The sequence below is a fragment of the Thalassophryne amazonica genome, chromosome 12 (genome assembly GCF_902500255.1).
Source record: "Thalassophryne amazonica chromosome 12, fThaAma1.1, whole genome shotgun sequence".
Taxonomy (NCBI): domain Eukaryota; kingdom Metazoa; phylum Chordata; class Actinopteri; order Batrachoidiformes; family Batrachoididae; genus Thalassophryne; species Thalassophryne amazonica.
Genome location: NC_047114.1, coordinates 24653839 through 24798017, shown reverse-complemented (window position 1 = coordinate 24798017; position 144179 = coordinate 24653839). Strand labels below are relative to the sequence as shown.

At 41.6% G+C, this 144179-nt stretch overlaps 3 protein-coding genes across 4 annotated transcripts; 2 read left to right on the top strand and 1 right to left on the bottom strand.

Annotated features, from left to right (window-relative positions):
* Window positions 1–1803: 1803 nt before the first annotated feature.
* Window positions 1804–10021, top strand: rps28 (ribosomal protein S28). Its single transcript, XM_034183906.1, has 4 exons — window positions 1804–1918; window positions 2145–2192; window positions 6163–6285; window positions 9908–10021. Exons 1-3 carry the CDS (start codon window positions 1880–1882, stop codon window positions 6283–6285), a joined length of 210 nt encoding a protein of 69 aa, XP_034039797.1. The 5' UTR covers window positions 1804–1879; the 3' UTR covers window positions 9908–10021.
* Window positions 10022–52476: 42455 nt separating this feature from the next.
* LOC117522068 (angiopoietin-related protein 4-like) lies at window positions 52477–64358 on the top strand. Its single transcript, XM_034183437.1, has 7 exons — window positions 52477–53039; window positions 54517–54627; window positions 54720–54813; window positions 62547–62660; window positions 62798–62893; window positions 63474–63758; window positions 63885–64358. Exons 1-7 carry the CDS (start codon window positions 52545–52547, stop codon window positions 64064–64066), a joined length of 1377 nt encoding a protein of 458 aa, XP_034039328.1. The 5' UTR covers window positions 52477–52544; the 3' UTR covers window positions 64067–64358.
* Window positions 64359–77968: 13610 nt separating this feature from the next.
* Window positions 77969–138146, bottom strand: dpp9 (dipeptidyl-peptidase 9). 2 transcript variants are annotated; one of them, XM_034183005.1, is made up of 21 exons: window positions 138010–138146; window positions 130628–130717; window positions 130278–130516; window positions 130017–130129; window positions 129449–129622; window positions 126402–126573; window positions 126023–126133; window positions 124762–124890; window positions 124592–124653; window positions 124413–124513; window positions 123991–124168; window positions 121532–121691; window positions 121321–121400; window positions 115786–115938; window positions 103105–103240; window positions 92510–92655; window positions 91054–91200; window positions 85340–85492; window positions 84764–84906; window positions 84178–84289; window positions 77969–78985 (listed from the first exon to the last, which is right to left on the bottom strand). In XM_034183005.1, exons 2-21 carry the CDS (start codon window positions 130681–130683, stop codon window positions 78893–78895), a joined length of 2658 nt encoding a protein of 885 aa, XP_034038896.1. In that variant the 5' UTR covers window positions 130684–130717; window positions 138010–138146; the 3' UTR covers window positions 77969–78892. The 2 variants fall into 2 exon arrangements, with proteins under 2 accessions (XP_034038896.1, XP_034038897.1); XM_034183006.1 differs by having other exon boundaries at window positions 126402–126570.
* Between the last annotated feature and the right edge of the window lie 6033 nt (window positions 138147–144179).

Genomic DNA, 144179 nt, shown 5'->3' with positions numbered 1-144179 from the left:
ATTTATTTCATATTTGAGAGCACTTTGGTATCCTTAATCGGCTGACAAAGTTTGATCTGGATCTGATCCAGATTACAGATTTTGTGGCCATTTAAATTTAACATTGAAAACCTTGTTTAATGTATATTTTACATTACATCTGAATCTAACGTGCCCCAATCACTCTCATATTTGAAAGTGAGGTGCAGACTGGCACTCACTATCATCTGACAAAGTTTGATCTGGATCTGATCTGGATTGCGGGGTTTGTGGACATTTGAATATGTTGAAAATCCCATTTTGCATTATATCTCTGTTAAAAGTGCCTCAGTCACTCTCATTTGTGACAATAAGGTGCAAACTTGCACTCTCAGTGAATCAACTGAGCTGCATTTGATTTAGCAGATATTTGATATTAGCATTGAAAGCTCTTTTGATCTATATTTTTTGTATTATATTTTTGCTTATGAAAAGCCACTTCTAACAAGAATTTGACCTTGAAATTTTTTCCCTTGGTAAAAATTTGTGGAACTGGATGCTAGCGTTGGCAGAGGTGTGTGCTCTACAAGCGCGGTGCTCTAGTTTGCATTGTGAGGGAATGTCAGCTACGACACTTTGGCAATGTGAGGCATTTCTCTGGTCATGATGGGACACACATGTTCATCAGTGCTGAGGACCACATACAGCTTCATGGTAAATTGGTATAGAGGAGGATTTTCTTAAAAAGAAGACCTGAAAGGTCAGATACAATTTGTCAGAAGGTACATCTGAGAAGCAAACCTAGATTTGATGTTTTGGTGAACGAAAACCCTCCTCTGTACCACTTCACCATGAAGTTATATAACTGGGGATACAAAATGCAAAACATGGACTGTGCACCAGTTCTCCAATTACAGCCACAGAAGCCCATAACTTCTGGGTTGTCTGAGTGTCTTGGTGGCTTTCCTCACTCTTCTTCTTGCACAGTCACTCACTGTCTACTCCACACAGATTTACCATAGAGTGCCATATTTTATACCAAAGAGTTCCATTACTTATGCAACCCATCATCTTGGCTTTTATATTTTCAATTCATTTATATGAAATTTTAGAGATTTGCTTTCAGTTTGAGTTCATGGAAGATAATTTTATATATTTTATTTTATTTATTTATTTATTTGTACTTTTTGGACAAATGCCATAAACAAATTAAAATGTGTGAAATACCAAGTGTTCCAATACTTTTGGGGGGCACTGTGTGTGTGTGTGTGTGTGTGTGTGTGTGTGTGTGTGTGTGTGTGTGTGTGTGTGTGTGTGTGTGTGCATATATTATCAGCATAATAATAAAAATGAATGCATCATTTGATCATTTCAGTGGTTCGATATCGATAGAGAACAATAAGGGACCTAAAAGTGAACCCTGAGGTGAAAGCATGAAAATAAATAAACTTAAATTGACATATTAATAAAACATTCATATAAATCGCTGAACAATGAAATGACTGCCACTGGATGAATAAGACCATCATTTGCTCAAATTCACCTTCTGTGCTTCAAAGTCTTTACAGACACGCAAAACTCAAATTGTCGTCTCCAGAGTGACTGAGTGCCACTTCACTCCTACAAATATAGGAATAACAGAAGCATTCATTTGGTGCCATCATATGATGGAATCAGTGCAAAAGACAGTCTGACTCACAGCAAGCAGGCGGAGAAGACCGACAGGAAGGCGTTTATAAAACACCCGAAAAGACGACTGTTCCAGCGCAAACTGTGCCTCTCGTGGACACACCCCAGGACGGTAGATGGCGGTAGTACGCCTTTACGCTCGTTGTTAACGCACCTCTTATACAAGAGGAAGAGAAGAAATATAAAGGCTCGTGCGCACCACGTGACTTCCTTTCTGGTGTAAGCTGACAACATGGACGCCAGTCGATTGGTGCCGATCAAGCTCGCAAGAGTAAGAAAACTGTTTCTGGGTGCAAACAGGAGTTTCTAGACTGATAGGCGGTAATATAACAAGGCGATGTCTCACTCGATCCCCAAAATGTGAAGCTAAACCTTCTCTGATACGTCAAAGTGTCGTACGTCGTGGAGGCCTCTTCTGCACGTGCAATTAGCATTAGCCTACTGCTAACTGTGCTAAAAAAAAAGTCTGCTGACTGAATAAATTATTTTGTTTTCAGGTCACCAAGGTGCTCGGAAGAACTGGTTCCCAGGGACAGTGCACACAGGTATTTGTTTGTGGAACTCTGCTGTAGTGGTGGTACTTCAGAAATCAAGAATTTTGTAGATTAAAACTTAGCGGGATCTAAATGAGCTAAACAATGAAATGACTACTCTCACTGCAGATATATCTCAAAACATGAATACCACCTATAGTCAAAATGCCCAAATTGCTGCACCCTCCCCACCACCAAATCTGTGCCAAAATCTGCTTCTGGAGGTTACTTGTCCTACATGTTTTTATGTCTACTTGTTCTCTTCACACCTGATTTATTTAATTTTGGTGTTTCCCAGTACCTCATTGGCTGATTGCAAATAGGATTTATCACAGTTTAGATTATAGCAAACTGTGCACATGCAATCATTCTGGACATATCTGGATGTACAACATGCCAGGTAGTGATGATGGTTGAGGGGAAAAATCGATTCGTAGATTGTGATGCAGACATGGATAATTCTAAATTGATTCAGAAATGTCAGTTTATTTTACCGTGCATCTAGAAAGTATTCACAGCGCTTCGCTTTTTCTACATTTTATGTTACAGCTTTATTCCAAAATGGATGGAATTAATTTTTTTCATCAGAATTCTACACACAATATCTCATAATGACAACATGAAAAAGTTTTTTGAGATTTTTGCAGATTTATTAAAAAAATTAAAAACTCACATCCATATGTATTTGAGCCTTTGCCATGAAGCTCAGAAACTGAGCTCAGGTGCATCCTGTTTCCACTGATCATCCTTGAGATGTTTCTACAGCTTAATTGAGTCCACCTGGGCTAAATTCAGTTGGTTGCGTCCTGTCTAAGTAAGAGAAGAAGAAATTGATTGGACATAATTTGGAAAGGCACACACCTGTCTACATATAAGGTCCCACAGTTGACAGTGTATGTCAGAGCACAAACAGCATGAAGTCAAAGGAATTGTTTGTAGACTTCTGAGACAGTATTGTCTCGAGGCACAAATCTGGGGAAGGGTACAGAAACACTTCTGCTGCTTTGAAGGCCCCATTGAGCACAGTGGCCTCCATCATCTATAAATAGAACAGGTTCTGGTCCACCAGGACTCTTCCTAGAGCTGGCAGCCTGTCAAAACCGAGTGATTGTAGGAGAAGGGCCTTAGTCAGGGAGGTGACCAAGAACCTGGTGGTCACTCTTGTCAGAGCTCCAGCATTCCTCTGTTGAGAGAGAACCTTCAAGAAGAACAGCCATCTCTGCAGCAGTCCATCAATTAGGCCTGTATGGTAAAGTGACCATACAGAAAACACTCCTTAGTAAAAGGCGCATGGCAGCCCACCTGAAGTTTGCCAGAAGTTACCTGAAGGACTCTCAGACCATGAGAAGCAAAATTCTCTGGTCCGATGAGACAATGATTGAGCTCTTTGGCGTGAATGTCAGGCTTCATGTTTGGAGGAAACCAGGCATCATCCCTAGAGTGAAGCATGGTGGTGACGGCATCATGCTATGGGGATGTTTTTCAGTGGCAGGAACTGGGAGACTAGTCAGGTTTGAGGTAAAGATGAATGCAGCAATGTACAGAGACATCCTGGATGAAAACCTGCTCCAGAGTGCTCTTGACCTCAGACTAGGGTGACCGTTCATCTTTCAGCATGACAGTGACCCTAAGCGAACAGCCAAGATATCAAAGGAGTGGCTTCAGGACAACTCTGAATGTCCTTGAGTGGCCCAGCCAGAGCCCAGACCTGAATCCGATTGAACATTTCTGCGGAGATCTGAACATGGCTCTGCACTGACGCTCTCCATCCAACCTGATGGAGCTTGAGAGGTGCTGCAAAAGAGGAATGTGCAAAACTGCCCAAAGATAGATGCACCAAGCTTGTCATATTCAACAGGGCTGTGAAAACTCTGCGGGTTTCTGCGGATTTCATCATGGGGGGGGGGGGGGTGTTAGTGATGTACTCTTTAATCGTAAACATCACTGAGTTTTTAAAATGCTTATCACAAAGCATTCTCTTTTTTGTGGATATTCCAAACTTTTAGAGCTTTCAAGTTTTTAAAAGAAAATTTGTGTGGCATGTTTGTCACGGACCGACGTCGCACAGAGAGAAGATGGTGAGAAAGACTGAAAAAGTCTTACAATTTGTTTCGGTCAAACCACATCTAAGCTGTGTTTTTACACAAGGAAAAAATAAAATTTAGTAAACTGCACATTTGTCGTTTTTCATGAAAATAACTTCCTAAAGATCACATATTACACTTTAGTCAGGCCTTTAAAATACTTTTGTGGACTCTTGCTGTAAAATGTTGTCAGTGGTTGAGATAGTTGCTGTAGACATTTTTAAAAATGCTCATAATCGGTTGAAACCTGATGGCAATCTCTTTGTGGTGTGTCGGTGATGCATGTATGTGCAAAATAAAACAAAACACTACTCCAGGTATGTGTTTGATGAGACTATAACATAACTTTGTTACAAGGTCAAACGTAGATGTTGTGTGACAAAGGCCTAATAATAACTAATAATAGTTATTATTATAACAGTCTCTTCACCTGTCTGAATAAGAAGGAGTTGGCCTGCCTGCAGGTTGTGCAAAATTCTGCTGCGCGCCTGCTTACCCGCAGGAGGGACCATATTACTCCTATTCTTAATACTTTGCATTGGCTGCCTGTCTCCTACAGGATTCATTACAAAATCCTGGTATTGACTTTTAGAGCTCTGCATGGACAGGCATCGGAGTACATCAGGGACCTGATCCAGCCTTATGCTTCCTCCAAGAGCCTCAGGTCGTCCAATCAGAACCTGTTGATGGTTCCTCGGACCCGTTTTAAAACTCGCGGGGACAGATCTTTTAAAGTGGTGGCGCCTAGCCTCTGGAATGAGCTTCCCTGTGCCCTTCGTTCTCTGGATTGTATAGATACTTTTAGAAGGCAACTAAAGACGCATTTCTTTAAGTTAGCTTTTTAGCCTAATATTGTATTTTGTTTTCGTATGTTATTTTTAGATTATTTTTGTATGCCATGTGCAGCGCTTTGTGACCCTGGTCTGTGAAAGGCGCTTTATAAATAAAGCTTACTTATTTACTTAATAACTAATTTTATTGACTACAGCCAGCAACACAGCACCCATTTGGTGCATTCACCAGATTAGAACAGATCAAAATACTACAGAAGACAAAGAATTTTTACTTGACAGTTTGAAGTGAGTTTTCTTTGTTTCAGGGGGCTTCATACCCATCAAAATTCACTAGAATATACAAAATTTAACTTGCTCTTTTAAAAAATTTCTGGGGGAGCACCCCCAGGCCCCCATAGTTTGAAGTGAGTTTTATTTGTTTCAGGGGGCTTCATACCTGTTAAAATTCACCAGAATACACAAAATTTGACTTGGTCTTTAAAAAATATTCTTGGGGGGGGGGCAGACTCAAGACTACACCCTGCCCACCACCCTTTTATGTACCTTTATGTTCAGGTATTTTTTTATGCTTTGTCTCTCCTTAGAGGCTATTTAGAATAGATTTGTATGCTGTATAATGTGTTTATTGTATTTATTGAGGAAAAAAGAGTGTGTGCCCCCACTACGCCACATTTATATTAATGTCAATAAAATTTACAAATTGGTTGAATTGATCAATTTTGGAAATTTATTTTGGTGTTATTTTCACAGGAATCGATGTCTGGAAATCTGGTGGGACGGGATTATTAAGAGCAAAATGGTAGAAAACGGAGCATCTGTGTGCCAGTTGACAGGCTCATTTAAAAAATAAAAAAAAGACAGGGCCTCCTTGCCTCATGGAAACAAACAGAAACTGATTGTGGTACTTGGCCTCAGAAGCCTGAGGTTCAGTGCTCAGGATCTTGTCCCTTCAGTGGGAAAAGCACCTAGTGGAGAGATTGCTGGAATCTACACTGTCTGGCCACAGGCTGAGCACCTGCAGCCCACTGCTGGACAGTCGAGGCTTTGCTCAAGGGCATCAGGATTTAACCACTTCCTGTCTTCTTGTCCTTGGATTTTTTGCAGGTCCGTGTTGAGTTCATGGACGACAGCAATCGATCCATCATCAGGAACGTGAAGGGCCCCGTCAGAGAGGGAGATGTGCTGACGCTTCTGGAGTCTGAGAGGGAAGCCAGGAGGCTGCGATAGGTGAGGACGGGTTAGAGCCGCCTCTGTACAACTCACCACTCCAAATAGTTCTTCTGCAGAGTTTTTAAACGAGTTTATCAGTTGGAGACGGTGCTCACTCATTATCAACCTGCTGAGGACACTGATTGGAATATAAACCGTTATCAATATTCTGTGTCGTGTTACAGGTTGAAATAACTTGATTTCATGAAAATGAATTTATTTTAGTTGGGGGTGGGCAATAGCCTAAAATTAGTATCGCATATTTTTCACTTTTTGAACCCTTAATATCTTTGTATGTGGTTTTACACCATATGACCAACTCCAATCAAGGATCACAGGGTGGGAGTGTGAGTCTATCACAGCAGTCACAGGGCAGGAGGCGGGGTGCACCCTGTACAGGATGCCCATCTATCACAGGGCCACAAACAGGCAAACTCATTCACACACACACCTACAGTACACACCTATCCATTATGAATAATCAGTATGCATTTAGTCATGGTCAAATAGTACCTTAATGATCCACTACCTCCACACTGTGTGCCGTCACACAAACGGACTATGTTGCGCTATCCTGTGATACAACTGGAGCCTGCTAATCAAAGAACTACTTCCTGTGAAAATTCAAAGATGGCAAACATATGTGAAAATGGCTGTGAAGTCCAAGGAGCTGTGGCATTGTACAAATACAGTGGTATGTAAACATTTGGGCACCCCTGATAATTTCCATGATTTTCCTTTATAACTCATTGGTTGTTTGGATCAGCAATTTCAATTAAATATATAGCAAACACAGTGATAATTTGAGAAGTGAAATGAAGTTTAAAGGATGTACAGAAAGTGCGCAATAATTCTTGAAACAAAATTAGGCAGGTCCATAAATTTGGGGACCCCAACAGAAAAATACATCAGTATTTAGTAGATCCTCCTTTTGCAGAAATAACAGCCTCTAAACGCTTCCTGTAGCTTCAAGTGAGTCTGGATTCTGGTTGAAGGTGTTTTGGACCATTCTTCTTTACAAAACATCTCAGGTTTGTTGGTTTCTGAGCATGGAGAGACCGCTTAAATTCACACCACAATAATATTCAGGTCTAGGGAGTGAGATGTCCATTCCAGAACATTGTACTTGTTCCTCTGCATGAATACCTTAGTAGATTTTGAGCAGTGTTTACGCTCGTCTTGTTGAAAGATCCAGCCCCGCTGCAACTTCAACTGTGTCACTGATTCATGAACATTGTTCTCAAGAATCTGCTGATATTGACTGGAATCCATGTGACCCTCAACTTTAGCAAGATTCCCAGTACCTGCATTGGCCACACAGCATGATGGAACCACCTCCAAATTTTTACTTTAGGTAACAAGTGTTTTTCTTGGAATGCTGTGTTCTTTTTCAGCCATGCATACCGCCCCTTATGTCCAAATAACCCAATTTTAGTTTCATCAGTCCACAGCACCTTATTCCAAAATTAAGCTGGCTTGTCCAAATGTTCTTTAGCATACTTCAAGCGACTCCGTTTGTGGCGTGTGCGCCGAAAAGGCTTCCTCTGCATTACTCTCTCATCCAGTATCTCTTTGTGCAAAGTGCGCTGTATCGTTGAACGATGCACAGAGACACTATCTTCAGTAAGATCATGTTCTAGGTCTTTGGAGCAGGTCTGTGGGTTGACTGACTGTTTTCACCATCCTTTGCTTCAGCGTATCTGAGATTTTTCTTGGCCTGCCACTTCGGGCCTTAACTAGTACTGTGCCCGCGGTCTTCCATTTCCTCACTATGTTCCTCACAGTGAAAACTGACAGCTGAAATCTCTGAGATAGCTTTTTGGATCCCTCCCCTAAACCATGATATTGAACAATCATTGTTTTCGGGTCGTTTGAGAGTTGTTTACAGGCCCCCATGTTGCCACTCATTAAGAGATGCAAAGAGGGGAAACATTTGCAAACGGCCACCTTAAATACCCTTTCTCATGATTGGATTCACCTGTGTAAGGAGGTCAAGGGTCAGTGAGCTTACCAAACCAATTTTGTGTTCCAATAATTAGTGTTTAAATGTATTCAAATCAATAAAATGGCAAGGGTGCCCAAATTTATGCACCTGCCCAATTTTGTTTAAAGAATTATTGCACACTTTCTGTGAATCCTATAAACTTCATTTAACTTATCAAATATCAGTGTGTTTGTCTGCTATATATTTAACTGAAATTTCTGATCCAGACAACCAATGATTTATAAAGGAAATTAATGAAAATTATCAGGGGTGTCAAACATTTGCATACAACTGTATGCATTGGGTGCCGTTTACAAATGTCATATGTTGCAAACTAGAAGTTTTGAGTATGCGCATACGTGTCATCTGTAAACATTAAGGATGGGTATTGATGAGATTTTTTTCGATATTGATGCTATTATTGATCTGATTCCTTATCGATTCCCTTATCAATACCTCTTTCTGTGTACTAAAAGTAGGCTTTACAAGGCTTTACAGGTTTTCTGTGTCAACATTTTGAGTCTTAAATTAAGTAAATATGACTGGATAGTCACTGGATCCTTGATCTCTGGGCATAATAGAATTGAGCAAAATTTGTAGTTTTTGTCAAAAGCATTTCCTTTCAGACATTTATGGCATGAATGTCACTCCATACCTCTGAGCTCAGCCGACTGCACGTCAATGTAATACATAAAGAACGCAGGACATCTCATTTTGGTCGATTGTAGTTCTTGTTTTCCGTTTGGAAATAGGCCCGTGCACGCTGTATGCCAGTTAAAGCGTGTGTGTTTTTTCTAATTAAAATGTACTTGCTGTGTACAGCATGCCAGAGCATTGCAGTGCTATCATTCAGTTGAGTCTCATGAATGACACAAATTGCTCTGAAAATTAATAACATAGACACAATACAATGCAACTTACCACACCTAAACCAAAGTGACATGAAATATACAATGGCTTGGCTAAAAATTTGTCTCTTACCTGTCCGTAGAACTGCTAACTCAGCTAGTTTAACTCTATGGGCCAAGCCTGACTCCCACGAAGCTTTGCTTCGCTTTCAGCAGAGAACAGTGTCAGATTGCTTTCGTTTAACTGTTGAGGCCGTAAAGCCATTAGATCCTTCGTTATGAATATGTAATGTATATTGATTCAATAAAAATATAGTTAGCCTAAACCAGTGGCTTCCAAAGACATTCCACAAAGGGGGTCAAGAGGCTGCAGGTTTTCTTTGCAACCATTGACTCCAGCAGGTGATTTCACCCTCTTCACCTTTTCTGGAATGTGTTTGGACACCACTGGTCTAAAACCTTACTTGAAATAAAGAACATGACTTAATTACACCTTTAAAAAAAGTGAGCTTGTTCGGTTGACTCTGCGTACCACCAGAGGGAGCCAGTGTACCACAGTTTGAGAACTATGGCTGTAGAGTGCACACAGGACATTAGTCAGCTGGTCAGGATTTGGCATGGAGCGACATAACCCCCCCCCCTCCCCCCAAAAAATATTAAATATAAGGATATTTGGCTAATTTAACACTTAATTATTTATAAAGGTCTATATTTACTCTTACTACATCTGTACTGGCATAATTGTACATTTCTCTCAGTGAAGTTCTGTGCCTGTTTTTCCAAACCTGTCTTTCTCTCGTCCTTGCAGTGGGCCGTGGATGTCGAGGTCTCAGTCCAGCGCTTGTGGAACAGAAAGATGTCCTGTTGCAATGACTCCATCTCACATGTTGACATGTTTTGAAATAAATTTGATTGTTCAAGACCTTTGAACTTCCATATTGTCATTACTTCATTACATCTCTCATGCACAAACGTACGCGCGCACACAGTGTTTGTTGGAAAGGCCAAGCGGTGAAGTGCACTTGTTTCCAGGATGGAAGGTTCCAGGTTGTAATGTGGACTTGCGTCAAGAAGAGCTTCCAATGTAAAATGTGTGCCATATCAACATGCAGAACCACCTTGGATCTGCTGTGGAGACTTGGAGTGAAACGAGGGAGAAGAGTAAAGGACTTCAATTGGCACAGATGTTTTTGTGTTGTGACGGACAAAATCACAGCCTGATGGCTGAATTTTCAGCTGATTTAATGGTTTGCATAAGGAGGTAACTTGAGTGTGAGTACACTGGGTTCAAAAATGTGTGGCAGCAGTCATTCTGTATTTAACCTGTCAGAGTATTGAGGCAAAGTTTAAATCAGGTTTCAATCAATGCTGTGACTTTAATAAAGATTGTCTTGCATTCATTTTGTAATGGCACGTAACTGAGCTGGTCTGTTTACAACATGAATGTGTGACCGATGCGGAGGCTACTTGGTGTTCTGGAGCAGCAGCAGATTTGACTGATGTGGAGCTGCTGTCTGTAGGTTCAGACCTGGTACGTGACCTTTGTGCTCCATTCTGTGGTTTTGTGTACAAAGGATTTTTTTTTTTTTTTTGTATATATATAGGTAGTAGTTCTTATTTCCATTAGATGGTGACATTACTACATTAAAAATCCTGCTGAACTGAATAGCTGAGCCCAAATTTGAATTTAAAGGTTAGCTTAAGTATTGTTGGATTTTTGAAATATGTTAATGTGACCTGATGGATATATTTGCTTTCTTATACAGGAAAATCAGCTTCTATGAACGGTGGATAAATGAGACCCCATGTCAGAGTTGGTGCCACCTGTGATTTTTAACAGTTTAATATATTTAATAAAATTTACAAAGTTTTACACCAAAAAAAGTTTTCACATATAGTAAATAGACATAAAATGGTGTGGCACTTTTTGATATTGAAGAATTCACTGTAATTTTTATAGCCATTTTCTTTGGATACTTGAACACATCCAAAATCTTGGCTTCCCTGTGTAGTCTTGAGCAGCCACTTTTTTTTTTCTTTTTTTTTTTTTTTGGTCATAGCAACAAAACAAGCACAATACAGAACTGTCTGAACATGTGGTGACAGAAATATTGCAGCTAAACAACCATTTTTCTGTTTAAAATTCTACACTAGCAATGCAAATAATTCTGACCAGGAGTTTACTTTGTAGAATCACATGAACAACACGAATAGAACCGATAAATATCTTGTATACCTGTCAGGGTTGGGTCTGTACTTGGACTTGCAACTTTTTCAAATACAACCCCAATTCCAATGAAGTTGGGACTTTGTGTAAAATGTAAATTAAAAACAATACCATGATTTGCAAATCTTCAACCTATATTCAACTGAATATACCACAAAAACAAGATATTTAATGTTAAAACTGATAAACATTGTTTTTGTGCAAATATTTTCTCATTTTGAAATGGATGCCTGCAACACAGCTGGGACAGTGGTATGTTTACCACTGTGTAACATCACCTAACAACAATAAGTGTTTGGGAACTGGGGACACTAATTATTGAAGCTTTGTAGGTGGAATTCTTTCCCATTCTTGCTTGATGTACGACTTCAGTTGTTCAACAGTCCGGGGTCTCTGTTGTATTTTGTGCTTCATAATGCGCCACACATTTTCAATGGGTGACAGGTCTGGACTGCAGGCAGGCCAGTCTAGTGCCCGCATTCTTTTACTATGAAGCCATATACGAATATCGTATATTGCAATCCCCCACCCTGCCTCCCCCAAACAGTGTAATCCAACATATCACATTACACAAAAGGTACTTGTACTTGGACCAATTACTCTGATATCTATATAGAGTTTTTAAGTGAGTCATTTTGCATTATGAATACATATGTACTTTTACTTTTGGTGCCTCTGATATATTTTGATGTTAGTAGTTTTGTCTTTTTACTTAACATTTCCAAGGCACTTGTAACAAGGTTATTTCCACAGTACTTTTGCTCAAGTAAAAACTCAGTACTTCTGTCATGTTTGACTGTGTTAGTGTTTTTTTTTTGTTTGTTTTTTTGTTTATTTGTTGTTTTTTAAGTGTATGTCAGATAAGAGCAGAGTTGTGCCTATAAATGGGACATGACCAGGGTGAAAAATGCCCTAGAACCCAAATCAATATCTTTTGCAATAATCTTTTCTGCTTTTAAAGGTCACAGTCCAAAGGTCATGTGCTGTGTGCAGGAGCTGTCACGTGCATCAGACTGAGGGTAAATGGGTGAACAAACAGCACAATTCCAAAACCAGCCTCTGTAACCTTCATCTTAAATAAAACAGTCAACATTTCCTCTTACAGAGAGTGTGAGATCCAGAAATGACCAACATGTCACAGACTTTTTTCCATCAGTTCTAACTTACTGACATCCAGCTGGTACGTTGTTCTGTCAGGACGTTGCTAAAATGCACGTCAATTGCACAGTTAGCCATAGCAAATAACCGGCAGAATTGTCTTCAATGTGCAAACATTTTGGGCTGCTCAAGCAATTTTGCACTCATTATCGGGGATCTTAGTAAATCAGGCCCTTAGAGTCAAAATTGTTCACCCACCAATCACAATCTCCAATGGACAGATAGAATGGCCTTGATCACTTCAATCAGTTTTGCAACATTGGATCCAGAAAGATGTGAAGGAGGAGGAGATGACTATGACAACAACAATGACAAATAGATTGAGATGTAATTCGTGGCATTCTTGTTGACCATGTCCATGTCCCTGCTACGTCGATGAAGGAAAACAGGCAACAAGGGCGACCAAACCTGAGCTGCTTCACTGTTGCTTCTGTCATACAAACCTTTAAAAAGGAAAATAGATGTTTTACACATTGCTCTCCACCGTAACTTTAGAGTGCTGTTATAATACATGCATGCTGCTGCTTGCCCTATTGCACCACAGTATATGTGTCAGACACGCACTGAATTACTGTCTCATATACACTCACAGAAATGTGGAGTTAATGTATGATCCCATTATGTAAAAAAAAAAAAAAAAAAAAGCTGTTGTAAAGTTACAGTATCCAGTCAGCACATCTGGTTTTGTAGGGCTGAGAGAGAACCACCTGGTGCAGGGAGGCAAAGACTGTTTTTAGAGGCACAAGAGAGGAAACTTGTGAATATGGTCATTACCAACGAAGTCATCCACCTCCAAGATTCAGCGGAAACTGATTGAAGACATATTTAGTGGGATAAATACTGTCAGAATCTCCACAAGTGATCAGAAAGAACAGGTACAGGATGAAACTGGCTTCATAAAAGACATTCTGACAGGGTCGAACACCAACACCACAAACATGTACAAGTACGAGTTTTCACATTGTATGAAGTATTTGAGTCTTCTCCTCTTTCAGTGTGTACTCTGCTGTGTTTCTATGGAGAATGTTTGAGGTCGAATTCAGACTTCATCATAAGATTAATTTTATCAAATGATTCAGGATTTAACTTAACCAAAAGAAGGATGGGGGGGTGGCATAATTGGATGAGAGACCATGTATACTATCTAGACCAGAGAGAGCCAACATAAACAGAGCAGCCCAGCTATGTTGTGATATATAGGACTATGTCAGCTTCCATTGGAATGCTCTGGTTCACCAGTATGATTTGATTTTGATTTGATTTGATCATTTATTTAGTCCCCATGGGGGCAATTCAGGTACAGTCAGCAGTAAAAATTACATTACATTCATAAAACCACATCATACAAATTCATAAAAACACAGCAGAATAAATATACAAAACAAGAGCCCAGAAATAAGGTGCAAGTCATTGTAGACTTAAGTGCAACAGTGAGTCCTTAGGTGTTATTTAGGAGAGCACTGGCTGTGGGAATAAAACAGTTTTTTAGTCTGTTGGTTCTGCATCTGGGCATTACCAGGCATCTGCCCGAGGGCAGAAACCTAAATTGTGGGTGCAGAGGGTGTGCAGAATCGGCCATCATTTTTCTGGCTTTTGACACAACCCTTGTTTTAAAAATGTCCATAATGTCCGTGGACTGAGTTCCCATAATTTTACCACATTCCTTGACAATATTACAAAGACGATTGTGATTCTTAAGGTTCAATAGGTTAAGCCAACACAGGAAGGAAAAGGTTAACACAGACTCCACAAAGCAACTGTAGAACATTTTCGTGAAGACACCATCTACATTATAATTCCTACGTTTTCGCAGAAAGTGCATTCTCTGATGACCCTTACTGCACACTGCATTAACCTGCAATTCAAAGGATAATTTATTGTCAATTTGGGTGCCCAGATACTTATAATTCTCAACAATATCTATGGGCTTCCCATCAATGGACATATGATTCAGAACAGGTGGTGTTTTCCTGCAATCAATGTGCATTTCTTTGGTTTTATCCACATTTATATGTAGAAAAGATGAATGGCATCACTCTAAAAAGTCCAGCAAGACCAAACTGTGGTCTGTGGAGTCATCACCGTGCAAAAGGGACAGGATGACTGAATCATCTGCATATTTTATGATGTGATGATTATCATGTTGGCTTTGACAGAGATTAGTATAAAAAACAAACAACAAAGGGGATAAAATGCAGCCCTGAGGGACTCCAGTGGATGATACAACAGCATCGGAGAGAGTTTCATTAACTCTGACTCTCTGCGATCTGTTAAAAAGTCAATAATCCATAAGATTAGGCCAACATCAATATTCATGTCTCTTAATCGCTCTGCCAATACATATGGTTGTATGCAGTTAAAAGCAGAGGAGAAATCAATAAACAACATCCAAATAAAGGTATTTGCACCTTCAAGATGCTGCAAAGCCAGATTGAGTAAAGTGGAGATCGCATCATCCACGCCCCTTCCAGATCTGTATGCGAACTGGAGTCCCTGTGTTTGTCTTAAAAGCTCCTCTTTAACAATCTTCTCAGAAGTCTTCATAACAAGAGATGTTAATGCTATAGGCCTGTAGTCGTTCAGTTCTTTAGGTGACTTATTTTTTGGTATTGGAACAATTGTTGAGGATTTCCAAAGGGAGGGTACTCTGCAGAGTTCCACTGAACAAGAAAAGATGTGGCAGAATATATCAGCCAATTGCTCTGCACAGTTTTTTAGTACCCTTCCCCCAATACCATCAGGCCCTGAACTTGTCCTTTCCTTGACACTTTTAAGGTACTTAAGGACCACACCTCTATCAATGGGTAAGTTAATGTTGCTGGGCTCATCATTCTGAAGGACACATTAATTGTGATTAAAATTCAGGACATTAAATCGATTTTAAAAAGTATTCAATTCATTTGCAAAGACCACATCTGAAGGAAACAGGTTAGTGCTCAGAACACCAGAGCTTGATTTTGATTCCATACCTAACATAGATTTCATTCCCTTCCAAGATGAAGGAAGATTTCCTGAGGTAAAAAGGCTTTGCACTTTGTTCTTATGGTCATTTCTAGCTCTTTTAATATTTCTTTTGACCGCTTTCTGCAATATGTGATACATAGACATATCCCCTCCTTCAAAGCATTTATTTCTGTGTATTATTGAGTCTCTAACATCAATAATCCAAGGTTTTGTGTTTTTGAGCCTTTTATGTGTTATGCCTGAAGTTTTGTCAGCAGGATTGCATGGGTTTGAGTGGAGAGTTTTTGTTTTAACGTAGACGTTTGTGGAGTTGAGTGTACAGGTATATTGGTTTGAGATTTGAGTTTTGGGAAATCGAGGCATAATTCCAAGAAATTAGTTTTAGCAGTTTAGAAAAACTGTAAAGCCAAGATGTTATGAAAATCAATTCATATATGGAATGTGAATAGAATTGGCCAGGCTGTTTCTGAGGGCCCCTTCACACATAGTGCAACGTACGAGGTCTGTGAGAAAAGTATCGTACCTTTTTATTTTTTTCAAAAACTATATGGATTTGATTCATATGTTTTTACGTCAGCCAAGCTTGAATCTTCATGCGCATGCGTGAGTTTTTCCACGCCTGTCAGTTGCGTCATTTGCCTGTGGGCCACCCCTCTCGTCGTTGTTTCATTGCGAGGAAATGGCGGAATGATTTGGGCTTTTTTTTCCATCAGAATTTTTTCAGAAACTGTTAGAGACAGGCAGCTGGAAACCATTCGAAAAATTCATCTGGCTTTCGGTGAAAATTTTACGGGCTTCACAGAGAATAAGGAGTGTTACTACAGCTTTAAGGACGCCCCACAATGGCGCACGGCGCACCGCGCTCCGAGCCGCCATCGAGAGGCAGAAAACACCACATCATTTCTAAACTGATGGCTGTGTCCAGCTCTCCACAATTTCTCTTATACTCACTGGGCTGGTAAGCATTGAAAGCCGAGATAGGCATGTCCCAACTTGTCCCCTGGCACTCCGAAACGGAAGTGTTCCTTTGTCTCGCTCGATCAGCGAATCGATCCTGACGCGCGAAGCCTCCGCGCGGCTTTCCATGACAAAATCTCTTGTTAAAATGGCTGATGTCCAGCTCTTGTGATAACCAGAGAAATTGCTCACGTTGGTCCCAGCTCCACACGACCAACTGGACGCACCTGATCAGTAGATGTGGACATGATCAGAGCACACTGCTTCTCATTCATGTCATTTCATGACTGTATGTCTGTGACCATAAGTCATCTACAGAGGAACAGATGGATCATACTTGTATTGCTCGCTTGATAAATGCAATGTTTTTATATGGTGTGTGATTTAAAAAAATTTTTTTTGTTGTTAATACTTCCATGTCCTTCCCTATATGAAGCAGATTCCTGCAGCTTTTAAAGAACAGCTCTATAGTTCAGTGGTAAAGTTGCTGACTGGTAATCAGAGCTTTTGGAAGGTGCGGGTTCACATCCAGTGGATGGTATTTGTTTTTCGTTCTTTTTTTTGTTTTGTTTTTATTCCACATAAGTGGCACGATGTTGTCCCACAGATACCAGCGGGTTTTATTTTTATTTATTCCACATAAGTAGTGTGATGTGGTCCCACAGGTACCGACTGTTTTTTTGTTTGTTTCTTTCTTTCTTTTTATTCCACATAAGCGGTGTGATGTGGTCCCACAGGTACCACCTGTTTTTTTGTTTGTTTGTTTCTTTTTATTCCACATAAGCGGTGTGATGTGGTCCCACAGGTACCGGCTGTTTTTTGTTTGTTTGTTTATTTGTTTTTTATTCCACATAAGCAGTGTGATGTGGTGCACCTCACACTGTTCCTGCTCAAAAGACACTGCCGCGTGCATGAGCTCTTGCACCGGGGTCATGCACGCCTGTCCGTCGGCGTGATGTTTTGTGGTGCGCAAATTCGAACTGTTTCGTGCTCGTTTGCCGTATTTGTCCAAACATCATCCAAACTTCGCACTGTGTGTGAAGGGGCCTTACGGTATTTGCCCAGATACACACAAAGTGTTTACAATAGTTTCATACAGCACTCTGGGGCATGTGACACATCCCACCACAGATCTGTCCTGGATCATGTCTACATGAATAATCAAGAAATTTGCATGGAGAAAACACAGCTTCATGATGTCCAAGGTATTTTTTAGATTAGCAATAAGCAGAAATGTCTCAAAACTAGATTAACAGAGGCTCTAAAAGCAGCCCGTGGGTGTTTGGCTGAACGCAATCAAAATGATGTGGACCCAAAAACGGGAGGCTGAATGGCAAAGAAAAACAAGGTTTATTGTATAATGAATGGTTGAACTAAAATACAAGCAGTTTGAAATAGTGCAAAGAGGCCTGGAGCGTGGAGACCTGGACTGGACTACTGTTGAAACAGGGAGCCGCAGTCTGATGGAACCAGAATGAAGAACCAGGGTTGACCGGGATGGATGGTAGTGTGGAAGAACTGAGCCAGAGAAGGAGGATTAAAGTGATGCTGGTGACTGGAGCCAGGTGGCATTATGTGCGATTAGTTCCGCAGCACACCGCTGGGAAACCCTCAGAGGAAGAGAAGGCAGGGCCAGGCAGGAAACAAGGCAGCACACAACAATAGATCACCATCATTCCCTCTGTCTGCTCTCCTCACCTGGCAGACCATCTCTGTTTGTCTCCCTAAGACTGGGCATACACTGTACAATATTTTCAATCGTTGTACTTGGCTCCAGCTCAAACTGTACAACAAAACCGCAGGGTTTAAAAGTTCAGAGTGCACGATTCATGTTCTCACACTGTACGGCCCGATGCCCTGATGCGATCTGACTGCTCACATTGTACGTTCAAAAACCACACGTCGGAAGCTTTTTTTTTTCCTTAAAAAAAATTATTTCATGCCTATCAGCGCGCACTGTGAGTGAAATCAGGTGGGGGGAGACTGAACGTATATGCACGCGTGCACACACACAGCAGACAGCAACATGATCCATGAGAGGACGGTAAAAAAAGAAAACAAACATTCATAACAGGTGTTGCTACTTACACTGTTATATAAATAAACTATATTTCATACAGAGTCATACAGCTGTGCAAGGTGCAGCAACTTACTCCCTCATCTGTCGTAAATCCTGTTGTTGTCTGCTGTGTGTGCGCGCATGCGCATATACGTTCAGTCTCCCACCGCCTGATTCCACTCACTGTGCGCGCTGATAGGCATGAACGTTAATAGGATATTAGGTTATTGCAAGGGAACACACACAAAAAATAACATAAGACTTTATATGAGATCACTGTTTGCGCTCTCCGGTGCTTGCTCATGCACAGTGCGTGAGGTAATCAGCGCGTAGACACTTGTAGCACTGTTTCAACAGCGCGGAACCCTCACGAGCTATGACGGCCGACCAAAATATCAAACAGGTTTGATTTTCATCCGACCATACGATTCCCGATCGGGAGGTGGTCGTGAGATGTTAATCACAGCTCGTTACTCCATGTAGACTGCACGATGCAGGCGCGATCCAAAAAATTCTCGCACAAGTGAAAAATCGGCTGAAAAAGGGCCAAAACTCGCACAGTGTAAGCCCGCCTTAACCAATTTAGCACCCTAGGCAAGATTTTTAATGGCACCCACCCACTCAAACACACAGTGACTCGTGGAAGTGCCAGACCTCAGTGGATTTGAGGGGTTCATGACGTGCGTAAAGAGTAAAACTGTAATACCCACGTTACACTAGGACACGAATGAGCCCGAATGCCGTATGAATGAGGATTCAAACAACAGTGGTGTAAATTTCCAGCTGCACTCAAACACCTCGTACAGCATTCTTACAGCAGTCACCACATTCGTCCAGCCAGAGCACATGCACTCTACATTCATATTGCGCTCGTGTTGGAAAACATTTGAACAGCGGTCGAGTTGCAGCAGTACTGCATTCTGACGCCGTACGAATGCAGTACGACATACATACGGCAATTTGTACGCAATTCAAACCAATCGGACTCCATTAGAGGGGCTGTACAATTTTTTTGAGCATGTCGAATCCTGGCCAAATATCTCGACCGTTCTCCCCATAACACTAGACCATGAATGAGCACGAATGTGGTATGAATGGACATTCAAACGTCAGTTGTACATATCGAGTTGCATTCATATTCCTTGTACAGCGTTTGTGTGGCACTTAACAAAATCGTCCAAATTCACACGACCAGCACAACTGTAGAGAACATGCACACCACTGTGGAAAATTCGAACAGCAGTTGAAGGGCAGTCGTACGGCAGTCTGACTGCATTCGGAGCATTCTGATTGCATTCGAGGCAACCTCGAAATGGATCATGCACACCAAATACTGCCGGCACGTCCCGATTGTGCCCCCGATGAGCTGGACACCCCCCTCCCCCATGTATCCTGTTCAGGGCGCACAAAAGAAATATTGTAATGTGCACAGTGTGCGACACACAATCATTATGTGCACTCGATGTGAACATTGTGCAATCACACCGAATACACCATGTGTCACAGCAAGTCAGTGTGTCTTGCTGATGTGCAGTGTGGCCATATGGACGGGGTCTAACAGCCACATAAACATGATATTACAGATACATCCTCTGACATGAGGTGGACGGACAATGGATCTGTGATATCATGCTCATTCTGGACGTTACACCGCGATCACAGGCGTTGTCCATCAGTGCGTCTCCGTGACGCGCTAACACGCAGTGCGGCTGTCTGGTCGGGGCTGAACATCCATGAAAACATGATATTACAGATACATCCTCTGACACATGAGGTGGACTGACAATGGATCTGTGATATCAGGCATATTATGGGCGCAAGTGGCACACTGCGCAGAGCCTTTAACACGCCGTGGGGGAGGGCGTCACATGTGATGTTACAGCTATGATGATCATCATAATTCACATACGTTATGTAACCCATGAGAGGGCATGACCATGTATCTGTAACAGCCCGGTCAGGTGAGCTGTGCAGCGAGTCAGTGCATCTCAGAGCTGTGCTGCACCGCGCACGGCTGAACAGCTGTCACAGCTGTCACAGCTGTAATTCACATTATATCACAGTAACACATATGAAGGACTGACATCGCAACTGTATTACCAAGCCATCACTGTATGAATAAAATAAATAGTCACCTTTGGAATGGCTCCAGATGGACCTACTTAGCGCACACCAGCCAGCCTACAGCCGGGCTGGACTGAAAGACCAGGGGACCCTGGTTTACATGTAACTGGTCCATTGGTTGGATGTCAATTGGCACCTAGCAGTGTGATACAGCAGGTCTTCAACAGAGCGGACCACAGCTCTTGCCCTGCCATGGCCTTCCACCCAGACCTCAGGTGGCACGTACGCCATTGAAGGGCCATTCTGCATATTCTTGCTGCATTTTGCCGCCATTGTGGAGTTTCGTGTTGTGTTCTTTTTATTCTTTGTCTTTTTTATTTTATTCTGTTTTTATTTTTCGTGTTACGTGCTGTGTTGTGTCCGCATTCGAATTGCACTCTGAGTCGTTGACCTGGTTTTGGGAGCTGCTGCACTCCAAATGTGCGTGAATCATTCCAGCCAGCTTTGAACCACATTCTGGGTTTTCGTACATGGCTTGTACTTATGTCTTTTCCCATACAAATGCAGCTTGAATTCTGTTTGTTATCCCAATTGTGATTCGTACAACATTCGTGCTGTAGTGTGACGGGGCCCTATGCAATGTCTTAGATATTTATCAGAAAACTATATTTTTGGGCCTCTCCTGAAGTGCTCAATGAGTCACCCAATGAATTCCTGACTGAAAGCCATATTAACAGGCTCACTGGCAGCCTGAATCAGAGAAGCACTTGATGGTTGTTTCACTGACTTATTGACTCATTCTCTGATTGAGTCACTGACACACTGACAGTCTCAGTGAAGGACTCAGTGGCTGAGTCACAGAATGAATGTCTTACTTACTGACTCACTCACTCACTCACTCACCGAGAGAATCACTGAGTCACTGACAAACTCACACACTCAGGGAGAGACACTGACTGGTTAATTGTCTTACTCACTAAGTGAAACAGTGAATGACTCATTCAGTCACTGAGTAACTGTCTGAATATTCCCTTTTACACTTACTATCTGATTCACTGAGTGCCCGACTCACTGATGTAACACTGACAAAAAATGTGAAGGATGCACTGACTGACCGATTGATTGATTAAATGAATAACTGACTCACTGAGTCACTGATGGACTCACTCAATGACAGACACATTCACATACAGACTGATTGACTCACTGACTATCTAACTAACTCACTGACTAATTTACTGACTGACTCACTCACACTGATTCATTGACTGACTGACTGACTGAGTGACACACTGGCATTTACTGAGTGATTGACTCACTCATTGTTTTGATTCCCTGAGTGATTTATTTACATGCTCACTGACTGGTTAACTGTCTCACTCATTCAGTGGAACAGTGAATGACTCACTCATTGAGTAACTGACTGAACATTCCATTTTACACTTATCTGATTCACTGAGTGCCTGACTCACTGATGTAAGACTGAAAAAAAAATTGGGGAAGGATGCACTAACTGACTGATTGACTAGCTGACTCACTGAATCACTGATGGACTCACTCACTGACAGACTCATTCACTCAGTGACACATTCACATACAGACTGCCTGACTCACTGATTATCTCACTGACACATTGATTAATTCACTGACTGACTGATTCACTGATTCATCGATTGACTAACTGACTGACTGATTCACAGCATGATTGAATCACTGACTCATTCACTGATTGACTGATTAACTGAGTGACACATTGGCATTTTTGAGTGACTGACTCACTGATTGTTTGATTCACTGACTGGCTGATTCCCTGAGTGATTTATTTACGCACTCATTACAGCCATGTTAATTTTCCTCCAATGACTGACTTCATCTTTTTTGTATTCTGCATCTTATTGTGAAGAATTTTTCAATCTGATCTGTTTGTATGAACAAATGTGTTTGTGTGGTTTCAAGGGACAGCAAGAGCTTGTTTTATTAAAATCCTGCCCGGACCGCTGGGACAAATATTCAGAGCAACACATTAATTTAACTTTGCAGGAGGCTTTGGCTTTTGTTTGTCCCATGCTGCTTCACAGGATGTGCATCAAAGACGTCGCTGGGCCTCAAGGGGAGAAAATCTGCTGATTTACAGACTTTCCATGACCTCAGTCACAGATCTCAAATTCCCAAATGAAGGCCAGGGACGATGACACTCTCCCTGGAGGTAACTAGGAGGCCTCTCTTCTTCTGCTGCTTTCTCCCTCACTGCTCCTTCAGCTCCTCTGATAGTTGAACTTTATTAAACCCCGCCTGACCGCAGATCATCATGACTTTCTGTAACGAGTGGAGAAAGTGAAACTGCACTAATGAGGACAAATGTTTTGCCTCACAACTTTACAGTCAGAAAGAAATGATAAAAGCAAAAACGCCCTCCACATTACATTCACCTGTTTGTAAAAATGGTTCAGTTCAGGACTGTTACAGCATATCCAAGATCTTCACACGACATACTAGATGTTTGTCATTTAAATACATGCATCAAGAAGCTCTCAAAGAATTGAGATTTAAAAAAGAAAAAGAGATAAATAAAACCTCAAACACAGCTCAGACTGTTTCTTTTTAGCTGTGATGATTCACATTTATGTGAGCAATAAATGGAAAAGGGGGCGACTTCATAGTGATAGAAAGACAAACAGCTTTTCATTTGTTTTGAAGGTTCCATCCCCATGATGCATCTCTGAAATGTCCTTTTCTCACAGTTCCTTGCACAGTGCAGGTGCAGCACAAACAGCAGGTGCACAGATATGCAGTGGAAGTGAGACTGCAGCCTGAGATCAGGAGGCCGGGTGGAACAGGGTATTTGGCTTCATGGATTCTGGACTGACAGGGCTACTGACAGCCATGTACATTTATGCGCACAGAGCCCCACACAGAGGGCGCTATCTTACAACTGACACAAAGCAGCACACAACGCAGCGAGTGTCATTGCTGGCTTGCAACTGTTGCTGAAGCAACCTGATCACACGGCAAAACATGATTGCATCACTATGGGGTGACACAGGATGAACCATTGGGGTTTATGATTAGGGTTAAAAGTAGTGACCGTGTGGTGCACATCAGATAGAATTCACCAAGTTTTCACCACCTGTGCTTGCAATATATATGTCTAACGGGTATTCAATCGGTAGGAGCAAACAGGGGTCTGCTCCCTGCTGTGTGTGAAAACAGTTAAGGCCCCCCTCACACGAGCATGTCTTTGATTCACGCACTAGCACGCACATCGTCGTGATGACCCCGCCCGCTGTGTTCCCAGTTGGACAACATTCTTTGTTCTACCAGCTGCTACGTGCTCTGCGCTGGACGCTGTGTATATAATTATTATTCTAAAATAATTATTTTGTGTTGGATTAATCATCTTCTCTGCAAATTGGCTGATGAAAATGGCTGTAATCATTTCCTGAATCACAGAGGACCGCTCCAGCTTCAGCCATTCGTGCGCGCACACACGCACGCACCTAACAAGCTGCAGAGAGCATTTTGAGCCATCTTAAAAGGTAATTATTTGTCATGTTTACATTGTCATGGCTTGATAAAACAGTTGTGTGTTCTTTCCTTCTTGTGTGCAGCTGTTAAAGTATGTTTATGAGAGATTTAACTTCTCGGAGCTGCACACTGATGCAAGCCGCTGACATCACCACTCGCTCTGCTCACTTCATCTTCACTCCACTTGACGAGCTGCACTCATGTTGCGATTAGATCGCGCCACGTAGCACGACATTTATGTATGAAAGATTTTTTGAACATTTCAAAATTCTATGTGCAGAATAGCACGCACCGGCGCCCCTCTCGCATCCTGTCTGCACCCGTTAAAGACGAGTTTACGTTCCAGCACGACTCAGGTCATGCTAGTGCATGAGTCAAAGGGATGCTCGTGTCAGTGGACCTTCACAGTAAAACATCAAAGGAACGGGCCGAGCTGCATAAACCCTCTGTGTGTGTGAATGTTTTTTTCAGTGTGCTTTTCAGCAAAAAAGTGACACGCTATTAGTTGTTGAAATGTAGAAATTGTTTCTCTTTATTTCACATGGCTCAGTTTCTACAACGTTTTTGAAGGGCATTCCAATACGATCATGACAGTGAATGCAGTGTTGATAAAGCTCCCCAAGTTCTGGGAGTCATCTGCTGTGGTCTAGTTCACCCAGCTAAAGGCGCAGTTCACACTGCGGGAGATCACCACAGACAACATGAAGTCATAGCACGTCACGTCGGCCCTCGGCAATTCCACGGTGACAAGACTGGTCACTCTCCTGCAAAGTCCCCCAGCAGCAAATAAATATGCAACCCTCAGGGCTCATCTCTTCAAGACTTTCAAACTTTCCTATGCTGAGAGGGCCAACAGGCTTTTTTCCCTGCGCAGATTGGGGGAGAGCAAACCCTCTGAGCTGATGGACAGAATGTTACAGCTCCTGAGGGAAAAAATGACTGGATGTCCTCTTCACCCCCCTCTTTCTGTGACAACCCCCTCCCCAGGTGCAAGCAGCTCAGGCCAACACCACCATCACAGACTGACACGTGCTGGTGGAGGAAGCGGATAAATTTTTCCTGGCTAATCAACACCATGGCATGGCTGCTGCAACACTCATCCCTATCCAAACATCCCTCACCCCAACTCATCCCTCATCACAGCTCATCCCTATCCCTGCTGCCCCAGCCCGCACTGAACACACGTTGGCACCGCCCCCGGAGAAGGCAACACTCATGGTGATGCCACCTATCTTACCCCGGCAGCATTCTGAACTCATTAAAAGCAAACATACGCAGCTGCAAGCAAATCTACAAACACAGCGACATGTGAAAAACGGCATTTCAGGTGTACAGACAGTGATTAGAGTTTTGGTATTTGAGAGATTTTACAAATATTTGGCGTGTGTGCAGTGTGTATTATTTTGGTGGAGTACTTAGCGTCTGTGGTTACTGTGGTGGTGTTTTTGTTTTGTAAAACAAAAACAAGCATCTTATGAATGTTGAGCAAGTGCTTCAGTTTTTTTTTTTATTGGAGCAAGATGGAGCACACAGTGCGTCATCACCCTGAACCAGACAGTGAGGATTCTGATGATGAGGAGATGATCCCTCTTTTGTTCTGGATGAGGAACCAGAGCAGGTGGATCCACCGATGTGCGCACAGATCTCCACAGTGGGTCGGATCACACGCTTCTGTTTGCAGCTTCGCCAGGACTCAGGCGCTACAGAGCTCCGTCCCAGCGCCGAGTCCTGGAATGCAGAGCAGGATGCAGACACACACTGCTTCAGCAGTGGCTCCAGGCGCGTTTCGTTTAAAGTGTCGAGATCAATGTTAGCTTTGGTTTCATTTTGTTCCTCTTTTGTTCCTCTTTTGTTCCTTTTGACTTTTTTACTTTTTTCCCTTCATTCAGGAATCGTTGGATGCTGTGTAACCAGGCCTTAAGGTGGTAGCAGTTCTAACCCTCCCATGACTGACCTTGGTGCAAGGCCTGCAGGAGTTCTTGGGAATAGTGAACTTTTACCACCACTTCATTCTCAAAGCTGCTGCAGTCATGCGCCCTCATACGATGCCTTAAAGGGGAAAGCCTCCACGGTGCTGCCCAGTATGGCAAATACGGGAGTCGGATGAAAAGTTCTGCTTCTTACGTGATTTCTTCAAAGACAAACAAGATACTCACATGAATCACATATCTATACTAAAAGCTTGGAATGTTCTCTATCAGGAGTGTCATTAATTTTCCAAAGTCCCCTTCACTTTCCATATACTTCCTGAAATGCCTGTTATTTTTTTGTATTTGTCTTTTCTAAGCACCAGCAGTGCACAGCGGCTTGTACCTCTGCATCATTAGAGGAAAGCATCACCTTTCTGTGCAGGTGGAGTTAGAAGTTCCTGACAAACCCACTTTGATTCTGTTTCCTTTCAAGAGTCAGCATCTGTAGGACCCCTCAGGAGCTCAATTTTCTATAATCAGATAAATCATGGACACTGTAATGGACTTCCTCTTCTGAAATCCCAACTGTTTCTGTCTTTCTACTTGTCACACCACACTTGCACAAATAAGCTTGTCCACCCGCACTTAATGCTGTGCATCTGTGGCTGTTATAGAGCGTCTTCTACAGGTCTGGTCATGCAGAGTCATTATAGCCAGATTTTCAGCATTCAAACTCCTTGCCTACCTCCAGACTGCACTGACATCCACACCTCATTTATCAATGAATGTCCACCCTCCATGTGGCTCCGTCTTCCAGAGATCTTCTTATGTGATCTTACAGCAAGCTGAATGCTCCCACTTGGTCCAGGCCCCCTGCTTGGACATGCCCATCATTCTGCTCAAGCAAGCTTCCGCCACCTCGGCACGTACATCCTCCTGGATCAGCTTCTGCTTCTCCTTTCCGCTGTGTAATTTGGTTTTGAAATACTGCCCGGCCCGCCCAGTAGCCACTGTGCCCATCAGGATGCGTGTCAAAACCTTGCCTCCGCCCGTTCCACTGCATCCTGGGCACACCATTTCCCTCCTGTTCTGACCTCTATACCTGCAGAGGAAACCTTGGTGTCAGCAAAATCCCTGTTGAGCGGGACCTCTTGGGCTCAGCTGACCTTGAACTCCTCTGTCAGACTGCTGAATGGAAGCTGCAGCTTGGTGTTATGCCTAAAGAATGCAATGCTGCTTAAGCTCTGTGGCAGACCCAGTCACGTGCATAGGAACTGGCTGATCTTCCTCTCAAAGCCCTCCATGATATTGATCGGAACTTCGCAGACAAGCAGTGGCCAGAGGAGATGAGGCAGGATGCCATGCTGATAGATCCAGGGTTAGGGTTAAGGCCTTAAACTTATCAGGAAGCCCCAACTTGTCCACAGCCGCGAGCCACATGTCAAGGTCATCGCTGGTACCTTAGCATGCAGAGGTGTCCTTCAGGTTGTTAGTAAAGAGCTTGCCCAGGGTCTTCAATGGCTTTTTTGACACAGTTGGATTCTGAGTGTCTTCCAGGGTGAAGCGGAATCAGTCTGTCACTTTTCCTTTCCTCAAGACTTTCCTTTCCTCTGGACTTCACAGGCTTGAAGCTCATTCTTGTTCATGTAATGAGCCACTAAAGACCTTGGAGAAGCCACCTGTATCCAGGCACTGATGCTGTAGATACTGTGAGATCATCCATAAAGGCTCTAATCCGGGGTTGCTGGGTGCCAGATCTGGACAATGGACCCCTGCACTCAACTTCTGCTGACTTCACAAGCATATTCATGGCCAGTGCAAGCAGGGATACAGAGATTGTGGAGCTGCTGCCCTTCTCTAAGGACCATTTCACACATAACACGATTGAAGCCTACTAGCACACGAATGAGGAATTGCATGCCAGTCATGAAAAACCGGAGCCGCCTCCAATGTCTCGTACACCTGTCGCTACAACTATTCACGCACACCAGCAGCCGAAGGGCAGAGAGTGCCCTGTGAGAGCTCATTCAATCCCTCTCACAGCAGGTGTTGGCCAAATTTCAGGTGACACACATGAACATCCAACACCGCTCGCTGGACACTTAGAAAATGCGTGGCCGTTTGCGCTGTCAGCACGAAAATAGTGAGCACATGACCACTTTCGAGCTGGATGTGGAATTTCTCTAAGTGCCCTCATGACTGTGGAGTTGCCAAGCAACACACATGTGGTGTGCCAGAGTGTCGGCTTCCCCCTCAACACATGTTGTGCCATGCGTGTGTTTCATGCCCCCTGCAAGACATGCCGTGCGTGCATGTGTTTCGCACACACACACCCCCCACTCCCTCCACAACACATGTGGCGGGGGGAGCACACTTGCCACACACAGCACAGCGAGCCGCCTCTCAGCTGATCACTGGCCATAGACTCACTGACAGCTGGAAATGATGGCTCAGTGCACAAGACATGTCACATTAAAAACACAGAGACCACAGCCAGCACAAGTATAGAAATAATTACTACAATAACTACATACACAATTACAAAATAACTAAAAACAAAAATGATCACATAACACAGAAACAGAGAGTGACACTTTGGTCTTTGTGCTGAACAGACAGGGGGCGTGACTGGCTGCCAACAGCAGCAGCTGTAGAACACGTACCGTGTTTTGACGGACATGACCTTACAACTGTCTGCCGTGACACACGTGTGTGTGCTTGCTGTCGTCACATGGAAATACATAAAACACATATCGCTTTTGCGACAGGCTGGAGCATACGTATAGTGTGCACATTGACAGGCTGTTTCAGGTGAAACGGACCGTCTGATCATATGGACACGCAATAGATGATCTGAATGTCACGTCTGTCTGACAGGACACACGTGTCTGGCCCGACACACGTGTCCTGTGAGCAGCATGTTGGAGGACTATGCCAAGCTAATAGTGTGACAAATACACCACTTTCAGTCACATATCACCAAATGCAGTTTTGTCAGTTATTACAGCACTTTTTTTGCCGTAATTAAAGACGACAAAAATTCCTCTTCATCTAATTTCTTTTTTTTTTTAAATACGCTTATCTTCTTGTTGATAAGACAGTGATTGTAGCACAGTGATAAAGTTTCCGTCTGTTAATCAGAGCTTTTGTAAATTGCAGGTTCGAATCCCGCAAGTGGCATTTATTTTTTTAACCAGGGTTATTTAATCGCAGGGTTCTGTATTGGGTTCACTTTTATTTATTTCATCCCAGTGATTTTCACTAATTATACACCAATATCTAATCTATCAGTGTCCGGTGATTGTAGCAATTATTTATATACCCAGCTGGACATAATGAGAGCGCACTGCTTCATTCATGTCGTTTCATAACTGTACATCTGTGACCATGGGTCACATACAGAGGCACAGAGGGATCATACTTGTAGTGTCCGCTCAATAAGAGGGATTAAATATTGGACATTGCAGTGGTTTTTATGGTGTGTAGTTTTTATTTTTGTTTCTCCACAGCAGTGCACGATGTGGTTCCACATGTTCCAGCTGTTTTTTTTTTCTTCTCCACATCAGTGGCACAATGTGGTTAGACACTGTTGCAGCAGTATCATTCATGCTTGCCCGACTGTGTGTCCCTCCTGACGTAGGCTCGATGATTTCGGGGTTTGCTCATTCAGGCTGTTTTGCTGTGATTCGCCCCGATTCCTACTTATTCGTGCTATGTGTGAAGGGGCCCTAAATGATGCCACTCCGATCTTGAGGTCCCAGAGGACACCCTCAGACTGACGTTTTTGTAATCATCAATGATGGGATTCCGTATCATCTCTTGGAAATGGTATTTGCTCAGGGCCAGCTCCACCAGCTTGGGTGGTATCGATTCATAGGCATGGGAAAGGTCAAGCCACAGCACTGCCAGGTTCCCCTTGATTTCCCGTGCCTCTTGGATCAGTTAAGTCACCACCCCTGTGTGCTCAATACACCCCGGGACGCCTGGAACTCCCCCCTTCTGCACCGAGGTGTCAATGTAGGTGTTCTTCAGGAGAAATCCCATGAGGCGATTGACAACAGTCTTGAAGAAATGTTGCATGAAAGACCTTTCATGCAACACTAAGGAGAGAGAATGTCCTGAACCTGCTCAAAATTACTAGCATTCTCCTCCTTAGGTATCCGGAGGCCATCTGCATATCCCAACTGCTGAGGTATACCTTCTCTTTCCTCCAAATGACTCTGTAGATCTTCCAAAGCAGTTCCAATAGCCCGTGGCAGTTCTTGAAGACCTTATATGGTACTCCACTGGGGCCTGTGCTAATGCTGTTCTGGTAGATCTGATGAGCTCTCTGACTTCCTTGAGGGTTGGTTTGTTGATGTTAAAGATGATGGTAGGTTCAGGTGGACATATGACAGCTGCGCAGTTCCCGAGCTTTTACTCTCTACTCTACCCTCACGCAAGATTGGGTAGGATTACTTTGAAATGTAATCCAAAAGTAATCAGTAATCCAAATGTTTGTACATACATACATGTAATCCACATGTATTCCTTCACAGTAATCCTACCCAACCCTGCCCTCACGGTAGGTGTTTCCGAGGTGGCGGTTGACATCCTCCTCTGGACATGTCACTGTGTTTCTCTCCCAGCAATTTCTTTGTGAACCCAACTGGATTGGCAATGAAAGCACTGTGCTGGCGGGCCCTCTCCTTACCCCCTTCCTGTGCCACTCAGCATGCAGAAGAGTGGTTAGCCTTTCCCACACCACACTTCTCTAAGCTCTGCCAGGGCTACCTTTTCTTGCTCACTTGCTTTCTTCACCTTGCTCCTGACGATCCATAGCTCCTGCCTGAGTTGCGTTGATCTTTGCTTTGCGTTGGTTTGGAATATGTGCTGCAGTAATAATCATGGTGGAACATTGTTTTTTCTTGCCAAACGTGTTTGATGCAATGTTCATTATGAAGCGGTTCATTGCCCTGAGCCTCTGATCCACATTTCCCTTGGCTGTTACTTCAAGGGCTGTAACAACATCTACATCAAACTGTGTTCTGATGGTCTGCTTTGTGGTATAGCTTGTCATGCTTGGAGGTTTCAGGCGCCGTGGGGTCTATCCAGGCTTGGCTCCTCCTCCGTTTCACCAGGTCCTGTATCAAGTACGGGCACTACATATATATATATATATATATATATATATATATATATATATATATATATATATATATATATATATATATATTTCTGATCTGATCTCTGTACTTTTATCATGTAGTCTGTGTCGTTTTAATACAGTAGTGTTCAGAATAATAGTAGTGCTATGTGACTAAAAAGCTTAATCCAGATTTTGAGTATATTTCTTATTGTTACATGGGAAACAAGGTACCAGTAGATTCAGTAGATTCTCACAAATCCAACAAGACCAAGCATTCATGATATGCACACTCTTAAGGCTATGAAATTGGGCTATTAGTAAAAAAAAAGTAGAAAAGGGGGTGTTCACAATAATAGTTATATACGCAGGTGCAAAAAATTAGACTGTTCATCTACAATAATCTCCAGTGTTTTAAAATGGACAAAAAACCAGAGACGCGTGGAAGAAAACAGAAAACAACCATCAAAATGGATAGAAGAATAACCAGAATGGCAAAGGCTCACCCATTAATCAGCTCCAGGATGATCATAGACAGTCTGGAGTTACCTGTAAGTGCTGTGACAGTTAGAAGATGCCTGTGTGAAGCGTATGAAGCGTCTCTCATCAAAAGGGAGCAGGAGGACACGTGCATGAGTGAAACTGATGCATTCAGCTGCACATCTGAAGGGGCAAATCTCAACTGCTTTATTTTCCAAGACCTCTGCCTCACTGCGGAACTGCTGTATGTGGTTAAGGAATAATGACCTTTTTTTGTGACAACCTGGTGGTCAGGCTCCTTTTGCTGAGGTAGAGTCAATACATAGTAAACAGCAGGGGACACAGCGCACAAAGACAGAAGCGATTCATAGTTTGGGTTTGTGATCATGGTGTTAAAACTCAATTTTGAAAGTTATTGGTTAGCTGTAGCTTTAGTTTAGCTTTATAAAAGATAGCTTGTTAGCTGTTACTGAAGCTAACATTTTGGCTAGCTGTGCCCACCACTGCCACTATCACACCACTCCTTCTGTGTGAGAGTCGCTTGAGTGTTCAATAAGGAGGCCATGGAGGGAAGTCACCAAGACACCCATGATAACTCTGAAGGAGTTACAGGCTTATGACCTCTGTGATAGGCTCCAACCTCCAAGGTTGGAGGGTGGAGCCTAACTGTAATAAGCAGGTTTTAAAAAAATAAATGAATGTTAATTATCTAGAGAGGCACCACAGAAATGGACTCCATGTGTCTGTGTGTCTGTCCATCTTGTCACATTGAGAGCCCCAGTTTCTGAAACATTACTTACCTGTATCATATAGTCAAACACACAAATGTGACTTCTACACATATGACCTTGACCAAGATTTCCAAGGTCATCTGAGATAATGGCCAACAGACACCCACCATCTCACCCCAAAATACCATTTTCTCTCCAAATATCTATTCTACAGCATACGTTTGTATTGAACAGTTATAGCAAATGATGTATCCCGATTCCCTTTAGCTCACTATATTTGACCTTGAACCTCAGTGTCAAAGTCAAACATGCAAATGGATAAAAAATAAAACTTTTGGGGTGTATTTTGCCTTCTCAACACCAAATTTCTCTTCTAAAGCCTAAAGTTGCATTGAACATTTATAGCAAATCATTCATCCCAGCTCCCTTGAGCCAACTGCATTTGACCTTGAACCTTAGGGTCAAGATTGTGCATGGAAATTAGTGGAAAATTATGCTTTCCTGAAATTTTTACCTTTTCACACTCATTTTTCACTGTCCCCGCCATGGAATAGGGGAACTGCTGACATGGACTCCATGCATCCATCCGTGCTTATTTGTTTGTCACCATGCTATATCAGCATAATAAACGAGGGACCTCAGCTGAGTATTGGCAGGCGATAAAAACCACTCCCCCAAAAGCCACAACCTGGCATCTATCCAATCTGCTATCACAGATGAATTTTTGTCTCTGCTGTGATCGAGTCTGTGTGACAAATCAGCAAAAATATTCTTCTCTTCCTGTTTGCCTGAAAAAGTTCTGCAGTGATGTCATGAAGCCTCTCTGAAAAGCTGAGTTTTTCAAGTTCAAAGTGCTCTGAGCAAGTGCACAAAAAAATGCCAATCATTCTGAAAAAAGATGCACAGTTGCAGCATTTGTTTGTTTTTGTTTTTGTGTGTGTGTGTGTGTGTGTGTGTGTGTGTGTGTGTGTGTGTGTGTGTGTGTGTGTGTGTGTGTGTGTGTGTGTGTGTGTGTGTGTGTGTGTGTGTGTGTGTGTGTTGTTTTGTTTAGTTTTGTTTTTGCAGCAGCTTAATCTGACCTCATGTGCTCTGTTCTCATTTAGAGCAGTTCAAAACCAACGCTGACTCCCAGAAAAAAAATTTGCTATATGGCGCAAATCTTAACAGATACAAATACACATTCAGACTCTTTATTGTCATTGTAACCGTTACATCAAAAGGTAAGGTGCAGCCTTTCAGTACAAATATAAACCTGAGTAAACCACACGCAGACCTGAAAGGTCTGAAGAAGAAAGGAAAAATAAACATAAAATTTAACCGAATGAGAGAGGGATGTCCAGAGCGCAAATCAAAAAGAAAAAATATATAAGAACGTAGTACCAAAAAGAGACTGCATACACACACACACACACACTCATTCATCTTCAACCGCTTAGTCTAATTAAGGGTCGCGGGGGGCGGGAGCTTATCCCAGCAGACATAGAGCGCGAGGACACCCTGGACAGGACACCAGTCTATCGCAGGGCCACATATAGACAAACAAACACATTCACACTTGCACACACACCTACGGATAATTTTAAAGCTTGCATATAAATAAAGAGAAAAGTATGTACAAAACTGTGAATATCTCAGTGGCATATAGACAGATATTGCACTCATTTCAAGTATGGCATGTGACCTGATTATTTGGTTCCAGTGGCATTCAAAGCTCTAACAGCAGTTGTGTAGAAACTGTTTGTCAGTCTATTTGTATTTGCTTTAATGGCCTGATGACAGCAGCTCAAACAGATAGTGACCGGGGTGGGATGAGTCCTTTAGGATGGTGTTGAGACAAGAGCCATGAAGGTCCTCCCGTGTGGATAGAGGGCATCCAGTGATGTCTGCCATTTTGGTAACCCTCTGGAGCTCTTTCCTGCAGCTGGCAAACCACATACAGACGCAATATGTGAGGATGCTCTCCACGGTAGACCAGTAAAAAGACACGAGCAATCTCTGGTTTATATTTTTTTCAAGTGAGTGGTGTTCCTGTCCCAGGTCAGTTTCTCATCTACAGTGAGGAAAATAACTATTTGAACACCCTGCGATTTTGCAAGTTCTCCCACTTAGTAATCATGGAGGGGTCTGAAATTTTCATCTTAAGTGCATGTCCACTGTGAGAGACATAATCTAAAAAAAAAATTAAAAAAATCCAGAAATCACAATCTATGATTTTTTTTAATAATTTATTTGTATGTTACTGCTGCAAATAAGTATTTGAACACCTGTGAAAATCAATGTTAATATTTGGTACAGTAGCCTTTGTTTGCAATTAAAGAGGTCAAATGTTTCCTGTAGTTTTTCACCAGGTTTTCACACACTGCAGCAGGGATTTTGGTCCACTCCTCCATACAGATCTTCTGTAGATCTTTCAGGTTTGGAGTTTCAGCTCCCTCCAAAGATTTTCTATTGAGTTCAGGTCTGGAGACTGGCCAGGCCACTCCAGGACCTTGAAATGCTTCTTACGGAGCCCCTCCTTAGTTGCCCTGGCTGTGTATTTGGGGTCATTGTCATGCTGGAAGACCCAGCCATGACCCATCTTCAATCCTCTTACTGAGGGAATGAGGTTGTTTGCCAGAATCTCACAATACTTGACCCCATCCATCCTCCCTTCAATACGGTGCAGTCGTCCTGTCCCCTTTGCAGAAGTGCACCCCCAGAGTGTGATGTTTCCACCCCCATGCTTCACGGTTGGGATAGTTTTCTTGGGGTTGTTCTCATCCTCTAAACATGATAAGTGGAGTTGATTCCAAAAAGCTCTATTCTGGTCTCATCTGACCACATGACCTTCTCCCATGCCTCCTCTGGATCATCCAGATGGTCACTGGTGAACTTCAAATGGGCCTGGACATGTGCTGGCTTGAGCAGGGGGACCTTGCTGCCCTGCAGGATTTTAAACCATGACAGCATCATGTGTTACTAATGTAGTCTTTGTGACTGTGGTCCCAGCTCTCTTCAGGTCATTGACCAGGTCCTCCTGTGTAGTTCTAAACTTTCTCAGAATCATCCTTACCCCACAAAGTGAAATCTTGCATGGAATCCCAAACTGAGGGAGACTGACAGTCATCTTGTGTTTCTTCCACTTTCTCATAAATAATCATAACAGTTGTTGTCTTCTACCAAGCTGCTTGCCTGTTGTCCTGTAGTCCATCCCAGCCTTGTGCAGGTCTACAGTTTTGTCCCTGGTGTCCTTAGACAACTCTTTGGTCTTGGCTATGGTGGACAGGTTGGAGTGTGATTGACTGAGTGTGTGAACAGGTGTCTTTTATACAGGTAACAAGTTCAAACAGGTGCAATTAATACAGTTAAAGAGTGCAGAATAAGAAGGCTTCTTAAAGAAAAATTAACAGGTCTGTGTGAGCCAGAATTCTTGCTGGTTGGTAGGTGTTCAAATACTTATTTGCAGCAGTAACATACAAATAAATTATTTTTTAAAAAATCATACATTGTGATTTTCGGATTTTTTTTTTTTTTTAAGATTATGTTTCTCACAGTGGACATGCACCTAAGATGAAAATTTCAGACCGCTCCAAGATTTCTAAGTGGGAGAACTTGCAAAATCGCAGGGTGTTAAAATACTTATTTTCCTCACTGTATGTGGACTCCCAGGAAACAGAAGTCCCTGACCTTTCCACACACAATGATAATGGGCTGAATGTCTGTGTGGTGTGTGGTTTCTCCTGAAGTCTATGATTAGCTCCTTGGTTTTGGAAGTGTTCAGGAGCAGATTATTTTCTCTACACCACACCATCAGCTGTTCCACCTCATCCCGGTAGGTGGACTCATCTCCTCCAGTGATACAGCCTACCACCGTGGTGTCATCTGCATACTTAATGAAGGTGTTGCTGGTGTGGATGGGGGTGCAGTCAGAGGTGTAGAGGTTGAAAAGCAGTGGACTCAGCACACAGCCTTGAGGGGAACCGGTACTGGGTGTGAGAGCTGTGGATATGTGGGAACCAATCCTGACAGAAAGTTCTTCATCCAAAGACGTGGAATGAGGTAGACCGAGGTTCAGCAGTTTCCTCACAAGGCCATGGGGGAGGATGGTGTGGAATGCTAAACTATAATCCTTGTAGAGATGATGGGTGTAGTGACCCTGTTGATCCAGGTGGGTCAGCGTGGTGTGGAGTGTACTGGTCACAGCATCCTCTGTTGACCTGTTGGCCTTGTAACGCCTCACTTTATGCTCCCCCACCATGTTACTCCCGGTTGCTGGTGGCAGCGTGGCTGCTCCTGGTGTCACAGTCTTGAGGCGAGCAAAGAAGAGATTTAACTCTTCTGCCAACGGGGCGTCACCTTCAGCAGGGTGAGGTGTTGAACCGCCATCCATGTTTGCCTGCTGTTGTTGCGGGCCAGGTGGTCATCGATCCTCCTCCTGAAATCCTCCTTGGCCTTCCTGATGCCTCTTTTCAGGTTGTTGCAGGCTGTGCTGTAGAGAACCCTATCAGCAGCTTTGAAGGCTGAGTTTCTCTCCCTCAGCAGCTACTTCACCTCCCTGGTCATCCAGGGTTTCTGACTGGGGTAGACCCAGATGTGTTTCTCCAGTGTGACCGTATCTACATAGTTCTTAATTTAACACAGTACAGTGTCCGTAAACACGTCCAGGTCCTCATCCTCAAAGATGTCCCAGTCGGTGCTGTTGAAGCAGTCCTGCAGCTGCTGAGAAGCACCGTCTGGCCATGTTTTGACCATCTTAATGGTGGTGGGGTGGATTTCTGGAGGGGGCGGGTACATGCAAGGATGAGTTGCAGAGAAATGTGGTCTGACTTGCCTATATGTGCAGGCCCTTGCTTCATGTTGGTGTAAACTTGTCCAGTGTTTTTGCTCCTCTGTTGATGAACTCTGGGGAGCACTGATTTTAATTCCACATGATTAAAATCGCCTGTGAAAATGTGCACCGCGTCCATATGTTGGTTCAGCTGTAGGCTAATGTTGGCCTAGGGCTGAGCTAGCATTAGCATCTGATGGAGTGTAAACAGCGGTTCGCAAGACTCCAATAAACTCCTGAAGATGGTAAAACGGTCGGCATTTAACAAATAGTCCAGGTCTGGGGAACAGTGGCTGGCTACCGCCACAGTGTTGTTACACCAGCTGTTGTGGATGTAGATGTAGATACATAACCCTCGTCTTTTGTTCTTAGCAGAGTCACTGGTCCTGTCAAGGTGCCACATTTAATAGCATGCTAACTCGATAGCCGAGTCTGGAATGGTTGAGTGTAGCCAAGTTTCTGTAAAGACTAGGGCACAGCCGTCTCTGGTGAAGTTATCCGAAGCCGCCTGCATCCTCAATTCATCCATTTTATTAGAGAGGGATCTTACACTGGTGAGGGAGAAGCTGGAAAGCGATGGTTTGTATGGCCACTTCCGTAGCCTGGCTAGCCCGCTGGCCCTGAATCCCGGCTTCTGCTTGCACTCACTGTGCTGGCTCCGCTTCCTTCTCGTTGGGAGGTTGATCCACGGAGAACCAGGGTTCCTTGTTATGTGAACGAGATGACTCCACTGTAATACTCCTCTCGCATGAAACGCCAATTTTTAAAAGATCGTGTTGACTGTAGGTGGTGCCTGACTCTCTGAGTCTGACTCTCTACACCCAAAGCGACCAAAGGGAATAATGTGACCTTTCACCATCAGATGAACCATCTTGAATCATTCTAAAACCAGTTTTAAGCAGAATCGAGGTGATAATTGGTGAATCGCTTGCTGACGCCCCAAAATGATGCATGCACAGTGAAGGTAGGGTGGACCGATTTTTAGGGGGGACCGTTGGGTTGGCGACACCAGAGCTATGGTTAGGGGTTAAGATTAGAGGTTAGCATTAGGTTTAGGTTTAGGGGTCACTTGTTCATTGTCTGTCAGACTATTTGTAGGAGTAACTGTGGTAGTGTTAGAAAAACTATTAAATAGTAAGTCCCTTCGGCTGCTCCCTTGTTTGCACTCGGGGGTGCCACAGCAAATCCAAGGTGGATCTGCATGTTGAATTGGCACAGGTTTTACGCCGGATGCCCTTCCTGACGTAACTTTACATTATATGGAGAAATGTGGCAGGAGTGGGATTTGAACCCGGAACCTTCTGCACTGAAACCAAGCGCATTACCCACTTGGCCACCACCCCTGCCACACCATCACACTTAGTCCATGGGCCCAGACCCAAAATTTCAGGTGTTGGTACCATCTGGGGTGGCAAAGGTTGGTTAATATTTTTTACTTGGTATACGAGAGTAGGCTGAAAAGTTCTAAGGCTGACTATGATGCAGTTGTCGAATTGAACAAATTCAGGGTTATTTTTCTACATAGTCTCCCTGTAACTCCACACACTTCTTCCAGCGGTGCTTGAGTGCTTCGATTCCCTTGGCATAGAAGCTTTCATCTTGAGAGTCAAAATAGTCCTCAACGGCAGCCATCACCTCATCATTGCTCTGATAGTGCTTCCCAGCCAAGTTTTTTTTCAGGGTTTGGGAACAGATGAAAGTCCGAGGGTGCCAAGTCAGGGGAGTATGGTGGGTGATCTACCAGTTCGAATCCGCACTCGTGGATAGTGGCCATGGCCACTGTTGACTTGTGAGCTGGGGCATTGTCTTGATGGAACAGCACCCCTTTCATCAGTTTTCCTGGTCGCTTCTTTTTGATAACCTCTCGTAACTGTCTCAGTAGATTAGAATAGTACTGTCCATTTATGGTTTGTCCCTTTTCAAGATAGTCCATGAACACAATGCCCTTGGCATCCCAGAAAACTGAAACCATGACCTTCCCCGCAGACGAAACGACCTTGGCCTTCTTTGGAGGTGGTGACCTTGGGTGTTTCCACTGCATTGATTGTTTTTTTGGTCTCTGGTTCAAAGTGGTGAACCTGACACTCATCCTGGGTAAGAAAACATTCCATGTAATTGGCTGGATCCTCTTCAAATTGTGCCAAGTTTGCCTTCGACATGACTAGCCTGGTGCGTTTCTGATCAGGCGTCAGAAGACGTGGCACCCACCGAGCTGACACCTTTGACATTCCAAGTTCTTCATGCAGAATGTGTTCAATTCTCTCACGGGATATTCCCACAGCATCTGCTAGCTGATTAATCGTCGATGGTCTGTCATCCATCACCATTTCATGAACAAGGTCAATGTTTTTCTGGGTTGTGGCTGTTGCAGGCCACCCAGACCTTGGGTCGTCTTCAAGGCTCTCTCTGCCCCTCTTAAATTCAGCTGCCCACTTCTGCACTGTAGATATGGAGGGAGCTTCATCCCGTACTGTAGCAACCATATCCACATGAATGTCCTTGGGCTTTAACCCCTTCTTATGCAGGTACTTAATCACACCGCGATGCCAGATTTTGTCCATTTTTGCCATTTCCCTCTACCATGAACTTTCAAACTTGGCTATGAACCACAAACTACCTCACAACCTGGAAGAAAATAACACAGTTAGTCATCAGAAGAGTTGAACTTAATGCATGCCAAGTTTTATTGAAATGGCATTTCTCCTTCTTGGTGAGCCTTAGAACTTTTCAGCCTACCCTCGTATGTCTCTAGTTTATGTTTTGGTATGATAACCACTGCAGACTGGTAGCTGAAGGTTTTTATCACCACTTGAATGACCATACCCTATGCTCACTGAGCATGCTTACTGAGATATGCCTTCTATGATATTACCACTTCTCACTGTACTTCAAGTGATAAAATAACAACAACAATAGGCCACAATAAACTTTCTTGTGTAAAAGTATCATTTACTTACAAAATTAAAAAGGACATTGCGTAAAAAGCTACTTCAGAAGACCGAAAATGAAATCAAAAGGAGTTAACCTGTAGGCGTTCTCTAACCCTCTCGGCACAAGTGTTATTTATAAAATGTTGTGTAAGGTCTGACACTTCAAAGAGAAAGGATCACTCAAGTTTGAAACCTTCATTGCATCCCTGACTTGTTTCAAGTTTGATTATCTCAGTAGACAGTTACAGCAGCACTAGTAATTAATCATGAAAAGATGTTTAAAGTTCATCGTCGGACATCTCGTCAATGCCAGCGTCAGAGTCTGTGATCTCAAAATGAGGATCATCTTCTTGCCTCTGGTTGGAACAGGTTTGAAGCTTGATAGGTCTGTGCAGTTGAGTCCACTGGTGAGGCAGGTGCAGTTTGGCAGTTTGCAAGAACGTGTACACTTGCAGGCTAACAGTTCCAAGACTACCTGTGGTGCAGGAGGTGTGCGCATCCAGTGGATGCCAAGTGTGCCACCACTATCCATGGTCCAACCACTCTCTGTAGGTTCTGGTACAACAGTCTGGCTCTGCAGAGAGCATCTCCAAATTGCTGCCTGGTAATTGGCTCGAAGCACATGCATGAAGAGGCATTCTCTACATGGGGGAAGTTGACTGGATTCAACTTCCCCACGTTTGGCGCAGAAGAGCTGGTAGTGCAGTTCATTCACGTCCGTTGTGCTATTACCTGCACCGTACATGCGACAGGTAAACTGCTGGCCCCACTCAAAGAGTTCTGATGAAACATCCCATGACTGGCCGAGTTGACTGAAGGTCTCCTGGTAAGCAGTGTCCTTCTTCAGCAGCTTGAGGGCGCCCAGCTTCCCACGGCTGGCAAAGCAACTGACGGTGTCACAGCCTGTAAAGGCATGTAGCCCTATCAGGCTGTTGCAGATGTTGTCTCCTAATGCGCTTCCTAGTTTGGTGATGTCCACAAACCGTGTGCGGTTCTGTGTGCCACGCTTCTGACAGATGTGACACGGAATGTCTTTGTGGAGACTTAAGCAGATAACCATGACATCAGTGTCTTCAGCAGTGACTACTACTGCTTTCGAGCCAGACCTAGCCGCATGTGATGCATGCAGTAGCAAGCGTGTGTCGGCTTCTTCATGTGTCGAGCACAGCTCTGTGACTTCCATGCAGTTATCCTCAGTCATCATGTAGCAGGTTTCTCCACAAGTGACGTACATCATCTTCCCATCCAGCTTCTTTCTACGGCCTGGCAGTTTCCACTGTTCCACCAAGAATTTGATGAGGGTGCTCTTGTTGTCTGGACTGCACAAGAACTTTCTCCATTGCTGGATGGAGAACCTGCAGTTCTTGTACTGCAGGTTCTACAGTACAAGAACCTGCTGCTATGTTCTTGTACTGTAGTGTTGTGCTACTGGTAGCTCCCCGGTTACACCTCTCAGCCTCTTTGATGTCTCACGGTAAACATCAAACACTACGTCAGTCCTTTGACTAGTTGCTCCCTCATTCAGCACCAAGTACAGTGCAGATTCAGCTAGCTGTCCAAATGTTTTGTTGTTGCCATTCATTTTCTGCACGAGGATCATCCCATCAATGAGGCAAGCAGATGGTCTGGGGATGTCTTCAGCAGATGAGACTTTTTTCTCCAGTTCTGTGGCAAGGACAGCCTTGTTTGTCTTCCGCTGGGAGCCATCGGCATTTGCGAGAGCCCATGGTAGTGGGCCCAGTGGGTGACTCAGGACATCCCTCATGTGGAGCTTTCTACTCTCAGCTACCAGAATCATTTTCCCAAAGAGCTTTCGGTCTGCCTTCAGGACAACATCTTGTGCTTTCTTTCCACGGACGTTCTTTGTCCCCACACTGGAGAATGTTTTCAGGTTCTGCTTCTTCATGGGCTCATGGAATTTCACATCTGGTGGATCTTCTTCCAGTCGTGTCTGCTTGAAAATCTGGTACTGCTCTTCTCCTGATTGCTGTGCTCCTAGCATCTGTAAAGTAGTCTTGTGTGTTCCTGAACATCTGTTTGGGGGGAAAATAAGAAAAATACAAGAGAATGTTGTGATAATGACCATATCGTATCCATCGATAATGGCGATCAATGCAAAAAAATAGGATGCCTGAAAAAAAAAACATTAAGCTACTCATCTGGAATGCTTATCATATATTTTTTTTATTCATTGTGATAAGAGAAATAAATTGCCACCATTCAACCTTTGCTGCCTTGATGGTACCGACATCTGGTTGGGCCCATGGACTAACTGTATAAAAAAACATCTGCAATTCAGGTCTGAATGTTGATCACATGCCATGACTGATGCTTCTAAATCATATGAGAACTTGATCAAAATTTAACAAATGCCACATCACACATCACATATGAAAGTAACAAGAACATCAATCCAGAATCCACAGCTGGATGCTGACTGACATCAAAGACTTATTCTACAAAAGTTTTTCTTTTTGATGCGATGGACTTCACAGAGTTCAGTGGGGATAAACTGAGAACATTTTGAGTAATTCTACAAACAAACAAATCCTGCTTAGAGGATGGAATGAAGACATTTTAAATGACCCCCCGCTCTCTCGCTCTCTCTCTCTCATGAGTGCTTATCTAGTTTAGTATTTCACAAACAATTGTCACACCTTCTGTCCACTGTACCAACATGTCCCGGTGATAAAACCATCTCATCTTGTCCCCAAACACTAATTATAAACATTAAGACACAGAAAATCTTCTTCTCTGGTTGGCTGATTCTTTATTCCTAAATTTCTTCAACATGTTTATTCCAAAATAAATTATTTATTCCAAAATACTAGATGTGACTTCTGGGAAACAGTAGTGAGGAAAAATGTGGGAAAATAACATCCAGATGTTCCAACAGCCTCATAAAACATTCCCAAATGGGAGAGAAAGCCGCCAGTGGGAACCAGAGCATCCAAAACCTCCGTGAGTTTCCTCCTCATCATGTGTGTGTGTGTGTGTGTGTGTGTGTGTGTGTGTGTGTGTGTGTGTGTGTGTACATACAGATGTTCTCTTTGCAATGTAGGTAAAAGGTCACTGTGCTGGCTGCGGTGGGTGTGGCCATTCTGGGAAGCTGAAGAAGCGTTCTGTTGGTCATCACACAAACACACATACGGTTTGTTCGCCTCCCCTCCAGGACTTCCACATTACCATCTGCTTCCCAAACAAATGTCTTAACAGTTCAAAAAAAAAAAATCATGTTTGAACTGCTGGTTTGTTCTTTGAGCCTGACCTGAAGAACACACAATGACATCACACAGCTTAAAGAAATACTATAAGTATACTAAATAGTATAAGTTGGACTTTTTTTACTAGCTTGGGAGGCTCTGCGACTTATACTGTACATAGGTGTGACTTATGTACCGAAAAATCATGAGTTTGTTCATAATTCATAATAATAATTACAATAACTATTTATAGGACTTTCAGAGGAATCAATGCACTAAACAAAATAAACACCAATAATAAACAAATAAATGCCAATAATAAGAAATGCACTTCAACAATGCACAAAACTGCCAAATTAATGAGTTGAGCTAATATTGAAATAAGGTGCGGCTTACCGTGCATCTGGAAAGTATTCACAGCGCTTCATTTTTTCCAACTTGTTGTGTTACAGTCTAAATGGATGAAATTATTTTTTCCTCAGAATTCTACACACAATACCCCATAATGACAATGTGAAAAAAGGTTTCTTTTTTTGTTACATTTTTGCAAATTTATTAAAAATAAAACACTATGGAATCACATGTACATAAGTATTCACAGCCTTTGCCATGAAGCTCAAAATTGAGCTCAGAGTAATGTTCCACCTCCCACACAAGCACCGGCTCTGCCCCCCCCACAGCGAGGTGACATTCCACACTCCCAGAGGTAGCCCCTGCTGCGTGGGTCTGGTCTGCCGAGGCCCTCGACTTTCACTGCCACCCATGGGACAGCGTACCTGACACCACTGGTTCCCCCTATGGGTGGTGAGCCTACAGGGTGGAGATGGAGCCCAGCCACCAGGTGCTCCCTGACGGGCCTTCCATCCATGTCTGGTTACAGACGGGGGCCTGGGCTTCCTCCAGGCTGGGTCACATTTCCTCTGCCTTGTTTTGTCATGGAGTCATTGTGAAGCATTCTTAGTCTGGCCCCTCACCTGAGACCAGTTTGTCATAGGAGACCCTACCAGGAGCACAAAGGCTCCAGAAACACAGCTCTCAGGTTCATAGCAGCACACAAACCTCTCCATCGCAATAAGGTGACAGTTCCCAGAGAGAAGTATAAATAAAAAAAAAAACAAAAATTGGATGGTACTAAATTTATGTGTTTTATTGATTAACATTCATTTTAACAACACAAAATCTCTCATACAAATTGTCAATTATTTATGTATGATAACATTTTACACAAGTCTTGATGAATTATTATAATGAAATGTAAATTTAGACCATGAAATCTTGCAAATTTGTGGAAAAATGCTTCTTCAACTGATATATACTCAACAAAAATATAAACGCAACACTTTTGGTTTTGCTCCCATTTTGTATGAGATTAACTCAACGATCTAAAACTTTTTCCACATACACAATATCACCATTTCCCTCAAATACTGTGCACAAACCAGTCGAAATCTGTGATAGTGAGCACTTCTCCTTTGCTGAGATAATCCATCCCACCTCACAGGTGTGCCATATCAAGATGCTGATTAAACACCATGATTAGTGCACAGGTGTGCCTTAGACTGCCCACAATAAAAGGCCACTCTGAAAGGTGCAGTTTTGTTTTATTGGGGGGGATACCAGTCAGTATCTGGTGTGACCACCATTTGCCTCATGCAGTGCAACACATCTCCTTCGCATCATCCGTGAAGAGAACACCTCTCCAACGTGCCAAATGGCAGCGAATGTGAGCATTTGCCCACTCAAATTGGTTACGACGACGAACTGGAGTCAGGTCGAGACCTGATGAGGACGACGAGCATGCAGATGAGCTTCCCTGAGACAGTTTCTGACAGTTTGTGCAGAAATTCTTTGGTTATGCAAACCGATTGTTCCAGCAGCTGTCCGAGTGGCTGGTCTCAGACGATCTTGGAGGTGAACATGCTGGATGTGGAGGTCCTGGGCTGGTGTGGTTACACGTGGTCTGCGGTTGTGAGGCTAGTTGAATGTACTGCCAAATTCTCTGAAACACCTTTGGAGACGGCTTATGGTAGAGAAATGAACATTCAATACACGAGCAACAGTTCTGGTTGACATTCCTGCTGTCAGCATGCCAGTTGCACGCTCCCTCAAATCTTGCGACATCTGTGGCATTGTGCTGTGTGATAAAACTGCACCTTTCAGAGTGGCCTTTTATTGTGGGCAGTCTAAGGCACGCCTGTGCACTAATCATGGTGTCTAATCAGCATCTTGATATGGCACACCTGTGAGGTGGGATGGATTATCTCAGCAAAGGAGAAGTGCTCACTATCACAGATTTAGACTGGTTTGTGAACAATATTTGAGGGAAATGGTGATATTGTGTATGTGGAAAAAGTTTTAGATCTATGAGTTCATCTCATACAAAATGGGAGCAAAATCAAAAGTGTTGCGTTTATATTTTTGTTGAGTGCATGGTGAATTTTGATGCGCATAAACACGGACACACACATACATGTAAACGTCATGTAAACATCAATACTTTCGTAAATTAAAATTCACTCATTTTGGCGGCAGCGTCAGTACGCGACTTTATCTAGCATAAATCCACAGTTCCGAGTCCCGACAATACTGTACATGCACGCGTGTGCACAGTTGTGTTGCGCGGAGGACAAGAATGACAGCTCGTCAGAATACCGGTCAGGGTGCGGAGTAATACATCGAAATGTGAAATGGTCGAATATTTTGCCACCGTTACCCTGATATTATATGGTCTGAAATCTCACACGATTAACCAATCAGATTCACAGGAAAAAATGTAATTGGATTAGAATTCAATTTAATTCAATTTATTTCATTTATATAGTGCCAAATCACAACAAAGTTGCCTCAAGGCACTTCACACAATTAAGGTCTAACCTTACCAACCCCCAGAGCAAGCACACTGGCGACAGTGGTAAGAAAAAACTCCCTCTGATGATACTGAGGAAGAAACCTCAAGCAGACCAGACTCGAAGGGGGGAACCTCTGCCTGGGTCACAGTGTGATGTTCCTGTGCAGCATGTTGTGCATGTAAAAACATCACATGTCAGATCTTCAACAGCATTAACAGTTGTAAACCCTCACACAGTGACACTTTTCTCCATGAGCAGCGTATAAGCTCAAGTTCTTGCCCACAACGGTAAGATCGCCATCTCGATATGATATTTGATTAGAGTTATTATTAGAGATATTTGACCCTGTCTATTTATTCTGTTGTGCGAGCTATTATTACAAATTACAAAACAATTTACCATTATAGATTTTTTTGGGGGGGGGTGGATAGTTACGACCTTGACATCCCGATTTAAGCAGTTATTAGAGTCAAAGAGGCAAAAACATTATGAGCTTGGAGAGCGGTTCAGAAAGATTTATCATTCAGAATTGGGCTTTAAAACAAATACAACATGCAAAAGTACAATCCTATAAAAATACAATATACTGTACAGGTACCCTATATGATAACAAGTACAACCTAGACTACAGGATTACGTTCAAAATCATCACAACTCTAACCAAAATAGAATATAATTACAGTCACACACAAACACTATATAGTCATTAAGTCAGTGTGTAAGAAAGAAGGAGATAGTTGTTTTTTAACACACCTGCTGATAACATCTGTACCAGTGAAAGATGATCCTTTGTGCGTTTGCCTGACACAGTGATGTATTTATCTACCCATCCTGGACCGTAGTTTCTTTCTCGGAGTTTCACTTGCTGATCCTGAGGTGCTGCCGGCATCACTTGTTAGCACAGACTCGCCTACCTGTGTTTCTTTAACATCTGGATGCCCTTGTTTATGCTTCTCCGCTGAATCCAAGCACTTTTTATCAATGATTCATCTATAGCGTGTTGCATGAAGCCCAGCATCTTCTGTAATATTGTCAAAGTCAGTAATGATACAGCTATGGTCCTGCTCTCACCACTCAAATAAAACCATCGTTCAACGTCGTTTCCCATCGTTTTGCTGAAAAATCCTGTATTCCTGTTGGGGTTCGGGTCTGTTGAGGTGTCTCTCTGTTTCTTTTTATGTGTTCTCTGTCATCTGTCGTGCCTAAGCGGGGCACCGCCAGGGATTTTGGGTCCCATGAAAAGAAATCTTACTGGGCTACCCCCATTATTTTGTTAGTATTATAATTGTATTAGGGACATCGCTGGGCCCCTGGAATCCTTAAATGGTAAATGGACTGCATTTATATAGCGCTTTTCCATCTGCATCCAACGCTCAAAGCACTTTACAATAACGCCTCACATTCACCCCGATGTGACTCCGTTTTGCCTCCATGTGGAATGGAGATGCTGCGCGACAGCATGCACGTGCTAATCCTTCTCCTTATTCTCCCCTTTTCAGCACCCCTGTGTCATCGGTCTTTTAGTATTTGCCACGTATGACTAGGTTTGAGTGTTTGGGTTTTGTACTGTCAATGTTTATGGCCCATCACTTTCTTGTTTTCTTTTTGTTCTTGGGATATTTTTAGATTATGGTATATTTCGGGGTTTTTGATGTTCAATTATGGATTCAGGTTTTTTCCACGTGTTCAGTTATGGATTCAGTTTTTTTTGTTTCTCTTGATGTTTGTTTTACACATTAGTTTCTGGTGTCACTTTAAGACCGCTCTGGTTCTCCCGCCCTCACTCAGTCTCTCACCTGTGATTAATCAGTTCTTGTGTATTTAAGGCACTCTATCTTGTGTGTCATTGCCAGTTGTTTACCTTTCCTCATTCCTCAATCTCTGAACTCTCGTGTCATCCATCTGCATCTGGGTTTGTTTTGTACGTAACCCATCACTATAGTATTTGACAGTCGGTTTTTTTGTTTGTTTGTGTGTTTTTGGAGTGTGTTTATTGTATTTTGCCATGGGTAGTGTTTTTGTAATGCACCTGTTTCTTTTTTGCACTTAACCCTTTGAATCCCGCTGTCTGTGACTCTTTGTGGCTCTTGCTGTAACAATTTCTTACTTTTCAGTAGATATCAGGTGCATATAGCATATTTTTGAACGCTTTTTAAACATTTTTGCTGTGTTTTCTTCCTCTGAAGAATGCATCTTGGTCGCTACCATCTTGGATGTTTTGCGCTCTCTTATTGGACCAGCAGGTTACACGTGACTCAAACTGCGGCACGCATGACACCAATATTATTATTATTATTATGAGTAAAAAGATTGTTGTGCCCCATGTGTCTGAATGGGATGAAACGATACGGCTTTCACCTTAAGGCCTAAAATAAGAAAAGTGTTTCAAGTCAGTGATAATCCTGCTGAAAGCATCATCACTGCTCCACAAAGTGACTTCACTGTGATTATTTCCAGGGAAATCCTGCATTAAATATCCTATTCCGTGTGCCGTGGTGTGGACAGAAATAATTAATACCTGTCACATTCCAGATGCGGTGCAAGTAAAGGCCTGTAATTCCAACTACCCCCCTCTCCATCTTCAGCATTCCTCCCACTTACCTTTCACCCACTTAGCATGGCCTGCAGGCTGCTGAGTGGCTCCTCCTTTCTGGTCTGGATCACATAAAACCAGTGTAATAACCTTTCCCCTAATTCTCACAGTTCTCCAACAGCACATCTCTGACGGGTAAATGCTTGTGACGCATGCTGACTCCGTCCAGGACGATTCGATTGTGTAAGGAGAAGGCGTGATCCAGCCTTTGCACTGGGCTGCTTCTTTTGTGTCTTTTTAGGAACAGTTTGAGAACCGTCCAGTTTGATGTAATCTGAACAAATATTCCACATTTTTTAGCGAAATGAAAATTATTGTGAAGGTGTGTGAACTCAGCAGTGATGTCAAAAGGAGATTTGTTTTTCTTTTGTATCATTTTGTTGTGCATTCTATATTTAGGATTTTTTTTTGGGGGGGGGGGGGGTGATTCAGTCAAATGGTGTCAGGAGCTTATTATGTCCTCCAAGGGTGTAGTAAAATTAGTGTTTATTTGTCTGTCAGCAGGATTATGTCAAAACTGTTGCACTGATTTTGACCAAATTTTCACCACAGATAGATATTAGAACCCATTACAGTTTGGAGGTGATCCAGATTCTGGATCAAGTTTCACTTTATATACACTAAAAAAAGAGAATGTTTGAACCAACTTAAAGTGTTACAATTTGTAAAAAACCTGAATGAATTAAGTTGTTTGAACTTAAGTTTGTAAGTTAAATCAACTCTAACTTACAAACTTAAGTTCAAACAACTTAATTCATTCAGGTTTTTTACAAATTGTAACACTTTAAGTTGGTTCACACATTCTCTTTTTTCAGTGTAGGCTTTGAAGGATTACTGTTAGCAGGATTATTTCAAAACTACTGCATGGCTTTTCACCAGTTTTTCAACACAGATACATATTAGGCCATGGAAGACCTCATTCAATTTTGGAGGTTATCTGGATCCAGATGCAGATTCTGGATCAAGTTTCACTTTATATAGGTTTTGAAGGATTACGTTAAAACTACTTCATGGATTCTCACCAAATTTTCACCACAGATACATATTAGGCCATGGAAGACTCCATTATATTTTGGAGGTGATCCAGACAGAGATTGGCAGACATCAGAAATCTCTGATTGCTCCCAGAGGGACTAAAAGTAGAGTCGCTGCTCTTCTGCATCGAAAGGAGCAAGTTGAGGTGGTTCAGGCATCTTGTCAGTATGCTCCCTGACCGTCTCGCTAGGGAGGTTTTCTATGCACGTCCAACTAGGAGGAGACCTGGGGAAGACCCAGGACATGCTGGAGGGATTCTATTTCCCAGCTGGCTTGGGAATGCCTCTGGATCACCTGGGAAGAGTTATGACTTGGCTGAGGTTAGGGCCCCTTCACACATAGTATGAATGTGGTCGAATTGCACACTGAAGTGCACATGAAGCAGGATTCGTATGCAATACATCTAAAATCATAGCTGCCTCCAACGCCTCGTACACCTGTTGCTACAACTATTTGCACACACCAGCAGCTGAAAGACAGAGTGTGCCCTGGGAAAGCCCATTTGATCCCACTCACGGCAGGTGTCGGCCAAATTCCAGGTGATACGCACAAACATCTAACACCGTTCACTTGATACTTAGAAAAATTTCACATCCAGCTCGACAGTGATTGTCTGCTGACTGTTGTCGTGCTAATAGCTCAAATGCCCACACATTTTCTAAATGTCCCCACAAGTGTGGCATTGCAAACAGCAACACACATGTGATCTGCATGTGCATTTGCACGTGTGTTGTGCCCCCACCCACCCCCCACCCCAAAACACATCTGGTGTGCTGGGAGGGAGCACACTTGAATAAAATGCTTATATGTATATACAGATCTGATCACATGGGGGCTGGACAGCCAGGTCTGATCGCACACAGCACGGGGAGGAGCCTGTCAGCTGACCACAGCACACTGACAGCTTGATGACAGCTCAGTGCACATAAACAGAATCCACCACCAGGACAGTTATATAAATAATTACAACAATACCTACATACACAATTATATAACAAATAATGAAAATGAATGACCACATAACACAGAGTGACACATTGGTCTGGGCCCTGAATGGACAGGCTGCATGTCTGCCCACAGCGTCTGCTGTTAGATCTGTGCTCCTGGATGTCCCAGCTGGAGAACATGTACTGCGTTTTGAAGGACATGAACTTACAACATTCCTCCGTGATGCGCATATCTCTGCCTGCTGTCCTCACGTGGAAATACATAAAACATCTTTCGCCTTTGCTGCGGGCTTCAGCAGCCGCACACAGTGCACCCTGTCCATGTCCTTGTTGTTTTCAGGCATATTTCCACACCATTTACAGAACAGTAATGGTAGCACAGTGGTGAAGTTTCTGGCCGTCAATCAGAGCTTTGCAGGTTTGAATCCCGTGGGTGGCATGTATTTTTTCTTTTCACAGCAGCTGTGCAATGTGGTTGCACGAAACCATTGCAGCGGCATCGTTCACGCCTGCCCGTCAGCTCAATGTTTTAGTGGTTCGCTCATATGAACGGTTCCACTGTGATTCGCCGATTTGCACTTATTCGTACTATGTGTGAAGGGGCCCTTAGGGAGGTTTGTGATGAGCTGCTTAATCTGCTCCACCGCAACCAGGACCCGGATGAGTGGCAGAAAATGAATGAATGCATGAATTCTCCCTGATGATCGTTTTGTCAAATCAAGTAAAGAAAAAACTAACATTAGTATCAATAACTGACACAGTAGACTGGTATGAGTGTTGTCTTACCTGTCCAGCAGCTCTCCAGCAAAACCTAATGTGAAATATGTCAACACTAGGACCCACCTGCATCTCTGGTTCTCTATCAGTTGTGTCTGTTACTTTGTTTCTAATAAATTTACATCTTTTTTGGTGGGGTGCAGAGGGGAGCATTTTCAGCTAAAATTGAAGGTCTGCTGAGTGTCTTCGTCGCCATGATGGTGACACTGACCAAGATCACCGTTTCAGAATCAGAAAACTTTCCTGTGTCTTCTATATTGCAGAAAGTATATTGAAGCATCTGTTTGCTGTATTTTAGCCCACATGGGTCAAAATCCTAAATCGTTTGCAGACATGGTGAATTTTCATCATATTGGAGATCTCTGATTATGATTATTTGAATACTGAGGAACAACACTGTACTGGTGCAGAATAAAATTACTCAAATGGTAAAAAAGGGAATTAAAAGGGAGTACACCTTCAACATTTATTAGAAAAAACTGTCCTGAATTCACCTCTTTATTTAACATGTCATCTTTTGTTCATCAAGTTTTGTTCATCAAAAGCTGCAGTCAGCAGTTTTTTTTGGTTGTTGTTTTTGTAGTCCTGCTAAATAACAAACAAACAAACAAACAGCTGTAGATGTAAGCGTGACCTCCTTGTCAGAGGTCATTATGCTAAAGTTCAAGCTGTGGCACGGAGCAATTCCAGCTGCTGATATTTCCAAAGCGTTTAAGGTTTGACATGAAGTGGAGGGTTTTTGTGTTGCCTGAACCTGCTTTCTGTCTCCTGAGCTTTAATCAGACTTTATCATCTCACTTCAGGATGTTCATGTGCTGATTTTACTCGGTGCTGGTGGTGTCAGTAGTTTAGGTTCAGATATCTGTTTGTTGTATCATGTCTGTCTCTGCACCGACGGGTGAACAGACGGGTGGAGGAGGGAGCGAAACCTGAGCGTGACACCACTCCTCCCTGTTTCCTGTCAGCCAATAGGAAGCAGCTCTCTGCTGGACGTCAGGACAGTATATGAGTGGAGCTGCCGGTGCTGAGTGAGGAGCTGAAGCTCTGACATCAGAATCCAGAGGACAGGACGGTGAACTGAACATCTCCGCAGGATCCATCACAATGAGAGTGACGCTGGCGACTCTGACCCTCTGCCTGGTGCAGCTCGCGGCCTCGGGTTTCCCTTTTGACAAGAAACCCTCCGGTAGCACCGTTAAGGAGCGGCGTATGCAGTATGCAGCGTGGGATGACATAAACATCATTGCCCACGGGCTGCTCCAGCTGGGCCAGGGCTTGAAGGAGCATGTGGACAAAGCCAAAGTCCAGATGAGGGACATTTCCAGCAAGCTGAATGTGTTCAATCACACAGTGATGGAGCTGAGCAAGGAGAGCCAGCGGCTGCAGGCAGAGGGCCAGGGGCTGAAGGCTCTGGCCTGGGGCCTGGAGGGCCGAGAGGGGCAGCTGCTGAACATCACGGCCGAACTGAAGGAGAAGATGGAGGCCATGCAGCAGGAGAGGAGGATGATGAGCGAGAGGATGAGCCGGCTGGAGGACAGGGTGGACAGTATGCTGCAGGGGGGCGCTGCCAGGAACACTACCGACACTGGCACCATCCAGGTAAGAGCGCAGGGGTTCTGGTTCTGATGGTCACATTTGAACAGAGGATAGACGTGATGAGTGATGGAGGACAAAACCCTCCATCCTTTGTCCAGAGAGTCAAGGAGGATGTGTAAATCTCAACCTGTCGTAGTTGAAACAAGCCACTCCCAACACACGAGTAAATACTGTGAGTGGAAAAGAGTGCGGGGGGGTCCACACAGGAAGAGCGTGTGCTACGTGCAGGAAAAGCTGAAGGCTCTCAGACAGAGTGTGTGCTGCTGCATCAGCTGCAGGAATGTGTGGGTGATTCATCACAGCCGCGACCTCTGACCCCGTGTGGTCACACAACAGCTCGGCCTCCACAAACTCTCTCAGTTTACAGAGTGAACCTGAAAACCACAATGAAAAGTCCCACAGGTGACGTCCAGTCAAGTCCACCAGCGTTTGGACATTGACAGTGACACGTTTGTGTCTTTTTGATAGAATCAGCATGCGCTCGCTGTGTCGACTTTCAGCTTTCATTCAAAGCGTTCAAGAAAAATATCAGATTAATCGTTTAGAAATGACAGCCATGTTAATACACAGTCAAGCCATCAGAGCCCATAAATAATTGGACAAACTGATTATCAGGGTTATTTTTTTGATGCTTTAATGCACAGCCAGCTGTCTGGAGTCAAATCAGAGGATGGACAGAAGACGATTTCCAAGCGACTGAATATGTCTTACATTTACATCACTCATGAGGAAGTAAATCTGCAGAATAGATAGTTCTCAACAACTGATTGCGCAATAGTGAGGGAAGCCACCAAGAGACACCCAGACTACTCTGAAAGAGCAATAGGCTTCTGTGGCTGTGATTAGAGAAACTTCATAATGAAGTAGTACAGAGAATAAAAAGTACGGTACAGAACCCTATAACGCCTTCACAGCTGTCATTGACGCCTTGGAGGCTTCCTTCACTTGTCACTGCTCCAGACAGATTTACCATACTGTTTGTAATTCATTATGATTGGCGTAAATGAAGTCATATTCAGTGACTCATGTATTCATCCCCTGGCTTGTCTAAAGACAACTGGCTGCAAAAGTGATGATTTCTACAAAAAATAATCCTCATATGTATTTATTCATTTTCAAGACCTGCTTCCTCCATTCAAAGGTCACACGGGGGGCTGGAACTAATTCCAGAAGTCAAAGGGCAGGGGTGGCCAAGCTCGGTCCTCGAGAGCCACCTTCCTGACACTCTTAGTTGTCTCCCTGCTCCAACACACCTGAATCCAATGAAAGGCTCATTAAAGGTCTGCTAACGAGTCTTTCATTGGATTCAGGTGTGTTGGAGCAGGGAGACAACTAAGAGTGTCAGGAAGGTGGCTCTCGAGGACCGAACTTGGCCACCCCTGTCATAGGGCAACACATTTAATTTGTCCAGTTACTTTTGGTCTGTGACACCTGCTGGTCATTTGTTGTGGACTAACTCTGATCTTCTTGTCTGTCTCAGGTGATGATGGAGACTCAGAGCCGACGCCTTGATGATCTGATGGACCGGATCAGTCTCCAGCAAGAGAAACTGGACAAGCAGAACGTGCGCATCAGGACACTACAAAGTCAGGTGAGGAAGCATGAATGATGAGCTGGACTGGACTGCACATCCGAATTGTGTGTGGTGTAATTATTTTTGTTTTTTTGTTTTTTAAATATCAGATCCAACAGTCCAGAGAGAGAACATCCTCGCCGAGCGCCAACCCTGACCACTCATATCAACCGGGCATCGAGGAACAAAGCGACTCGCCAATTGGTGAGTAAAGCCAAGAAGCGTCCAAACTCCTTCTTGACAGGCGGTTAAATCGATGAGATGAAACGTGACACCAAAAGTTGCACACCATCTGGTTAGTGAGCTCATTAAAGGAGATTTACATCAACACCAATCAAACTCAGTCAGTCTAATCAGCATGAGTCTCCTCAACCAGACATCTGGTAGGCTTCAGGCATTCGCCCAGAAGAGCTTCTGATTTAAGAAGCACAGGGAGCCTCAGCGAGGATCACCTTACGCTGAGCATGTGCTTTCCACAGACTACAACTGATGGCAGTTGTCCTTGAGGAGGACTTTCGACATGTTGTGTATGTGGACAACAAACACAGAACATTTTGCGTTCTCGAAAATACCGGCCATTTTTGAGCCCTGCATGCTTCCACTTTCAGGAAAAGGCTTAAAATTGATGTCTCACCCACTTTTTAAATGGTTAGGGATTAATCTTTTGGAAATGCATAAAATGTCTGAAAATTTGTACAATAGTTCCACATTTGAACCTCAGTGTGGTGCAGTTCAGGAAGTCATGCACAGTAGGATAATTCCAACATGGTCAGTATCCGGAATTTTTTGGCTTTGCGGGTCCTGGGTGTAAACCACGTAGGAAGACATCTCCACCATCCTTCCATCACCTCCTCTTCAAAGTGGTCCTCCACTGCATGGCATCACCCGGGTCCAAACCTGAGGTGGCTCATACAGTTGGGCACTTGGAACATCTTTTCTCTGAGCAAGGATGATCATTTAGGAAACCTATGGATTTCCTGTTGGAACCCTATAAAATTTTAAATCCCACAAGAATCATTTGTGGAAATCCCACAGGATTTTTGAATCCTATAGGAATTCTATAAGAATCCTATTGAATTTAATTTTCCTACATGTCAGTTTCTATAGGGATGCCATGGGATTTTTTTCCTTTCCTTTAGGAAACCTATAGGAATGCTGTGAGAGTTTTGTTTCTATTGGAAACCTGCTGGAATTCTGATAGCAATACTACAGCATTTTTTCCCTAATAGGAATTCCTGAAGGCTTCCAGGAGGAATCTTGTAGAATTTTGAATCTTATATGACTCTTATAGGATTTTATTTTCCTGTTAGATACTGAGATGACTTTTTGAGTTGATTCATTCAATCACAAGCCGTGTATTGTGTATTTTTATTTTGTCCAAAATGTAATGTGTTTTTAAGACACCTGTATTAAATGGATGATAACATTATTTAAACACCCATATCCAGTTTGCATTACTGTATTTTCTGGAGTATAAGTGGCACCTTTTTCTGTATTATCAGCTCTTTAATTTTGGGATTTTTGTGCACTGTTATAGTGTACTTTTATTATTGGCATTTATTATTTTATTACTGGAGTTTATTTTATTTAGTGCTTAAAATCCTGGGAAAGACCTTTATAAATAATAGTAATATATTTGTTTATTTATTTATTTTGTGAATGTATGATTTTTCAGTATATAAGTTGCACTGGTCATACGAGCTCCCAAACAAGTCAAAGAAAGAAAGAAAATATGACTTTTACTCCAGAAAATATGGTATATTACAGTATTTTCATCATCCCAAAGGACGCAGTGAGTCTACACTCAAAAAATAGCCCTTTGGATGAACTCAATTCCATTATGTGCAGGATTTCCATCTAATTAATATATGTAGCCCCAACTCAAATAAAGTGCATCCATGCAAGATAATGTAATTTAATTTAGTTGGGACTGCATATATTTATTAGGTGGAATCCAATCCAGTGACTCATTGGATGAACTCAATTCAATTATGGGCAGGATTTCCATCTAATAAATATATGTAGTCAAAACTAAATTCAATTATCTTGCATGGATGCACTTTATTTGAGTTGGGGGTACATACAGTGAGGAAAATAAGTATTTGAACACCCTGCGATTTTGCAAGTTCTCCCACTTAGAAATCATGGAGGGGTCTGAAATTTTCATCTTAGGTGCATGTCCACTGTGAGAGACATAATCTTAAAAAAAAAAAATCTGAAAATCACAATGTATGATTTTTTTAATAATTTATTTGTATGTTACTGCTGCAAATAAGTATTTGAACACCTACCAACCAGCAAGAATTCTAGTTCTCACAGACCTGTTAATTTTTCTTTAAGAAGCCCTCAAATTCTGCACTCTTTACCTGTATTAATTGCACCTGTTTGAACTTACCTGTATAAAAGACACCTGCTCACACACTCACTCAATCAATCACACTCCAACCTGTCCACCATAGCCAAGACCAAAGAGCTGTCTAAGGACACCAGCGACAAAACTCTAGACCTGCACAAGGCTGGGATGGACTACAGGACAACAGGCAAGCAGCTTGGTAGAAGACAACAACTGTTATGATTATTTATTAGAAAGTGGAAGAAACACAAGATGACTGTCAATCTCCCTCAGTCTGGGATTCCATGCAAGATCTCACTTTGTGGGGTAAGGTTGATTCTGAGAAAGCTCAGAACTACACAGGAGGACCTGGTCAATGACCTGAAGAGAGCTGGGACCACAGTCACAAAGATTACATTAGTAACACATGATGCTGTCATGGTTTAAAATCCTGCAGGGCAGCAAGGTCCCCCTGCTCAAGCCAGCACATGTCCAGGCCCATTTGAAGTTCACCAGTGACCATCTGGATGATCCAGAGGAGGCATGGGAGAAGGTCATGTGGTCAGATGAGACCAGAATAGAGCTTTTTGGAATCAACTCCACTTATCATGTTTAGAGGATGAGAACAACCCCAAGAAAACCATCCCAACCGTGAAGCATGGGGGTGGAAACATCACACTCTGGGGGTGCACTTCTGCAAAGGGGACAGGACGACTGCACCGTATTGAAGGGAGGATGGATGGGGTCAAGTATTGCGAGATTCTGGCAAACAACCTCATTCCCTCAGTAAGAGCATTGAAGATGGGTCATGGCTGGGTCTTCCAGCATGACAATGACCCCAAACACACAGCCAGGGCAACTAAGGAGGGGCTCCGTAAGAAGCATTTCAAGGTCCTGGAGTGGCCTGGCCAGTCTCCAGACCTGAACTCAATAGAAAATCTTTGGAGGGAGCTGAAACTCCAAACCTGAAAGATCTGGAGAAGATCTGTGTGGATGAATGGACCAAAATCCCTGCTGCAGTGTGTGCAAACCTGGTGAAAAACTACAGGAAACATTTGACCTCTGTAATTGCAAACAAAGGCTCTGTACCAAATATTAACATTGATTTTCACAGGTGTTCAAATACTTATTTGCAGCAGTAACATACAAATAAATTATTAAAAAATAATACATTTTGATTTCCATTTTTTTTTTTTTTTTTATTTTAGATTATGTCTCAGTGGACATGTGGACATGCACCTAAGATGAAAATTTCAGACCCCTCCATGATTTCTAAGTGGGAGAACTTGCAAAATCACAGGGTGTTCAAATACTTATTTTCCTCACTGTATATTTATTAGATGGGAGTCCTGTTCATAATTGAATTGAGTTCATCCAGTGCATCAGTTTTTTGAGTGCGACAGACTGAAGAAAAATATTACACCTACAACATCCAAAATAAAAACCACTCAATTATATCTTGTAATATAGATATGTGGAGACATTAGCTGCTGCTCTGAACAGTGACAATGAGGGAAACTGTGGAAACAGTGAGAAATAAAAGAAAGATGTGATGGAAACATGATGATGGGGCGACACCTGTAGAAGTAGAGCTCTGAGCTGTTTGCAGTCAGAAGCAGAGTAAAGGACATCAGTCAGGGTCAGTCCTACAGCCCAGATTCCAATAACCCCTGTGATGGTGCTGACATCAGCACAATGTGGAATGAGGAGAAACCTGTGTCATGGGCCGCTTTCAACTGGGACAAAGTTCTCAGGATGTTTATTCAGGGTCAGAACAGGATTCGTGCTACGGGCAGCAGGACGTTTTTACTCCAAATTCATGTTCCTCAGATGAGTGTCAGAGAGGAAGTAGCCGCCTAGACTTATCTGTGCACACTGTGCAGATGTTGTCCACTGTTATGAAGATGTTCTCCTGCCTGAAGAATGAACAACCTTTCACCTACATCTGTCAGGGAATCAGACCTCCCTCCTTCCTTCGTCTCCTCTCTCCTCCCCCATCTCCATCTCCCACTGTCACTCATGAGAAGTGTGCCAAAGGTCAGGAGAACCCCTCAGCTCCCAGAGGTCACGCCTACGCAGGAGAAGGTCAAATCAAGCAAATCAGGAGGTCTACAGTCAGCCAGTGAGGTCGGACGCCACCTGATCCAGTTACACCGACACCATCGTCACCTCATGTGGGGTCATTTTAGTTTTCCTCTCTGTTAAATGAACCACATGAAGTCAGCGGTTTGCGCACATAAACAGGTTCCTGTTGGATCTGCGGATGCATGGCTGTGGACTCTGCAGCTTTGTGATGCCGCGTTCTGTCGTGCTCAGATGGTGTAATCCCGCCCTCTTTGTGCACTCCATGTACATGCACAGGCCGTGCATTCACATGTCACACTCAGCATGATGTGCACGTGACAGAGGTGTGACAAGGCAGAGCGGAGCGCCACAGAAAGGGGGAAGTCGGGGTTGAGGGGTAGCAGCTGGAACCGAGGAAGCGTGCAGGGGCACTGTGATAAAGGTCATACGTGCAGCTCGCTCATTGGCTCCCCTTTGTTAAGGTGGTCACAGACATCATCAGGCTCACGTCACGATATATATCGTCTGAAATCATAGACTTATTTGCTGTGAATGACAAACTCATGACGACTCAGCAGGTTCAGACACACACTCAGGTCCATAAGTATTTGGACAGTGAGACAGTTTTACAAATTTTGCCAAAAAATATCACACGGACCATTTGACAATTACAGCAATGTTTTACATTGTCCATTTTAAAGGCAACAAGTAACTGGACCAACTAAATATAGGATTATTATTTGCACAACTAATTATCACTTTTACAGCCGGTTTCTTTACAAAAGTCAGGGGATGGATACATGAACATTCCCAAGTCAGTGATTCATTTACAGTACATCCATGTTTAAGAAATACAAGCAGTACTGTGCTGTACTTTACTGTAAATCATTCTGCAGTAGGCAGTTGTCAAAAATGGAGTTTCTATACAAGAAGATAAGAGAAACCACCAAGACACCCGGACAACTGTGAAGAAATCAGCTTGGGTGGTTGTGTTCCATGGTGGAGTTCAACAGAGAAAGATTTTCAAAGAAGAAAACTTGGCTTGAACAAATCTTAGCTCAAGTTTGTGCCTTGTGGAAAAAGTTTCTTCTTTTTAAGGTGAAATGTATCAGAGGGTTGATACAAACCCTGCAAGCTCTGAACAAAACATGACGTCCTTTTAGGACTTCCTTGTAACTTCATAATTACATCTCTTATACCAGTCAATCACAAATATTTTTCCCAACAGTGTGAACTTGAGCCCTATTAGTTGTGGAGATATAGCACACATTGTGTTTTTGCACCATGTTTTATTGACCTTGACTTTTGTCTGGTCCTCTTCAAATGTTAATCATCTTGAGATATCTGCCCAAGTAATAGCCCCACCAAGTTTGGTGAAAATCCATCCAGTGTTTTTTTTATAGTTATCTTGTTCCCACACACACACACTTACAGCACCCTGCTTTGCCACATTGTCGGCTCCCAGGGTAGAAATCCTCCTCTGTGCCGTGTAACAGTGAAGCTGAAAAACGGGTGATGCAGTAGACCAAAGTTGCATGATGCACAGTTTCTCCAGTCACAGCCAGAGGAGCCTGAATCTCCTTCAGAGTTGTCCACAAGTGTAATGTGCTCAAAATATGCTCAAAAGGATACGAAAACAAGAGCAATCAAAGATTTCTGATGTCCAATTATCTGGATCACCTTCAAAATTTAAGGGAGTCTTACATGTCCTAATATCTATGTGTGGTGAAACTTTCAGCAAAATCTTTGCAGTAGTTTTGACATAATCCTTCAAAGCCTATATACGAGGTCTGTCAATAAAGTATAGGTCCTTTTTATTTTTTTCAAAAACTATATGGATTTCATTCATATGTTTTTACGTCAGACATGCTTGAACACTCGTGCGCATGCGTGAGTTTTTCCACGCCTGTCGGTGACGTCATTCGCCTGTGAGCACTCCTTGTGGGAGGAGTCGTCCAGCCCCTCGTCGGAATTCCTTTGTCTGAGAAGTTGCTGAGAGACTGGCGCTTTGTTTGATCACAATTTTTTCTAAACCTGTGAGACACATTGAAGTGGACACGGTTCGAAAAATTAAGCTGGTTTTCAGTGAAAATTTTAATGGCTGATGAGAGATTTTGACGTGATACTGTCGCTTTAAGGACTTCCCACGGTGCGAGATGTCACGCAGCGCTCTCAGGCGCCGTCGTCAGCCTGTTTCAAGCTGAAAACCTCCACATTTCAGGCTCTATTGATCCAGGACGTCGTGAGAGAACAGAGAAGTTTCAGAAGAAGTCGGTTTCAGCATTTTATCCGGATATTCCACTGTTAAAGGAGATTTTTTTAATGAAAGACGTGCGGACGGGTCAAGCGTCAGGACGCAGCCGGCGCGTTGCGGCGGCACAGGAAAAACACCTCCGTGTTGATAACCATTTGTAAAATCCAGGCGGCTTTTGATGGCTTTCAGTGGAGTGAGTATATGAGAAATTGTTTAACAGCTGGACATGTTCCAACTTGTCCTTAAGGCTTCCAACAGAGGTGTTTTTCCTGTGGCGGAGCGTCGCGGCGGCTCGAGCCGACGCTGCAATCCGCCCGCACGTCTTTCATTAAAAAAATCTCCTTTAACAGTGGAATATCCAGATAAAATGCTGAAACCGACTTCTTCTGAAACTTCTCTGTTCTCTCACGACGTCCTGGATCAATAGAACCTGAAATGTGGAGGTTTTCAGCTTGAAACAGGCTGACGACGGCGCCTGAGAGCGCTGCGCGACGTCTCGCTCCGTGGGAAGTCCTTAAAGCGACAGTATCACCTCAAAATCTCTCATCAGCTATTAAAATTTTCACCGAAAACCAGCTTAATTTTTCGAACCGTGTCCACTTCGATGTGTCTCACAGGTTTAGAAAAAATTTTGATCAAACAAAGCGCCAGTCTCTCAGGAACTTCTCAGACAAAGGAATTCCGACGAGGGGCTGGACGATTCCTCCCACAAGGAGTGCTCACAGGCGAATGACGTCACTGACAGGCGTGGAAAAACTCACGCATGCGCACGAGGGTTCAAGCATGTCTGACATAAAAACATATGAATGAAATACATATAGTTTTTGAAAAAAAATAAAAAGGACCTATACTTTATTGACAGACCTCGTAAAGTGAAACTTGATCCAGAATTCAGATCCAGATCACCTCAAAAATGTAATGGGTTCTTCCATGGCTTAATATCTATCTGTGGTGAACATTTGTCAAAATCCGTGCAGTAGTTTTGACATAATCCTGCTAACAGACAGACGGACAAATAAATACACGCTGATGATTTTATTACATTCCTCAGTGGACGTAATTAGAGAAGAGTTAAAGTTCTCCAGCTAAAATAAAGTGGGTTCAGATGCCCATTCTCTTCTGCTGAATCCCTTTGCGGTGCTCCAGCATATCCCAGCATGCACCAGCTGAAGGCAGAGTGCAGACTGGGCAGATGGTGCTGTTAAACGTGTCACTCATTTGGGGCTGTACCAGCACGTGCACGCACACACACACAGCATGATAACCACCAAGTCCTTCTTCTTCCAGATGTGCCGTCAGACTGCCACAAGGTGTTTCTGAGAGGAATGACCACGAGTGGTGTTTACGTCATCCAACCAAATCACCAACAAGCCTTTAAAGTCTTCTGTGAGATGAAATCTGGTAAGTGGAGTTGATCCTCCACCACCTCTTTTCACTGCACTGAACTAATAAGATAATCACTAAAGACAAACAGAGGAAAAGGTCAAAGTCTGCAGACAGAACTGAGTTTTGGGGATTTTTTTGGTGGTTGCGTGCAGATGGTGGATGGACAGTGATCCAGAGGCGCCAGGACGGCTCAGTGGACTTTGACCAGCTGTGGCAGGCCTATAAGGAGGGCTTCGGCAGCCTGAACGGTAAATGATCGCACTCTGCACACGTCTAGATTACATCACACGACATTGCTGCCACTGCACTGTTCACACGTATCACAGATCTTATTAGGCGGGGCGGATCTATTCAGGTGAGGGGTTGGGGAGGCTGTGACTTGCTTTAGGTGGGGGGTTTGGGGAGCATGCTCCCACCCACTCAGAAAATTTCAGAAAATTTTAAAAATCCGTAGCTTTTCTCCTGCATTCTGGGAAACTAAACACTGACTCTCAAGTTGTAGTTTTTAATAGGCAATTTTTAACATTTTGAACAGTGAAAATGGTCTAATTCAGCTTGCAGTCTTCATCAATCAGCCTTTATTTATGCAAGACCATCCCCATATTTTTTTTGCATCTTTGGTCAGCTGCTTGTGGGGGGGGGGGGGGGGGGTGGTTGCGGATCCACCACTGGAAGGAATTACATCCACGAGCAATCCTTCTCATTTAAACATCTGTTTCCCTGGATTCTCCTGATTAGGAACTTTGAGTACTTTGAGTACATTTCAGATCCATGTTCTCAACACCTAGGCGTTTTTTATTAAATTATGCTTTTTTACCCCCACACCAGGAGAGTTCTGGCTAGGTCTGGAGAAGATCCATTCCATTGCTAAAAACGGTGGTTATGTCCTTAAAGTCCAAATGACTGACTGGCAGGGAGACATCGCGTCCATCCACCTCCCCTTCCGCCTGGGTGGAGAAGACACCAAATATTCTCTCTACATCCTCAAGTCCAAGCCGTTCAGCCCGTTGGAGAATTCTCTGGCAACTGATGCTACATCTAGCCTGCTGTTCTCCACAAGCGACCAAGACAACGACACGAAAAGTAGCATCAACTGTGCCAAAAATCTCTCCGGTAAGTCAGAAATGATTGATGGTGGAAAATGTGAGGAATTGGTCATTTTCCACTTAGAGGCCAAAAAACCTGCAAGCTAACGATGGTAACGCTAAACTGATTTCATCGCGTCTCTGTTCCCGGCAGGCGGCTGGTGGTTCACTGGTTGTGGTCGATCCAACCTCAACGGTCGATATTTCCAGAGCCCGCCTCCCAAGAAGCGCATCGATAGGAAGCAATGCATCTTCTGGAAAACCTGGAGGGGGCGCTACTATCCCCTGAAGACCAGTACCATGATGATCGGCCCCGCCCACATTCACAGGTCATAAAGGACAGAAGAGGAGTTTAATCTTTTCTCTGTTCTACAAGTGGAAACCACAGAGACGCTGAAGAACGTTCCAAGTGAAGAACAGTTAGCTACCTGTGTTTGGTCGATCTGCGGTGAGTGTTACAGAGCGAGCTGGGACTTGTGTACAGGTCGGGACATTTCCACAAATTAAGACACACTGACAGAGAGACACAGAGCTCGATCTGTGTGAGCGCACTGAGTGTGAATGTGATTTGACGGCAGGCCGATGGCACCGCCAGCTGAAAAAAAACAGCCACAAATCTTAAAGGGTGTGTATAAAGGCAGGAAACCAGAGGTGGGACGAAGTCACCATCAAGTCATGAATCAGCAAGACTTAAGTCAGCTTGCAAACACTTGGTGGTCATTATGACTTAAGACTTGACTTGGGACTTGCTGATTCATGACTTGAGAGTGACTTGATGGTGACTTCGTCTCACCTCTGCAGGAAACTGAAGGGAGCGTTTTAATCCCAACAAACAAATACCAACATGATGAGATGAGTTTTAAAAACTAAGATATAAATGACTGTAAAGTACGATAACAGTCCAGAAATTAGCAGCTAATGTTGGAAAGCAGCTATTTGTCAGAACTCTAATAGGGCTGCTCAGTCTCGTTTGAAGCCCTACGTGATATCGCGGGATTTGACCACATCTGGGGACAGCTGGCACGAACACAGCAGGCGGGTGGAGTGTGGGAGTTTCAGCACAAACCATTCAGCCCGGCTCGGTAAACTTAAAAGCATACTCGCTGTCGCCTAGCGGACCTGCCGGTTTAAGATGGTTTCTGCTGAAACCTCCATCCTCCGAATGGTTTGTGCTGACACTCCCACACTCTGCCCAGGGATTACTCTCTTCCCCCAAACAGCATCAATTCTAATGGGAAAATAGTGTACTGTTTTGTTTTTGGCTGCAATCACTGAAGCAGTCGCGAAAAGTGCAGTTTTGGGTTTGTTTGTTTTTTTAGTTCCCATTGGAGAAGGGAAGAAGGCAAATGTGAGAGGTCGTGTCGGTAAGTGTTAGCCTACACAGCTAACCAGAGTAGCTGCGTTCTCTCACCTGCAAAACCGCCTCGACATGTTTGGGCTCCGGGTCATAAACAAACAGCAACACATGAAAATTCAGTAACTTATATCTTATATATTATATTACAATTCTAAGGTGGAACTATGCTAGTATATAAAGGTATACCTAAAAAGGAAGAGTAAAATAGGATAATAGAATAGATAAAAGAGTAGAGTAGAGCCACTTAGGTGCCTAGTCTTGAGAACCAGAGATGATAGGTTTTGTCCACTTTCCACCGCATCATCACGTTTTTTTGTATTTTCACTTTGTTTACGTGTAATTTGCCCAAAAACTCAGAGAAAGTGCCACGTTTCTGTCCCCAGAAGTAGAGAAATTACATCATATGCGTCATATTATACCTCTTTAGCGCCTGCCCTCAAACCAGACTGCGCTGCCCAATTGAAAACCATTCCAGCCTTTATACTTTATGTTTTATAACTGCTGTTGTAAAGTCTTTTTTTTTTACACTTCACAAAGTTTAAAGCTACTGAGTGTAGGATTTACTGGCATTATAGCCATTATAGCATACCTGTAACAATGAATTGATGTGTTTTGATAAGTTCAGAATCAGCCACACAGCAGCAGACTCCCTCATGGAGGCAGCCATGTTGCACCGCCATGTTAATACCAAAATAGCCCAAAAGGGACAAACTTACTTCGTCTTTGCATTTTAATTTCTCAGCCTGTAGACTGAAGAAAAGGGATGAAGACTCAATGGTTGGTCCCTGTATACTGTCTACTGGTTATTAGTGCAGGCTAACAAGTTTCAGAACGCTTATTTTTGTGAAATAGAGGCTAATTCATATTGCTCATCACAACAGAAGGCAAGTGAGCACGAATCCGAGAAAACGTGAGGAGAAATAAAATCATGGCCAGTGATTGCATAACACAATCTGCAACCTCACCAAGAGATGACATTAAAACCTACACACTGCAGCTTTAATTTTGCTGTGGAGATTTGACCATATGAAGTCATATTGACTGTTTTGACCCATTTTGTAAATAGAGCATTCAGAAACATCTTTGGTATCACTTCTATGTGCACGTGATAGTTTATATATATATATATATATATATATATATATATATATATATATATATATATATATATATATATATATATATATATATATATATATATAATTGGAGGTATTTCTTATTTAAATGCTGCAAAGAATCACAATGTATATTTCTAGTTCTGTCTGTTTGTAATTTATACTGTCTTTGTCATTTTTAAGACTATTAAGAAAGACTAGTTTGACCATAATGTGCCAATAAAACTGATAAACACTCTTTTAACTGTACTTTCTGGGCCACTTAAGAAAGAAAAGGTTTGCAACACATTTGATGAATAAAAACGGAATTAGCTATGGTGGCCACCAAATGTAGGAGTTTGGAAATGAAAATAACATAAACAAAACAAAGTACAAGTAACTTGTCGGCCACACATATATTGAGAAAGTGTCTGCTTTGATTATCTTCATACAAAATCCTTTCTGCAGGGTTGTGTGGAGGTATGACTGTGTTGTTTGTGTTTTAGAATATAACCAACTGTAAGTCACAAAATAACAGTTTATTGCTCTGATTTAGTGCTTTTCTGTGGAGTCAGTGGTGGTGGTTAAGTGCACTTGTTAGCAGTGCGGAAGGTTCTACATAGTGTGGAGTTGCATCAGGAAGGGCATCTGCTATAAACATTGGGCCAATCAACATCCAGATCCACCTCAGGTTTTAGTTTCATCAGTCCACAGCACCTTATTCCAAAATGAACCTGGCTTGTCCAAATGTGCTTTCGCATACCTCAAGCGACTTGGATTGTGGTGTGTACGCAGAAAAGGCTTCCTCTGCATTACAGCATCATACAGCATCTCCTTGTTCAAAGTGCGCTGTATAGTTGAACGATGTACAGAGACACTATCTGCAGCAAGATCATGTTGCAGGTCTTTGGAGCAGGTCTGTGGGTTGACTATGACTGTTCCCACCATCCTTCACTTCAGCTTATCTGAGATTTTTCTTGGCCTGCCACTTCGGGCCTTAACGAGTACTGTGCCTGTGGTCTTCCATTTCCTCACTATGTTCCTCACAGTGGAAACTGACAGCTGAAATCTCTGAGATAGCTTTTTGTATCTTTCCCCTAAACCATGATGTTGAACAACCTTTGTTTTCAGGTCATTTGAGAGTTGTTTAGAGGCTCCCATATTGCCACTCATTAGAAGAGATGCAAAGAGGAGAAACATTTGTAAATGGCCACCTTAAATACCCTTTCTCATGATTGGATTCACCTGTGTAAAGAGGGCAAGGGTCAGTGAGCTTATCAAACGAATTTTGTGTTCCAATATTTAGTGCTAAATGTATTCAAATCAATAAAATGACAAGGGTGTCCAAATTTATGCACCTGCCTAATTTTGTATAAATAATTATTGCACACTTTCTGTAAATACTATAAACTTCATTTCACTTCTCAAATATCAGTGTGTTCATCTGCTATATAATATATTTGACTGAAATTTCTGATCCAGACAACCAATGATTAAAGGAAAATTATGAAAATGATCAGGGGTGCCCAAACTTTTGCATACAACTGTACATATTATTCCTTTGACAACCTCAAAACACAGTCAAACATTGCTGAAACCTGCCTGTTCCAGTTAAGGCTAGGAGGGAAGTGGTCACTGGGCAAGAAGTGACATACACAGTGGACAGGTCGCCAGCGTCTCCCAGGACTGACACATGTAGACAAACAAACACATTCACACCCACAGTCAATATAACGGGTCCAGGTCACTAAGCCTGCAAGTCTTTAGAAGTGAGAGGAAGCCGGAGCACCCGGAGGAAACCCACGCAAACACGGGCAGAACATGCAAACTCCACAAAGAAATGCTCCAGGTCAGAAACAATCCCAAGTCATTCTTGCTGTGAGACAGCAGTGCTAACCACTAATCCACTGTGCCGCCCACAGAGTCTTTATATCAGGCCAAGCGGGCCAAGAAAGACATTTAACAGACCGTGACAAGTTAAATATAGTAAATTGTCTTTCAGTGGGAAGCAACATTGTTGAAAAACTTAACTACTGAGGTGTGATCACCAATCAAACATTTTGTTGCAAATAATCAACAAGAAATGTAAAGATGAAAACACGCAAATTAATGGAAAAAGACTTGAGAAGAATGAAACACGACACTACTAGAAACCATCAGGAACCCATTATCCTACAGTACCACCATATTTCCAGAATTCCACAACCTACCTGAAGTATGAGCTGTTGAGTGTTGAGAGACATGACCACTGAACAAGACTCACAGGTTGAAACATCAAGATTGGACCAAATAAATATCTTAAGACAGATTTTCTAAGGTTTTATGGACAGATGAAATGAGAGTGACTCCTGATGAACCAGATGGATGGATCCATGGCTGGATCACTAATGGACACCCTAATGGATCACTTCAAGTCAGATGCCAGCAAGGTGGACGAGGGCTACTGTCAGTTTTAGATCATACCTTCTTCAAGCAGTGAAACAGACATGAAACAGTCTGCATCATTCAGGAAGGTCTTGTTTTACGCATGACAGTGCTCCATCACATGCATCCAAGTCCTCCACTGCATGGCTAGCCAGCAAAGACCTCAGAATAATGACAGCAGCAGTCACAGGGCGTGAGACAGGGTACACCCCAGACAGGACACCAGTCTATCACAGGGTCACATACAGACAGACAAACACAGTCACACACCTACAGTCTGTTTAATTTCCAGTTAACCTAACCTGCATGTCTTTGGAAATGAGAGGAAGCCGGAGCACGGGGGGGACATACAGACTCCACAAGGACGCAATCCCAGGAACCTCTTGCTGTGATGCATCAGTGCTTTCCATTGAGAAAGCCAAAATTTATTCTTCCTTTGTTAAACATTCAGGTTTGAGGTACATTAACATTTTGGATTGAGTGACAGCGCTGTAGTTGTTCAAAACTAAAACTGATCCTCGGGAATGCAATGGTGGCTTTGCGGTTAGCACTGTTACCTCACAGCAAGAAGGTTCTGGGATCACTTCCCACCTCGTCCTCCCTCTGGCTGCTCCAGCTTCTTCCTACAGGTTAGTTGAACTGTCCAGGGTGAATCCTGTCTCACACCCTATGAGTGCCTGGATAGGCTCCAGTCCCTTGATTGGAGTAAGCAGGTATAGAAAATGAATGAAAAAAACACAAATTGCCTAAAAACTGTGCACGTGTCACCTGTCTGTCAGAGACGCAGACTATATTTAAAAAGCACAGGAGCACGGAGACATGACAGATCTCATGTCTTACTCGTAAGGATATTAACAGCTTAGTCACGTTAACCGCAGTAAACCTTAGCAGCTTCTAGATGTCAACTTAGATTTGTCAGTGCATCACTTTGCCAGGACTAATGTCAACATGAGTTAACAGGGTTTTAAAAAGGAATAGTTTGGACCATGTGTCATGATTAGTTATCATGTTACAGGGTAACATATGTCACATGTCATAGAATCCAATGGACATTGACCTTTTTTGACCTTTACCTTGGAGACCAAGCAGTCAAAACTATTCCATTTATTAATCCTATTAGCTCAACCAATAATTTGCATCAGTTTTTACCAAAATTGGTGCAACTTTAACTTTTGACCCCTGTACAAACTGAAACTGACCTTTGTCACCATTTTTGCTGTTTTTACCCCAAACTCCTGAACATTCAGTCAACCAATGAGGGTGCCTGCTCGGGGAGTCCCGACACTTGTCCATTTTGCCAAAATTTCAATGCAGCAACTCAAAAATGGTACTCAGTAGTTTGTGTGGCCCCCACGTGCTGATATGCATGCCTGACGTCGTTGGGGCCATGCTCCTAATGACACGACGGATGGGGTTTTGGGGGATCTCCTCCCAGATCTGGACCAGGACATCACTCCAGGATGGTCTGCGTCACCACTTATTGTAAATAGAGCACGCTGTTGATCTGTGTGCATAAAATAGATGTGCTGCATGTTAATTTTAAAAAGTACACCCTGACTCGATTGAAGCAGCAGCAGCACTGACTGACTGCTTACAGAACACCTTCAGTGCAGAAACTTACCCGTCAAAAAGTCAGGTTGACGGGTCTCTAGATAATCAATTTGTGGACAAAATATATATTTATCATTTCATACTTTTTTTTTTTTGAATAGTAGACTTACAGTAGTGTTCAGAATAATAGTAGTGCTATGTGACTAAAAAGATTAATCCAGGTTTTGAGTATATTTCTTATTGTTACATGGGAAACAAGGTACCAGTAGATTCAGTAGATTCTCACAAATCCAACAAGACCAAGCATTCATGATATGCACACTCTTAAGGCTATGAAATTGGGCTATTAGTAAAAAAAAAAAAAAAAGTAGAAAAGGGGGTGTTCATAATAATAGTAGCATCTGCTGTTGACGCTACAAACTCAAAACTATTATGTTCAAACTGCTTTTTTAGCAATCCTGTGAATCACTAAACTAGTATTTAGTTGTATAACCACAGTTTTTCATGATTTCTTCACATCTGCGAGGCATTAATTTTGTCGGGTTGGAACGAAGATTTTGCTCATTTACTAGTGTGCTTGGGGTCATCATGATGTGATATATAGGCCCAACATCATAGTAGGAGAAACATGCCCATATCATGATGCTTGCACCACCATGCTTCACTGTCTGCACTGTGAACTGTGGCTTGAATTCAGAGTTTGAGGGTCGTCTCACAAACTGTCTGTGGCCCTTGGACCCAAAAAGAACAATTTTACTCTCATCGGTCTCAACAGAGGGACTTTGTGGGGGATTCTTGTAAATAAATTAGCTTCACACAGGCGTCTTCTAACTGTCACAGCACTTACAGGTAACTCCAGACTGTCTTTGATCATCCTGGAGCTGATCAGTGGGTGAGCCTTTGCCATTCTGGTTATTCTTTTATCCATTTTGATGATTGTGTTCCGTTTTCTTCCACGCGTTTTTTTTTTTTCCATTTTAAAGCATTGGAGATCATTGTAGATGAACAGCCTACAATTTTTTGCACCTGTGTATAAGTTTTCCCCTCTCCAATCAACTTTTTAATCAAACTACGCTGTTCTTCTGAACAATGTCTTGAACGTCCCATTTTCCTCAGGCTTTCAAAGAGAAAAGCATGTTCAACAGGTGCTGGCTTCATCCTTAAATAGGGGACACCTGATTCACACCTGTTTGTTCCACAAAATTGATGAACTCACTGACTGCCACACTACTATTATTGTGAACACCCACTTTTCTACTTTTTTTTTTTTACTAATAGCCCAATTTCATAGCCTTAAGATTGTGCATATCATGAATGCTTGGTCTTGTTGGATTTGTGAGAATCTACTGAATCTACTAGTACCTTGTTTCCCATGTAACAATAAGAAATATACTCAAAACCTGGATTAATCTTTTTAGTCACATAGCACTACTATTATTCTGAACACTACTGTATTGAGTCAGATTTCCACATTTCCCCTCTACATTTACCTGCCCTTTGTCCTGAAAAACAAAACAGTATTCACAGCTCTTATTCAGGACTTGACCAGTCCCCGTGCCGCCAAAGAGCTCACCAACAAACTGGGAGACACACCTACCCATCACTCACTTCACATCCTCTCAACTCTGATCATTATAATTAACGTATCTATTCAGACTTCATCACTGCTCTGACTGCTTTTGGATTAATTTCCTGACACCTTAACATTCCAATAGGAATCTTACAACTTAAAAGTGTTTTAGTCAGAATCCTACAGAAAACCCATCAGAAAAACCATTCCAAAGACCTTTTGAGGTCTGCAACATGTACTTTCACTTGACATTCCATTTTAACTGTCCTTGTCAATTTTAGGTGTTATATAAATTATCAACTGTTACATTTTCTACAGTGCATTCACCACATTCAACAAACATCCCACATGTTCATTTGTTATATGCTCAGTATGTATAATTTCCTTCAGTTCCTCCAATCAGATATGGATCCTCGTGTTGATTTAAATGGACTGCATTTATAGCACTTTTCCATCTGCATCAGATGCTCAAAGTGCTTTATAATAATGCCTCACATTCACCCCGATGTGAGGCTGCTGCCATGCAAGGTACTCACTACACACCGGGAGCAACTAGGGGTTAAGTACGTTGCCCAAGGGCCCTTAGCGATTTTGCGGTCAGGCTGGGATTTGAACCGAGGATCCTCTGGTCTCAAGCCCAACGTTTAACCACTAGACAATCACGTCCCCTAAATTACAGGTTTTACACCAAATATCCTTCCTGATTAAACTCCACATATGCAAGGAGAATTGGGTGATGTAGTGATAGCCTTCTGGTTGGGATGGAAGCATATTAACCACGTGCACCACCATGTTACTCCACATTAGTCCCAGAGCTGTGGGGGTTTTATTTATGTTTGAGCACAAAAGGTTCAATGGTTGTTTATTATGCAGAAAATTGTGAGGAATTTAAAAATGTAACTCTTACAACTGTAAAGGTAGACACAAATTCACAATATTGATTTGAAGTGTGGTACCTTCACCTTTCAGAGTTCCTCTTCTTACGAGACTAGATTTTTACAGAAATAAACCTACATCCATCTAAATGTAGGGAAATGATGCCAAAATGGACATTTCAAGACAATCTAGTGCTGATTTCAAATCTGTAACTTTCGTTGTTCTACAAAATGTCTAGTACCCCCTAATTTGCATATCAAAATGGCCACCGGTCAAAACACCAAAGGCGCTGAGAGGTTTCTATATTGGAAGTTATTATATATAGAAGATTAACAATTTCAGTGGATGAAAAGGAATGAAAAAATTCTCTATATTTCAAATATGTATCATATATGTATACTTATCTTTTACCATAAGTTCACTACAAAGTGTGAAGCTACGCATTGTGAACTTGTTTCAACACTTTCATGAATTCATGCAAAAAAAAATCATTCACATCTTACAACTTTTTCATATCTAATGAATCCTTCACTTGAACTGCAATTATGATAATGTATGAAGACTAGCCAACTGAATATCAATTCACAACCTTGATTTACATACAACCCCTGGCAATAATTATGGAATCACCGGCCTCGGAGGATGTTCATTCAGTTGTTTAATTTTGTAGAAAAAAAGCAGATCACAGACATGACACAAAACTAAAGTCATTTCAAATGGCAACTTTCTGGCTTTAAGAAACACTATAAGAAATCAAGAAAAAAAATTGTGGCAGTCAGTAACGGTTACTTTTTTACACCAAGCAGAGGGAAAAAAATATGGACTCACTCAATTCTGAGGAATAAATTATGGAATCACCCTGTAAATTTTCATCCCCAAAACTAACACCTGCATCAAATCAGATCTGCTCGTTAGTCTGCATCTAAAAAGGAGTGATCACACCTTGGAGAGCTGTTGCACCAAGTGGACTGACATGAATCATGGCTCCAACATGAGAGATGTCAACTGAAACAGAGGAGAGGATTATCAAACTCTTAAAAGCGGGTAAATCATCACGCAATGTTGCAAAAGATGTTGGTTGTTCACAGTCAGCTGTGTCTAAACTCTGGACCAAATACAAACAACATGGGAAGGTTGTTAAAGGCAAACATACTGGTAGACCAAGGAAGACATCAAAGCGTCAAGACAGAAAACGTAAAGCAATATGTCTCAAAAATCGAAAATGCACAACAAAACAAATGAGGAACGAATGGGAGGAAACTGGAGTCAACGTCTGTGACCGAACTGTAAAAAACTGCCTAAAGGAAATGGGATTTACATACAGAAAAGCTAAACGAAAGCCATCATTAACACCTAAACAGAAAGAAACAAGGTTACAATGGGCTAAGGAAAAGCAATCGTGGACTGTGGATGACTGGATGAAAGTCATATTCAGTGATGAATCTCGAATCTGCATTGGGCAAGGTGATGATGCTGGAACTTTTGTTTGGTGCCATTCCAATGAGATTTATAAAGATGACTGCCTGAAGAGAACATGTAAATTTCCACAGTCATTGATGATATGGGGCTGCATGTCAGGTAAAGGCACTGGGGAGATGGCTGTCATTACATCATCAATAAAGGCACAAGTTTATGTTGATATTTTGGACACTTTTCTTATCCCATCAATTGAAAGGATGTTTGGGGATGATGAAATCATTTTTCAAGATGATAATGCACCTTGCCATAGAGCTAAAACTGTGAAAACATTCCTTGCAAAAAGACACATAGGGTCAATGTCATGGCCTGCAAATAGTCCGGATCTTAATCCAATTGAAAATCTTTGGTGGAAGTTGAAGAAAATGGTCCATGACAAGGCTCCAACCTGCAAAGCTGATCTGGCAACAGCAATCAGAGAAAGTTGGAACCAGATTGATGAAGAGTACTGTTTGTCACTCATTAAGTCCATGCCTCAGAGACTGCAAGCTGTTATAAAAGCCAGAGGTGGTGCAACAAAATACTAGTGATGTGTTGGAGCGTTCTTTTGTTTTTCATGATTCCATAATTTTTTCCTCAGAATTGAGTGATTACATATTTTTTTCCCTCTGCTTGGTCTAAAAAAGTAACCCATTACTGACTGCCACAATTTGTTTTTTTCCTGATTTCTTATAGTGTTTCTTAAAGCCAGAAAGTTGCCATTTGAAATGTCATGTCTGTGGATCTGCTTTTTTTTCTACAAAATTAAACAACTGAATGAACATCCTCCGAGGCCGGTGATTCCATAATTTTTGCCAGGGGTTGTATATTGTGATATCCAAATACTTTCATATTCAAAATAAGCCATCAAAATACATGAAAACCATCAGACATAAATTTTCTACATACAAATTCAGGTACTCATGCAGGAGTCTACCAGTACATCTAAATTGTTGAGTTTGAAAGTCATAGGCTTATGTCCTACACACTAATCAGTTATATGTATGAGTGCCCTTTTTGTAGTGCATCCTCCGTGTGCAGTGTGTAGAATTTGGTAAATATGCATTCACATGACTTCTCCAAAATCACGAAGTATAAAAGCTTTTATAATCTGCAACATTCCATGTATGAAAAGAAAGACTAAACCGACAAGCCTAATGATGGGTATATACCATGGCTATATATAGCTTGAGACATATGTCATATCTAAACGTTTACATAAACAAAATTGTCTTAGGTATTTATGAGTGTTCCTCACAGCTGCTTTAGTTTCTTTCAAAAACATATATCAAACAGCTAAACACTGAAACCCCAATTATCATACATTAGAAATTACAGCATCCCATAACTTTACATATCATTTAGTTCATTAGAACTGAGTCAGTGAAGGCCAAAGTCACTCATTGTCATCATCACCATCATCATCGCTCTCATCACTGGAGCAGGATAGGAGTAGATGTCTTGCTTGAAAACATTGTATCAGATTGAATAACCCTAGATGCATTTCTGTCATGAACTGGCAGTTTTGTTTTTTTGGAACAGCAGTGAAATTGTAGTAACACTGTGGATGATAACCATGGCTATCATCCAATTTTTCAGGAAGTTCAATGGCAAAGAACTTGGACTTGGCAAATAATTTCCTCCTTTCATCTTGACATTCATGAACTTTCGCCCATGTTTCTTCAGTAAAGAACCTCACATCATCTGAACTCTTTCCCTCTGGACCAGGGGTGGCCAAGTTCGGTCCTCGAGAGCTACCTTCCTGACACTCTTAGTTGTCTAACTGCTCCAACACACCTGAATCCAATGAAAGACTCGTTAGCAGACTTTTAATGAGCCTTTCATTGGATTCAGGTGTGTTGGAGCAGAGACACAACTAAGAGTGTCAGGAAGGTAGCTCTCGAGGACCGAACTTGGCCACCCCTGCTCAAGATGAAGGCAAATCTGTCTTGGTGGATTAGAAGCCATCTACAAAAGCAGACACATGCATCTCATGCAAACACCCACACCACTACCACCACCACAGCGTATACACATATGTGCAGAAACCATGTGCAAAACCTATACTGACATAAATTAAAAGTCTTGTAGTACATAATATTCACCTTTAATCACACACTCATGCATTGATTCAGTCTAGATGAGGGATGCAGGTGGACTATGAGGTGCCTTTTCCTTCATCTGAAATTGAGAAAACATGCATCTCATGCAAACACCAACACTACTACAGTATCTACACATGCAGAAACAAACTGCAGTGACATGCAATGATAAACTGGCAACTGGCTAACCATACTATGTACATTATCACAAAGAAAGTGTCCTGAAATAGTAATTGGTATAATATATATATATATATATATATATATATATATATGAATAGAATTGAGATGACAATGAAATGCAATATGGCAACATCAGTGTAATTCAGCGTTAAATAACATAGATGATGTATGTAATATCAGACTGATAATATTAACAATGAAATTATAGAGAGAAGTAGCAATACATATATGATACATATTTGAAATATAGAGCTTTTTCCCTTCCTTTATATCCACTGAAGTTGTTATTCTTCTATTTTTAATACGCTTCAAGAACTGCCAATATAGAAACCCCTCAGCGCCTTTGGTGTTTTGCCCGGTGGCCATTGTGATATGCAAATTAAGGGGTACTGGACATTTTATAGAGCAATGAAAGTCACAGATTTGAAGTCAGCACTATAACATTTCTTGAAATGTCCATTTTGGCATCATTTCCCTAAGTTTAGATGGATTTAGGTTTATTTCTGTAAAAATATAGTCTCATAAGAGGAGGAAATCTGAGAGGCGACAGTACCACACTTCAAATCAATATTGTGAATTCGTGTCTACCTTTACAGTTGTAAGAGTTACATTTTTGAATTCTCACAATTTTCTGCATAAGAAACAACCATTGAACCTTTTGTGCTCGAAAACAAATAAAACCCCCACAGCTCTGGGACTACATTTACTGTAGCGTGTGAGCCAGACAAACATGTTTCTGTAGCCTTCCACGGATTTGTGATTCAAGACAATCCTGTCTCGGAGGTCTACAGACAATTCCTTTGACTTCATGCTTGGTTTGTGATGTGACATGCACTGTCAACTGTGGGACCTTCTATGTAGTCAGATGTGTGCCTTTCCAAACCATGTCCAATCAACTGAATTTACCCCAGGTGGACTCCAGTTAAGCTGTAGAAACATCTCAAGGATGATCAGTGGAAACAGGATGCACTTTCATGGCAAAGGCTGTGAGTACTTATGTACATGTGATTTATTTTTTATTTTTAATAAATTTGCAAAAATCTAAAAAAAAAAAAAAATTCAAATAGTCATTATGGGGTATTGTGTGTAGAATTTTGAAGAAAAATGAATTTCATACATTTTGAAATAAGGCAGTAACATCATATATATATATATATATATATATATATATATATATATATATATATATATAAATTTATTTTTTATAACAGAAAATGAAAGACAGGAAAAGGAGGAAGAACATCAGACACGTGCAGCTGAGGTCAGCCAAGCTGGGATTTGAACTTTGGGGTGCTATTAACCTCATTCTGCAGCCTTGATTCTCATCTTCTGTGGTGTTGTCAGATTAATAATTACCTGTAGGGAAATATCCAATTAAATGCATGTTACCATGGCAACTGTGCTCTCTATAAGAAAAGGGTGCACGTGCTGCTGCATGTGTGCAGGGATCTGACCGGTTTGGTCAGTTACAGCTTCAGTGAGAATGTGGGTCTTGGACATGGGAACAATAAGCCTAAACTGGGACATCAATGTGTAACGAACACGTTTAACGCATGTTTTCACCCAACCCGACTGTAAAACTCTGAACTCAACAGCAGACGAAATCTGACCTGTATGAACAGAAAGCAGGTGATCGGTTCATACATTTATTCATTATCATGTACAAATTCTGGTGGTACAAAGCTGTTGTAAGACTCCAGTGCTCACCCTCCTGTTGTCTATATTGCAGTAAAAAAAAAAAAGAAAAAGAAATACCGCGATGATTAAGAGTCAAGAGGTACTTTGGCAAAATATAAATTATGTTAAGAAGGCAAGCAGACATCGTGAGCAATGCAATGTGAAGGGAGAATACAGCACAAAAAAATTCTGCGAGATGCTCCCACCGACACATTAAAAAGAATATAAAGTCATAAAAATATTTTATTTAAACAACATGCTTAAAAGAAGCGGAGCGAGTAAAACCCCTGGGTTTCTTCGTTAAACAGCATGGTGCAGACTCAGTATAAAGTGATAATGAAAGTCTGTGTGACCGGCTGTGTGTGAGAAATAAACAGCACGTCTGTCATACGCACACAAGGTCGTAAATATGTGGCATCCATGAACTGTAACCCACTTCCTCCCACTCCTTCAAGTCAATAAAATGGGGGGGGGAGGGGGGGAAACAACACCATAACTTTTGGCAAAAAAAATTCATCACTGTTCCAGAGCCGGGGGATGTGGGTGAGCAACGAGTCAACATGATACAGCCTTCAAACGTTTCTCCGTACATCTCTGTCTTTGTTCAGCTTCAACACGCTCTGTGCTCATAAACCACACAACAGACTGTACTTGGGGGAGTGCACGGAGGGGAAAGGGTGTGCGAGCTAGCAACGGAACCCGAGAGAAATGGCAAAAGAAAAACATTGGATGGTTGGTGGATGCGCTGTGGGTGTCTCGCCAACAGGGTGGCAGCGCAGCAGTTTGGTAAAGTGGGTACAGATGTGTGCCGAGCTGAAGGGCTAAAGAGGGAAAGAGTGGAAACCGGACTTCACGCCTCTCCACTGTCTCATTTCAGAGGTATTGTTGTAGAAAATACAGGAGCATTATCTCGTAGTGCTCTCCAGATTCAGGGCAGCGGATACTGTGTCGCTCGTTTGGATAGACCTGCAAAACGGAGAACAGTGAAACTGGTTAGACTTAACACGCCACGCTCATTACAGGTTCAGCTGACAACGTTACAAATCATATGTGCTTCACTTCAGGTCAGGGAACGTGTGCGGATGCCAAGCGTCACCACTTCCAGCACACCACAGAACCTCGAGTCCTGGACAGCAACCACTAGTGGTGTAATGTATCATATTCATTTTGATGCAATTGTGGTAACATTTCAGTCTGAGTGGAAGAACTGCAGGTGGTGCACGCTCCAGTGTGTGTGTGTGTGTGTGTGTGTGTGTGTGCGCGCACAGCCTGTGTCGGAATCTTACAACTGTTTGTCAGAATCCTACAGAAAATCCATTAGAAAAGCCATTCCAAGGACCTTTTGATGTCTGTACCATGTACAATTCACTTGACATTCCATTTTAACTGTCCTTATGGATGTAGGCTTAGGTGACCTTGTTGGCAAGGAGGGGTCTCCTGACCTCAACTCTGTGGACAATACTGTGATCTTTGCAGGAACCTGTGGTATCTGAGTTTACAACTGTCTCGACGCACTTCTGGATCAAACCACAGAAAATCTTTCAAGAAATGAAAGTTGAGGACAAAGTGTCCATCTTCTCGTCTCTGTACAGCCTTAAGATGGGTGAACTGAGCACCACGCTCAAAGTGCATGACTAGCCACAGTGGCTGAAAGTCCACAGCTCCAAAAATGAGTATTCCAGTATTTCAGAGCTGAATTAATTCAGATTAGTGAGTAGGATTCATGTATTTATCCTGAAAGGGTTATAAATAGTATTATTGTACTCCTCTATCCAGAAAGTATAGACATCCTCATCAGTGTGAAAAAGAATTTGAAGTTATAAACTTAGATCAGCTTTGCTCCATTGTTGTTTTTTTTTTTTTTTTGTTTTTTTTTAAGTTTTTGATAATTTTGACAGAGTATTTTTTTATTCATGATACCCTTCACATTGCAATATAATGTAACAACTATTTTATCTTAAAATATTATGTAATACTTTGGACACCTTTTCACTCAGGACTGCAGGCAGCACGTCCCTCTTTTCAATATTCAAGTTCTTTTTAAAAACAGAAAGCAAAATAGTTATTTATTTACTAGTGAGTTGTAAAATGAGTCGATCTGTAGCTCAAAAAATCATATCTGTTCCGAACTGTGGCTTCTGTGATCCGTGACAACCCTAGCAACCACCCCAACAGACAACTAGAACGACTCCATCCCCACCTCTCCATAGTCACTATCTATCTGCCACAGCCAGGTGAAATGTGGGTGCGTCCTTGGTCTTATCCAGGTGCTGAGATCCTCAACACCGAGGCACGTGTGCTGGATCATGTGCAGAGAAATGCAACACTTGTCCAAAATGTCATGGCTGATGTTCCCTCATCATGCAAGAGACACTCATCTAAGTCTCCCTAAGTAACCATTTGTTTGACACAGTCATTCCAGCCATACCCAGGGATAGAACGAGACTGAGACATGTAGTCATCACCACGTTCTCCAACCATACAGTAAGACAGGAAGCACCAAGACTCTAAAGAATAGGACCTTCATGTTCCTAAAAAGATAACAGCATTATCAAACACTTACTTAAGTGACCTCATGACTTCATAAGCTCTTCCCAGGAATCTCTTGATCTCAAAGGTTTGAACACACTCTATACCAGGGGTGGGCAACTTGTTCCAAAAAGGGCCAAGAGGGTGCAGGTTTTCTTTGCAGCCACTGATTCCGCCAGGTGATTTCACTGATTAATATCACTTTGAGCAGATGAAATCACCTGGTGGAATCAGTGGCTGCAAATAAAACCTGCACCCTCTTGGCCCTTTCTGGAACAAGTTGCCCACCCCTGCTCTATACAAACTTGACTGGTACTGTATATTTCCAGTAATTTGCAAAAGTAAAAGCACAGGCAGGAGAAACATTCATATTTCATCATGTAGAACATTGATCTCGAACTCAAACTGCCCCCTTCTTTGTCTACTTAGGACCACATGAAACACTTGCATACAAGATACAACAGTGTTACAGTCTACCGTCTACATTTTATTTGACTTCTTCATGATGCTAAACATTATCACAAACATGGCCATGGTTCTGCTGACAGAATTTACTAAGATTATGATTGTTGGGGGGTCAACAGCGCAGTGGCTTATTGGTTAGCATGTTGCCTCACTGTGAGAAGGTCCTGACTTCACTTCCCACCTGGTCCTTTCTGCATGTTCTCCCCATGTTTGTGTACGTTTTTCCTCCTGGTGCTCCGGCTTCCTCCCACTTCAAAAGACATTCAGATTAGGTGGATTGAAAACTTTAAATCGACTTTTGGTATGAATGTGTTTGTCTATATGTGGGCCTGCGACAGACTGGCGGCCTGTCCAGGTTGTATCTCGCCTCTCGTCCAAAGACAGCTTGGACAGGCTCCTGCTACAGATCAAATCAAATCAATTTTATTTATATAGCGCCAAATCACAACGAACAGTTGCCCCAAGGCGCTTTATATTGTAAGGCAAAAGCCATACAATAATTACAGAAAAACCCCAACGGTCAAAACGACCCCCTGTGAGCAAGCACTTGGCAACAGTGGGAAGGAAAAACTCCCTTTTTTCCTTTTAAGGAAGAAACCTCCAACAGAACCAGGCTCTGGGAGGAGCAGTCTTCTGCTGGGACTGGTTGGGGCTGAGGGGAGAGAATCAGGAAAAAGACATGCTGTGGAAGAGAGCAGATCAATCACTAATGATTAAATGCAGAGTGGTGCATACAGAGCAAAAAGAGAAAGAAACACTCAGTGCATCATGGGAACCCCCCAGCAGTCTACGTCTATAGCAGCATAACTAAGGGATGGTTCAGGGTCACCTGATCCAGCCCTAACTATAAGCTTTAGCAAAAAGGAAAGTTTTAAGCCTAATCTTAAAAGTAGAGAGGGTGTCTGTCTCCCTGATCCGAATTGGGAGCTGGTTCCACAGGAGAGGAGCCTGAAAGCTGAAGGCTCTGCCTCCCATTCTACTCATAAAAACCCTAGGAACTACAAGTAAGCCTGCAGTCTGACAACAAAGCGCTCTATTGGGGTGATATGGTACTATGAGGTCCCTAAGATAAGATGGGACCTGATTATTCAAAACCTTATAAGTAAGAAGAAGAATTTTAAATTCTATTCTAGAATTAACAGGAAGCCAATGAAGAGAGGCCAATATGGGTGAAATATGCTCTCTCCTTCTAGTCCCTGTCAGTACTCTAGCCGCAGCATTTTTGAATTAACTGAAGGCTTTTCAGGGAACTTTTAGGACAACCTGATAATAATGAATTATAATAGTCCAGCCTAGAAGAAATAAATGCATGAATTAGTTTTTCAGCATCACTCTGAGACAAGACCTTTCTAATTTTAGAGATATTGCGCAAATGCAAAAAAGCAGTCCTACATATTTGCTTAATATGCGCATTGAAGGACATATCCTGATCAAAAATGACTCCAAGATTTCTCACAGTATTACTAGAGGTCAGGGTAATGCCATCCAGAGTAGGGATCTGGTTAGACACCATGTTTCTAAGATTTGTGGGGCCAAGTACAATAACTTCAGTTTTAGCTGAATTTAAAAGCAGGAAATTAGAGGTCATCCATGTCTTTATGTCTGTAAGACATTCCTGCAGTTTAACTAATTGGTGTGTGTCCTCTGGCTTCATGGATAGATAAAGCTGGGTATCATCTGCGTAACAATGAAAATTTAAGCAATGCTTTCTAATAATACTGCCTAAGGGAAGCATGTATAAAGTGAATAAAATTGGTCCTAGCACAGAACCTTGTGGAACTCCATAATTAACCTTAGTCTGTGAAGAAGACTCCCCATTTACATGAACAAATTGTAATCTATTAGATAAATATGATTCAAACCACCGCAGCGCAGTGCCTTTAATACCTATGACCATTAACTGGAATAAGCAGGTATAGAGAATGATTAATTGAGTGGGTAGGCATGAAAATTCAGTAAGGTATATCTTATATATTATATTCCAATTCTAAGGTGGAACTATGCTAGTATATAAAGGTATATCTAAATATCTAAAAAGGAAGAGTAAAATAGGAAAGTAGAAAAGAGTAGTGTAGAGCCACTTAGGTGCCTGGTCTTGAGAATCAGGGATGGTAGGTTAAAAAGCTTTTTTTTATCCCATGGGAACTCTCCCTATCCACCCAAGCAGCTGTAGAAAAATGTGTTTGATTTGGTTGACTGAACTGCTCACAGAGACACCTGGATAATTCTTGAAACTCCCAACAAGTTGCTGTACATCATAACCAGCCTGTACGGAGACACGGTGAGCAGTGTGCAGAGCGGTGGCATCATCTCAAACTGAATTCTGGCTGCTTCTCTGTTCAGTGCCTGCATTGGACAGGGTGTTAGGCAGGGTGGTGGAGACCAGTGGCTTAGTTGACCTTGTAGGCAAGGAGGGGTCTCCTGACCTCAACTCTGTGGACAATACTGTGATCTTTGCAGACTTGATGAGGAACCTGTGGTGTCTGAGTTTACAACTGTCTTACATCAAAACTAAGTTCAAATCCTCCTCAAATCAGATAATCACTAAGGGCCCTTCGGCAAGGTCCAAAATCTCCAAATTTCTCCCGGTGTGCAGTTTAGACGTGTTTGTGTGTGTTTATAATGCGTGCCCCCCCAATGGAAGGCTGCACAGTCACTATCGTTAAATGCGGAATCAAAACATGTCTTCTCACTTTGCTAAGGTTGCATGTGGCTGAAATAAATATGTCCCACAACCAACCAACCAACCAAATTTGTTGTAGGCTGGAGGACCGCCTACAGTCTCTGATGCAGTTTAATGTCTTGCTCACATGTCCACATTGCGCAAGCTAACAAACAGTGTGTCCATGTGGTTAGGCTGGAACACGTCATAAGTAAAGTAGTTTGTCAACCACACAGATATCAAAGACCAACACCACCTTCCTTGTGATGAGTTCACTCTGAAGGTTTACCCATTTGCCATGACACTCTTCTGCAGGACACTCCAGGAAAAAAGTCACAATCAGGGCCGTGTTAAATTATAAATAAAAAGACATGCTGCGGACGTCAACCTGGTGGTACATACAAATTCTTATCATTGCGATAACGAAGTTTAAATACAAATCATTTTGAACAGTCAACAAGAGTAAACAGCCACTAAAAAAAAAATCATTTGGAAGACTAACCTGAAGCTGGTAGGGTTTCCCAGCACGGATTATCTGTGACACAAGGAAATTGGTGTGGAAAAAGTGCACATTCTCATCTAGAAATCCATGGAGAATCAGCAGGCGATTGGGCCTGGAAATGATAAGGTTCAGGCACTTCACATGATATTTGAGTTAACAACCTAAACAGCATTTCACAATCTGAAAACGTAAAAGAGTGAACAAATCTGCCTCCAGTCACTATATCATAAAAATGAGGTGAGGGACACAAAAGGTCACACTCATAAAAATAATGCAGCTGCAGGGCTTCAACTATTTGCTGAGAGCTGGTGTGCACGATCGTGTTTGTCTTCAGTATCTAAAAGCATTGCTCCAACATGCCCTTTCTAAAGCCTCAGGGCTTCATCAGACTGTAAACACTGAGGCATGACTTTGCCTCCCAACTCAAATTTTCCACTCTGACAGCGTTAACAGCCGCACAGAAGAAATCAGAAGAACATACTAGACACATTTCAAAGTTTAGAACAAATAAATTCCTTTCTAACCAGCTCAACTAAGACAACTGACAATGACATGTTGACCTACTTCACTAAGTGTGCATACTCACTCGCTGGGTAACTTGTCCACGTGCAGCGCCACAGACCCTTCCTCGTAGCCCTGCTGGTTGTTCTCAGGCACATCCATGTATCGCTCTGTGTAGCCCGTGTCGTAGGCCATCCACACGGTCACCGGAGCACCCGCGATAGCCAACTGTCAAGACACGCACAAGCAGGTCACAAGAAACAGACTTCAACCAAAGTCTACGTACGATTACTGCGGGTTGGTGGCGTTTTCGTAAAACAAGATGGCTTCCTGAAAAATGTTTAAATAATTTCAAACTGTGACATCACTGCTCAAATGGACAGTTTTTGCTAGTGAGACAATAAAACACAAACTGTAAACCCTTCTAGAGTATACAACACTGTCCAACACTGACACCATGTGGCTCTTATGATAACTACACCACAGCTTCAGGTTTGATGCTTCTTGGTATTCTGCAGGGATAAAAAAAAAAAAAACTTATAAGCATAAAAGCTGATTCAGAACTATTTCTTAAATCAATGATGCTGATTTAATTTGCTAGTAAGATCACAGTATTCAGTGGTAGAAGGTGTAGTGTCGGCAAGATGAAACAACTACTAACCTTGAACACATTGGGACGCTGAATGAGGCCCATGAGAGAGAGGAAGCCTCCGTAAGACCAGCCGTGGATGGCAACACGACTCAAATCCACAAAGTTAAACTTCTCTGCCACATAATGAAGCCCCTCCACCTGGTCTTCAATCTCCACTTGGCCCTGAGGAGATGCAAAAAAAAAACAAAACAAAAAAAAAAACAACTTTCTTAAAAATCGATGCCTCGATGAGCAGAAAAATGGCAGCTTTCACATGCGGCCACTGGCTTTGTGATGTAAATAAATAAACTGCTGTCAATGCTGTGACTAACGTTAGCTACGGAAGTAAAGCAGAATAAATGCGTGGTGCCACCCAAAGCTGTGAGGGTACGAAAGGTTTACTTGCAGCACAACGTCAAATTAAAAGAAAGTGACACTGCATGTTACAAAAAGTATTTTGTTGACAGTGCTTCAGGGAATTTTAACATGAACTCTGCTCACGCCAGGAGCCCTATAACAGAGTGATGCCCATCCAAGTAAGTTTTGTGCCCCAAAAATTCACAAGCTTCATTATATTAAATTACATTAAATACTTTCAACACAAACTAGAAGCACTCAGAGTGCAAACCTCCGCCAAGGCCATGGAGTCACTTACGCCATAACATCTACACGCAGTGGAATCATTGAACCTAAAAAAGTCTAACAATAATGTCTGCTCAGTAGTAAAAAAAAAGGTTTCATCTGCTGTGACTGGATAGCATGTATCCTTAGCGCTTGGCATCACAGTTTATTGCAATCTGCACCTTTCCCAGAAGCTACTGTCATCTGAGCACTGATATTGATATTGCATGTGCTTATAGACAAAACAAATAGACAAAATTCAATTTATTATTCAACTAAACTGCAAATATATGAATTTTTTTTTAACATTTATGAAACACTTCTCTAAACAAGGCCATAGGGTCACTGACCCTAAAGAGATTCCCTCCTTGGCACAGTGATCTATTCAACAATTCAGTGTTACAACCAAAACTATGATACATACACTTTTCTTTCCTTTATATTTGACATCCTTGACCATGAAAACATACCACTAGAACTTGGAATCACTTTTATGTCTTTATTAGTTCAAAAGTTATTGTATAAAAACGATTTTTCAGTAATGGCGGTTTTCTTCTGGATCTAGCTCCATCAAATCTGATGACACCTTACTGAATCAGTACAGATTCAGCTACAATTTGGTGTTAGTTGTGCATCTCTAGCTTCATTTGTCACCTCTGACACATTTTCTATTTTCCCTATGTTTTTGCATATTCTGGATCACCAGATCCGGAATCCGGATCCGATCATCACCAAACCTTGTTGTTTGATAGAACATTTGACTATGTTGCACCATATTTTTTTTCAAGCCTTTCTGCCTCGTTTTTGTGGAGTCAGAAACTAGAATGTCAAAATTCCCCCTATCCCGCAATGGTGAAGAATCCTTTAAAAAATTCCTGGATCCGGATCATGATCTGGATCACCACTAAAATTTAATCACTTGTTCCTCTTGTCATTTCCAACCACTCCACAAAATTTCATCAAAATCCATTCAAAACCTTTTGAGTTATCCTACTGACAAACAGACAGACAAACAAACAAACGCTACCGAAAACATAACCTCCTTGGCGGAGGTAATTAATAAATAATTTAATCATTAAAACAAATTTAACATAAAACTCTAAGACAAAAATACATTTAATAAATTTATGATCTTGGGGCATCATGCTCACCGTGAGTGAGAGTAGGGGCCCCGAGTCAGATGAGTGCTCGCACACTGCGCACAGATTCACAGCGAGTTGTCACTGCTGGTCAACACAGTGACTGTTCTTTCAAATATCTGTAATCATGTGATGTGTATGATTAATTCTCCTAACAGATCATTTATGAAGTCTGTGCTCCAGGTTTTCCATCAAGTGAAATTTCTGTGTAATTTTATTAAGTGATGTTTGCTCACTGTTATTCCACGGTTCATGAAGCACCACACAGAAAACCCAATCCACCAAAACACGTGACCTAAGGCACATCTGTTACCTTCAGCTCATTCCGGCTTCAACCTACCAAACTAATCTGTTTGAAATGGATCATCAGTTTTGACACTAGAGCAGGTTAAAAAAAAAAAAAAAAAAAAAAAAAAAAAAAAAAAAAAAAAAAAATCAATGGAAAACTAAAGAGACAGAATGTCTCATGTCTGATGTGAACTGAAAAATACACTGGATTTTTGGCAATGTGGACAATGTCAAGCAAAACAGAGTGGTGAAACTGCATTACATAAGGTACAACCACATTATGGCTAATTTGGGCTCATAAAGTTTACCTGTGTTGAAGGTTTTTTTTTATTATATATTATATGTAACAAACATTTCTCTTATTTGTGGGACAGAGAACATGTGCGCACAGAGAGCCACTCTTCCTGGTCAATTTTCACACTGCCTGCCCCCCCCCACCCACCCACCCACCCCCCCCCCCCACACACACACACACACACACACACACACACACACACTGTGATCCCATTCAGTCATAAGGAAAAGTAGCTCATTGTGACAATAATTTATTAAGCTATACACGCATAACATTCATTCATTTTTCTAAACCCACATATTCCAATCAAGGGCCACAGGAGGCCTGGAGCCTATCCCAGCAGCCATAGGATGAGAGGCAAGGTACACCCTGGACAGGACACCGGTCTATTGCAGGGCCACATACAGACAAACACATTCACGCTCCCACCTACTGTCAATTCAGCGTCACCAGTCAATCTAAGGTGGAAGTCTTTGGAAGTGAGAGGAAGCTGGAGCACCGGGAGGGAACCCAGGCGAACATGCAAACTACACACAGAAAGGACCAGACGGGAAGCAATCTAATGACCTTCTTGCTGTGAGGCAACAGTGCTACCACTAAGCCGCCGTGCATGCTCAACACAGCTGGTAAAAAGTGCCCAACTATGAAAAACCCTGTACCCCCTTGCTTGTCTGGTCTAGTGCCGGTTTGGCGTGAACTGCTTTCTGGATAAACCTCTTGTTAAAGTGGAGCTGGTTTGGTTTTATATGAGGAGGAGTGGTAAAGTAAAAAAAAAATTACTCATCGTCAGTGATTTTAGTCCCATCTGAATGGACTGCACGTTCTCATGTCAGCATAGAAAAAAAGCACAGGGGCCTGGTAATTTTCTTTCTTTTTCTTTCAATAGTGATAGAGGTGTACAACCCCTGGCAAAAATTATGGAATCACCGGCCTCGGAGGATGTTCATTCAGTTGTTTAATTTTGTAGAAAAAAAAGCAGATCACAGACATGACACAAAACTAAAGTCATTTCAAATGGCAACTTTCTGGCTTTAAGAAACACTATAAGAAAGCAGGAAAAAAAAAAAACTGTGGCAGTCAGTAACGGTTACTTTTTTAGACCAAGCAGAGGGAAAAAAATACGGAATCACTCAATTCCGAGGAAAAAATTATGGAATCATGAAAAACAAAAGAACGCTCCAACACATCACTAGTATTTTGTTGCACCACCTCTGGCTTTTATAACAGCTTGCAGTCTCTGAGGCATGGACTTAATGAGTGACAAACAGTACTCTTCATCAATCTGGCTCCAACTTTCTCTGAATACTGTTGCCAGATCAGCTTTGCAGGTTGGAGCCTTGTCATGGACCATTTTCTTCAACTTCCACCAAAGATTTTCAATTGGATTAAGATCCGGACTATTTGCAGGCCATGACATTGACCCTATGTGTCTTTTTGCAAGGAATGTTTTCACAGTTTTAGCTCTATGGCAAGATGCATTATCATCTTGAAAAAATTATTTCATCATCCCCAAACATCCTTTCAATTGATGGGATAAGAAAAGTGTCCAAAATAACGTAAACTTGTGCATTTATTGATGATGTAATGACAGCCATCTCCCCAGTGCCTTTACCTGACATGCAGCCCCATATCATCAATGACTGTGGAAATTTACATGTTCTCTTCAGGCAGTCATCTTTATAAATCTCATTGGAACGGCACTAAACAAAAGTTCCAGCATCATCACCTTGCCCAATGCAGATTCGAGATTCATCGCTGAATATGACTTTCATCCAGTCATCCACAGTCCACGATTGCTTTTCCTTAGCCCATTGTAACCTTGTTTTTTTCTGTTCAGGTGTTAATGATGGCTTTCATTTAGCTTTTCTGTATGTAAATCCCATTTCCTTTAGGCGGTTTCTTACAGTTCGGTCACAGACGTTGACTCCAGTTTCCTCCCATTCGTTCTTCATTTGTTTTGTTGTGTATTTTCGATTTTTGAGACATATTGCTTTAAGTTTTCTGTCTTGACGCTTTGATGTCTTCCTTGGTCTACCAGTATGTTTGCCTTTAACAACCTTCCCATGTTTGTATTTGGTCCAGAGTTTAGACACAGCTGACTGTGAACAACCAATATCTTTTGCAACATTGCGTGATGATTTACCCTCTTTTAAGAGTTTGATAATCCTCTCCTTTGTTTCAACTGACATCTCTCGTGTTGGAGCCATGATTCATGTCAGTCCACTTGGTGCAACAGCTCTCCAAGGTGTGATCACTCCTTTTTAGATGCAGACTAACGAGCAGATCTGATCTGATGCAGGTGTTAGTTTTGGGGATGAAAATTTACAGGGTGATTCCACAATTTATTCCTCAGAATTGAGTGAGTCCATATTTTTTTCCCTCTGCTTGGTCTAAAAAAGTAACCGTTACTGACTGCCACAATTTTTTTTTCTTGATTTCTTATAGTGTTTCTTAAAGCCAGAAAGTTGCCATTTGAAATGACTTTAGTTTTGTGTCATGTCTGTGATCTGCTTTTTTTCTACAAAATTAAACAACTGAATGAACATCCTCTGAGGTCGGTGATTCCATAATTACTGCCAGGGGTTGTATAATTATACAAAGTCTTCTTATTCTGTGCAAATCAGTCATAAATACTGCAGATGCGGTCTTAAATTTCTTTGCATTTAAAGAAGTAAACATGCACATTTACCTCCAGAGGGATCTCCATGTTACCGGATACTCTAATGATATTTTTAGCTATTCAGTAGTGATAAGAAGCGCTTTACCAAATACGATTTTAGCTTGCTCTGTGTATTACATTAATGACTTTGTTAGCCCGTGATGGTGATTACGTTCTAAATCAATCGTGTGCCGATTTAGTTTTTGTCCAAAGTCAAAAGATCAGCCCAGGTTGTAAAATTCTGAAGTTCCCTTTTACTGCATTGACTTCATAACCGTGTTGCCCCACTGACAGCTTTTTTTATGCCCTTGCACTCAGTGATACATTGAGCCCAGCATGTCATCCTCCTGAGCCAAAGGACACAAAGCACTCTGAAGATCTCTCAGTCCTTCTTTTGAAACACAAAGCAACATAAATGTCCTATCTGCTTTCTTCGTTAATTTATGTGTATGTAAACACTTCTCTTTCTTGCCTTCCTTTCCTGCATGTTCACTTTCAGTTCCTGCATATTATGTGTTTATTAAGTGTGTTCACAAATTCTGTTTCTCTCTGGGCACATTCACATTACCAGCTGAAGGAACCTGATAATAAACACATTCATTAACGTGTTCGATTTACCATCTTGATCAACAAGTGCGTCAAAAAGCAACAATCCATCAAAGTGAGATCAAAGTGAGGTTTTTCATAAAAACATTAAGTAAAACAACAAATGACAACAGTGTTGTAGCCGTTTCTTCTTTACCATTTTGTTTTTTAGTGCTCCTTCAAATTCAAGGCCCCTCTGACAGGAACCCCTGCCATCAATCACAACCACAGCATAGCCCAGAGAGGCCAGTGTGTTCAGACGGAGATACTTCATCCCCTTGAAGGAATTATTAACTAGCTGGACCTACAGAGAGACACACACACACACTTTTATCAAACTTTTTCTTTTTTTTTTGCCTCAAATGAGTCATCTTAGATTTAAAGTGTAGGTGACACCAAAAAATGTGCACAAATAATCGCTAAAAATGATGAAATGTTGATATTTTAAAAAATGCTGAAGAATAAAAGTCTTGAAGCCTGCGCTCTAATTCAGCCCTCAGCCACGGCCATATTGTTGCTACGTCATCACCAGAACAGGACCTGCTGATTCAAACCCAAATCAATTGTAAACGCAGTGGAGGTCAAGCTGTTTTCTGACTATTTTTTTTCCTAGTGTGGAGCTTTTTTTTGTTTTTAAAGACTCGTCTGAAGGTGTTTCTGACAGTGAAGGAGACTAAACCTTGGAGGAAAACCTTGAGTCTGACAACAGTGATGATACTGGCAGCGTTCAGAACACAGAATGGTAATTATAAATAAATAAATACTGCAAGTGATTTCGGCATGCGGGTGGAGGTGATAGACTATTGTTTCCTTCTTGAATACAGTTAGTGTACTGTACGTTAGTAGTGTAACACATTTTTAAATATTAAAACCATTCACACAAGGAGTAAATAATACATATAGTCTTGCCTGTCCATTTCAGTGAGATAATCTTCAGTCTGATGAAAACTTATCCACCTTTACAAAACGAGGTCTGAAAATAATTTGAGCACTTTGTGCTGCAAGTTGAAAGACTCACAGCTCCTCATCTGCTCATAACGTCTCAGTCTGCATATGACCAAATTATCCGATGATCCACAAAACAATAAATAAAATAAAATAATGTGAAAATACTCAGTTTGGCCTTCGTGTCGAGTGGAGAAGCGGCAGAAACTGCACGCGCTCTCATCAATATAAGGGATCCACCTGCCAATCAAAAGGATACTGCCAGGGAGAATTAACCATTCTGACACTGAAAACATGCTGCAGCTCTGGCCCGAACCACTTGGTGGAAACGGGGCTGTCAGCCGCCTGTAACATTCCATAAATTAATGGGACTCTTAAGTTAATGGATGTGGCGCTGATGTCACTTCCTCCTTCTACTCCAATGTCGGGACTCACCAGGAAGTTCCTGGTTTTAGTGGTGCACAGTTCAAAATCTGAATATTTATCTCTTCAGTAACTGCACACCAGAAAAGGCAAAATTTCAAAATGTTTAATTTTAGTCTTAAATACTCAAAAAAAAACCATTACATATCATGTCACCTACACTTTAAAGCACATTCTGATGAACAAAAAACAACGGCAGTTGTAACAAGATACCATGTGATGAAACGCCTGTATGAGACACTGACCTGTGGACCTCCATACACAAACAGAACAGTTGGGTGCTGCCTGCCAGGCTGCAGGTTGTGAGGCTTGTATACCATTCCGTAAAGTTGGAAGCCTGACTTCCCCGGAAAGTCAAAAATCTCTGGTGGATTGTAATCTCCTGGGCAACCTGGACGGTGCAAACATCATTGCTTAAAAATTCGCACCATGTGCTAAGTTTTTGACCCAATGAGTCTACAAACTTATGCTATATGCACAGCCAGTATCATATAATCCAATGATGCATCTTAAAATTTAGTCTGAAATAACACAACAAACACAGCAGGTGTGTTAAGCATTTCAACAGCAACAGGTATTAATTTGACTTTTGACTTCAAATGTGCAGCAGACGTTACAGTGCAAGTAAAATTCTGTAATTCTTTAGATTTTTCCTCTGCTCTTAAACACAAGATGGCAGTGGTTCCTCAGTTAGACCCCTAAGTACAGCTTATATGTCCCAATTAACAATTAATGATTCCAAGTCATCATTCTGAAGTTTCAACAAGTAATTCCATCAATTTCTGGAATCTTCTGTGCTGTTTAAAGAGGCAGCCATCTTGGTGTATGCAAGCATTTAATCCACTGAAAGTCTGAGGGCGAATAAAAAACAAAATGAATCCATCTTGTCAGTTATTTTTCAGAAGACCTGAACATTAACATAGAGGAGACATTATAACATATTGTTTGATACAATATACCGTATTTTCCGGACTATAAGTCGCACTTTTTTACATGTTTTGGCCTGGGGTGCGACCTATACTCCGGTGCGACTTATAAATTAAAAATATACCGGTAGGATCTCAATTAATTTACTGTAACAAAACAATTTTACGTGACAGAGTCGATCTATGTTTTAAAATGGCCACCGGAAAAGGAAATGCAATGCATCATGGGCACTGTAGTATGACGGCCATCCTATAGTTCACGCTGGTCGCGATAACCAATCAGAGAACAGAACGTTGGATGCGTATTCCTCACCTCACCCACAGTGTGTGAAGCTGACGAACACGGTGCTTGCTGTTATTCCGGCATGGCGAACAGAACAGCTTCAACCCTTGGATATCAATGTGAGCAGAGTGTTTAAGTTGACGCTGAGAGCTGCGTGGGAGCATTGGGTGAGCGACGGCGGAGGATTAGTGTGTGCACTTGGAAGGAGCTGGCGTCGATGATTGTGAAAAGCGTTTGAAGCAGACGAACATGGTGTTTATTCCGGGACGGCTAACAAGACAGCTTCAACCCTTGGATATCAGTGTGAGCAGAGTTGACGCTGAGAGCTGCATGGGAGCACTGAGCGACGGCGGAGGATTAGCGTCTGCACTTGGAAGGAGCTGGATCAACACCGCTGGGTGGTCATGAGCTGCGCAGGTAGGTGCTGCATGGTTCGGCTCGCAATGTGGTCCGCAAAATACAAACATATCTGTAGGTAAAATGCAGCTCACGAGAGGGCACTCAAGGCTTGTGTGACTGTTCCTGCGACTTCTGACTACCATAGAAAAATAAAAATTTTAACGTTACTGATAACATAACATAAGACAACGGAGAAGGCCCGAAAAAATGCCACCAAAAAGAAAATCATACTCTGCAGATTACAAGTTGCGACTGGTGAAATATGCATCCGAAAACGGTAGCCGTCACAATATTATCATCTGAACTTTTCATGTTAACATACCTGTATGTCCATGGGACTTATAGTCCAGTGGACCTTATTTATGGTTTATTTTTCTTTATAATGGATAAAGTGGCTGGTGCGACTTATACTCCGGTGCGACTTATTTATGGTTTGTTTTTCTTTATAATGGATAAAGTGGCTGGTGCGACTTATACTCCGGTGCGACTTATAGTCCGGAAAATACGGTAATATGCGCAGTCAGGGAAAATTAAGATGGAAAGTTTTTGGACATTTTAACATGGACTTGAACAGGAACCTGCTCACTTTTGGAGCCAGCCTCAAGTGGCCAGTCAAGGAACTGCACCTTTTTCTTCTTCCAGGTGGGCTTCATCTGAAACTATCAAAGCTTACCAATTGGGATGCAGAAGAGTAATATTGCCAGACTGGGCTTTTGGTGGCCAAGCAGTAAGCGCACTTGTTTCCAGAACAAAAAGTTCCAGGTTCAAGACAACCCCTGGCTATTACCCATGTGATGTGGAACTGCATCAGGAAGGGCATCCCGTGTAAAACCTGTGCCAAATCAACATGCAGATCCATATCAGATCTACCGTAGTAACTCCAAGTGAAAAAGGGAGAAGCCAAAAGAACTTGGTTGAAGGTGGTTTTTAAACAGCCTTTACATTTTAGCAAAGCAGAGAGTCACAGTCACATAATGTCGCACTACCAGTGTCCCGTAACACTGGTTAGTTTAGTGCACAGCACGACAGATTAAAAAAAAAAAAAAAGTTGAAAACTCAGACAACATGCAGACAACTTTCAGCCTCGCAATCTACTGCAGATGATTTAATCACTAGACGAGGATCAACTCACTGTAAAGTCATTTTCATGTGGAGATAATAGAGATAATAGATTGCAGTAATGTGTAAAATGCGTTTGAACTGTGCAGTTTTGCTCAGAAACAGCAAAGTTAAAGCTCAGCTACACCTAACTTTGATATATCTTTATTTTTTCCCCAATGCAGATTTTAACTTGCAGGGAGCAGATTTGAAAACTAAAACAGTCCAGATTTGAGAATATGATCAGTATTCAGAATCAGAATCGAATCAGAATCGCCTTTACTGTCACTGTAATTTGCATTGCAACGAGATTTGAGTGCAACTCCAAAAAGGTGCATTCCGTGGTACGAGTAATTTTTAGCCAAATAAAAGATAATAAAATTTAACAATAAATTGTTCAGAGTGTATGTACAACTAAATAAACATAAGATAAAGTAAAATAAAATCAAATGTGGACCAAATAAAATGTAAAACAAGAATTATATACAACTGTGGAATCATATTGCATGGGAATATTGCATATGGTTTACATATATTGCACAATACAGATATTGTGCTCCACATAGGCCCATTGATATCTGAGAAATGTCCATCATATGGAGAAAATGGCCCATTACTTCAGGCACTGAGGGTATATTACCACACATTACCCATTTGAAATAGGATACTATAACCTCAGGAGACAAGGTGGTTCAGATATTCAAGAGGTCACATTATGGAAAACCAGTTTTTAATTTATCTTTTACATTTTAATCAAGTAATAATGTTAAATAGTTTTCATGCCCAGTGTTGCTAGTTACTGTGAAAAGTTACTTTATTAGTTACTTTCCACAGTTACATTATACAGTTACTTCATTAGCAGCTGCGGACAACTTGTCAGCAGCTTTTTGAATGTACCTAATAAAGTAACTAGTAATCTAATGTGGTTATTTTTAAGACAGTACTAAGAAAAATAACTAGTAGTTACTTTGCTGATTAATCAATTTTAAGAGTAACATATTATTATACAAGTTATATATATAGTATTATTAGCAACTAATAAATTACCTTATCATATACCTATAAATGATACGCCAATATGATTGCATAAAACACTAAAGAATAAATAGCAATACACCCTTTTCGCGGACGGGTAATATTTTTCATACCACCCAATTAATCAGCCAATCCGGACAGCGGAGCGGCGCCATGACGAAGAGGCGCAGTCAGAGGAACTGTGAAATACTGGTGAGTCACTATTAATAATTTCTTACGTGTCCAACCTCGTAGGTTGATCGTTAAAATTAAATTTGCTAGTTCTAAAAGCCATCATAATTATTTATAGGAAAATGTTATATTTTTTTCTACTAAAGTTTGAACTTTGAGTGTTTACACAGGAGAGAAAAATGAGAAAATGTTAATGCCTGTTTGAGAAAAGTGTATAAAGTGTGTAGGGAGGGGTTTTACAGCCTTAAAACATCTATAATAATTGTAAAAAATAACGCTGACTACTTTGCAGATTTCACCTATCGCGGGCCATTTTTAGAACTTAACTCCCGCGATAAACGAGGGACCACTGTATATGATAAAATTGGTATCAAGTTGTTCACCAATGAATATGGCTTTTTACACCCTTCAGAAAACCATACAACATTTATCATTTATAGGTATATGATAAAACCATACACCCTGAGGCCGATGGTTTTCTTCAGGGTGTATAAAGCCATATTCATTGGTGAATAACTTGATAACTGATATTATTAGTTGCATTCAGCAGCTGCTAATAAAGTAACTGTATAAAGCTGTCAATAAAGCAAGTGTATAAAGTAACTAAAAAGTAACTAATAAAGTCACTTTTCAAAGTAACTGTGGCAACACTGCTCATGTCCCAAAGTTCTATGTCTGTTTTTAGAGAAATTCTCCTGCTATACACATCATTTAGGCCTGACAGCTTGTTTAAAACCTCTATGACACATTTAACAAAATATCCGCAAAATTCTTCAATTTCACCTCAGATTAATAAAGAAAAAAATTATCACATTAAACAATGACATTTAACATTCATGCAACTGAAACATTACAACTCTTGAATTATTTACTTTATTGTGCTCCACATAGGCCCAATGATATCTGAGAAGTGCCCATCATATGGAGAAAATGGCCCATTACTTCAGGCACTGAGGGTACATTAGCACATATTACCCATTTGAAATAGGATTACTATAACCTCAGGAGACAAGGTGGTTCAGATTTGAAAAGATGGCAATCTGCACACTTTGTCGGAAACCAGTTGATGTTAAAAACAGCCTCACAATAAACTTGTTTAGCCACCTGTGAGCTAACCATAGCAAGGAATATGAAGAATATGAAAAGCTCAGCTGCTCCCCCCCACCACCAAAAAAAGCCTAAATCAGCTAAGTTGCCTGGACAACACAGCAAAATTTGGTCTAAATAATATTTGCATGCACACGCACAGACAGACAGACAGAGCGAGACAGAGAGCTCTGAATTTATTTCTTTAATTTCTACAGCACTGACAGCAGTACAGTTAAGGAGTGAAGCTTAAGGATACTCCAGGCTTTAAATATCTGAGCCCCGGGCACTGTTTTGGTACCCATGGTCTCTTGCTTGCCTCTACTGTTGGTTGGCTCTCACTGCGGTATTGTATCACTTCCTGTTCTGGAGCACAGCAGTGTTTTGCTGTATCTGTTAGCTGTTTAATCTGCGCAGTTAGATTGATCTAGATAACTAGATAACGATTTGTTTCACAGTGTAATCTTCACGTGCCGTAACTAAAGCACTCCCTCTGCTGAATCACCTCAATTATTTACACATTATTCACTTTGTGTGTTGTTAGGAATCCGCTAGCTTAGCGCAGCTACTAGCTCTTAGCCGATTTAGCATGGTGGCTTCTCCCGTCTCTCCCGCACTTTTCTGCTATGGGTGTGAAATGTTTAGTTATTCCTCGGCCTCCTTTAGCAGTAATGGTACTTGTAATAAGTGTAGCGTATTAGTAGCTTTGGAGGCCAGGCTGGGCGAATAAGAGACTCGGCTCCGCACCGTGGAAAATTCTACAGCTAGCCAGGCCCCTGTAGTCGGTGCGGACCAAGGTAGCTTAGCCGCCGTTAGTTCCCTTCCAGCAGATCCCGAGCAGCCGGGAAAGCAGGCCGACTGGGTGACTGTGAGGAGGAAGTGTAGCCCTAAACAGAAGCCCCGTGTACACCGCCAACCCGTGCAGTTGAAATGTGAAGTTAGCGACACCAGCAACCATAGTCAATTGTCTTCCGGGGGCCAGAGCAGGCGACACTGAAGGAAATTTGAAACTGCTGGCTAAGGCTAAGCGTAAATTTGGTAAGATTGTAATTCACGTCGGCAGTAATGACACCCGGTTACGCCAATCGGAGGTCACTAAAATTAACATTGAATCGGTGTGTAACTTTGCAAAAACAATGTCGGACTCTGTAGTTTTCTCTGGGCCCCTCCCCAATCGGACCGGGAGTGACATGTTTAGCCGCATGTTCTCCTTGAATTGCTGGCTGTCTGAGTGGTGTCCAAAAAATGAGGTGGGCTTCATAGATAATTGGCAAAGCTTCTGGGGAAAACCTGGTCTTGTTAGGAGAGACGGCATCCATCCCACTTTGGATGGAGCAGCTCTCATTTCTAGAAATCTGGCCAATTTTCTTAAATCCTCCAAACCGTGACTATCCAGGGTTGGGACCAGGAAGCAGAGTTGTAGTCTTACACACCTCTCTGCAGCTTCTCTACCCCTGCCATCCCCTCATTACCCCATCCCCGTTGAGACGGTGCCTGCTCACAGACCACCAATAACCAGTAAAAATCTATTTAAGCATAAAAATTCAAAAAGAAAAAATAATATAGCACCTTCAACTGCACCACAGACTAAAACAGTTAAATGTGGTCTATTAAACATTAGGTCTCTCTCTTCTAAGTCCCTGTTAGTAAATGATATAATAATTGATCAACATATTGATTTATTCTGCCTTATAGAAACCTGGTTACAGCAGGATGAATATGTTAGTTTAAATGAGTCAACACCCCCGAGTCACACTAACTGCCAGAATGCTCGTAGCATGGGCCGAGGCGGAGGATTAGCAGCAATCTTCCATTCCAGCTTATTAATTAATCCAAAACCCAGACAGAGCTTTAATTCATTTGAAAGCTTGACTCTTAGTCTTGTCCATCCAAATTGGAAGTCCCAAAAACCAGTTTTATTTGTTATCTATCGTCCACCTGGTCGTTACTGTGAGTTTCTCTGTGAATTTTCAGACTTTGTCTGACTTAGTGCTTAGCTCAGATAAGATAATTATAGTGGGCGATTTTAACATCCACACAGATGCTGAGAATGACAGCCTCAACACTGCATTTAATCTATTATTAGACTCAATTGGCTTTGCTCAAAATGTAAATGAGTCCACCCACCACTTTAATCATATCTTAGATCTTGTTCTGACTTATGGTATGGAAATTGAAGACTTAACAGTATTCCCTGAAAACTCCCTTCTGTCTGATCATTTCTTAATAACATTTACTCTGACGGACTACCCAGCAGTGGGGAATAAGTTTCATTACACTAGAAGTCTTTCAGAAAGCGCTGTAACTAGGTTTAAGGATATGATTCCTTCTTTATGTTCTCTAATGCCATATACCAACACAGTGCAGAGTAGCTACCTAAACTCTGTAAGTGAGATAGAGTATCTCAATAGTTTTACATCCTCATTGAAGACAACTTTGGATGCTGTAGCTCCTCTGAAAAAGAGAGCTTTAAATCAGAAGTGCCTGACTCCGTGGTATAACTCACAAACTCGCAGCTTAAAGCAGATAACCCGTAAGTTGGAGAGGAAATGGCGTCTCACTAATTTAGAAGATCTTCACTTAGCCTGGAAAAAGAGTCTGTTGCTCTATAAAAAAGGCCTCCGTAAAGCTAGGACATCTTACTACTTATCACTAATTGAAGAAAATAAGAACAACCCCAGGTTTCTTTTCAGCACTGTAGCCAGGCTGACAAAAAGTCAGAGCTCTATTGAGCTGAGTATTCCTTTAACTTTAACTAGTAATGACTTCATGACTTTCTTTGCTAATAAAATTTTAACTATTAGAGAAAAATTACTCATAACCATCCCAAAGACGTATCGTTATCTTTGGCTGCTTTCAGTGATGCCGGTATTTGGCTAGACTCTTTCTCTCTGATTGTTCTGTCTGAGTTATTTTCATTAGTTACTTCCTCCAAACCATCAACATGTCTATTAGACCCCATTCCTACCAGGCTGCTCAAGGAAGCCCTACCATTATTTAATGCTTCGATCTTAAATATGATCAGTCTATCTTTATTAGTTGGCCACAGGCTTTTAAGGTGGCAGTAATTAAACCATTACTTAAAAAGCCATCACTTGACCAAGCTATCTTAGCTAATTATAGGCCAATCTCCAACCTTCCTTTTCTCTCAAAAATTCTAGAAAGGGTAGTTGTAAAACAGCTAACTGATCATCTGCAGAGGAAAGGTCTATTTGAAGAGTTTCAGTCAGGTTTTAGAATTCATCATAGTACAGAAACAGCATTAGAAGGTTACAAATGATCTTGTTATGGCCTCAGACAGTGGACTCATCTCTGTGCTTGTTCTGTTAGACCTCAGTGCTGCTTTTGATACTGTTGACCATAAAATTTTATTACAGAGATTAGAGCATGCCATAGGTATTAAAGGCACTGCGCTGGGGTGGTTTGAATCATATTTATCTAATAGATTACAATTTGTTCATGTAAATGGGGAATCTTCTTCACAGACTAAGGTTAATTATGGAGTTCCACAAGGTTCTGTGCTAGGACCAATTTTATTCACTTTATACATGTTTCCCTTAGGCAGTATTATTAGACAGCATTGCTTAAATTTTCATTGTTACGCAGATGATACTCAGCTTTATCTATCCATGAAGCCAGAGGACACACACCAATTAGCTAAACTGCAGGATTGTCTTACAGACATAAAGACATGGATGACCTCTAATTTCCTGCTTTTAAACTCAGATAAAACTGAAGTTATTGTACTTGGCCCCACAAATCTTAGAAACATGGTGTCTAACCAGATCCTTACTGTGGATGGCATTACCCTGACCTCTAGTAATAGTGTGAGAAATCTTGGAGTCATTTTTGATCAGGATATGTCATTCAATGCGCATATTAAACAAATATGTAGGACTGCTTTTTTGCATTTGCGCAATATCTCTAAAATTAGAAAGGTCTTGTCTCAGAGTGATGCTGAAAAACTAATTCATGCATTTATTTCCTCTAGGCTGGACTATTGTAATTCATTATTATCAGGTTGTCCTAAAAGTTCCCTGAAAAGCCTTCAGTTAATTCAAAATGCTGCAGCTAGAGTACTGACAGGGACTAGAAGGAGAGAGCATATCTCACCCATATTGGCCTCTCTTCATTGGCTTCCTGTTAATTCTAGAATAGAATTTAAAATTCTTCTTCTTACTTATAAGGTTTTGAATAATTAGGTCCCATCTTATCTTAGGGACCTCATAGTACCATATCACCCCAATAGAGCGCTTCGCTCTCAGACTGCAGGCTTACTTGTAGTTCCTAGGGTTTGTAAGAGTAGAATGGGAGGCAGAGCCTTCAGCTTTCAGGCTCCTCTCCTGTGGAACCAGCTCCCAATTCGGATCAGGGAGACAGACACCCTCTCTACTTTTAAGATTAGGCTTAAAACTTTCCTTTTTGCTAAAGCTTATAGTTAGGGCTGGATCAGGTGATCCTGAACCATCCCTTAGTTATGCTGCTATAGACTTAGACTGCTGGGGGGTTCCCATGATGCACTGAGTGTTTCTTTCTCTTTTTGCTCTGTATGCACCACTCTGCATTTAATCATTAGTGATCGATCTCTGCTCCCCTCCATAGCATGTCTTTTTCCTGGTTCTCTCCCTCAGCCCCAACCAGTCCCAGCAGAAGATTGCCCCTCCCTGAGCCTGGTTCTGCTGGAGGTTTCTTCCTGTTAAAAGGGAGTTTTTCCTTCCCACTGTTGCCAAGTGCTTGCTCACAGGGGGTTGTTTTGACCGTTGGGGTTTTTCCGTAATTATTGTATGGCCTTGTCTTGCAATGTGAAGCGCCTTGGGGCGACTGTTTGTTGTGATTTGGTGCTATATAAATAAAATTGATTTGATTTGATAAATAAATGAGAGTCATCTCAAGGAGCTACAATATAACAAAATACACTGAATAAAATTATAAATGCAATACTTTAAATCTTAAAATATTTTATGAATGGTGCGGCAAAAAATTTCCAAATTTTTCTGTGAGTACAAATGGTTGATTCCTATTGTTCTTAATGCACAAATGTTTTTTAGACACGTGTGACATTTTGCCACTTCGTTACTGAGATATTGCTCCCTCCAGGTAGATGTGGCATGCTGTAGCACTTCTGAAAGAACACGAGCAATATTCAGACAATCCTTGTACTGGGGATGATAAAAGGCCACCCCAAAATGTCCTGAAATGTCAGATATTACCATGTCACAGATGACAAGTCAGGAAGGTGCGTGTGCTACTGGCAGTGCTGGGATGTCGACAAGAACTGTAGCTGTACAGTGGTTAGTCCACTTCTCTACCATCAGCTGCATCAGACAGTCACTTTCGACAGTTTGGGAGATCGCTCAACCAACCACATCCACACAAACCACATGACACCACCCCAACTCAGGGTCTGTATATCCAACTCCTCCAGAAGAGTGGGACAATAGTCCATAGATCACAATTAACAACCTTGTGAGATCCATGTGCAGGAGATGTACCGCACTGCGAGATCCAAACGGAGGCCACACAAGATACTGACTTGTGAATTCTGATGCATGACACCAGCGCCCACACCACTGACTTGCAATGAATCTTGTGAGATCCAAATGGACATCTGAATGTCTGTAATCTGTGTGAAACTGAACAGTAAAGGTATGCTGACCGAACAGAGTAATTTCATTAAGCCCAAGTGTACAAAATATTTAAAAATGTCTTATGTTGGATTTATAATTTTGTTCAGTATATTTAACTGAAAAAAAACAAGCTCATTTTTTAAGACAAGAAGTTGTTTCTGCACAAAAAGATCACAAAGTACCACACAGACAAATGCTCATCAGATGTTATTTACCTGGTGATTCCATCATGCTGGCCCAGAACTCAGGCACCATGCGCAGCGGGTCTCCTTCTGGACTGGTCAGCTTGTAGACATGAACACAGGGTGGCGTACTCACATTGCTGTAGTGGCTGACAAAAAAGTCAAAGTTCTGCAGAGAGACACACACACATAAAGGAGTTCAGCTGGAACTCAAAATATAAAAACAAAAGACCATCAACCTTGATAGTTCTCAAATATAACGCAATGCTAAAATACCAGGTTTTGAGTATATTTCTTATTGTTACATGGGAAACAAGGTACCAGTAGATTCTCACAAATCCAACAAGACCAAGCATTCATGATATGCACACTCTTAAGGCTATGAAATTAGGCTATTAGTAAAAAAAAAAAAAAAAGTAGAAAAGGGGGTGTTCACAATAATAGCATCTGCTGTTGATACTACAAACTCAAAACTATTATCAAACTGCTTTTTTAGCAATCCTGTGAATCACTAAACTAGTATTTAGTTGTATAACCACAGTTTTTCATGATTTCTTCACATCTGCGAGGCATTAATTTTGTTGGTTTGGAACCAAGATTTTGCTCATTTACTAGTGTGCTTGGGGTCATTGTCTTGTTGAAACACCCATTTCAGGGGCATGTCCTCTTCAGCATAAGGCAACATGACCTCTTCAAGTATTTTGACATATCCAAACTGATCCATGATACCTGGTATGCGATATATACAACCCCTGGCAATAATTATGGAATCACCGGCCTCGGAGGATGTTCAATCAGTTGTTTAATTTTGTAGAAAAAAAGCAGATCACAGACATGACACAAAACTAAAGTCATTACAAATGGCAACTTTCTGGCTTTAAGAAACACTATAAGAAATCAAGAAAAATAATTGTGGCAGTCAGTAACGGTTACTTTTATAGACCAAGCAGAGGGAAAAAAATATGGACTCACTCAATTCTGAGGAATAAATTATGGAATCACCCTGTAAATTTTCATCCCCAAAACTAACACCTGCATCAAATCAGATCTGCTCGTTAGTCTGCATCTAAAAAGGAGTGATCACACCTTGGAGAGCTGTTGCACCAAGTGGACTTACATGAATCATGGCTCCAACACAAGAGATGTCAATTGAAACAAAGGAGAGGATTATCAAACTCTTAAAAGAGGGTAAATCATCATGCAATGCTGCAAAAGATGTTGGTTGTTCACAGTCAGCTGTGTCTAAACTCTGGACCAAATACAAACAACATGGGAAAGTTGTTAAAGGCAAACATACTGGTAGACCAAGGAAGACATCAAAGCGTCAAGACAGAAAACTTAAAGCAATATGTCTCAAAAATCGAAAATGCACAACAAAACAAATGAGGAATGAATGGGAGGAAACTGGAGTCAACGTCTGTGACCGAACTGTAAGAAGCCGCCTAAAGGAAATGGGATTTACATACAGAAAAGCTAAACGAAAGCCATCATTAAGACCTAAACAGAAAAAACAAGGTTACAATGGGCTAAGGAAAAGCAATTGTGGACTGTGGATGACTGGATGAAAGTCATATTCAGTGATGAATCTCAAATCTGCAGTGGGCAAGGTGATGATGCTGGAACGTTTGATTGGTGCCATTCCAATGAGATTTATAAAGATGACTGCCTGAAGAGAACATGTAAATTTCCACAGTCATTGATGATATGGGGCTGCATGTCAGGTAAAGGCACTGGGGAGATGGCTGTCATTACATCATCAATAAATGCACAAGTTTACGTTGATAGTTTGGACACTTTTCTTATCCCATCAATTGAAAGGATGTTTGGGGATGATGAAATCATTTTTCAAGATGATAATGCATCTTGCCATAGAGCAAAAACTGGGTCAATGTCATGGCCTGCAAATAGTCCAGATCTTAATTCAATTGAAAATCTTTGGTGGAAGTTGAAGAAAATGGTCCATGACAAGGCTCCAACCTGCAAAGCTGATCTGGCAACAGCAATCAGAGAAAGTTGGAGCCAGATTGATGAAGAGTACCGTTTGTCACTCATTAAGTCCATGCCTCAGAGACTGCAAGCTGTTATAAAAGCCAGAGGTGGTGCAACAAAATACTAGTGATGTGTTGGAGCGTTCTTTTGTTTTTCATGATTCCATAATTTTTTCCTCAGAATTGAGTGATTCCATATTTTTTTCCCCTCTGCTTTCTCTAAAAAGGTAACCATTACTGACTGCCACAATTTTTTTTCCTGATTTCTTATAGTGTTTCTTAAAGCCAGAAAGTTGCCATTTGAAATGACTTTAGTTTTGTGTCATGTCTGTGATCTGCTTTCTTTCTACAAAATTAAACAACTGAATGAACATCCTCCGAGGCCGGTGATTCCATAATTTTTGCCAGGGGTTGTAGGCCCAACACCATAGTAGGAGAAACATGCCCATATCATGATGCTTGCACCACCATGTTTCACTGTCTTGACTGTGAACTGTGGCTTGAATTCAGAGTTTGGGGGTCGTTGTTGTGTGTTGGGGGGTGTGGCTAGATGTTTTGGTGTTCTTTTCTTTTCTTTGCTCTTCAGGTGGCATGAGAACTGATTTGTCTGTGGAGAAGGTGCTGGCTGAAGAATCCTCACCCTCATCAACATCATGTGTAGCACCTGTGACTGGTGCTCACATGCAACGTTAAAGACTTTCAGCTGAAGCAGATAATTGGATGGCGTTCTGCATTTAAGGCATGTGTGATTCAAGCAGAACTGCCGGGAACTCGACCTTGTGATGTCCGTTTGTGAGACGCTGAGGGCCGCGCCTGGGTTTGACACATCGAGCCCGTGAAGCAAGGAAGGGTGAGGACACTTGCTGTCAGCACACATTAAAGGTGATTAAGTGTTCGACTAATTGTTGATAGTAACTTGGTGTTTTGTTACGCAGTATACTGGAATTGTGATGAGAATTGTGCAGTTTGCTTCTCACTGCTGTGGCGTGCGGATAAGTGATCCTCCACTTGTTGTGAGAAGCTGTTCATTTGCATAAAGTTAAAAAATACAGACCTGAATGTGTTGCTGATAGCGTGTGTCTTTTGAAAGATATTGTTGTAACTGCTGACTTACCTCACCTCTTCTTTGCTTCACAGAGAGTCAGTTTGACGTGTCCACCTGGGGGGTGTTTGTCTGGTGGTAGTGGGTCCAGGAATGCCGGGCTTCTATCCTTTTGGGTGCTTAAGAGCGTGTCAACAGTCACTCCACCAGAAGGACGTTCTTTTAGTTTTGTACACATTATTATGCACAGGTGAAAAATAAATTGTTTCTGTTGTTGGAACCACTTTCTGGTTATTTTTAGCGCTGGGTTCTGTCTGACGCAAGTCCGCTCCTCAACTCGCGTCGACACATAACAGTCGTCTCACAAACTGTCTGTGGCCCTTGGACCCAAAAAGAACAATTTTACTCTCATCAGTCCACAAAATATTCCCCTATTTCTCTTTAGACCAGTTGTTGTGTTCTTTGGCAAATTGTAACCTCTTCTGCACATCTTTTATTTAACAGAGGGACTTTGCGGGGGATTCTTGCAAATAAATTAGCTTCACACAGGCGTCTTCTAACTGTCACAGCACTTACAGGTAACTCCAGACTGTCTTTGATCATCCTGGAGCTGATCAATGGGTGAGCCTTTGCCATTCTGGTTATTCTTCTATTCATTTTAATGGTTGTTTTCTGTTTTCTTCCACGTGTCTGTTTTTTTTTGTTTTTTTTTTTGTCCATTTTAAAACATTGGACATCATTGGAGATGAACAGCCTATAATTTTTTGCACCAGCGTATAACTTTTCCACTCTCCAATCAACTTTTTAATCAAACTACACTGTTCTTTTGAACAATGTCTTGAACATCCCATTTTCCTCAGGCTTTCAAAAAGAAAAGCATGTTCAACAGGTGCTGGCTTCATCCTTAAATAGGGGACACCTGATTCACGCCTGTTTGTTCCACAAAATTGACAAACTCACTGACTGAATGCCACACTGTTATTGTGAACACCCCCTTTTCTACTTTTTTTTTTACTAATAGCCCAATTTCATAGCCTTAAGAGTGTGCATATCATGAATGCTTGGTCTTGCTGGATTTGTGAGAATCTACTGTATCTACTGGTACCTTGTTTCCCATGTAACAATAAGAAATATACTCAAAACCTGGATTAATCTTTTTAGTCACATAGTACTACTATTATTCTGAACACTACTGTATATATATGTATATATATATATATATATATACACATACATGTTTTTGTTTGTCCCCCACCCCCACTGATACTGCTCATGTTGCAATTTAACATTTTAAATTATTCTTTAAAACATTGGACACCTTGTTGTCTTTCAGAACCACAGACAAACGTTCCTTATTCTTATTACTCATCAAGTTATTGTTAATGGGTTATTTTATTATTGGTTCATTGTCTGAAACTAATTAGTTTGTGCTGATATTATTTCATAGCCTGGAAGACGAAGATGATGTCTGTTTTATGACTACTTCTCGATTAAAATACTGAATATTCCTGAACAAACATGACTTGCAATAATCCTTTTAACTGTAAAGTCAAGGTCTGTATAGCAATTTGTCAAACTGTTTTTTATTAGCACAGCTGAATAATGAAGAATCTTATGTACAACTTGGATACTTTTAGTGCTGGGTATATAATAGGCCTACCATTGGGGACAGATGAATATAATTTACTGAACTGTCATGAGTTGTGTACTGCTGCATTTCTCAAAATTTTCACAAATCTTCCATGAAATGTCTTCAATTCATTGTTCTAAAATGTTGCAAAATGCATTTACAAACACCAAGAACCCTTCAACTTCCCCCATCCTAAGAGTTTACTTTTCCTTGGATTTCTCCATTATTGAGTCACATCCCTGAATATATATACAGAGCCGCTAAAGGAGTGTGTATTTGGTAGCATTTGGAAGCTGGAGTTAAAAGTTACACAAGGAAGAATATTGTTGGGAGTCACATGATGCAGCGGGGCAAGAAGGACGCTTCTTCTGAGGCTCTCCAAGACTATCTTTACAAACACACTTAAACTTCTTGGGGAGGTGGTGGGTAGTGGTTAAGCGTTGGGCTGTGGACCAGAGGATCCTTGGTTCAAGACCCAGCCAAACCGGAAAATTGGGAAAAGGTCCTTAATCCCCAAGTTGTTCCTGGTGTGTAGTGAGGGCCTTGCATGGTAGCACCCTGACGTCAGTGTGTGTGTGTCTGTGTGAATGGATGAATGTGAGGCATCATTGTAAAGCACTTTGAGCATTTGATGCAGATGGAAAAGCGCTATATAAATGCAGTCCATTTAAACCTTGGAAAAACCCAATTTTTCATTCTGATTTATAAACTGCATAAAGGACTTAAGCTCTAGAAATAAACAAGGTAATTCAGCAAATGTACATTTCTCATCACATGAAGAGGACAACCATAAACAGGAGGCTAGTGTTAACAAGATGGCACATGGTCAGGTGCAGCCTACTGGGGACAATGCTCTCATATTTCAAGAGATACAGAATGGGAATCAATCCCTCACCAACAAGCTGGATACCAAAACAGCAGAGATTAATGAGTCCATATAGGGTCTAAAGGCCATACTTGACGGCCTGACTGACATCCTGCGTCACCAAGGCAGACTTGCAGGTGGACAAGTTAACTAAAGACCATGGAGTATTTGATGGAGAAATTTGAGTCACTTGAGAATTACAGCAGATGCAATAATATCCGTGTCCTTGTCAAATGTATTGGGATAACAGCACTTTCCCGAGCCGCTAATGATGGAGCGAGCCCAACGAACGCTTGCACCAAGACCATCCATGGAGGAGAGGCCGAGGCCCATGTTCATATGTCTGCTGAAGTACCAGAGGTTTCATGTACAAAGACTTGCGTGGATTTCCTAATGAAGCATGGCGTACACCAAACTGGCGTAAGCACAAAAATATTTAGATGTATCAAAGTGTGTGTAGGTATGGATCCACACACGTTATGTTTGTACATCCCACTTAATGTGGAACTGAGCGCACATGTTCCCGCGCCATGCTCCTACCTTTCCACACCCCTATTTAAATACAACCCCAATTCCAATGAAGTTGGGACGTTGTGTAAAATGTAAATAAAAACAATACAATGATTTACAAATCCTCTTCAACCTATATTCAATTGAATACACCACAAAGACATGATATTTAATGTTCAAACTGATCAACTTTATTATTTTTGTGGAAATATTTGCTCATTTTGAAATGGATAACTGCAACATGTTTCAAAAAAGCTGGGACAGTGGTATGTTTACCACTGTGTTACATCACCTTTCCTTCTAACAACACTCAATAAGCGTTTGGGAACTGAGGACACTAATTATTGAAGCTTTGTAGGTGGAAATCTTTCCCATTCATGCTTGATGTACGACTTCAGTTGTTCAATCATCTGGAGTCTCTGTTGTATTTTGTGCTTCACAATGCACCACACATTTTCAATGGGTGACAGGTCTGGACTGCAGGCAGGCCAGTCTAGTACCTGCACTCTTTTACTACGAAGCCACACTGTTGTAACACGTGCAGAATGTGGCTTTGCATTGTCTTGCTGAAATAAGCAGGGACGTCCCTGAAAAAGACGTTGCTTGGATGGCAGCATGTGTTGCTCCAAAACCTGGATGTACCTTTCAGCATTGATGGTGCCATCACAGATGTGTAAGTTGCTCATGCCATGGGCACTAACACACCCCCATACCATAACAGATGCTGGCTTTTGAACTTTGCCTTGGTAACAATCTGGATGGTCTTTTTCCTCTTTTGTCCGAAGGACACGACATCCAAGATTTCCAAAAAACAATTTGAAACGTGGATTCATCAGACCACAGCACACTTTTCCATTTTGCGTGCATCCATTTCAAATTAGCTCGGGCCCAGAGACGGCGGCAGCATTTCTGGATGTTGTTGATGTATGGCTTTAGCTTTGTATGTTAGAGTTTTAACTTGTAGATATAGCGATGAACTGTGTTAACAGACAATGGTTTTCTGAAGTGTTCCTGAGCCCACGTGGTAAGATCCTTTACACAATGATGTTGGTTTTTAATGCAGTGCTGCATGAGGGGTCAAAGGTCACGGGCATTCCATGTTGATTTTCGGCCTTGCCGCTTACGTGCAGCAAGTTCTCCAGATTCTCTGAATCTTCTGATTATATTATGGACTGTAGATGATGGAATCCCTAAGTTCCTTGCAATTGGATGTTGAGAAACATTGTTCTTAAACTGCTGGACTGTTTTTTCACGCAGTTGTTCACAAAGTGGTGATCTTTGCCCCATATTTCCTTGTGAATGGCTGAGCCTTTTGAGGATGCTCCTTTTATACTCAATCATGACACTCTCTTGTTTCCAAACAGGTGTTCTTTGAGCATTCATCAACTTTCCCAGTCTTTTGTTGCCCCATCCCAACTTTTTTGAAATGTGCTGCAGGCATCCATTTCAAAATGAACAAATATTTGCACAAAAACAATAAAGTTTATCCGTTTGAGCATTAAATATCTGGTCTTTTTGGTGTATTCAATTGAACATAGGTTAAAGAGGATTTGCAAATCATTGTATTCTGTTTTTATTTACATTTTACACAACGTCCCAACTTCATTGGAATTGGGGTTGTATGCAAATGCATGTAAACAGGCCCTGGAGCTGGGAATTTGCCTTTGTGACCTCAGTCAACATGAACACAGAAAAGAAATTATACAGTGTGTGCTACAGATGACATGGCGACACGCAGGGATAGTTTATTTGGTACCCTATCAATAAACATGAAACAGTAAGAGTTAGTTGGAGCATGTGTGTGAAGTCGCAACACTGTGGGCCCAGTGCAGCACACAGACACAGACACACACACACACACACACACACAATAAAATGTGAGAGGTGCCGCGGCTGACAGTGTGTGACATTCACAACTTTATACATGCGTTTATTGACAAATACTGAACACGGGGCCTGTTAAGAAGTTTCACGATCAAAAAGGCGCAAGACTGAGCTGCCCCAACCACGCTGTTAGTCAGGATGAATGAGGCATACGTTGATCTAGGACACCTAGCCACAATCTTAGTTCAATGCATTTGCGCATCACATATGATTTGAACACTGATGGAATAAAAATGTTTCCTATTAACAAAAACAAATTCATCATATGATAGCACCTAAACAGGCTCTCGTTGAAAATTGCACTATCATGTTAGAATGTGATGGACCTGGATGACATTTGGATGGCTGCGTTGCATACAGCTGGCATGGCTTGACTTAAAGTTGACTGCGATCTGCGAGCTTTAGATATTCTTTAGATATTTTACAATAATTGCAATGGCAGTTATTATTAATTATTATATAAAACATTCTGCGATGAAATATCTTATACTGTCTACCAGAGGGCCCCAGGGGGCAGGGGACTTTAGATTTGAATTTGAGTTAGATTTGTTGTTCACCAATACAAAACCATTCCAGATGAAGGGAGGTGTCCAACATGTTCTGGGGCTGGCATTGTGGGGTTCTATGCTCTTTTTTGTTTTCTCCTTTGTTTGGGTGCTCCACATATGTGTTATACTTTGTTTTCCAAGAACTTACTTTATTTACGGTAATACTATGAGAGGTCAGGGAACGTTTGTGAACAAAAAGGAATTTTGATGGGCAGCATATTGAAATTTGTCAGTTTCAACGTTGATGGTTAAGTGGTGAAATAAAGGAAACTAGCATAGTTCCCGTGGGGATACACAGGCTCTAAATAGCTGACATTTTTCAAGGGTGGTAACAAATTATGCAAAGTTTCTATAATCAGTTGGAATGGTGTGCGAGTCAAGAATGTTTTTAGAACCTTAGACCTAACCAGTTTTAAGAAGAAGAACTCAATCCTTTTATTTTCTGTTAATTACATCATTTTTTATGTTAATTTAGTGTCTTAATGTATTTCTAAATTGTTTAGGTTCTTGCTATCACATACACACTACTACTATTATTATCATTATCATCATCATCAGTATTACTATTATAATTACTTTATGTTTTACTTCTATTTTGTCATTTGATTTTTTGATGCACCACAATAGAAATGTGTTTTCACATTCTTGTGTCATCCATGTATTTTTAACGTATTTACAATTATATTATGTACTTGAACTTACTAAATAAAATCACGCAGGCACACTTTCAATATATAGATGATTTACCGCCCCCTGCTGGATTGGCGTGAGTCCACAATGTAAATATCAATGCCCACTGCTCAGTATTCAATCAATCAATCAATCAATTTTTTTATATAGCGCCAAATCACAACAAACAGTTGCCCCAAGGCGCTTTATATTGTAAGGCAAGGCCATACAATAATTATGTAAAACCCCAACGGTCAAAACGACCCCCTGTGAGCAAGCACTTGGCTACAGTGGGAAGGAAAAACTCCCTTTTAACAGGAAGAAACCTCCAGCAGAACCAGGCTCAGGGAGGGGCAGTCTTCTGCTGGGACTGGTTGGGGCTGAGGGAGAGAACCAGGAAAAAGACATGCTGTGGAGGGGAGCAGAGATCGATCACTAATGATTAAATGCAGAGTGGTGCATACAGAGCAAAAAGAGAAAGAAACAGTGCATCATGGGAACCCCCCAGCAGTCTACGTCTATAGCAGCATAACTAAGGGATGGTTCAGGGTCACCTGATCCAGCCCTAACTATAAGCTTTAGCAAAAAGGAAAGTTTTAAGCCTAATCTTAAAAGTAGAGAGGGTGTCTGTCTCCCTGATCTGAATTGGGAGCTGGTTCCACAGGAGAGGAGCCTGAAAGCTGAAGGCTCTGCCTCCCATTCTACTCTTACAAACCCTAGGAACTACAAGTAAGCCTGCAGTCTGAGAGCGAAGCGCTCTATTGGGGTGATATGGTACTACGAGGTCCCTAAGATAAGATGGGACCTGATTATTCAAAACCTTATAAGTAAGAAGAAGAATTTTAAATTCTATTCTAGAATTAACAGGAAGCCAATGAAGAGAGGCCAATATGGGTGAGATATGCTCTCTCCTTCTAGTCCCCGTCAGTACTCTAGCTGCAGCATTTTGAATTAACTGAAGGCTTTTTAGGGAACTTTTAGGACAACCTGATAATAATGAATTACAATAGTCCAGCCTAGAGGAAATAAATGCATGAATTAGTTTTTCAGCATCACTCTGAGACAAGACCTTTCTGATTTTAGAGATATTGCGTAAATGCAAAAAAGCAGTCCTACATATTTGTTTAATATGCACTTTGAATGACATATCCTGATCAAAAATGACTCCAAGATTTCTCACAGTATTACTAGAGGTCAGGGTAATGCCATCCAGAGTAAGGATCTGGTTAGACACCATGTTTCTAAGATTTGTGGGGCCAAGTACAATAACTTCAGTTTTATCTGAGTTTAAAAGCAGGAAATTAGAGGTCATCCATGTCTTTATGTCTGTAAGACAATCCTGCAGTTTAGCTAATTGGTGTGTGTCCTCTGGCTTCATGGATAGATAAAGCTGGGTATCATCTGCGTAACAATGAAAATTTAAGCAATACCGTCTAATAATACTGCCTAAGGGAAGCATGTATAAAGTGAATAAAATTGGTCCTAGCACAGAACCTTGTGGAACTCCATAATTAACTTTAGTCTGTGAAGAAGATTCCCCATTTACATGAACAAATTGTAATCTATTAGACAAATATGATTCAAACCACCGCAGCGCAGTGCCTTTAATACCTATGGCATGCTCTAATCTCTGTAATAAAATTTTATGGTCAACAGTATCAAAAGCAGCACTGAGGTCTAACAGAACAAGCACAGAGATGAGTCCACTGTCCGAGGCCATAAGAATATCATTTGTAACCTTCACCAATGCTGTTTCTGTACTATGATGAATTCTAAAACCTGACTGAAACTCTTCAAATAGACCATTCCTCTGCAGATGATCAGTTAGCTGTTTTACAACTACCCTTTCAAGAATTTTTGAGAGAAAAGGAAGGTTGGAGATTGGCCTATAATTAGCTAAGATAGCTGGGTCAAGTGATGGCTTTTTAAGTAATGGTTTAATTACTGCCACCTTAAAAGCCTGTGGTACATAGCCAACTAACAAAGATAGATTGATCATATTTAAGATCGAAGCATTAAATAATGGTAGGGCTTCCTTGAGCAGCCTGGTAGGAATGGGGTCTAATAAACATGTTCATGGTTTGGATGAAGTAACTAATGAAAATAACTCAGACAGAACAATCGGAGAGAAAGAGTCTAACCAAATACCGGCATCACTGAAAGCAGCCAAAGATAACCATACGTCTTTGGGATGGTTATGAGTAATTTTTTCTCTAATAGTTAAAATTTTGTTAGCAAAGAAAGTCATGAAGTCATTACTAGTTAAAGTTAATGGAATACTCAGCTCAATAGAGCTCTGACTCTTTGTCAGCCTGGCTACAGTGCTGAAAAGAAACCTGGGGTTGTTCTTATTTTCTTCAATTAGTGATGAGTAGAAAGATGTCCTAGCTTTACGGAGGGCTTTTTTATAGAGCAACAGACTCTTTTTCCAGGCTAAGTGAAGATCTTCTAAATTAGTGAGACGCCATTTCCTCTCCAACTTACGGGTTATCTGCTTTAAGCTACGAGTTTGTGAGTTATACCACGGAGTCAGACACTTCTGATTTAAAGCTCTCTTTTTCAGAGGAGCTACAGCATCCAAAGTGGTCTTCAATGAGGATGTAAAACTATTGACGAGATACTCTATCTCCCTTACAGAGTTTAGGTAGCTACTCTGCACTGTGTTGGTATATGGCATTAGAGAACATAAAGAAGGAATCTATTGTAGTATTGTTAGCTAATATCTATAGTTTCTCTAAAAATATTAGTCCTATCAACATTCCATTTTGACAGCATTCATCCTTGACCCAAAATACATTTAAGCATATGAAACTGCAAATGTCAGCTCTCCCCAGCTTGTCCATGGTCGAAATTGCACACACGCACACTTTTATTTATACACAGTCACAAACAGAGATGGTGGTGAAAACAAATGCACCATCCTTCTCACTCATGGTAACAGCAACATAACACTTAACTAAACTGACTAAACCAATTTAACTACAAAAACACAATAAATCAATAACACTAACAACACTGTTAAACTAAAATGAAGTACAATAACAACATTTAAAACCCCCAAAACCCCAAACTCCCATGGTGCTTTGCAGTACAATGTCCACTGTTCACTGCTGTTAGCTAATATCGCCAATTTCTCCAAAAATATTAGTCCTATCATCTTTCTGTTTTTGCAGCATTCATCCTTGAAATGCATAAGCAGACCAAACAACAAACGTCAGCTCTTCCTAGATTGTCTGTAATTAAAGCCATACTCCCACACGCATACAGAAGCCACTTTGCTATTATAATATAAAACTGTCTTGACATATCTTAAAAAGTTACAAGTAGATATCGCTTTCTTCTTTTTAGTTCAGCTACTGTTGCTGCCTCAAATGGTGAGTTAATGATAGCACCAGGTACATCTTCTGGGTCCAAAATTGGCTTAAAAGTACCACAACTCTCTCTGTTTACAGCCACGGATGCCGGCTGTAGGCATACAGACCCATGATACATTGCATGAGGGCTATTTCCTGGCATGCGCACTGACACATGCAATTCCCCTATTGTGTGTTTGTGGGGGGTGGGGGGTGTCATTTTACCTGACTAACTGAGCAGCTGTGAGAAAAACCAGGCTTGGTGAGCCGGATCACTTCTCCAGGTGAGTCGTAGCTGACCACATAGAGGTGGTGCTCCAAGGGAGTGTCTCTGGTACCCTGAAAGTACACCAACTTGGTTGCCTCATTCACCCAGATCTACCAAACGGAGTAAGGGAAAAACAAGAAAGAATTAACACAAAACAAAAGCACAAGAGGCAAATTCTAAGAATCTAAAATCAACTAAGGATTGAATAATGCAACAGGAAATTTATCTTTACCATACTGATGAGGTAGCATCGGAGCAATTTTTAATGAGGAAACAGTTGAATGTTCCTAATGAACTAAATCTGTCACGATCTGTAACCTGGTCAAAATGACTGAGACTGCAAAGGCTGTGATGTCTCACTTTTCCGGTTTCACTCCTTCCTCTCCCATCATATTTTAATAGTTTTTGCAATGCGCATGCCGATTACGTTTCAATCATGGATCAAATACATTTGGCAGAAAAGTCCGCAAACTTCACAACACGGAGTCGGAAAAATACGCTCAAATGGCCCGCAATTCATGGAGAGAAATTGTATAAAGAAGTGGAGTTCGTTGAGGGACAAATTAATCCAGAAAAAAATCCTATGGTAAACTGCGTAAAGACACAAAGGAGAACTTTAAAAGGGGCAAGTGCACATCGACGCCATAAGCCAGTTTCGAGTTTTCAGCGCCGCAGTGGCTGCTGGGTAAGCTCAACGGCCAATGCATATAAAAACTGCGCATTCCCAGGATCATGGCGGCGAAGTATGGTCAACTCTGTCTGTAGAAACGGGAACAATTACAGCAGTTTCTTCATGCAAGTGGTTTATTAGCGACAGGCAGAGTGGAGGAGCTTCGAGCTTCAGTGTGCGGTGATCACTTCTTCAGTGTGCCGGTAAAACCCACAGAAAAAGAGAACTAACTCCAAGCAGACCAGTTTACTGACAGCGTCATCTTACTCTGTCCGCTCGCCGACCTCCCGAACAGTTCGCTCAGTAAGATACTGCATTTATAAGAGATATATAGATGAATCTTATCACAGGCTGGCACTTCTAATATATTTTTTATTTTCCTTCTGCACGTGTGTTGTGGCTGACGTCACTCAGAAAACTACACACCGGTAGGAAGCTTGTCAACTTGAAAACAAAAAATCAAAATATTATCATAAATAAAGTTCATGACATGCTTAGAACAGTCGTCACTCCAGTTGAAGTTAATTCAAAGTGATTAAGAGAAGCTTAACTCTAAACAGACAGCACTGTTAGACCAGTTCAAGTCAAGTTTAAGTTTGCCGGCTGGTGCAAAACTGATGACTGCTTAAAAAAATGTAGTGTACTTATATGCAGTGTAATGTACTTTATGTTCATCTGTCTCAATATTTTAATTTTGATTATAAATTATATTTTTATCCATTATTCCTATTTCCATTTTTATTTACACATTATGTATATTAGGCCACACTTTCTGTCTGACATGCAATAAATGAAAGAATGAAGTCAAATCATGTCTTTATTATAATATATACTTTTATTTTATTCAGGAGAGGAGAAAGGAATCCATCACTGGCCACCGTGTATGTCCTGCGACATATCTCATCAGTGGAGAGGAGAGGGACCTGCAGACAGGCTCCTTACAGACGACAAAGAAAGAAAAGCCGACACTTATACTTCAATTCACAGTGGTTGAAGGAAGTGTACTACCATCCATCTCGATTCTGTTTACTAGTTTTTAAAAGCAGACTGCACCCCTTCTATGAACACACACAAGCTTCCACACAAAGTTTGGATGTGTCTCATAAAGAAGACAGGGAAGGTTGTCAGCGGCTGCTGCACTTGCTTTGCTTGTCGGCCAAATGACTAAGAACTGTATTATAGATGCTCATGTACAACTATAATACTGAATTCCAATAATATGAACATTACACATTACAATGACGGTGTTCGGATGACCAAGGTCTCATCTGCTAAATCTTCATGCAGATCCCCCCACATCACCATATAAATAATAATAATTTAAAAAAAAAAAACTTCTAAAAATTAAATGTTTCTGACTTTGTGTACAGTGCTAATAAGAAAGCATTAAATCAAGAGTTGCATTGAAAAGGGGCCCCAAAATATCTCTCGGACTCGAAACCACTACCTATCACATTCAGTGTGCCAAGTAAGTATGAAATGTATCAAAGGATAAGTATGTATATGGGATAAGACCATTTTTAATGAATGTATCTTGTAGTCGCATTTAGTCACCAATAAATTTTCTGTTTTTCTGTTCCATTACTGTAAACTGGCCAATGCCTGTGTAGTAAAACCTGCCCATTTCAAAATTGGCTGAATGTCTTTTAAATAACACTGCTCATCCTATACTATTCTTATGAGAAACATATCTATATTTTTTGGTAGCATATGTTGTCATTTGTTAATTATTATAGAACAGCATCAACAGTCTGTTTATATGCACTGACCTGTGAACAGGAAGTGTTAGGAGCTTTCAGCGCATGCGCACTGAGAAACTCGAAACTGGCTTATTGCATGGCCAGAGCTGCAGAAGCATAAATCAGGCTTTCAGATTTTAAGGTACCACTCTGCAGAAGACTTGACTAAATGTAATCTGTTTAATGCACACAATGTCCGGCGCTTATTTAAGGCAGGCTTTTATTTTTTTCCAGATGAACTTCTGACCTGGTCATTGAACAAGGCAGGTCTCGATTCAAGGTCAGGCTTTTAATCAAGGAAATATGTAAGCCTAATTGAAGCTGGGGATTCCCCATAGATAGTTCAGCGCCTCCTGGCTGTACCTAATCCATTATATACAAATAACAGATTTTGACCGTTTTATACTTACAATGGATTTTCAATATAACAGACAAATTTGATCTCTTTAGATGCCACAATACACACCATGTTTGGAGGTCAAATGTCACTGTACATCACCCCAAAACATCATACCAACAGTGAAATTTGATGGTGAGAACATCGTGGTGTGGGGCTCTGTTTTAAGCACACGGCACTGGCATATAATTGTAAGAAGGATGAATGGAAAAACGTACAGAGACATTTTTGAAAAAAATCTGATGCCATCTACCAGGATGATGAAGATGAAATGACGGTGGACATTTCAGCAGGACAGTGATTCCAAACACAGCCAAGAAAACTCTCACCTGACTTAAATCCAATAGAAAATCTATGGAAGTAACTAAAGATCAGACTTCATAGAAGAGGTCCACAGAACCTTCAAGATTTGAAGACTGTGTGGAAGAATGGGCCAAAATCACACACAGTGAGACAAATAAGTATTTGATCCACTGTTAATTTTGCAAGTTTTCCCAAGTTCAGAAAATGGAGAGGTCTGTAATTTTAAGGTAGACACACTTCAACTGTGAGAGACAGAATCTAAAAAATTCAGAAAATCACATTGTATGATTTTTAAATAATGAATTTGCATTTTATTGCATGAAATAAGTATTTGATCACCTACCAACCTTCAAAAATTCTGGCTCTCACAGACCTGCTAATTTTTCTTTAAGAAGCCCTCCTATTCTGCACTCTTTACCTGTATTAATCGCGCCTGTTTAAACTCGTTACCTGTATAAAAGACACCTGTTCACACACTCAATCAATCAATCACACTCCAACCTGCCCACCATGACCAAGACCAAAGAGCTATCTAAGAACACTAGGGATAAAATTATAGACCTGCACAAGGCTGGGATGGGCTACAGGACCACAGGCAAGCAGTTTTTGCACAGTTCCATTCCACTACGTTATATTTATTTAACAATGAACATAGTTTTGCCTATTTGACTTGTTACTTTTTACAGAAGTATTGTTTCCTTTTTTGTATTGTTATTTATGCACGAATAACACCAGATAAAATTCCTTGTATGTGTGAACTTACTTGGCAACATATTCGACAACTGCTGGCATAATTATTAGAAAATGGAAGAAACAAAAGGTGACTATCAATCTTCCTTGGCCTGGGGCTCCATGCAAGATCTCACCTCGTGGGGTAAGGATGATTCTGAGAAAGCCCAAAACTACATGGGAGGACCTGGTCAATGACTTGAAGAGAGCCAGGACCACAGTTGCAAAGATTACATTAGTAACACAATACGCTATCACGGTTTAAAATCCTGCAGGGCAGCACGGTTCCCCTGGTCATGCCAGCACATGTCCAGGCCCGTTTGAAGTTCACCAGTGACCACCTGGATGATCCAGAGGAGGCACAGGAGAATTTCATGTGGTCAGATGAGACCAAAATAGACCTTTTGGTGTCAACTCCACTCGCTGTATTTGTAGGATGAGAACAACCCCAAGAACGCCGTCCCAACTGTGAAGCATGTGGGTGAAAACATCATTTTTAGGGGTGTTTTTCTACAAAGGGGACAGGACGACTGCACCGTATTGAAGGAAGGATGGATGGGTCATGTATCGCAAGATTTTGGCAAACAACCTCCTTCCCTCAGTAAGAGCATTGAAGATGGGTTGTGGCTGGGTCTTCCAGCATGACAATGACCCGAAACACGCAGCCAGGACAACTAAGGAGTGGCTCCGTAAGAAGCATTTCAACTTCCTGGAGTGGCCTAACCAGTCTCCAGACATAAAATAAACAGAAAATCTTTGGAAGAAATCCTGAAAGATCTGGAGAAGATCTGTACGGAGGAAGGAACCAAAATCCCTGCTGCAGTGTGCAGACTTGATCAATAACTACAGGAAATGTCTGACCTCTGTAATTGCAAACAAAGGTTTCTGTACCAAATATTAAGGTCTGTTTTTCTATTGTATCAAATACTTACTTCATGCAATAAAAAGCAAATTAATTATTTAAAAATCACACAATGTGATGTTCGGATTTTTTTTTTTTTTTGGTTGCTTGTTTTTAGATTCCGTCTCTCACAGTTTAAGTATACCTACGATAAAAATTACAGACCCCTCCATTCTTTGTAGGTGGGAAAACTTGCTAAATCAACAGCGGATAAAATACTTATTTGCATCACTATATGTAACTCTGCTGATAATGTGGCACATAATTCAAGAGATATGGTTCAGTAAAACTGCATTAAGCATCAAAAGCCAGGGTGACATTTGGAAAGCAGGTTAAGAGGTCACATTAGGTCAATACAATATATTTATACAGTGCCAAATCGGAACAAGTCACTGAAAAGTGCTCGCCATGAGTAAAGTGTAGCCCTTAGCCACCTCATGAAGAAACCTCAGGCAGACCAGACTCAGTGGCTGGACCATCAGCTATAGCCACACTAACCAGACAAAACAAATATTTCTGAATAAAATATTAAGGTACATGTTTTAGGCGCAATTAATCACGAGTAACATGGGGTTGGGGTTGGTAAGGTTAGACCTTACTTGTGTCAAGCGCCTTGAGGCAACTATGTTGTGATTTGGTGCTACATAAATGAAAGAAATTAAAATTAATAAAAAAAAATATATATATATATATATATACTTTTTTGGGGGGGGGGGGGCATCATATAGCTGACCCTGAGTGACTTTGTCTAACCTTGGAACCATGTCTTGCCAACACTTCCCATTCTCCACTGGTCAGCATAACCTCTTCCTTGATTGCACATTTGAAATCTCCTGGAAAACACACAACAGAATCAAATCTCACAGAATCCTTTCCAAACGAGATTAGAGAAAATGTTATCACGTTAAAAAAGATCAATTATAGTTTGGTAAAGCAATCGCAAAAAAAGGCAAACATTTCTTACCCTCTAAGTGTTGGTAATCTCCTGTCCAGTGGTAGCAGCCCGGTTGTATTAGAGATGTTATTTTATACAGATGGCTGAAGCCTGTTTTAGACTCATTTATCCAAATAAAAGTAAACTCATCTTCTGTTGTTTGAACGAAAGGATAGAAAATATCATGTACCTACAAGAAGAGATGAACATTCAATTACTCTAAAATTCTTCTAGTACAAAAACCTCAAAAATAATAAATAAATCACAACATTGAAACTTAAGGGTAAGGTTTCCTTTTCCTCCTCTTTAGTAGTACCTGATAAGCATGCCCCGATCAGGTTTTTATTTATTTATTTATTTTCATGCATATCCTCAGCAACTGAACAGCTTTGCAACACTTTTTAATTGGGGGGGATTAAAACATAACAAAAAAAAAAAACATAACTACAGTACCTTAAATCCAAGCTGCTCCATTAAAAAAAAAAAATCAACTAATTTTTTTTCTCCTCTACGTATAGTACAATTCCACTTAGAGCAGCACTGGAGACATAAAACTACAACAAATAGCATGGATTGAGCCTGGTGGCTGTGTTTTAGATATTAAATACATTCATTCTAATTATCATCATCATCATCATCATCATTACTTTAAAGCCTCGGTCCCACCAAATAATAAGCCACGAATAATGAGCCACACATGGGTGTGTCAGCGATTATTCAAAGAATAATCCATGTTTTTAAGCTATCACATATCAGCTACTAAGGTGCATCTATGTGCCGCTCTGTACCTCACATGTGCCAGATATCAGCCTGTAGTGAGCCACGACTGACTCCCAGCCTCCAATGGCTCATGTCGCTGCATGTGATCCACGTCAAGCCACATATGATCCATGTAGCACCATGTAATGCAATGTTGGTGCACGTTTAGGCATGGGTTTGGTCCAAACCTCCAGCCCTCCCACAATTGGTCCCTTTAAAGTGTGGGTTTTCAATTCACAGCATCCATACAGCTTGGGACCACACCCAAGCTGGCGGTGGCGTGACTACATATTGTGCCATTATTATGGTAAACAAGTAATAATTGTGGATTAATTGCTGTATCCTGTGGTAATTGGAGTGTGGACGTAACCTCGTTATTGTTGCACTCGTGGAATGACAATGACAATAAATCTCATCTATCCATCCATTCAAGATGTTGTCACATTTTTTAAACGCAGTCCAAAAAAAGACACTCCTGCACAGTCCAACCTGTGTGTGCATTCGTGCGCCAGGATGCAGTTCACCTGTGTTCCAGAGTCATTGAACGCATTTTTTTCTCGCTGGCTTTATTTCTTCCGCGGCTCACCGGTGATCCAACTTTTAGCTTGTCCATTAATGTCTACAAAAATCGCTCCCTCTGCGCAAGCTCGCATTGTGCATCAATGCTAGTCTTGAGTGCCAGTCATTTATCGTTGTTTGGGTCGACTTGCATTACTATACAATTAGATTATCATCATTGACACAAAAATAGTCCTAAAATGACCTTTGTCACAGTTATTGCTGGGACAATATATTCTCCAACTAAAGTAGTTAACACAGCAGCACAAACTGAACTGAGATTTACAAAATCCACTGTACATTCAAAAGAGCATCTATGTTATTATTTTCAAGTGGCATCTGTGTGCATGTACGTTTGTATGAATTTGATCACAGAAAAACTGGGAGCGTTGACATTGGCCGTTTGGTCTGCTTATGTATTTTGGGTCAAGAATGAACGCTGCAAAAATGGAAAGTTGATAGGACTAATATTTTTGGAGAAATTAGCAATATTAGCTAACAGCAGCGAACAATGGACACTGTACTGCAATGCTCCATGGGAGTTTGGGGTTTGGGGGTTTTTAAATGTTATTGTACTTCATTTTAGTTTAATAGTGTTGTCAGTGCTATTGATTTATTGTATTTTTGTAGCTAAATTGGTCCTCTCTTCCTCCAGATTCTGGGACCTTGATTTCCAAAGAAAATGCAAAATGTACTTTCATCAGAGGACATAACTTTGGACCACTCAGCAGCAGTCCAGTCCTTTTTGTCTTTAGCCCAGGCAAGATGTCAAGTCAGCAGTATTCCCCATGACTGTGTAGCCTACAGAACTAGACAGAGATCAGTTAAAGGCCTTTTGCAGGTGTTTTGAGTTAAGTAGCTGATTAGAGTGTGACACCAGGTGTCTTCAATATGGAACCTTTTCACAATATTCTAATTTTCTGAGATACTGAATTTGGGGTTTTCATTAGTTGTCAGTTCTAATCATCAAAATTAAAATAAATAAACATTTGAAATATTATCAGTCTGTGTGTAATGAATGAATATAATATACATGTTTCACTTTTTGAATGGAATTACTGAAATAAATCAACTTTTTCATGATATTCTAATTATATGACCAGCACCTGTATATCGACCTATCAAATGCTATCTTAAGCCAGAATAACCTGAGAAAGTAAATGTGTGCTTACATTAATCCAGACGTCTGTGGTCTCTTCATAGATTATGTATGGCTGAATGTGAGTGGACAGAGCCTCCAGGCTTTCCTGCCTCTGTGCTGGGTCATCTGTGACTGGGATGAATAGGGCCGGAGGCAGAAGGACCAACTGCAGCCTCCTCTGACTACGGTCTAGTAGCACAGCCCAGCCACTACAGGCAGACAGAGAAGACAATATTCAAAAAATTGCTTTCTATCACCAAAAAAATAAATAAAACTTTAGCACTTCTTCCAACATCATAAAATTATTCCGCAAAATATTAGAAAAATAACGGGGAAAAATCATCTTAAATGGTTGCAATTCCATGTAACTACAACAGAACAACAATCAGAGGAAGTATGTATTACTCAGACTCACAAGAACGACAGTTTTCAAGTCATAACTGAAACACTCACTATTTGCCATCACTCGTCCAGCCTACCCTGGCAATATATTCTGTTCCTGGAAATAAAGAGGTGAAGGGGGCGACCAATTCTTTATCCTGCATGTTCACAATCTGAAAGTGTATATATACACACACACATTAAAAATGTCTTCTTCACTGAGTTCAGCAGAAAGAAAAGCCAAGACTTACTCTTCCTTGATGGTCAGTTTTTATCTCTGTCAGCTTAAGAGTAGCCTGAGGATTTTTGCTCCCTGAAAAGGAAAGTTTAAGAAATATTAAAAAGGAACATCGAAACAATTCATTGTGTCTGTGTGCATGCACTCGTGAGAGTGTCGGTGCATGTGCAGTGCCGCACTCACCTGTCCGGGGATATCTGTATGCATCTGCCTTCCGTTCCTCCAGTGCTGGAGATGGAACATGAATAATTTCTACTTCTGTCTCATCCACCTCTTCATACAACAGATACATGGTCTTTCCTCCATTACGGTCTGGTAAAGGAAGCAAAATAAAAACCTAGAGCTTATTTAGCTGAGAGACAATGTGTTCAACAGCATTCAAGCACTGCCCGAGAGAGAGAAAGAGAGAGAAATATTGCCACTTTACTATTGGCATAGGGTGTGTATAGGGTGTATGGTGACCCCAATTTACTGAAGGATACTTCCTCTAGCCTCACCCAATTCACCAACAAGAAATGGTTTCAATCAGATGAAGTGTTTTGTAGTTATTGCACGGAAACAAACAACATGGTGGCGTCTGTAGAGGCCATATTTTCCAAGCAATTTCCAAACAGAAACAAATTGTTTCAATCAGACAAGGCAATGTTTAGATATTCTGCAGAAACGCAAACTTCACAGACAGAAGGAGTGAAAATATAATGCTCCCTAACTTCACTGAGTGGGGGCATAAAAATAGATCATTAATGTGCAAGGAACAGTGTATGCACAACTAATTTTCAAGATGACAAGTAAGTTAATTTATTTGAAAGGAAGAACGAAAGAAACTTAATCTTCAAACGCCAGGTCAAAGACTTAAGCCCCCGTCACAGATAACAAGAATGTGCAGGAACCAGCCCGACACGGTAAATATTTCCATAATTAGACACAGTCGGGAGGGAAAGAGGCGGGTTAGCAGTGTCAGAACGCATCCAGATTATCTCGTACACACCTAGACATTGCAGGTAGACATTATTATACGTGGCACGTGCAGGTCATACCGGCAGCCTTTGTGGTGCCATATCCATCTCGAGGATCCCTCGTACGTGCTCAAATTGTTTCAGATCCTGTTTTCCCGCCATCAGAATATGTAAATTGCGGTCAGATGGTGCTCAGATTGCACATGGACTGCCACCGGATAGGTGTCCCATCTCAAGGCTGCCCGGAGGGTTTTAAACATGTGCAACACACTCAGGGCCACCGGCCGACTGGGACCAACTGTGTCGACTCTCGCAGATGGCTGTCAAAATGTTTTGGAACTACAACTGAACACTTTTCGGATGTGGGCCAAATCGTCATTCTGATGCCATTCGGCCTCATTCTGGCTATGTGTGACGGGGGGTATTAGCAATTAATTATACTCATCAAGTACCCGAATGACTCATCCTGTCATCTACTCACTGCTAACCTTCGACTGCTGAAGGGTTCCACCAATAACCAGTGAAACGGTCAAACTCTTCTTGAATAACAAAGGTTGCTACACCGGCAGACTTTGGGTCCTCCTTAACGTTATCGACACCTAGAATAAATCAAATCAATGAGTTTAAGTGCATGTAAAGTTACTTGTTTAGTGTTGTACACAAACTTTACAATCTACCGACCTATATCTAAGAAAATTGTTTCTAGTAGCGTGAATCAAAGGAAAACATTAACTATCCAGTAGCAACATAAAACAAATCATTTCTGAGTTATGACTCAATAGTGAGTGACAGAATATCCCAAAGACAAACATGTCAAATCACAAATAGTGTCTTCAACTTGTGTAAATACACTCAGAGCCTTCAGACCTTTGTGGCAGTATGTGAGTCTCCTTTCCTCGCCGGTCTTGGTGTTTGCTATCCACAAGTCATTATTGTTGATGAAGGCTATGAAGTCAGGGTCTCCAGGGCAGATCTTGGGGTCCATGCGAGTCCCTGAGCACTGAGTCTTAATCTCCACAGGCTTCATCGGAGCACACTGCTAAAACCGAAAGACACATACAGTCACGGCGAAACAAAATCTTTTCCACATGAAAATGGTGACATTTACTGAAAGCAAGCTACTTGCATTTGCCAAGATTTGGCATTCTACGTGCGGTCCCCCTTAGCACTTTATTTTTTTTCTCATGTTTTTGCCATGTTCTCTGAAATCTTGTGATTCAGAAATATAATCGGAAGTTTACACACATGCACATCATAGCAATACTGGGCATTCAAAGACTCCTTTGAACTATTATTTTTCTGGGCCAGAATGATAGTATGACATAACAGGAGGGAAAAAAAAATTTGGTGTGCAAGTGGTAACTTATGGGTTTTATGAAATTAACACAAGGTCGAAAAATAGTACATACATCGCAGCTAATATTGTATTTGTGACTGAGTGTGGGTGGAATTATGGAAAGCAGCAACTTAGATGCCTCTGTTGGCGAGGAAAGTTTACCTCATTTTGACACTGTTGATGACGCTGTGAGATCTTTGTGGAATTAAGGGATACCCTGATTGCAGTACTTGAGAAACTAAATGAGGACTCAAAGCACCTGAGTTTGCAATTTTCTTGGTTCAAGGGCAAGATCCAGCATATCTGTATGCAGTGAAAGTACCAAACTTGTAAAGAGATGCACTTATCCAGCCAGTCCTCTGCCTTTCAAATCTAGAGATGCCTGGGAAAAGCTTAAGGAATCATGAGGCCCCTGGGTAGAGGTGTTTGCCAATGCCAATACCTCTGTAGGGGCTTGATGATTCCTGTCTTACTGTGTAGCTGTGAGATTTGGATGATGACTTGGTATCTTTGGAACTATGTCTCTTCAAAGTATCCTTGGGTGCTGCTGGAATGACTTTTTGTCAAATGAAAGGTTTGTTTAGGAAATTAAGATGAGTATCTTTTGCATTGTGGAGGGTATCCAGGTTTCACCTGGCTGCAGTAAATAAATGGTAAATTTTCAGAGGTGGGAAGTAACCAGTTGTCTGCCTGAGTAGTTGCCATTCAGTACCCAAGGTGGTTCCATACTGGGGTGGATGGATGGTATCAGGAAAACTGGCAGAATTGACCTGACAGCTAATATTTGGTTGAATGTCCCGCAACAAGTTTCACCCTCACTAGATTATTGTGGTAGCTATAAATACCTTTCTGTCAGAATTCTGGCTGGATATTTGACCATTCTAGGTACAATATGCAGTGTTTCCTGACACTGGCCCATCTTTTCACAGTCCACTTGCTTTAAATAGGTAAATATTAATGTTAGCCTGCTTTATTCATTCCAGAACTTTGACGTGTGTTTGGGGTCAGTGTCCTCTCAGAACACCCAACTGTGTCCAAGTATCAATCATCAACTGCAGATGATGATTTGAGGTTTACTGAAGAATTCTGCAGTAGTTACCCTTATTACTAAATGGAAAAAAGGATTGCATTTGTATGGTGCTGGTCAAGAAAAACAGTCCCAAAGCATGATCCTACCATCAACACAGTGTTGGAACAGTGTTCTTAGAGTTGAATAGCTCACTTTTCCCCCTTCAAACTGACCTCTGGTCATTGTGGCCAAACAACTCAATAAGTGCCTCAGCTTCCTTTCTGATGGATATTTCTATGTCCACGTGGTCAGCTGCAAACAAGCTCAAAGGTGCCGATTTGGGGCAGAAGGTTTTCTTGGAAGGCAGCCTCTCAGTCCATAATGATGAAAAACTTGTAACTGCAGACAGTGATTTTGGCATTCCAGCAGCTTCCAGCTGGCAAGCCCCTGTGCCTTGGTGGTTGTGACCATCTGAACCAGTATCTCATCTGAGGGTGACTGTTCGGGTTTTCTTTGCCAAGGTGGCCACTTTGCCAAGGTGTGGCCACCTTGGCAAAGTGGCCACACCTCCCAATAACTTGTACTTACAGTTATTTGAACTGATGATGTTGGAATCTGCAGCCATCTCCAAGAGACATCCCTAAGATGTAAATCAACTATCCTCTTTCTCAGATCTGTACTGAGCTAATATCTTACAATAAATACTCTGCTCATTTAGAGGCAACTGCCTATTTCCAAAAATTTATGTGAAATAATACTGTTGTATTAAAAGAAAAATAAACAAACAAACAAATACACACCAATTATAAAAAGACTACCCAGTTTTGTGCACACCCCCCCCTTTTTTCTTTGTTTTTTTCTAAGCCTGGGGGGGGGGGGGGGGGGTGTTGATATTTACATTTGTATTTTTTGTTGGTGGTGGTGGTATGTTATGTATGTTCAGTTAAATGTGAAAACAGGAAAATAAAGTCTTTAAAAAAAATCAATTTTTGAAAGTTTTGAATGCGTAGGATGTTTCAGTACATTGTCAAATGCGCATCCTGGAGACGTGGTACATATTATACACTGCATCCAACCTTGTTGATTTTGCGTTCAGGACGGTGAAAGCGTGAATGCTGACAATGTTATGCTATGAATCCCTATGCAATGCTATGAATGCTGTGCTATGTTTTTAAATGTCTTGGCCACTGTGTAGTGTATTGTGTGGTGTATTGTGCTTTTTATGTTGTGAAGCACCTTGTGGCTCTTGTCTGTGAAAGGTGCTATACAAATAAAACTTACTTACTTACTTACAAACTTATGGCTGCTGTGAATAATATTCATCTGAGTGATCGATAATCAATTTGTAAATAAATAAATTTATGAATTACCAGATAAACTGCGAGCGGGGAGCTCCAGCTATCCTGAGGAAAACTTTGGAGGGAACCAGCTACTGAATGGTTCAATTAGTCTTTCGTCCCTATACCCAGGTCGGACGACCGTTTTGCATGTCAGGACCCCTGCGGGCCTCCACCAGAGTTTCCTCTGGCTTCACTCTGCCCAGGCATAGATCGCTAGCAGTTTACTCACAATGAATCCATTGTTGCCTCCATCCTGACAGTAAAAGAGGCTGTTGCTGGCCTGGAAGAGGAATAGACCGGTCTGGGCATGGTAGTCATATGAGGTGATGCCAAATGCTCCTAGCCGCTTTCTCTCTCTCAGTAACTCCTCCTCTCGAGAGTATGCACCCTGGTGTGGTGTAGCCTAAGGAATTAAGAAGAAGCCAAATCAAATGTGCTTCGGTACACACTGAAAATTAAAAAAAAAAAAAACAATTGGTAAATATTGTTTCTTAACATGTTTTGATGACATTTGTTCTTTAAATAAGGTGGTGTCTTTGTGTAATTACTTTTATAAGACATAAGAAAAATGGTGTACTGCCATCTAGACCCAAGCACTGATCTGAGCCATGTTTACGACTAAAGACATTGGCAAAGCCACACATTTGTGGAATGTTTATTTCAAATTGAAACCTTGAAAACAAAACTACAGGCTGCAGACTGTCAGTGGATTCTTGGAACGGAAAGCTATATAACCCAGTTATCTGAGACAGCTGCTAGCAGCACTACACTAACACTTTGAGAGTGTAGAAATTCACCTGGAAGTGATCCAGCATCTGTTTCCACGACAACACCAAAAGGGCCTCTTTCCTGATCTTCTTGGGGATTTCTGAGTAGAGTAAAGAGTTTTCTCTACTTCCATAAGGCATTCCTGGCAAAACCAGAAAAACAAAGAGAAAAACATCAACAATATATAATAAGGTTATTCTAATTGAAAAATTAATCATTTTGGTACCAAATGAACACAAATACAAGCTTGTACAGGTGCTCTTGGGGGCATCAAACAATAATTAGCTTACCGAGGTAGTACAACCGATGGGAGTGGGGTCCATTCTCATCTTTCTTTTGCACAAACTGGAAATCATGAGGGGCTTTGTTTGCAATCATAGCTGAATACTTCCTGCTACAGTGAATGATGTCACGTAGTCCTTCCCAAGTGTGTTTCTCCACAAAGAACTGAGAGGGGATATCCTCCATCTCCACAACCTCTGTGCTGTCCGAAAGGCCATCTACTGCCGTCATTCTCACTGTCACACAACTGGATGTTGGCAATTTCAAAATAATATTGTTAAAAGCAATACTGATCTATTTTCCTAAGTATCAAAGCACTTTCAACAAACAAAACATGACCTAATGTATCATTCAGTACCTTTTCCAGAAACCCTCTGTACTGTCACAAAGTTTGATCTTCTTGACTCTATGCATTCACCAACAACACGTCTCACAAAGACTCTGCAACCTACAAGCAAAATACAACACAAAACTTAAGTAAGCATAACAATATATCAGAGCACAATAAAGTGCAATAAATCAAATTTAAATTCACATTTCTCCTCTAGAGGTGATTTGGCTTGCATCAACAGCACATGCAAAACCAGCCAACCTGAAAATCCAAACACCACCCAACAATGGGGTGACCAGAGACCTGTTTTCTGGAGCTACTCCCGCATTCTAAATATACAGGATACTATTTTTACAATCCAAAATCAGCAAAACCTAGAACAGTTTTGTATGGTCAACTTCATTTCATTTGTTCATATGGACCCATTCCTACATTTAGGGATACAACACATTCCAAAAAATAAAAATAAAAAATTGATGCTAAAGCATTTACCACTTTGCAAGGTTGTTTTTCCTTCCCACAACAATTAAAATACATTTTGGCAATGATGATGCCAAATTATGACGTGTTTCAGGCGTTATTTTGTTCCATTCTTCCTGCAAACACATCTTAAAGTGTGAAACAGGGATGTTGTTGCATTTTTCATTTCAAAATTCTCCACACATTCTTTACTGGGGACAAGTCAGGACTGCAGGCGGGCCAGTCCAGTATCAATATCCTCTTCATCCACAGCCATGCCTTTGGATTGTGTGTATTCATAAAAGTGTAAATTACTTTTTCCAAGGGCACTCACACCATACCATGACACACCCTGACTATTGAACTTGTTGCTGATAACAGTCGATATGGTAGTTTTCAAAGCCTTTGGTCAGGAACACACAGCATCCTTTTCTTCACTGCTCCACCACCAGGAGACATTCCGGGATTAAAGGAGTGAAACACTGGTGAATGGTGGTTGCTGGCTGATGACCCTGAAGCTCATCCATAAGCACCAGAGGAGGTGCAACAGACAGCAATGCTGAGCAGGTTACCCCACCTACCTGTGCACTTACTGAACTTCTGGTAACCCAGTGGCTACTGTTAACAGGGAAGTTGGAGTCCAGGGAAGACTGAAGGACAGCCAGGAAAGACTGGATTACAGCAGGAAAAGACCACACTTGGACTGGGCGGCTAGTTATCCAACCCACTAGTCTGTTGGAAGATTGAGACCCAACTTTAACTACAAAGAATTCTAAGCGAAAACAACCCGCAGGATGAAAGATGGGCCTATCAGGACGGACCACACCGCAAATGACACGGACAATGACAACATCGGAATTCCACTAAAATAAGGAGAAAACCCTCCGGAAGTCTGTGTATGGATGGGAAAATGTGACCACATTCAAGGGGTTGGGAATCAACCAGGGGAAAGCAAAGAGTGGTCAGAAAGGTCAACAGCAACCTTGCACTACTTCAGTTGGTGAGACAAGAGGGACCAAAAGCCAGGTTGAAAACCACAGTGCTGATGGACCCAATGTTGCTGATGGCATGGATGTCACAGATGCCACTGGTGGAGAGTGAGCCCCCACAAGTGCATCAAGATCCAGTCCCAGCCAAAAGCAGAGACCAAGAAACAACTAGAAGGGGCAAGCTCAAATGGCCAGAGTCAAATGAGGCAGAGGTATGGCACACATTGGAGACGTCGGCCAATTCAAAAGTATTGCCTTACTAAATGTAAAAGGAAAGATCTTCTTCTCAGTGCTAGCCAGAAGGATGGTCACCTACATAATGGTTACATTGACACAAACTGCCAGAAGGCAGAAGTCCCAGGCTTCCCAGGGTGCGTAGACCACTCTACAATGATTTGGGATCAGGTTAATCAGGTTAATCCAACCATGAGACGAAAGACCTGCAAGTCATCTGGCTCGACCTCACCAACGCGTATGGATCAGTCCCACACCAGCTCATCGACCATGCAATGGAGTTCTTCCACATGGCCTCCTGCATCAAGAACCTGGTCACATCATACGTCAATGATCTGAAGAGGTGCTTTGTACGTCATGATTTCACCACCAGATGGCAGCAGCTAGAGGCAGGAATCATAATGGGATGCGCAATTTCACCCATCCTGTTTGTGGAACCACTGCGGAGCTACATGGATGGTGTCACCAGCCTCCTTCAGACAGCAGCATAAACATCCAGATTGCTGAAAAGGATGGATGAGCTGATGTCATGGGCAAGAATGAAGATCAAGTCCTCAAACACCTAGCCTGTCTCTCAGAAAAGGAGTTGGAAGTGACAACACCATCTTTGTCATAGATAGAGAGAAAGTCCCACTCTGTCTGAGTAACCCTTCAAAACCCTGGGGAGGCAGTATACTGCAGATCTGTCTGAGAAACAGATGGGAAGAACTGTGATGAAACAGCTCTCAGAAGGCCTGGCATGGATCAACCAAAGCCAACATCCTAAGAAGTACAAAAGAGAAGAAAAAGGTCTGGTCATACCAATTTACATTCTACATGAGAGTGATGTGGCCACTAAAGATGAGCGAGATCCCCACATCCACCGCAAGTAAGATGGATGGAAAAGCCAATTAATTCATCCAAAAGTGGTGAGGGCTACCACAGTGTCTCTCAGAGACGGGCCTCTCTGGGAAGAACACAATGCAGCTGCCACTGCAATCGATCAGTTAGGGCTACATACAAAAGTCCAGGATGGTTCTCTAGCTTTGAGTGTCCGCTGACCAGACGGTTAGAAACACAAAGGTTCCTACCGGCCAGAAGTGGAATGCCCAAACTGAGGTTGACCGAGTAGTCAATAAGCTGCAGCATAAAGAGATCATCGGCAGAGTCCAGACAGGAAGAGCAGCGCTTGTACGGGGAGAGACACCGTGGCTTTGGTCCATAGCTAACAGTAGAGAAAAGAAGGTAGAGGTGACAAGGATAGAGGAAGAGCACTATAAGATCAAGGCTGTGTTGCAGGGCCAACAAAAAAGTTGGACTACCTGGGAAGGAGTTGTCAACCGGAACATCAGGTGGTCAGACCTGTGGAAGATCCCACAAGTAAGGTTCAGCTTCCGACTCAACCTATGACACATTCCCCTGTCCTCGGAAACTTCACCAGTGGATTGGAAATGAGGAATGCTGCTTATTTTGCGAAGCTCCCAATGCAAGCCTCCAGCACATCAACCCCGTCTGTAAGATCGCACTCTCACAGGGGTGCTACAGAAGACACCATGACCAGGTCCTGAGAAACCTAGCCGAGATGTTGGAGGGGCGTTGACAGGACAGTAAAGGACCACCATCAGCAGAAGGCCACATTAGCTTTGTCACAGAAGGCAGGGAAAGAAGTAACACCAAGCCAAGAGAAACAACAAGGCCTTTCTCCTCTGAGGAGGAGCAGAACCTCAGAGTTTACCTTGGCAGGCAACTCCGGTTCCCTGTCGAGAATGCCACCACTTCTCTCCACCCTGACATAATTCTGTGGTCTACCAAAGCAAAATCTGTGCTCCTCACTGAGCTCACAGTACCAATGGAGTAAGGTATTGGCATTTCCCAACCACACACCTCCTGAGGGACATAGGAATGACTGGAGGAAAATTAAGGCAACAAAGGAACTGGCAGAAAGATAGCTTTTCGATCTGGTTGAGGAGGAAAACACCTAACCCAGAAAACAGCTAGAGAGGGATAACATCCATCAGCTGCAGGGGGTGACAGGGAGACATCCCTGTTACTACTCCACCACCAGGAGACGTTCCAGGATTAAAGGAGTGAAATGTTGGTGAATGGTGGTTCCTGGCTGATGACCCTGCAGCTAATCCATAGGCATTGGAGTAAGTATGCCAGGCAGCAATACCCAGCAGGTTACCCCACCTACCTGTACACTTATGGGAATACTGACACATCTGACCCCAACACACATTCCACTGTGCAACAGTCAAACCCAGAGGCCTCCAAGCTCAGAGAAGCAGATACCACATCTAGACAAGGTTAATATCAGGCTTCGTTTCTGCACAGTGAATGTAAGCTAACTCTGTACTGCAGTGCTAGACAAAGATTTCCCAAAGTAATCCTTTGCCCATGTGGTTACATGAGCTCTTGATGACAACAGTTCCTGATGCAGTGCCGCTTGAGAGATAGCTTTTGTACAGAACCACGATTACAATCACCTGCTGACGTCACCAATTTGAAATATCATTACTTCTTTTTTTTTACCTCATTACTAGCCCTAAATTCCACTCACCCCCCATCCCAACTTGTTTTGGAATGTGCTGTAGGCCTAAAATAAAGAAATGGCTGAATATTAAAGGAGACCTGCATTGAAATAAATGTGGTCAGATTTCAGAAAAGAAATAGCTGATATGTATTTATAAGACCCTTCTGAATGCAGTAAAGTAAATCTGTAAGCCCAAATTTGTAATTCAGCGGAGAAATATTCGTTTAAAAATGACAAATTTGCAGCTAACATTTAGCCCTCTGTGAAAACAGTTTGTACATCCGGATCATTTCCATGACGTCGGTGACAAGACGAAGCGTTCCCGCCTTCAGTCCGATCCCGCATTGAAATTGATTTTATCTCTTAGTAATGTTACTGTTATACACATCCTGGTTTCAACATCCAAAGGTAAGCTGCAATGAATGTGAAATACAGCTCTGCTTGCTCAGATCCGGGGATCAGATCAGCGGCGGCAGACAGCGGGCGACATTATTCCCCGACGCCTCGCTCTCACTGCCCCTGATACGCTTACCGAGTGCATGCGCTCGTTAAATTCCGCCGCTGCACTCACACCCCCGTGTCTGCTGTGCAGCCAGCACCACCTCTCTGTCTACTGAATGGAGTTGCAGCCAACTTGGCACAAGTCCAGAGACTACGCTCGCCGTTTTAATGCAGTGCGCGCGGTGACACCTGTTGCTCGCAAGGACAGACTTCTTGCTGCAAAATCCGCAGCGCCGCACGTCTCGGTAATCGGAGCCTCAGAGCTCCGTGGCCGCTGAGAGAGGTTTATATATTTTTAATGATTTGAATTCTTTGCAGGTCTCGCCTCCATAGCCCAGGACGGTACACCGGAGGTGAAAGACAGTAGATTTTCAATGCGACACCACTCAAACAAACGGGCGTATGAAAAAGTCCACAAAAATAATTTTCAAGCACAAATAAAAGAAATGTGTACTCACCAAACGTGCCGCAAGACAATATGAAGTTTTAAAAAAAATAGATCCTTCCGTATAAGACAAGAAAAAGGTGCAGATGAAAACTGACGTAAATCCACAAATTACAACTGGCGCAATGCATGCTGGGAGAGGGTCTTGTCCGTGACATCTCGGCAGCGTCCACGATGAGAGGGACAATTTGCGGAGGGCTAAATTTTAGCTGTAAATTTGTCATTTTCAAATGAAGATTTCTCCGTTGAATGACAGATCTGGGCTTGCAGATTTACTTTACTACATTCAGAAGGATCTCATGTGTAAATATAAGTCATTTTTTGTTCAAAAAAATCTGACTGCATTTTTTTCAATGCAGGTCTCCTTTAAAGTAAATGAGGTTGGCCACACAAAACATTAAATTTCTTAGCTTCATACTGTCTGCAAAGAAATGAAATTCAAAGTAAATATAAGAATCACTGGAGTTTTTTTTCTGCATTTTTCATACATCCCAACTTTCTCTGATTTGAGGTTGTAGTTTACATTTAACACATGCACATTTAGTGGGTGTCAAGTACTAATGTGACCCACCTCAACAACATGCTTTACAAATTGCCATTGGACAAAATACACTACACTATCACCAAAGAAAATTTCATGTACAACACCTAAAGTTTATTTCTAAATTTATGTGGCCAATAAACAATGTTAATTATTTATTTTTAAAATACTTCTGATCAAAAATAATATAATTCTGTAACATTCCAGTATAACACAAATGGCCAATAAACCGCAGTTTATATTAGGGTTAGCTGTGTTTTACAGAGCAGGTAGTTCAGTGGATAAAGAGCTGGCCTGCCCATTTGGAGATCTAAATTAAAATCTCACTCGTGCTGCCAGTCTGAGTCCTTGGACAAGGAACTTAATTTACACCATCTCAGTCGCCCAGCTGTAAAAATGGATACTGGTGCCATGTACTGAGATTACCCCGTACCAGATTTGTATATGTGCTACTTGCATGAAAAACAGGAAGTTTGTGCTATACTGAGTCTACCCTTTCTGCTCTAAGTCATTTCCGCACACAAAGAAAGGGTAAACTTACATTAGGACAGAACAAACTTAACGTGTTTCGAGCATGCGCAAAAGATGAATATATAAATCTGACACGGTCAGTGCATGACACCGGCCTTGGCTGGGAAGTAACCTGCGATGGCCTGGCACCACATTTATGGTGAGTTGAAGACTCTCATCCGCTTCATGCTCCAGAAACTGTAGATAAGCACCAGACCAGATTGGTGAAGGCTCAAGGCCAACAGGGAGCTAAGTGTCCAGCTTAAAGCCTGAATGATAGTAGGCTGACTGTATCATAACACTCCAATTCATTCAAGTACCACTAATTTAACAAATGCAGACAGACAGCCACTCACTGCTATTGGACTGTTTGTGATATCATTATAAATCTATTTCCATGACCATATAACGACGTACAACTGGAAAACATTAACAAGCTATTGAAGACTATCACTTGGATGTGAAGACACATACCTCAAATGAAGCAAATGGTTTATACTAACATCTATTGCAGTGGAGTATTTGGCGGTGCGTGGACTTTTTCAAGTGTGTTCTGTAGTCAGGAAGCTGTGGTGACACTGACAGATCATGTGGTGAGGAATCATAAATCTGTCTGGAACACCACCCTCACAAGGAAATACACTTTTTGGCAACGAAATCTCAAAAGTCTTGATTGAAGCTGAAAGAATTACAGGTGTTAAAACTGATGGATAAAGTTTAGGCAATGGTCAGAAACAAAATATTAAACTTTAACTGGAGGCTGTGTACACGGCGAGGCCCAATGTGGGCCACTTGGTTACTTAACAGTCTTTAACCTGCTAACCAGTTGTAAGGGTGGGGAACAGAAATAAACGCTGACCATTAGCCAACATTAGCTTTTGTTCTCAGATTTCAACTAGTCACACCGGAGTAGGGGAAAAAAATACAACCTAGTAACACACCGGCAGATTCATTTTCAGGGAAATGATTTGTAACAGCATAGTTACATTTGACAGTCAACACAGGAACCAGAATTTGACAGAAAGTGTCCAATAGTACGCAGTTTTAATGTAATTTTGAAGAAAATCCCAACGTCAGCTCCGTTTTGACCTGACAGCTCTCTTGTCATTTTCGCTCTGGTGCTAACTTGCTAACGTTAACCGAGCTAACAAATAGCTATCGACTCCTGCTGAAACCAGCGTCTTCAACCAAACAGGCCAAAGTAGAAGAAATACGTACCAATGTGGCTACAATCCCAGCACTTTATTACCTCGGCGTCGACAAAGTGTGAAACTGCTAAAGGTTATATCCATGGCCCAGAGTGGCCGGCGAATATAAAATGTAGCTTCAGATCAGACACAGGTGGAACCTTTAGTGCCGGCGCGCGGCGCGGAGAAACCTTTTCACGGTCGCACCGCCGCCTCGGGGGCGCACGTCGCGTGTTTGTACGCCTCCCGGTAAACAGTTTCACCGTTTCTTGTTTAAAAATGATCATTTCCCTTCAAAGCCAACACCGGTGGGCTCGTCACACACAGCATAACTCTGTTTTTTAAAACACGATTTCGAACATTTGCATACATTTATGCGCGCATCTATCTATGAAGAAAGAAAGGAAATCTCAAAGGGAGGTTAATCAAACCCAAGAAAGGTGGGTAACTCAAGCCCGTTTCAGAAATTAAGACCAGAATTCATGACCATGGTAACTTAGTCTGTGAACCTAACCTTGGGAAGCAGGGCTTCTCCAAAATAAATACGTAAACTCTGAATTTGTCTCCTCCCACTTCCACAGCTGTTTCACTTTCTCATTCATTCATCTATCATTTACTATGTTAACCAACATTTTGAGTAGTTTTCTTACAGCTGAATCTGCAGAGACAGTAGACAAACCCACAGGAGATATATTAGATTTAGATTATATCCATCCATCCATTTTCTTACGCTTTATCCGGAGTCGGGTCACGGGGGCAGCAGCTCAAGCAAAGCCACCCAGACCTCCCGATCCACACACACCTCCTACAGCCTATATATAATATATAGATAGATTAGAACTTTATTGATCCCTTGGGAAGACTCCCTTAGGGAAACTGGGGTTCCAGCAGCATTGTAATAGCAGCACACAGAGTATTAAAAGTGAAAATAAGAAACAATTTGCAAAATGTAAATACAAATATAAATACCAGAAATACTAATACAATAACATGCTTTTGGAGAGCGGTATACACTTTCAGAGGCCCGACGTCTACGCCCGGTGGCCCAAAATAACAGATATTCGGCCGAGTTAGACGAGGGCGAATATCTGTTATTTTGGGCCACTGGCCATGGACGGAGGGACTCAGAAAATGCATACCGCGCAACAACAGCATGTTATTTGCATTATTATCACTTACTGAGATACACAACACGTGGAATCACATTAACAATATTTAATGTAATTTCAAAATGCACAACACCCAGCACACGCGGACATAAAAAGTTGGCTTACTTTAACTTTTGTCGTGTTGGCTGGCGCCCGCTGCTCTCCAAATTCGCCAGTGCATCCTCATCAAGCTGGCTGAGAAAATCATCCGGAATATCCATATTGGGACCAACACACACTTCTCGCCTTTTTATCTTTTCCTCTGCGGACAGTTGTTGGGCTGCGCTTGCTATGATGTCATTTATTTACGCACAGCGGGCGAATATATCCAGGTAGCATCGATGTAAATCTATGCTACCGGCCTAGCAATGCCTCGGTAAAGTGATAATAATGTCCGCTACTGGTTACTACTGTTCCTCTCCTTCCCGTCCTCTTGTCTTCCTGTTACTCCTCCTACCCCCCCAAGTAAGGAGTTGTACAGTCTGAGGGACAAAGGAGTTTTTCAGTCTTTTGGTTCTGCACTTGGGAAGGAGCAGTCTGTGGCTGATGATGGTGTGCAGCGGGTGACTGGCGCTTCATTTATTCCACAATTTTTCTTATTACAGCCTTATTCCAGAATGCATGGAATTCATTTTTCCCCTCAAGGTTCTACACACAATACCCCATAATGGCTATGCAAATTTTTTTTTTTTTGAGATTTTTGCAAATTTATTAAATATAAAAAAAACTACGAAATCATCCTTTGTCATGAAGCTCAGAAATGTACTCAGGTGTATCCTGTTTCCACTGATCATCCTTGACATGTTTCTGCTAGTGATGTTATGCTTGAAGCAGATGGCTTGATACCGTATTGGCCTTTCAAAGCAGAAGTGTCGCTACAAGATGTTTCATTGCCTTGCTTCACCCTGTGAAAAATTACATAAACAGGCACAATCCCTCTGTACTTCGCAGGTTATTTGAGAGGAGGATATTTTAGTATTGTTTCATTGATTGAGGACCAAAGAGAGAGCGAAAGAGATTTAGGTCAGATTAGCATTAGATTTGTATAAACCATCATACATTTATAAACTCACATTGGCACATAGCATTCAGACACTATACAGGATTTACACACACACACATACTTACACAAGTTAGTGGATAAGTGTACAGTGAATGTGAGAACATCAGAAGTGTCTGTATGATAGTCTGTGCAGTGAGTGTTTGACAGCGTGAGGAAAGGAGAGATAAGGAGGATGGAGGCAGCTGTTGGCCAAAATCTGTCTTCATATACCTGCAACTTCTGTGCCCTGTGAGATGATCTTCTCCAAACGTGGAGAGGTAGTAACAAAGAAGATTAACAGACTCAAGCCTAACACTGAAATGAACTTGGGTTTAAAAAAAAACAAAACATTTGAACCCCCAAATCCCCATTATTTTGTACAACTATTTTCATAACAGTCCCTAATTGCACAAGCATTTCCCAGTTTATATCTCTGTTACATACAGTATTTTATGGACACAGTCACATTATAACACAAATATATTATTGTCTTTAGATAAAAATAGTAAAATTTTGAAGATTCACATAGAACCTTTGTTATTAAACACACATCTGTCAAACAAACAACTGTCTGTTTCATGACATCTTGCCCTTTGTTCCATGCAAGTACTACAACCCCTGGCAAAAATTATGGAATCACCGGCCTCGGAGGATGTTCATTCAGTTGTTTAATTTTGTAGAAAAAAAGCAGATCACAGGCATGACACAAAACTAAAGTCATTTCAAATGGCAACTTTCTGGCTTTAAGAAACACTATAAGAAAGAAGGGGAAAAAAAATTGTGGCAGTCAGTAAATGTTACTTTTTTAGACCAAGCAGAGGGAAAAAATACGGAATCACTCAATTCTGAGGAAAAAATTAAGGAATCATGAAAAACAAAAGAACGCTCCAACACATCACTAGTATTTTGTTGCACCACCTCTGGCTTTTATAACAGCTTGCAGTCTCTGAGGCATGGACTTAATGAGTGACAAACAGTACTCTTCATCAATCTGGCTCCAACTTTCTCTGATTGCTGTTGCCAGATCAGCACTGCAGGTTGGAGCCTTGTCACAGACCATTTTCTTCAACTTCCACCAAAGATTTTCAATTGGATTAAGATCCGGACTATTTGCAGGCCATGACATTGACCCTATGTGTCTTTTTGCAAGGAATGTTTTCACAGTTTTTGCTCTATGGCAAGATGCATTATCATCTTGAAAAATGATTTCATCATCCCCAAACATCCTTTCAATTGATGGGATAAGAAAAGTGTCCAAAATATCAACGTAAACTTGTGCATTTATTGATGATGTAATGACAGCCATCTCCTTTGTTTCAATTGACATCTCTCGTGTTGGAGCCATGATTCATGTCAGTCCACTTGGTGCAACAGCTCCCCAAGGTGTGATCACTCCTTTTTAGATGCAGACTAACAAGCAGATCTGATTTGATGCAGGTGTTAGTTTTGGGGATGAAAATTTACAGGGTGATTCCATAATTTATTCCTCAGAATTGAGTGATTCCGTATTTTGTTCCTCTGCTTGGTCTAAAAAAGTAACCGTTACTGACTGCCAATTTTTTTTTTACTTCTTATAGTGTTTCTTAAAGCCAGAAAGTTGCCATTTGAAATGACTTTAGTTTTGTGTCATGTCTGTGATCTGCTTTTTTCTACAAAATTAAACAACTGAATGAATATCCTCCGAGGCCGGTGATTCCATAATTTTTGCCAGGGGTTGTATGTTAAAGATTGGCCAGCAGATGTCGCCATATTTAAATGTATCAAAGCTTCGAAACACTGATCTATTTGAACACAACGTGAAAAAGCTTAGGTTTCTCCATCACTTCATTCTGCAGCTTAATTGGAGTCCACCAGGGGTAAATTCAATTGATTGCACATGAATTGGAAAGACACACCTATCTGCATATAAGGTCCCACAGTTGACAGTGTATGTCAGAACACAAACCAAACACAAAGTCAAAGGAATTAATTGTCTTGTAGATTTCCGAGACCAGATCACCTCAACGCACAAATCAAGGAAAGGGTACAGAAACATTTCCGCTGCATTTAAGGTCTCAGTGAGCACAGTGGCCTCCATCATCTGTGAATGGATAAAAAGTTCAGATTCACCAGGATTCCTCCTAGAGCAAGGGTCTTAATCAGGGAAGTGACCAAAAACCCGATGGTCACTGTCACAGCATGTCTCTGCGGAAAGAACAACCATCTCTGCAGCAATCACGGTATGGTAGAGTAGCCAGATGGCTGCCTGCCAGGAGTTTGCCAAAAGGCACCTGAAGGACTCTCAGACCACAAGGAACAAAATTCTCAAGATGGAACTCTTTGGCATGAACGCTGGGCATCATGTTTGGAGGAAACCAGACACCATCCCTACAGTGAAGCATGGTGGTGGCAGCATCATGATGTGGGGATCGTTTTCAGTGACAGGAACTGGGAGACTAGTCAGGATTGAGGGAAAGATGAATGCAATGTATAGAGACATCCTGGATGAAAACCTGCTCCACAGCGCTCTTGACCTCAGACTGGCGTAATGGTTCATCTTTCAGCAGGACAATGACCCTAAGCACTCAGCCAAGATATCAAAGGTGTTCAGGACAACTGTGAATGTCCTTCAGTGGCCCAGCCAGAGCCCAGACCTGAATCCGATAGAACATCTCTGGAGAGATCTGAAAATGGCTGTGCATCAATGCTCTCCATCCAACCTGATGGAACTTGGGAGGTGTTGCAAAGCTTGTGGCATCATATCCAAGAAGACTTGAGACTGTAGTTGTTGCCGAAGGTGCAGCAACAAAATATGGAGGATGTGAATACTTATGTATATATGATTTCTTACTTTATTTTTTAATATATTTGAGAAGAAAAAAAAAACTTTTCACATTGTCATTATGGGTGTTCTGAGAATTTTGAGGGAAAAAAAATTAATCCATTTTGGAATATGGCTGTAACAATACATAAAATGTGGGGAAAATGAAGCACTGTGAATACTTTCCGGATGCGGTTTTCTTTCTGTTGGCAGAGTGAACATATTTTAAATCAGCCTATTTAAGTAATTGTTCAAGTTGGCTGCTGCTCTATAACTGCCACTGAATTATATTTACCATTATGTCAAATATGATTAAAATTAGGTGCAGCTTTGTCTTTTAAGCAGTAGGTTTTCCAAGTTTGAACTTTTCAGTTTTTTACTGCTGCTACCAGGTACAATATTGCACCTAAATTAAGTAAATTTTAACTTTATTCCACCAGTCTTCACTTGTCATACTTTATCAAACATCAAATAAATATTAACAAATCAAACCTTGCATTGGCATGAGCAGTGATTTCTCCCAGTCTTTCAAATGTTGTAGTTGCAGCCATGTTGTGCTTAAATTTTTAAGTCTACCATGGTCAAGTCCAGCATCGGTACTCCATTAACACCGCCTTTTTTGTGCACGTACTTAACTCGGAGTAAACCTACTCCAAGTTGATTAAACTCAAATCAGCTGTTCTGGACATGCATAGTTTCCAGTCTTCATGTAAATCGACTTAAGATTTCAGATTCAGACTTTGTTGAACTTCCTTTCTGAAACCAGCTCCAGGTTCCAGTTGTCTGCTGAACCCTCTGCAGCAGTGCTGATTGTCACTGGTCACATCACTTGTGCCAAGTTTCATGTGTTTCTCTTCATCTTTGCTGTAGTTTCACATAAACGTTTTGTTCAGTAAGAACGTGAGCTTTTTAGATCAGAATACCAAAGACTAGACTGAATGACACCAGTCAGTCATCTGGTGAACCAGGTTTGGGAGGGGGAAGTTACCAACGATGTATCGGCAACCCTTCCACAGGTAGTGGTGGGGTATTTTCACAGTAAGTATAATTTGCTCATACCATGGCTGAGTACCCCCCTCCCAAGCCAGTATTTACATTGTAATGTGATTCTATACCTGCTAACACGTGCATCATTACATGTAATGTGATCCAATGCACATGTAAATACTAAACGGGGGGGGCACTTTTTAATGTATTTCTTCAAAAGTAGT

What these genes read in the sequence shown, in the direction of transcription:
- rps28 (XM_034183906.1), top strand. Translation starts at nt 1,880, where the DNA reads ATGGACGCCAGTCGATTGGTGCCGATCAAGCTCGCAAGA. An exon ending in TGCCGATCAAGCTCGCAAGA is followed by an intron (nt 1,919 to 2,144) that starts GTAAGAAAACTG and finishes TTTTGTTTTCAG; the next exon opens with GTCACCAAGGTGCTCGGAAG. An exon ending in CCCAGGGACAGTGCACACAG is followed by an intron (nt 2,193 to 6,162) that starts GTATTTGTTTGT and finishes GATTTTTTGCAG; the next exon opens with GTCCGTGTTGAGTTCATGGA.
- LOC117522068 (XM_034183437.1), top strand. Translation starts at nt 52,545, where the DNA reads ATGAGAGTGACGCTGGCGACTCTGACCCTCTGCCTGGTGCAGCTCGCG. An exon ending in CCGACACTGGCACCATCCAG is followed by an intron (nt 53,040 to 54,516) that starts GTAAGAGCGCAG and finishes TGTCTGTCTCAG; the next exon opens with GTGATGATGGAGACTCAGAG. An exon ending in ACAAAGCGACTCGCCAATTG is followed by an intron (nt 54,814 to 62,546) that starts GTGAGTAAAGCC and finishes TTCTTCTTCCAG; the next exon opens with ATGTGCCGTCAGACTGCCAC.
- dpp9 (XM_034183005.1), bottom strand. Translation starts at nt 130,683, where the DNA reads ATGCATAGAGTCAAGAAGATCAAACTTTGTGACAGTACAGAGGGTTTC. An exon ending in AGATTACCAACACTTAGAGG is followed by an intron (nt 121,401 to 121,531) that starts GTAAGAAATGTT and finishes TGTGTTTTCCAG; the next exon opens with GAGATTTCAAATGTGCAATC. An exon ending in CAGCATGATGGAATCACCAG is followed by an intron (nt 92,656 to 103,104) that starts GTAAATAACATC and finishes TGCACCGTCCAG; the next exon opens with GTTGCCCAGGAGATTACAAT.